The sequence below is a fragment of the Pristiophorus japonicus genome, unplaced genomic scaffold (genome assembly GCF_044704955.1).
Source record: "Pristiophorus japonicus isolate sPriJap1 unplaced genomic scaffold, sPriJap1.hap1 HAP1_SCAFFOLD_342, whole genome shotgun sequence".
NCBI classification, from domain to species: Eukaryota; Metazoa; Chordata; class Chondrichthyes; family Pristiophoridae; genus Pristiophorus; species Pristiophorus japonicus.
Genome location: NW_027253237.1, coordinates 210,942 through 350,429, shown reverse-complemented (window position 1 = coordinate 350,429; position 139,488 = coordinate 210,942). Strand labels below are relative to the sequence as shown.

At 62.1% G+C, this 139,488-nt stretch overlaps 1 protein-coding gene across 1 annotated transcript; it reads right to left on the bottom strand.

Annotated features, from left to right (window-relative positions):
- Window positions 1-19,512: 19,512 nt before the first annotated feature.
- On the bottom strand, window positions 19,513-129,614 carry LOC139250056 (mannose-P-dolichol utilization defect 1 protein-like). Its single transcript, XM_070872630.1, has 7 exons — window positions 129,495-129,614; window positions 126,885-126,950; window positions 125,429-125,561; window positions 124,125-124,210; window positions 121,432-121,550; window positions 26,640-26,750; window positions 19,513-19,704 (listed from the first exon to the last, which is right to left on the bottom strand). Exons 1-7 carry the CDS (start codon window positions 129,589-129,591, stop codon window positions 19,582-19,584), a joined length of 735 nt encoding a protein of 244 aa, XP_070728731.1. The 5' UTR covers window positions 129,592-129,614; the 3' UTR covers window positions 19,513-19,581.
- Between the last annotated feature and the right edge of the window lie 9,874 nt (window positions 129,615-139,488).

Here is a 139,488-nt window from a genome sequence, read left to right as displayed (position 1 = left end):
AGCCGGGGGCATCACTGTGAGTGAGTGGGGTCTCGTGCGGTAGCTGAGCAGTACTTGGGACAGGCGGGTTTGGAGTGAGCCTTCTGTGACTCGTTTAAGGCTCTGTTTGATGGTTTGTACTGCCCGCTCTGCCTGCCCATTGGAGGCTGGTTTAAACGGGGCCGAGGTGACATGTTTGATCCCATTGCGGGTCATGAATTCTTTAAATATGGCACTGGTGAAACATGGCCCATTGTCACTGACCAGTATGTCAGGCAGACCGTGGGTGGCAAACATGGCCCTCAGGCTTTCAATGGTGGTGGTGGTGGTGCTTCCCGACATTATTTCACATTCAATCCATTTTGAAAAAGCATCCACCACCACCAGGAACATTTTACCGAGAAACGGGCCCGCATAGTCGACATGGATCCTTGACCATGGTCTGGAGGGCCAGGACCACAAACTTAGTGGTGCCTCTCTGGGCGCGTTGCTCAACTGAGCATACACGCTGCATTGCCGTACACAGGACTCTAAGTCCGAGTCGATACCGGGCCACCACACGTGGGATCTGGCTATCGCTTTCATCATTACTATACCCTGGTGTGTGCTGTGGAGATCCGAGATGAACATCTCCCTGCCCTTTTTGGGTAGCACTACGTGGATACCCCACAACAGGCAGTCTGCCTGAATGGACAGCTCGTCCTTTCGCCGCTGGAACGGCTTGATTGGCTCTTGTATTTCAACGGGGATGCTGGTCCAGCTCCCATGCAGTACACAGTTTTTTTACTAGGGACAGCAGAGGATCTTGGCTGGTCCAAGTCCTAATCTGGCGGGCCATGACAGGTGATTTATCATTTTCAAACGCTTCCATGACCATCAACAAGTCTGCGGGCTGTGCCACCATCAACAAGTTTGCAGGCTGCGTCATTTCCACCCCCGTGGTGGGCAATGGTAGCCGACTGAGAGCATCCTCACAGTTTATCCCCTTGTTTTCAGCGAACAGGGATGTGAGGGGCTTGTGATCGGTTTCCAGCTCAAATTTGAGGCCAAACAGGTACTGATGCATTTTCTTTACCCCGAACACACACGCTAATGCCTCTTTCTCAATCATGCTGTAGGCCCTCTCGGCCTTAGACAAGCTCCTGGAAGCATAGGCGACAGGTTGCAACTTCCCCGCAACGTTAGCTTGTTGTAATACACACTGATTCCGTACGACGACGCATCGCATGCTAGCACAAGTCTTTTACACGGGTTATACAATATAAGCAGCTTGTTGGAGCATAAAATGTTTCTGGCTTTCTCAAAAGCAATTACTTGGTTTTTTTCCCCATACCCAGTTCTCACCTTTACGCAATAACACATGTAGGGGCTCTAAGAGGGTGCTTAACCCCGGTAGGAAGTTACCAAAATAGTTGAGGAGTCCCAGGAACGACCGCAGCTCCGTGACGTTCTGTGGCCTGGGCACGTTCCTGATAGCCTCTGTCTTGGCGTCTGTGGGCTGAATGCCATCCGCCGTGATCTTTCTCTCCAAAAACTCAACTTCTGTTGCCATGAAGACGCATTTCAACCTCTTCAGCCGCAGCCCTACACGATCCAGTCGCTGGAGGACCTCCTCCAGGTTTTGTAGGTGCTCGACGGTGTCCCGATCTATGACCAATAAGTCGTCCTGAAAAACCACCATGCGTGGTATCGACTTGAGTAGGCTCTCCATGTTTCTCTGGAAGATCGCTGCAGCCGACCGAATTCCAAACGGGCATCTGTTGTAGATGAACAGTCCCTTGTGCGTGTTGATGCAGGTGAGGTCCTTCGAAGACTCCTCCAGCTCCTGCGTCATGTAGGCCGAAATCAGCTTGAGCTTGGTGAACGTCTTGCCTCCTGCCAGCGTCACAAATAGGTCGTCTGCCTTAGGTAGCGGGTATTGGTCCTGTAGCGAGAAACGATTAATAGTTACTTTATAATCGCCGCAAATCCTGACCGTGCCATCACATTTGAGTTCTGGAACAATCGGGTTGGCCCACTCGCTGAATTCCACTGGAGAAATGATGCCCTCGCGTTGCAGCCTGTCCAGCTCGATTTCCACTCTCTCCCTCATCATGTGAGGTACCGCTCGCGCCTTGTGGTGAATGGGTCGTGCCTCTGGGACCAAGTGGATCTGCACTTTCGCCCCGGAAAAGTTTCCAATGCCTGGCTCAAAAGGGAAGGAAATTTGTTAAGGACCTGGGTACATGAGGCCTCATCGACATGTGATAGCGCTCAGATGTCATCCCAGTTCCAGCGGATTTTGCCCAGCCAGCTCCTTCCAAGCAGTGTGGGGCCATCGCCCGGGACAATCCAGAGTGGCAGTTCGTGCACTGTGCGCTCGTAGGTGACCTTGACCATGGCGCTGCCCAGGACAGTGATAAGCTCTTTGGTGTAAGTTCTTAGTTTCGTGTGGATGGGCCTCAGGGCTGGTCTGAATGCCTTGTTGCACCACAGTCTCTCAAACATCTTTTTACTCATGATGGATTGGCTAGCGCCAGTGTCCAGTTCCATGGCTACGGGTAAGCCATTCAATTTTACATTTAGCATTATAGGTGGACATTTCGTCAAAAATGTCTGCACCCCGTGTACTTCAGCATCTGCCTCCTCTCTCTGAGGCTCGAAATTGCTTTGATCCACCATGGACCGATCTTCCTCTGCCGCGTGGTGGTTAGCAGGTTTTGCAGAGCTTGCAGCTCGTTTGCAAGCTCATTGGAGGTGCCCCATTGTTCCACAGCTCTTGCAAACATACCTTTTGAAGCGGCATGAATAGGTTGAATGGAAGCCTCCACAACGCCAACAAGGTGTGAATTGCCTTCATTCATCCTTTGTTGCGGACTCTGAGTCATCTGGGTCACCTGAGGCCTGCTGGCAGTTGCAGACTCGTGGGTTCTGCCCTGTACATTTCTGCTCGCAAACACAGTTCCAGTTAATTTATGAACATTGCTCGCACTTTTGTGCTGAGATTTGTTTGGTGTTATCACTGGTGGACATAAACGCCTGTGCTATCACAATGGTCTTACTGAGGGTCGGTGTCTCTACAGTCAAAAGTTTTCGTAGGATGGTCTCGTGGCCAAAGCCCAGTATAAAAAAGTCTCTGAACATCTGCTCCAGGTAGCCATCAAACTCACATTGTCCTGCAAGTTGCCTTAGCTCGGCGACGTAGCTCGCCACTTCCTGACCTTCAGATCGCTGGCACGTGTAGAACCGATACCTCGCCATCAGCACGCTCTTCCTCGGGTTAAGATGCTCCCGAACCAGTGTACACAGCTCATCATACGACTTATCTGTGGGTTTCACCGGAGCCAGAAGATTCTTCATGAGGCTGTAGGTCGGTGCCCCGCAGACTGTGAGGAGGACCGCTCTCCTTTTTGCAGCGCTTCCTTCTCCGTCCAGCTCGTTGGCTACAAAGTACTGGTCTAGCCGTTCAACATAGGCTTCCCAGTCCTCACCCTCCGAGAACTTCTCCAGGATGCCCACAGTTTGCTGCATCTTTGCGTTGGATTCGTATACTCGTCGCCAGTTATTGTGTTCCTAACAAAGATGAGGCTGCACACAGGGAGGTTAAAGTAACAGTGACCTCAGTCCAGAGTGAGGAACAGGCCTTAGGGGCCGGCTTATATACAGTGCTTCCAAGGGATGCTGGGATCCCTTTAGGCTTCAGGGGATGAGCTCCCTGGTGGCTGAACATGGGAGTGCATGCTTTACAGATACACACCAGTTACAATAGGGAGCGGTGTAGGGATGGAGGAGATTACAGAGATAGGAAGGGGTGTAGAGGCTGGAGGAGGTTACAGAGATAGGGAGGGGTGTAGGGGCTGTAGATGGATACAGAGATATGGAGGGGTGTAGGGGTTGGAGGGGGTTACAGAGATAGGGAGGGGTGTAGGGCTGGAGGAGGTTGCAGAGGTAGGGAGGGGTGTAGGGGCTGGAGGAGATTACAGAGATAGGGAGCGGTGTAGGGGCTGGAGGGGGTTACAGAGATAGGGAGGGGTGTAGGGGCTGGAGGGGGTTACAGAGATAGGGAGGGGTGATGGTCATGGAGTGAATTGAACAGGAGGATGAGAATTTTGAAATTGAGGTGTTGCCGGACGTGAAGCCAATGTAGGTCAGCGAGCACAGGGGGTGATGAGTGAGCGGGACTGGGTGCGAGTTAGGACACGGGGCAGTGAGCACAGGGGGTGATGAGTGAGCGGGACTGGGTGCGAGTTAGGACACGGGGCAGTGAGCACAGGGGGTGATGAGTGAGTGGGACTCGGTACGAGTTAGGACATGGGGCAGTGAGCACAGGGGGTGATGAGTGAGTGGGACTCGGTACGAGTTAGGACACGGGGCAGTGAGCACAGGGGGTGATGAGTGAGTGGGACTCGGTACGAGTTAGGACACGGGGTAGCGAGCACAGGGGGTGATGGGTGAGTGGGACTGGGTGCGAGTTAGGACACGGGGCAGCGAGCACGGGAATGAACAGGGATCAGTAATAAATGCCCACATCCTGAGAATTCTTTTTAAAACCTGTCCAATCTAGTCTGAAATATTGGCACGGTTTCTGCCTCGAACACTAAGCCTGGACGTTAATTTTAACAGCCTCACAACCTTTCTTCGATTAATTCCCATGACCTGGCTGTCGCTGGCAAGGCTGGCATTTATTGCCCCTTGAGAAGGTGGTGGTGAGCCCCCTTCTTGAACCGCTGCAGTCCGTGTGGTGAAGGTGCTCCCACAGTGCTGTTAGGGAGGGAGTTCCAGGATTGTGACCCAGCGACGATGAAGGAACGGCCGATATATTTCCAAGTGGGGACGGTGTGTGACTGGGAGGGGAACGTGGAGGTGGTGGTGTTCCCATGGGCCTGCTGCCCTTGTCCTTCTAGGCGGTAGAGGTCGCGGGTTTGGGAGGTGCTGCCGAAGAAGCCTTGGCGAGTTGCCGCAGTGCATCTTGTAGACGGTGCACACTGCAGCCAGGGGGCGCCGGTGGTGGAGGGAGTGAGTGTTGAAGGTGGTGGGTAGCGTGTCGATCAAGTGGCTGCTTGGTCCTGGATGGTGTCGAGCTTCTCGAGTGTTGTTGGAGCTGCAACTCATCCAGGCAAGTGGAGTGTGTTCCATCACACTCCTGACTTGTGCCTTGTAGATGGTGGGAAGGGGGTGAGACACTCTCCGCAGAATACCCATCCCCTGTGTGAAGAAGCTGCTCTGCTCTCTGTTCTAAATCTCTTAAATCTTGTATCTCTACCTCCCCCTGTCTTCTCCCTAGTTATCGGAAATAATCTCCTTCTATCTACCTTTATCCCTCAACCAACATCACTAAAACAGATGATCTGGGTCATTATCACATCGCTGTGTGTGGGAGCTTGCTGTGTGCAAATTGGCTGCCGTATTTCCCACAATACAACAGTGATGGGTCATCAAACAACAAAGTACTTCATTGGCTGTAATTCGCTTCGAGACGTCCTGCGTTTGTGAAACGCACTGGAGAAATCCAAGGGGTAAATGTGGTCGCGCTCTGCTGTGGCGTTAAGCCAGGCGGAGCGGTAATTTTAGCGCCTTGAAAAGGTTTGTGTCTCCCGCCCAGAAATTGGTCAGAATCTGTGGAGGAGCTGACAGGGCGATAAATCATCCATTGCACACCCGAGCTGGGGGGGTGGAGGCGATAACGGTAGTTGGGTCGGTACATTTTGCAGATCCATTGCGCATGCGTGGAACTCTGAGTCAGATCCCGGGAAAAGCCGAGTTTAAAGGCGCGGTACAGTAACACACCCATTCAAGTTTTCACAATCACTCGTTTCCAACGTGCACTGTGACGTCTGTCGGCCGCTGCAAACTGGGAGACTCACACACCATGCTGTGTGTAAACCTTACACTGTGACTGAGACTCACACACCATGCTGTGTGTAAACCTTACACTGTGACTGAGACTCACACCGTGCTGTGTGTAAACCTTGCAGTGTGACTGAGACTCACACCGTGCTGTGTGTAAACCTTACACTGTGACTGAGACTCACACCGTGCTGTGTGTAAACCTTACACTGTGACTGAGACTCACACCGTGCTGTGTGTAAACCTTGCACTGTGACTGCCACTCACACCGTGCTGTGTGTAAACCTTACACTGTGACTGAGACTCACACCGTGCTGTGTGTAAACCTTACACTGTAACTGAGACTCACACACCGTGCTGTGTGTAAACCTTACACTGTGACTGAGACTCACACCGTGCTGTGTGTAAACCTTGCACTGTGACTGCGACTCACACCGTGCTGTGTGTAAACCTTACACTGTGACTGAGACTCACACCGTGCTGTGTGTAAACCTTACACTGTGACTGAGACTCACTCCGTGCTGTGTGTAAACCTTACACTGTGACTGAGACTCACACCGTGCTGTGTGTCATCCTTGCACTGTGACTGAGACTCACACCGTGCTGTCTGTAAACCTTACACTGTGACTGAGACTCACTCCGTGCTGTGTGTAAACCTTACACTGTGACTGAGACTCACACCGTGCTGTGTGTAAACCTTACACTGTGACTGAGACTCACTCCGTGCTGTGTGTAAACCTTACACTGTGACTGAGACTCACACCGTGCTGTGTGTAAACCTTACACTGTGACTGAGACTCACACCGTGCTGTGTGTAAACCTTACACTGTGACTGAGACTCACACCGTGCTGTGTGTAAACCTTGCACTGTGACTGAGACTCACACCGTGCTGTGTGTAAACCTTACACTGTGACTGAGACTCACACCGTGCTGTGTGTAAACCTTGCACTGACTGTGACTGAGACTCACACCGTGCTGTGTGTAAACCTTGCACTGACTGTGACTGAGACTCACACCGTGCTGTGTGTAAACCTTACACTGTGACTGAGACTCACACCGTGCTGTGTGTAAACCTTGCACTGACTGTGACTGAGACTCACACCGTGCTGTGTGTAAACCTTGCACTGACTGTGACTGAGACTCACACCATGCTGTGTGTAAACCTTGCACTGTGACTGAGACTCACACCGTGCTGTGTGTAAACCTTGCACTGTGACTGAGACTCACACCGTGCTGTGTGTAAAGCTTACACTGTGACTGAGACTCACACACCGTGCTGTGTGTAAACCTTACACTGTGACTGAGACTCACACCGTGCTGTGTGTAAACCTTACACTGTGACTGAGACTCACACCATGCTGTGTGTAAACCTTACACTGTGACTGAGACTCACACCGTGCTGTGTGTAAACCTTACACTGTGACTGAGACTCACACCGTGCTGTGTGTAAATCTTACACTGTGACTGAGACTCACACCGTGCTGTGTATAAACCTTGCACTTACTGTGACTGAGACTCACACCGTGCTGTGTGTAAATCTTACACTGCGACTGAGACTCACACCGTGCTGTGTATAAACCTTGCACTTACTGTGACTGAGACTCACACCGTGCTGTGTGTAAATCTTACACTGTGACTGAGACTCACACCGTGCTGTGTGTAAACCTTACACTGTGACTGAGACTCACACCGTGCTGTGTATAAACCTTGCACTTACTGTGACTGAGACTCACACCGTGCTGTGTGTAAATCTTACACTGTGACTGAGACTCACACCGTGCTATGTGTAAACCTTGCACTGACTGTGACTGAGACTCACACCGTGCTGTGTGTAAACCTTACACTGTGACTGAGACTCACACCGTGCTGTGTGTAAACCTTGCACTGACTGTTACTGAGACTCACACCGTGCTGTGTGTAAACCTTGCACTGACTGTGACTGAGACTCACACCGTGCTGTGTGTAAACCTTGCACTGACTGTGACTGAGACTCAGACTCACACCGTGCTGTGTGTAAACCTTACACTGTGACTGAGACTCACACCGTGCTGTGTGTAAACCTTGCACTGTGACTGAGACTCACACCATGCTGTGTGTAAACCTTACACTGTGACTGAGACTCACACACCGTGCTGTGTGTAAACCTTACACTGTGACTGAGACTTACACCGTGCTGTGTGTAAACCTTGCACTGACTGTGACTGAGACTCACACCGTGCTGTGTGTAAACCTTGCACTGACTGTGACTGAGACTCACACACCGTGCTGTGTGTAAACCTTGCACTGACTGAGACTCACACCGTGCTGTGTAAACCTTACACTGTGACTGAGACTCACACCGTGCTGTGTGTAAACCTTGCACTGTGACTGAGACTCACACCATGCTGTGTGTAAACCTTACACTGTGACTGAGACTCACACACCGTGCTGTGTGTAAACCTTACACTGTGCCTGAGACTCACACACCGTGCTGTGTGTAAACCTTACACTGTGACTGAGACTCACACACCGTGCTGTGTGTAAACCTTACACTGTGCCTGAGACTCACACACCGTGCTGTGTGTAAACCTTACACTGTGACTGAGACTCACACCGTGCTGTGTGTAAACGTTGCACTGACTGTGACTGAGACTCACACCGTGCTGTGTGTAAACCTTGCACTGACTGTGACTGAGACTCACACCGTGCTGTGTGTAAACCTTACACTGTGACTGAGACTCACACAGTGCTGTGTGTAAACCTTGCACTGTGACTGAGACTCACACTGTGCTGTGTGTAAACATGACACTGTGACTGAGACTCACACACCGTGCTGTGTGTAAACCTTACACTGTGACTGAGACTCACACACCGTGCTGTGTGTAAACCTTGCACTGTGACTGAGACTCACACCGTGCTGTGTGTAAACCTTACACTGTGACTGAAACTCACACCGTGCTGTGTGTAAACCTTACACTGTGACTGAGACTCACACCGTGCTGTGTGTAAACCTTACACTGTGACTCACACACCGTGCTGTGTGTAAATCTTACTCTGTGACTGAGACTCACACACCATGCTGTGTGTAAATCTTACTCTGTGACTGAGACTCACACACCATGCTGTGTGTAAACCTTACACTGTGACTGAGACTCACACCATGCTGTGTGTAAACCTTGCACTGTGACTGAGACTCACACACCGTGCTGTGTGTAAACCTTGCACTGTGACTGAGACTCACACCGTGCTGTGTGTAAACCTTGCACTGACTATGACTGAGACTCACACCGTGCTGTGTGTAAACCTTACACTGTGACTGAGACTCACACCATTCTGTGTGTAAACCTTGCACTGTGACTGAGACTCACACACCGAGCTGTGTGTAAACCTTACACACTTACTGAGACTCACACCGTGCTGTGTGTAAACCTTGCACTGTGACTGAGACTCACACCATGCTGTGTGTAAACCTTGCACTGTGACTGAGACTCACACTGTGCTGTGTGTAAACCTTGCACTGACTGTGACTGAGACTCACACCGTGCTGTGTGTAAACCTTGCACTGACTGTGACTGAGACTCACACCGTGCTGTGTGTAAACCTTGCACTGACTGTGACTGAGACTCACACCGTGCTGTGTGTAAACCTTGCACTGACTGTGACTGAGACTCACACCGTGCTGTGTGTAAACCTTACACTGTGACTGAGACTCACACCGTGCTGTGTGTAAACCTTGCACTGTGACTGAGACTCACACCATGCTGTGTGTAAACCTTACACTGTGACTGAGACTCACACACCGTGCTGTGTGTAAACCTTACACTGTGACTGAGACTTACACCGTGCTGTGTGTAAACCTTGCACTGACTGTGACTGAGACTCACACCGTGCTGTGTGTAAACCTTGCACTGACTGTGACTGAGACTCACACACCGTGCTGTGTGTAAACCTTGCACTGTGACTGAGACTCACACCGTGCTGTGTAAACCTTACACTGTGACTGAGACTCACACCGTGCTGTGTGTAAACCTTACACTGTGACTGAGACTCACACAGTGCTGTGTGTAAACCTTGCACTGTGACTGAGACTCACACTGTGCTGTGTGTAAACATGACACTGTGACTGAGACTCACACACCGTGCTGTGTGTAAACCTTACACTGTGACTGAGACTCTCACACCGTGCTGTGTGTAAACCTTGCACTGTGACTGAGACTCACACCGTGCTGTGTGTAAACCTTACACTGTGACTGAGACTCACACCGTGCTGTGTGTAAACCTTACACTGTGACTGAGACTCACACCGTGCTGTGTGTAAACCTTACACTGTGACTCACACACCGTGCTGTGTGTAAATCTTACTCTGTGACTGAGACTCACACACCATGCTGTGTGTAAACCTTACACTGTGACTGAGACTCACACCATGCTGTGTGTAAACCTTACACTGTGACTGAGACTCACACCGTGCTGTGTGTAAACCTTACACTGTGACTGAGACTCACACACCGTGCTGTGTGTAAACCTTGCACTGTGACTGAGACTCACACACCATGTTGTGTGTAAACCTTACACTGTGACTGAGACTCACACACCATGCTGTGTGTAAACCTTACACTGTGACTGAGACTCACACCATGCTGTGTGTAAACCTTGCACTGTGACTGAGACTCACACACCGTGCTGTGTGTAAACCTTGCACTGTGACTGAGACTCACACCGTGCTGTGTGTAAACCTTGCACTGACTATGACTGAGACTCACACCGTGCTGTGTGTAAACCTTACACTGTGACTGAGACTCACACCATTCTGTGTGTAAACCTTGCACTATGACTGAGACTCACACACCGAGCTGTGTGTAAACCTTACACACTTACTGAGACTCACACCGTGCTGTGTGTAAACCTTGCACTGTGACTGAGACTCACACCATGCTGTGTGTAAACCTTGCACTGTGACTGAGACTCACACTGTGCTGTGTGTAAACCTTGCACTGACTGTGACTGAGACTCACACCGTGCTGTGTGTAAACCTTGCACTGACTGTGACTGAGACTCACACCGTGCTGTGTGTAAACCTTGCACTGACTGTGACTGAGACTCACACCGTGCTGTGTGTAAACCTTACACTGTGACTGAGACTCACACCGTGCTGTGTGTAAACCTTGCACTGTGACTGAGACTCACACCATGCTGTGTGTAAACCTTACACTGTGACTGAGACTCACACACCGTGCTGTGTGTAAACCTTACACTGTGACTGAGACTTACACCGTGCTGTGTGTAAACCTTGCACTGACTGTGACTGAGACTCACACCGTGCTGTGTGTAAACCTTGCACTGACTGTGACTGAGACTCACACACCGTGCTGTGTGTAAACCTTGCACTGACTGAGACTCACACCGTGCTGTGTAAACCTTACACTGTGACTGAGACTCACACCGTGCTGTGTGTAAACCTTGCACTGTGACTGAGACTCACACCGTGCTGTGTGTAAACCTTACACTGTGACTGAGACTCACACACCGTGCTGTGTGTAAACCTTACACTGTGACTGAGACTCACACCGTGCTGTGTGTAAACCTTACACTGTGACTGAGACTCACACCGTGCTGTGTGTAAACCTTACACTGTGACTGAGACTCACACCGTGCTGTGTGTAAACCTTGCACTGACTATGACTGAGACTCACACCGTGCTGTGTGTAAACCTTACACTGTGACTGAGACTCACACCATTCTGTGTGTAAACCTTGCACTGTGACTGAGACTCACACACCGAGCTGTGTGTAAACCTTACACACTTACTGAGACTCACACCGTGCTGTGTGTAAACCTTGCACTGTGACTGAGACTCACACCATGCTGTGTGTAAACCTTACACTGTGACTGAGACTCACACCGTGCTGTGTATAAACCTTGCACTGACTGTGACTGAGACTCACACACCGTGCTGTGTGTAAACCTTGCACTGTGACTGAGACTCACACCGTGCTGTGTATAAACCTTGCACTGACTGTGACTGAGACTCACACACCGTGCTGTGTGTAAACCTTGCACTGTGACTGAGACTCACGCTGTGCTGTGTGTAAACCTTGCACTGACTGTGACTGAGACTCACACCGTGCTGTGTGTAAACCTTGCACTGACTGTGACTGAGACTCACACCGTGCTGTGTGTAAACCTTGCACTGTGACTGAGACTCACACCGTGCTGTGTGTAAACCTTACACTGTGACTGAGACTCACACCGTGATGTGTGTAAACCTTGCACTGTGACTGAGACTCACACCGTGCTGTGTGTAAACCTTACACTGTGACTGAGACTCACACCGTGCTGTGTGTAAACCTTACACTGTGACTGAGACTCACACCGTGCTGTGTGTAAACCTTACACTGTGACTGAGACGCACACCGTGCTGTGTGTAAACCTTACACTGTGACTGAGACTCACACCGTGCTGTGTGTAAACCTTGCACTGACTGTGACTGAGACTCACACCGTGCTGTGTGTAAACCTTGCACTGTGACTGAGACTCACACACTGTGCTGTGTGTAAACCTTGCACTGTGACTGAGACTCACACCATGCTGTGTGTAAACCTTACACTGTGACTGAGACTCACACACCGTGCTGTGTGTAAACCTTACACTGTGACTGAGACTCACACCGTGCTGTCTGTAAACCTTACACTGTGACTGAGACTCACACACCGTGCTGTCTGTAAACCTTACACTGTGACTGAGACTCACACCGTGCTGTGTGTAAATCTTACACTGTGACTGAGACTCACACCGTGCTGTGTATAAACCTTGCACTGACTGTGACTGAGACTCACACCGTGCTGTGTGTAAATCTTACACTGTGACTGAGACTCACACCGTGCTGTGTGTAAACCTTGCACTGACTGTGACTGAGACTCACACCGTGCTGTGTGTAAACCTTACACTGTGACTGAGACTCACACCGTGCTGTGTATAAATCTTACACTGTGACTGAGACTCACACCGTGCTGTATATAAACCTTGCACTGACTGTGACTGAGACTCACACCGTGCTGTGTGTAAACCTTGCACTGACTGTGACTGAGACTCACACCGTGCTGTGTGTAAACCTTACACTGTGACTGAGACTCACACACCGTGCTGTGTGTAAACCTTACACTGTGACTGAGACTCACACACCGTGCTGTGTGTAAACCTTACACTGTGCCTGAGACTCACACACCGTGCTGTGTGTAAACCTTACACTGTGACTGAGACTCACACACCGTGCTGTGTGTAAACCTTACACTGTGCCTGAGACTCACACACCGTGCTGTGTGTAAACCTTACACTGTGACTGAGACTCACACCGTGCTGTGTGTAAACCTTGCACTGACTGTGACTGAGACTCACACCGTGCTGTGTGTAAACCTTGCACTGACTGTGACTGAGACTCACACCGTGCTGTGTGTAAACCTTGCACTGACTGTGACTGAGACTCATACCATGCTATGTGTAAACCTTACACTGTGACTGAGACTCACACCGTGCTCTGTGTAAACCTTACACTGTGACTGAGACTCACACCGTGCTGTGTGTAAACCTTACACTGTGACTGAGACTCACACCGTGCTGTGTGTAAACCTTGCACTGTGACTGAGACTCACACACCGTGCTGTGTGTAAACCTTACACTGTGACTGAGACTCACACCGTGCTGTGTGTAAACCTTACACTGTGACTGAGACTCACACACCGTGCTGTGTGTAAACCTTACACTGTGACTGAGACTCACACCGTGCTGTGTGTAAACCTTGCACTGTGACTGAGACTCACACCGTGCTGTGTGTAAACCTTACACTGTGACTGAGACTCACACACCGTGCTGTGTGTAAACCTTACACTGTGACTGAGACTCACACAGTGCTGTGTGTAAACCTTGCACTGTGACTGAGACTCACACCGTGCTGTGTGTAAACCTTACACTGTGACTGAGACTCACACACCGTGCTGTGTGTCAACCTTGCACTGTGACTGAGACTCACACCGTGCTGTGTGTAAACCTTACACTGTGACTGAGACTCACACCGTGCTGTGTGTAAACCTTACACTGTGACTGAGACTCACACCGTGCTGTGTGTAAACCTTACACTGTGACTCACACACCGTGCTGTGTGTAAACCTTACTCTGTGACTGAGACTCACACACCATGCTGTGTGTAAACCTTACACTGTGACTGAGACTCACACCATGCTGTGTGTAAACCTTACACTGTGACTGAGACACACACCGTGCTGTGTGTAAACCTTACACTGTGACTGAGACTCACACACCATGCTGTGTGTAAACCTTACACTGTGACTGAGACTCACACACCATGCTGTGTGTAAACCTTACACTGTGACTGAGACTCACACACCATGCTGTGTGTAAACCTTACACTGTGACTGAGACTCACACCATGCTGTGTGTAAACCTTGCACTGTGACTGAGACTCACACACCGTGCTGTGTGTAAACCTTGCACTGTGACTGAGACTCACACCGTGCTGTGTGTAAACCTTGCACTGACTATGACTGAGACTCACACCGTGCTGTGTGTAAACCTTACACTGTGACTGAGACTCACACCATGCTGTGTGTAAACCTTGCACTGTGACTGAGACTCACACACCGTGCTGTGTGTAAACCTTACACACTTACTGAGACTCACACCGTGCTGTGTGTAAACCTTGCACTGTGACTGAGACTCACACCATGCTGTGTGTAAACCTTACACTGTGACTGAGACTCACACCGTGCTGTGTATAAACCTTGCACTGTGACTGAGACTCACACACCGTGCTGTGTGTAAACCTTATACTGTGACTGAGACTCACACCGTGCTGTGTGTAAACCTTACACACTTACTGAGACTCACACCGTGCTGTGTGTAAACCTTGCACTGACTGTGACTGAGACTCACACCGTGCTGTGTGTAAACCTTGCACTGTGACTGAGACTCACACCATGCTGTGTGTAAACCTTACACTGTGACTGAGACTCACACCGTGCTGTGTGTAAACCTTACACTGTGACTGAGACTCACACCGTGCTGTGTGTAAACCTTACACTGTGATTGAGACTGACACCGTGCTGTGTGTAAACCTTACACTGTGACTGAGACTCACACCGTGCTGTGTGTAAACCTTACACTGTGACTGAGACTCACACACCGTGCTGTGTGTAAACCTTGCACTGTGACTGAGACTCACACACCGTGCTGTGTGTAAACCTTGCACTGACTGTGACTGAGACTCACACACCGTGCTGTGTGTAAACCTTACACTGACTGTGACTGAGACTCACACACCGTGCTGTGTAAACCTTACACTGTGACTGAGACTCACACCATGCTGTGTGTAAACCTTACACTGTGACTGAGACTCACACCGTGCTGTGTGTAAACCTTGCACTGTGACTGAGACTCACACCGTGCTGTGTGTAAACCTTGCACTGTGACTGAGACTCACACCGTGCTGTGTGTAAACCTTACACTGTGACTGAGACTCACACACAGTGCTGTGTGTAAACCTTACACTGTGACTGAGACTCACACACCGTGCTGTGTGTAAACCTTACACTGTGACTGAGACTCACACCGTGCTGTGTGTAAACCTTACACTGTGACTGAGACTCACACACCGTGCTGTGTGTAAACCTTGCACTGTGACTGAGACTCACACACCATGCTGTGTGTAAACCTTACACTGTGACTGAGACTCACACACCGTGCTGTGTGTAAACCTTGCACTGTGACTGAGACTCACACACCATGCTGTGTGTAAACCTTGCACTGTGACTGAGACTCACACACCATGCTGTGTGTAAACCTTGCACTGTGACTGAGACTCACACACCGTGCTGTGTGTAAACCTTACACTGTGACTGAGACTCACACACCGTGCTGTGTGTAAACCTTGCACTGTGACTGAGACTCACACACCGTGCTGTGTGTAAACCTTACACTGTGACTGAGACTCACACCGTGCTGTGTGTAAACCTTGCACTGACTGTGACCTCCCAGGGAAGCGTTTCCTCATCCCTTTCATAGGCAGTCCCTCGAAGCGAGGATGACTTGCTTCCAGGCCGAAAAGGGGTGAGTTCACAGGTGTTTCAATGAAGGACCTAATATTCCAGATCCCGAACTACACCCTGAAGGGCGGAAGGTGCCTTTGCATGGATTGTTTTAACGTGGGGTGACCGTTGCACACCAGCCACCACACGGGCTTGACAGAGCGAGGTCTCGGTCCAGTGGCAAGGGTTGGACCAGGACGACTGGAGACCAGCTCTGCTGCACGGACCCAGTGTGCACGACGACACTGAGGCAGCGCCGCACTGCTGCCCCTCCGATAGTGAGGCGCTCCCTCAGCACTGCCCCTCCGATAGTGAGGCGCTCCCTCAGCACTGCCCCTCCGATAGTGAGGCGCTCCCTCAGCACTGCCCCTCCGACAGTGCGGCGCTCCCTCAGCACTGCCCCTCCGACAGTGCGGCGCTCCCTCAGCACTGCCCCTCCGATAGTGAGGCGCTCCCTCAGCACTGCCCCTCCGACAGTGAGGCGCTCCCTCAGCACTGCCCCTCCGACAGTGAGGCACTCCCTCAGCACTGCCCCTCCGATAGTGAGGCGCTCCCTCAGCACTGCCCCTCCGATAGTGAGGCGCTCCCTCAGCACTGCCCCTCCGATAGTGAGGCGCTCCCTCAGCACTGCCCCTCCGACAGTGAGGCGCTCCCTCAGTACTGCCCCTCCGACAGTGCGGCGCTCCCTCAGTACTGCCCCTCCGACAGTGCGGCGCTCCCTCAGTACTGCCCCTCCGACAGTGCGGCGCTCCCTCAGTACTGCCACTCCGACAGTGCGGCGCTCCCTCAGTGCTGCCCCTCCGACAGTGCGGCGCTCCCTCAGTACTGCCCCTCCGATAGTGAGGCGCTCCCTCAGTACTGCCACTCAGACAGTGCGGCGCTCCCTAAGTGCTGCCCCTCCGACAGTGTGGCACTCCCTCAGTACCGCCACTCCGACAGTGTGGCACTCCCTCAGTACTGCCCCTCCGACAGTGGGGCACTCCCTCAGTACTGCCCCTCCGACAGTGGGGCACTCCCTCAGTACTGCCCCTCCGACAGTGGGGCACTCCCTCAGTACTGCCCCTCCGACAGTGGGGCACTCCCTCAGTACTGCCCCTCCGACAGTGCGGCGCTCCCTCAGTACTGCAGTGTGTGCTGGTGCGGGACTCGAACCTACAACCTTGTGACAGAAGCGAGAGCGCCACCTTCTGACCCACAACCGAGACTACAGATGGGACAGGGACCATGTCAATAGGGAGGCGAGAGCGTGAATGCTGGGAGAAATGACAGACCTGATCAACAATTAGCGGGAATAATGCTATACTGTCGCGCAACTTTATTTCCGCGGAGTTAAGCCTTTGACCCCAGGAGCAGTGGGTTCAGGGCCAGGCTCCAGACTTGTTCCAGCCGGGGTCGGAGGGGATAAACCTGGATGGATGTTGTCTTTGGTCCCCGCTACAATCTGTGTTCCCTCGTCCCCAACTCCATCCCTCTCCCCAACTCCTGTCCGAGGCTGAACCACATTGTTCGCAAGCTGAGCGTCCAATTTGACCCCGAGATGAGCTTCCGGCCACATACCCGCAGCATCACCAAGACCACCTATTTCCCCCTCCGTAACATCGCCCGTCTCCACCCCTGCCTCAGCTCATCTGCTGCTGAAACCCTCATCCGTGCCTTTGTTACCTCCAGACTTGACTATTCCAACGCACTCCTGGCTGGCCTCCCACATAATACCAACGTAAACTTGGTGATCCCAAACTCGGCTGCCCCATGTCCTAAGTCGCACCGAGTCCCGCTCACCCATCACTCCCTGTGCTCACTGCCCCGTGTCCTAACTCGCACCGAGTCCCGCTCACCCATCACCCCCTGTGCTCGCTGACCCCGTGTCCTAACTCGCACCGAGTCCCACTCACCCATCACCCCCTGTGCTCGCTGCCCCGTGTCCTAACTCGTACCGAGTCCCGCTCACCCATCACCCCCTGTGCTCGCTGCCCCGTGTCCTAACTCGCACCCAGTCCCGCTCACCCATCACCCCCTGTGCTCGCTGCCCCGTGTCCTAACTTGCACCGAGTCCCGCTCACCCATCACCCCCTGTGCTCGCTGACCCCGTGTCCTAACTCGCACCGAGTCCCTCTCACCCATCACCCCCTGTGCTCACTGCCCCGTGTCCTAACTCGCACCGAGTCCCCCTCACCCATCACCCCCTGTGCTCACTGACCTACACTGGCTCCCGGTCTGGCAACGCCTTGATTTTTAACATTCCCATCCGCGTGTTGAAATCCCTCCATGGCCCTCGCCCCTCCCTATCTCGGTGATCTCCTCCAGCCCCACAACCCCCGAGACCTCTGCGCTCCTCCAATTCTGGCCTCTTGTCCATCCCCCGATTTCCATCGCTCCTCCATCGGTGGCCGTGCCTTCTGTTGCCTGGGCCCCAAGCTCTGGAACTCCCTCCCTAAACCTCTCCGCCTCGCTCTCCTCCTTTAAGATGCTCTTTTAAACCGACCTCTTTGACCCAGCTTTTGGTCACCTGTCCCTAATATCTCCTTATGTGGCTCGGTGTCAAATTCTAATGATGTTCGCTCCACTGAAGCACCATGGGATGTTTTATTACGTTAAAGGTGCTCTGTAAATGCAATGTGTTGTGACACTAGATAACTTTTATATATTATTGTTTTGCTCACAGGTTAACTAGTTATTGACTAGTTTTCATCACCCCTCAACTAACAGCCTGCAGCGCAGCCTACAGGCCACAATGGTACTGCAGCCCAAATTCCCCATTCATTCAGAATTTGACCCAACTTTTCAACGTGCAGATAAAATAGGAAGATTTATTTGTGCAGAAAGTCGGCTGTCATTGAAGCAACATTCATTCATTCTCTGCCCCTCCCTCAGCCCATGCTGAGAGACAGGTGCCTGACTGAAATCAGAGCCAGGCCACATAAATCAGATTTCATTTCAATTATTGTCCACGCATCGACCTCGAGCAAAACCAGTTCCTTTTCCCATTGCACATAATCGCAAGCAGTGTGGTCCTGTTACTCTGTCCCACAGTGGGAGCGCTCCCCCTGGATCCAGGCTAACCGGATAGGAATGTGTTCAAACAACCCCCCCTCCCCTCCTCCAATCACCGCCTCGCCCCCCCAAACCTTTCTCCCCTCACCCTCCCTACCCCACCATTCCCCCCCCCACCCCCCAACTCATCTCACGCTCCCTCACCCCACCCTCCCTCCTCACTCGCCCCCCTCCTCACCACTCGCTTACACAATCACTGCTCCCACCCACCCTCCCTCCCCAACCTTCGCCTCCTCCTTCCCCCCGCCCCCAACCTTTCTCTCCCCACTCGCCCCCTCTCCCCCTCCCCACCACTCCCTCTCCCCACTTGCTCCCTCCTTCCCCCCCTCCCCACACACTCTCCTTTCCCCCTCCAAACCCTACACGGCGCCCCCCCTCCCCAACGCCTCCTTCCCACCCCCCTCCCAACCCAACCTTTCTCTCTCCACTCGCCCCCCCTCCCCACCCACCACCCCTCTCCCCTCTCCCCCCCACACGCCCCTTCCCCATAGCCCATCCATCCCCTTTCCCCCAACCCCTCCCCCCCCCCCCAGTGGTGCCCTGCCCCGAGGTCCGGTGCTGTGTGTGGGCCGAGCGAGGTCGGTGCGGGAATGAGCGGGCGATTCTGCCGCCGGGTCTCACCCCCCCGCTCCCCCCCCCCCCCCGGGGTCACTCAGCTTTCTTGGCCTTGTCGGTGGGAACGTCCCAGTAATACAGCAGCTGGCCGGCAATGATCCCGTTGAAGGAGGAGGAGACCATGTAGGTGAGAATCATCAGGCTGTCGCCCGTCTCCTGGGGAGGTAAACACAAGCGATGGAAAACGTTGAGTCTCGGGGGGGGGGGGGGGGGGGGGGAGGAAGATGGACCGAGTATCGAGGGGGTGGGGGTGGGAGCGGTTAGCACACTGCGTGTGTGTGTGAGCGTGACTGTGAGCGTGTGTGTGAGTGTGAGAGAGTGTGAGCGTGACTGTGAGAGAGTGTGAGTGTGTGTGAGCGAGCGTGAGCGTGAGAGAGTGTGAGCGCGTGTGAGAGTGTGAGCGCGTGTGTGAGAGAGTGTGAGCGTGTGTGTGAGCGTGTGTGTGAGCACGAGTGTGAGCGCGAGTGAGAGAGTGTGAGCGCGTGTGAGAGTGTGAGCGTGTGTGTGAAAGTGTGAGCGCGTGTGTGAGAGTGTGAGCGCGAGTGTGAGCACGAGTGTGAGCACGAGTGTGAGCGCGTGTGTGAGTGTGAGCGCGTGTGTGAGAGTGTGAGCGCGTGTGTGAGAGTGTGAGCGCGTGTGAGAGAGAGTGTGAACGCGTGTGAGAGAGTGTGAGCGCGTGTGCGAGAGTGTGAGCGCGTGTGTGAGCGTGTGAGGCGTGTGTGCGCGCGTGTGTGAGAAAGTGTGAGAGAGTGTGAGCACGTGTGTGAGAGAGTGAGAGAGCATGTTTGAGAAAGTGTGAGCGAGTGTGAGCGCGTGTGTGAGAAAGTGTGAGCACGTGTGTGAGAGTGTGAGCGCGAGTGTGAGTGTGAGCGCGTGTGTGAGAGTGTGAGTGTGTGTGTGAGAGAGTGTGAGCGCGAGTGTGAGTGTGAGCGCGTTTGAGAAAGTGTGAGCGAGTGTGAGCGCGTGTGTGAGAAAGTGTGAGCGCGAGTGAGAGAGTGTGAGCGCGAGTGTGAGTGTGAGTGTGAGCGCGTGTGTGAGAGTGTGAGCGCGTGTGAGAGAGAGAGTGAGCGCGTGTGAGAGAGAGTGTGAGCGTGTGTGTGAGAGTGTGAGCGCGTGTGTGAGAGAGTGTGAGCGCGTGTGTGAGAGAGTGTGAGCGCATGTGTGAGAGAGTGTGAGCTCATGTGTGAGCGCGTGTGTGAGAGAGTGTGAGCGCGTGTGAGAGTGTGAGCACGTGTGTGAGAGAGTGTGAGCGCGAGTGTGAGAGTGTGAGCGCAAGTGTGAGAGAGTGTGAGCGCGTGTGTGGGAGAGTGTGAGCGCGTGTGTGAGAGAGTGTGAGCGCGTGTGTGAGAGAGTGAGAGCGCGTGTGTGAGAAAGTGTGAGCGTGTGTGTGAGAGTGTGAGCGCGTGGGTGAGAGAGTGTGAGCGCGAGTGTGAGAGTGTGAGCGCAAGTGTGAGAGTGTGAGCGCGTGTGTGGGAGAGTGTGAGCGCGTGTGTGAGAGAGTGTGAGCGCGTGTGTGAGAGAGTGTGAGCGCGTGTGTGAGTGTGAGCACGTTTGAGAAAGTGTGAGCGAGTGTGAGCGCGTGTGTGAGAAAGTGTGAGCGCGAGTGTGAGAGTGAGTGAGAGAGTGTGAGCGCGAGTGTGAGTGTGAGCGCGTTTGAGAAAGTGTGAGCGAGTGTGAGCGCGTGTGAGAAAGTGTGAGCGCGAGTGTGAGAGTGTGAGCGCGAGTGTGAGTGTGAGTGTGAGCACGTGTGTGAGAGTGTGAGCGCGTGTGAGAGAGAGTGTGAGCGCGTGTGAGAGAGAGTGTGAGCGCGTGTGTGAGAAAGTGTGAGCGCATGTGTGAGAGAGTGTGAGCTCATGTGTGAGCGCGTGTGTGAGAGAGTGTGAGCGCGTGTGAGAGTGTGAGCATGTGTGTGAGAGAGTGTGAGCGCGAGTGTGAGAGTGTGAGCGCAAGTGTGAGAGTGTGAGCGCGTGTGTGAGAGAGTGTGAGCGCGTGTGTGAGAGAGTGTGAGCGCGTGTGTGAGAGAGTGAGAGCGCGTGTGTGAGAAAGTGTGAGCGTGTGTGTGAGAGTGTGAGCGCGTGTGTGAGAGAGTGTGAGCGCGAGTGTGAGAGAGTGAGAGCGCGTGTGTGAGAAAGTGTGAGCGTGTGTGTGAGAGTGTGAGCGCGTGGGTGAGAGAGTGTGAGCGCGAGTGTGAGAGTGTGAGCGCAAGTGTGAGAGTGTGAGCGCGTGTGTGGGAGAGTGTGAGCGCGTGTGTGAGAGAGTGTGAGCGCAAGTGTGAGAGTGTGAGCGCGTGTGTGGGAGAGTGTGAGCGCGTGTGTGAGAGAGTGTGAGCGCGTGTGTGAGAGAGTGTGAGCGCGTGTGTGAGTGTGAGCACGTTTGAGAAAGTGTGAGCGAGTGTGAGCGCGTGTGTGAGAAAGTGTGAGCGCGAGTGTGAGAGTGAGTGAGAGAGTGTGAGCGTGAGTGTGAGCGCGTTTGAGAAAGTGTGAGCGAGTGTGAGCGCGTGTGAGAAAGTGTGAGCGCGAGTGTGAGAGTGTGAGCGCGAGTGTGAGTGTGAGTGTGAGCACGTGTGTGAGAGTGTGAGCGCGTGTGAGAGAGAGTGTGAGCGCGTGTGAGAGAGAGTGTGAGCGCGTGTGTGAGAGAGTGTGAGCGCATGTGTGAGAGAGTGTGAGCTCATGTGTGAGCGCGTGTGTGAGAGAGTGTGAGCGCGTGTGAGAGTGTGAGCATGTGTGTGAGAGAGTGTGAGCGCGAGTGTGAGAGTGTGAGCGCAAGTGTGAGAGTGTGAGCGCGTGTGTGAGAGAGTGTGAGCGCGTGTGTGAGAGAGTGTGAGCGCGTGTGTGAGAGAGTGAGAGCGCGTGTGTGAGAAAGTGTGAGCGTGTGTGTGAGAGTGTGAGCGCGTGTGTGAGAGAGTGTGAGCGCGAGTGTGAGAGTGTGAGCGTGTGTGTGTGAGTGTGAGCGCGTGTGTGTGTGAGAGTGTGAGCGCGAGTGTGAGTGTGAGCGCGTGTGTGTGAGAGTGTGAGCGTGTGTGTGTGAGTGTGAGCGCGTGCGTGTGTGAGAGTGTGAGCGCGAGTGTGAGTGTGAGCGCGTGTGAGAGAGAGTGTGAGCGCGTGTGAGAGAGAGTGTGAGCGCGTGTGTGAGAGAGTGTGAGCGCATGTGTGAGAGAGTGTGAGCTCATGTGTGAGCGCGTGTGTGAGAGAGTGTGAGCGCGTGTGAGAGTGTGAGCATGTGTGTGAGAGAGTGTGAGCGCGAGTGTGAGAGTGTGAGCGCCAGTGTGAGAGTGTGAGCGCGTGTGTGAGAGAGTGTGAGCGCGTGTGTGAGAGAGTGTGAGCGCGTGTGTGAGAGAGTGAGAGCGCGTGTGTGAGAAAGTGTGAGCGTGTGTGTGAGAGTGTGAGCGCGTGTGTGAGAGAGTGTGAGCGCGAGTGTGAGAGTGTGAGCGTGTGTGTGTGAGTGTGAGCGCGTGTGTGTGTGAGAGTGTGAGCGCGAGTGTGAGTGTGAGCGTGTGTGTGAGAGAGTGTGAGCGCGTGTGTGAGAGAGTGTGAGCGCGAGTGTGAGAGTGTGAGCGTGTGTGTGTGAGAGAGTGTGAGCGCGAGTGTGAGAGTGTGAGCGCGTGTGTGAGAGAGTGAGCGCGTGGGTGAGAGTGTGAGCGCGAGTGTGAGAGTGTGAGCGCAAGTGTGGGAGAGTGTGAGCGCAAGTGTGGGAGAGTGTGAGCGCGTGTGTGGGAGAGTGTGAGCGCGTGTGTGAGAAAGTGTGAGCGCGAGTGAGAGTGTGAGTGTGTGTGTGAGAGTGTGAGCGCTTGTGTGAGAGTGTGAGCGCGTGTGTGAGAGTGTGAGCGCGTGTGTGAGAGTGTGTGAGAGTGTGAGCGCGTGTGTGAGTGTGAGCGCGAGTGAGAGTGTGAGTGTGTGTGTGAGTGTGAGCGCGTGTGTGAGAGAGTGTGAGCATGTGTGTGTGACAGTGTGAGCGCATGTGTGTGTGAGAGTGTGAGCGCGTGTGTGAGAGAGTGTGAGCGCGTGTGTGAGAGAGTGAGAGCGCGTGTGTGAGAAAGTGTGAGCGTGTGTGTGAGAGTGTGAGCGCGTGTGTGAGAGAGTGTGAGCGCGTGTGTGAGTGTGAGCGCGAGTGAGAGTGTGAGTGTGTGTGTGAGAGTGTGAGCGCGTGTGTGAGAGAGTGTGAGCATGTGTGTGTGAGAGTGTGAGCGCATGTGTGTGTGAGAGTGTGAGCGCGTGTGTGAGAGAGTGTGAGCGCGTGTGTGAGAGAGTGAGAGCGCGTGTGTGAGAAAGTGTGAGCGTGTGTGTGAGAGTGTGAGCGTGTGTGTGTGAGAGTGTGAGCGCGTGTGTGAGAGAGTGTGAGCGCGAGTGTGAGAGTGTGAGCGTGTGTGTGTGAGTGTGAGCGCGTGTGTGAGAGAGTGTGAGCGCGAGTGTGAGAGTGTGAGCGTGTGTGTGTGAGTGTGAGCGCGTGTGTGTGTGAGAGTGTGAGCGCGAGTGTGAGTGTGAGCGTGTGTGTGAGAGAGTGTGAGCGCGTGTGTGAGAGAGTGTGAGCGCGAGTGTGAGAGTGTGAGCGTGTGTGTGTGAGAGAGTGTGAGCGCGAGTGTGAGAGTGTGAGCGCGTGTGTGAGAGAGTGAGCGCGTGGGTGAGAGTGTGAGCGCGTGTGTGAGAAAGTGTGAGCGCGAGTGAGAGTGTGAGTGTGTGTGTGAGAGTGTGAGCGCGTGTGTGAGAGTGTGAGCACGTGTGTGAGAGTGTGAGCGCGTGTGTGAGAGTGTGTGAGAGTGTGAGCGCGAGTGTGAGAGTGTGAGCATGTGTGTGTGAGAGTGTGAGCGCGTGTGTGTGAGAGTGTGAGCGCGTGTGTGTGAGAGTGTGAGCGCGTGTGTGAGAGAGTGTGAGCGCGTGTGTGAGAGTGTGAGCGCGAGTGAGAGTGTGAGTGTGTGTGTGAGAGTGTGAGCGCGTGTGTGAGAGAGTGTGAGCATGTGTGTGTGAGAGTGTGAGCGCATGTGTGTGTGAGAGTGTGAGCGCGTGTGTGAGAGAGTGTGAGCGCGAGTGTGAGAGTGTGAGCGTGTGTGTGTGAGAGTGTGAGCGCGTGTGTGAGAGAGTGTGAGAGAGTGTGAGCGCGTGTGTGAGAGTGTGAGCGCGTGTGTGTGAGAGTGTGAGCGTGTGTGTGTGAGAGTGTGAGCGCGAGTGTGAGCGCGTGTGTGAGAGTGTGAGTGTGTGTGTGTGAGAGTGTGAGCGCGAGTGTGTGAGTGTGAGTGTGTGTGTGTGAGAGTGTGAGCGCGTGTGTGAGAGTGTGAGTGTGTGTGTGTGAGAGTGTGAGCGCGTGTGTGTGAGTGTGAGCGCGTGTGTGTGAGAGTGTGAGAGAGTGTGAGCGCGTGTGTGAGAGTGTGAGCGCGTGTGTGAGAGAGTGTGAGCGCGAGTGTGAGAATGTGAGCGCGAGTGTGAGAATGTGAGCGTGTGTGAGAGAGTGTGAGCGCGTGTGTGAGAGTGTGAGCGCGTGTGTGAGTGTGAGCGCGTGTGTGAGAGTGTGAGCGCGTGTGTGAGAGTGTGAGCGCATGTGTGAGAGTGTGAGCGCGAGTGTGAGAGAGTGTGAGCGCGTGTGTGAGAGTGTGTGAGCGCGTGTGTGAGAGTGTGTGAGAGTGTGTGAGAGCGTGTGTGAGAGTGTGAGCGCGTGTGTGAGCGCGTGTGAGAGTGTGAGCGTGTGTGTGAGAGTGTGAGCGCGTGTGTGAGCGCGTGTGTGAGAGTGTGAGCGCGTGTGTGAGCGCGTGTGTGAGAGTGTGTGAGAGTGTGAGCGTGTGTGAGAGCGTGTGTGAGAGTGTGTGAGAGTGTGAGCGTGTGTGAGAGTGTGTGAGAGCGTGTGTGAGCGCGTGTGTGAGCGCGTGTGTGAGAGTGTGAGCGAGTGTGTGAGCGCGTGTGTGAGTGTGAGCGCCTGTGTGAGCGCGTGTGTGAGCGCGTGTGTGAGAGTGTGAGCGCGTGTGTGAGCGCGTGTGTGAGCGCGTGTGTGAGCGTGTGAGCGCGTGTGTGAGCGCGTGTGTGAGAGTGTGAGCGAGTGTGTGAGCGCGTGTGTGAGTGTGAGCGCCTGTGTGAGCGCGTGTGTGAGCGCGTGTGTGAGAGTGTGAGCGCGTGAGAGTGTGAGCGCGTGTGTGAGCGCGTGTGTGAGCGCGTGTGTGAGCGCGTGTGTGAGCGCGTGTGTGAGTGTGAGCGCGTGTGTGAGTGTGAGCGCGTGTGTGAGCGCGTGTGTGAGAGTGTGAGCGCGTGTGTGAGCGCGTGTGAGAGTGTGAGCGCGTGTGTGAGCGCGTGTGAGAGTGTGAGCGCGTGTGTGAGTGTGAGCGCGTGTGTGAGCGCGTGTGAGAGTGTGAGCGCGTGTGTGAGCGCGTGTGAGAGTGTGAGCGCGTGTGTGAGCGCGTGTGTGAGAGTGTGAGCGTGTGTGTGAGCGCGTGTGTGAGTGTGAGCGTCTGTGTGAGCGCGTGTGTGAGAGTGTGAGCGCGTGTGTGAGCGCGTGTGTGAGTGTGAGCGCCTGTGTGAGCGCGTGTGTGAGAGTGTGAGCGCGTGTGTGAGCGCGTGTGTGAGCGCGTGTGTGAGAGTGTGAGCTCGTGTGTGAGCGCGTGTGTGAGCGCGTGTGTGAGAGTGTGAGCTCGTGTGTGAGCGCGTGTGTGAGAGTGTGAGCGCGTGTGTGAGCGCGTGTGTGAGAGTGTGAGCTCGTGTGTGAGCGCGTGTGTGAGAGCGTGTGTGAGAGTGTGAGCGCGTGTGTGAGCGCGTGTGTGAGAGTGTGAGCTCGTGTGTGAGCGCGTGTGTGAGAGCGTGTGTGAGAGTGTGAGCTCGTGTGTGAGCGCGTGTGTGAGAGTGTGAGCTCGTGTGTGAGAGCGTGTGTGAGAGTGTGAGCTCGTGTGTGAGCGCGTGTGTGAGAGCGTGTGTGAGCGCGTGTGTGAGAGTGTGAGCTCGTGTGTGAGCGCGTGTGTGAGAGTGTGAGCGCGTGTGTGAGCGCGTGTGTGAGCGCGTGTGTGAGCGCGTGTGTGAGCGCGTGTGTGAGCGCGTGTGTGAGCGCGTGTGTGAGCGCGTGTGTGAGCGCGTGCGTCGGTGCGTTGTTGCCGGGGGATGAGAATCCAAGCGCACACTGACCTGCACGGAGGTGAAGATTCGAGCGAGCGAGCCGCCGAACAGCAGGAAGATGGTGACGGCAGAGAGCTGACCGGTATGTCCGTTGTGAAGGTTAGTGAGAATCTGAATCAGCTGCGGGGGAGAAATATCGACATCAGCAGGAGTTTCAATCACTGCCCGGCCTCCAGAACACACAATCCACCCCTCGCGCTGGTTTTAAACCTCCTGCCCCAGAGATGCTCACCGGTGCCCTGGGGAGAGGCCCGAAAGAAGAGTCAGCCCCTGGCTCCTCACCCGTGCCTCCAGTGATAGAGAGCACCGCGCTGTCGGAGGGGTAGTGCTGAGGGAGCACCGCGCTGTCGGAGGGGCAGTACTGAGGGAACGCCGCACTGTCCGAGGGGCAGTACTGAGGGAGTGCTACACTGTTGGAGGGACAGTACTGATGGAGCGCCGCACTGTCGGAGGGGCGGTACTGAGGGAGCACCGCGCTGCGCTGTCAGAGGGGCAGTACTGAGGGAGTGCTGCACTGTCGGAGGGGCAGTACTGAGGGAGTGCTGCACTGTTGGAGGGACAGTACTGATGGAGCGCCGCACTGTCGGAGGGGCAGTACTGAGGGAACGCCGCACTGTCCGAGGGGCGGTACTGAGGGAGCACCGCGCTGCGCTGTCAGAGGGGCAGTACTGAGGGAGTGCTGCACTGTTGGAGGGGCAGTACTGAGGGAGTGCTGCACTGTTGGAGGGACAGTACTGATGGAGCGCCGCACTGTCGGAGGGGCAGTACTGAGGGAGTGCCGCAGTGTCGGAGGGGCAGTACTGAGGCAGCGTCGCACTGTTGGAGGGGCAGTACTGAGGGAGTGCCGCACTGTCGGACGGGCAGTACTGAGGGAGCGTCGCACTACGCTGTCGGAGGGGCAGTGATGAGGGAGCACCGCACTGTCGGAGGGACAGTACTGAGGGAGCACCGCACTGTCGGAGCGGCAGGACTGAGAGAGTACCGCACTGTCGGAGGGACAGTACTGAGGGAGTACCACACTGTCGGTGGGGCAGTACTGAGGGACTGCCGCAGTGTCGGAGGGGCTGTACTGAGGGAGCGGCGCACTGTCGGAGAGACAGTACTGAGGGAGCGCCGCACTGTCGGAGGGGCAGTACTGAGGGAGTGCCGCACTGTCGAAGGGGCAGTGCTGAGGGAGCGCCGCACTGTCGGAAGGGCAGTGCTGAGGGAGCACCGCACTGTCGGAGGGGCAGTACTGAGGGAGCGCCGCACTGCACTGTCGGAGGGGCAGTGATGAGGGAGCACCGCAATGTCGGAGGGGCAGTACTGAGGGAGCACCGCACTGTCGGAGGGGCAGTACTGAGGGAGCACCGCACTGTCGGAGGGGCAGGACTGAGGGAGTACCGCACTGTGGGAGGGACAGTACTGAGGGAGCGCCGCACTGTCGGAGGGGCACTTTACTGAGGGAGTGCTGCACTGTCGGAGGAGCAGTACTGAGGGAGTGCTGCACTGTCGGAGGGGCAGTACTGAGGGAGCGCCGCACTGTCGGAGGGGCAGTACTGAGGGAGCGCCACACTGTCGGAGGGGCAGTACTGAGGGAGCGCCGCACTGCGCTGTCGGAGGGGCAGTACTGAGGGAGGGCTGCACTGTACGAGGGGCAGTACAGAGGGAGTTCCGCACTGTCGGAGGGACAGTACTGAGGGAGTGCCGCACTGTCGGAGGGGTAGTGCTGAGCGAGCGCCGCACTGTCGGAGGGACAGTACTGAGGGAGGGCCGCACTGCGCTGTCGGAGGGGCAGTACTGAGGGAGTACCGCACTGACGGAGGGGCAGTACTGAGGGAATGCTGCACTGTCGGAGGGGCAGTACTGAGGGAATGCTGCACTGTCGGAGGGGCAGTACTGAGGGAGTGCCGCACTGACGGAGGGGCAGTACTGAGGGAGCGCCGTACTGACGGAGGGGCAGTACTGAGGGAGCGCCGCACTGTCGGAGGGGCAGTACTGAGGGAGCGCCGCACTGTCGGAGGGGCAGTACTGAGGGAGCGCCGCACAGACGGAGGGGCAGTAGTGAGGGAGCGCCGCACTGTCGGAGGGGCAGTACTGAGGGAGCGCAGCACTGTCGGAGGGGCAGTACTGAGGGAGCGCCGCACTGTCGGAGGGACAGTACTGAGGGAGCGCTACACAGTCGGAGGGACAGTACTGAGGGAGCGCCACACAGTCGGAGGGGCAGTACTGAGGGAACGCCGCACTGTCGGAGGGGCAGTACTGAGGGAGCGCTGCACTGTCGGAGGGACAGTGCTCAGGGAGCGCTGCACTGTCGGAGGGGCAGTACTGAGGGAGCGCCGCACTGTCGGAGGGACAGTACTGAGGGACAGCCGCACTGTCGGAGGGGCAGTACTGAGGGAGCGCTGCACTGTCGGAAGGGCAGTGCTCAGGGAGCGCTGCACTGTCGGAGGGGCAGTGCTGAGGGAGTGCCGCACTGTCGGAGGGGCAGTGCTGAGGGAGCGCCACACTGTCGGAGGGGCAGACCTGAGGGAGCTCCGCTCTGTCGGAGGGGCAGTACTGAGGGAGTGCCGCACTGTCGGAGGGGCAGTACTGAGGGAGCGCCGCACTGTCGGAGGGGAAGTACTGAGGGAGCGCCGCACTGACGGAGGGGCAGTACTGAGGGACTGCTGCACTTTCGGAGGGGCAGTACTAAGGGAATGCTGCACTGTCGGAGGGGCAGTACTGAGGGAGTGCCGCACTGACGGAGGGGCAGTACTGAGGGAGCGCCGCACTGACGGAGGGGCAGTACTGAGGGAGCGCCGCACTGTCGGAGGGGCAGTACTGAGGGAGCGCCGCACTGTCGGAGGGGCAGTACTGAGGGAGCGCCGCACAGACGGAGGGGCAGTACTGAGGGAGCGCTACACAGTCGGAGGGACAGTACTGAGGGAGCGCCACACAGTCGGAGGGGCAGTAGTGAGGGAACGCCGCACTGTCGGAGGGGCAGTACTGAGGGAGCGCAGCACTGTCGGAGGGACAGTGCTCAGGGAGCGCTGCACTGTCGGAGGGGCAGTACTGAGGGAGCGCCGCACTGTCGGAGGGACAGTACTGAGGGACAGCCGCACTGTTGGAGGGGCAGTACTGAGGGAGCGCCGCACTGTCGGAGGGACAGTACTGAGGGACAGCCGCACTGTCGGAGGGGTAGTACTGAGGGAGCGCCGCACTGTCGGAGGGACAGTACTGAGGGACAGCCGCACTGTTGGAGGGGCAGTACTGAGGGAGCGCCGCACTGTCGGAGGGGCAGTGCTGAGGGAGCGCCGCACTGTCGGAGGGGCAGACCTGAGGGAGCTCCGCACTGTCGGAGGGGCAGTACTGAGGGAGTGCCGCACTGTCGGAGGGGCAGTACTGAGGGAGCGACGCACTGTCGGAGGGGCAGTACTGAGGGAGTGCCGCAGTGTCGGAGGGGCAGTACTAAGGCAGCGTCGCACTGTTGGAGGGGCAGTACTGAGGGAGTGCCGCACTGTCGGAGGGGCAGTACTGAGGGAGCGCCGCACTGCGCTGTCGGAAGGGCAGTGATGAAGGAGCACCGCACTGTGGGAGGGACAGTACTGAGGGAGCGCCGCACTGTCGGAGGGGCAGTACTGAGGGAGCACCGCACTGTTGGAGGGGCAGTACTGAGGGAGCACCGCACTGTCAGAGGGGCAGTACTGAGGGAGTGCTGCACTGTCGGAGGGGCAGTGCTGAGGGAGTGCCGCACTGTCGGAGGAGTAGTGCTGAGGGAGCGCCGCACTTTCGGAGGGGCAGCGCTGAGGGACAGCCGCACTGTTGGAGGGGCAGTACTGAGGGACTGCTGCACTGTCGGAGGGGCAGTGCTGAGGGAGTGCCGCACTGTCGGAGGAGTAGTGCTGAGGGAGCGCCGCACTGTTGGAGGGGCAGTATTGAGGGAGTGCCGCACTGTCGGAGGGGCGGTACTGAGGAAGCGACTCACTGTCGGAGGGACAGTACTGAGGGAGGGCCGCACTGCGCTGTCGGAGGGGCAGTACTGAGGGAGTACCGCATTGTCGGAGGGGCAGTACTGAGGGAGCGCCGCACTGTCGGAGGGACAGTACTGAGGGAGCGCCGCACTGTTGGAGGGGCAGTACTGAGGGAGCGCCGCACTGTCGGAGGGGCAGTACTGAGGGAGCGCTACACAGTCGGAGGGACAGTACTGAGGGAGCGCCACACAGTCGGAGGGACAGTACTGAGGGAGCGCTGCACTGTCGGAAGGGCAGTGCTGAGGGAGCACCGCACTGTCGGAGGGGCAGTACTGAGGGAGCGCCGCACTGTCGGAGGGGCAGACCTGAGGGAGCGCCGCACTGTCGGAGGGGCAGTAGTGAGGGAGTGCCGCACTGTCGGAGGGGCAGTACTGAGGGAGTGCCACACTGTCGGAGGGGCAGTGATGAGGGAGCACCGCACTGTCGGAGGGGCAGACCTGAGGGAGCGTCGCACTGTCGGAGGGACAGTTCTGAGGGAGCGCCGCACTGTCGGAGGGGCAGTGCTGAGGGAGCGACGCACTGTCGGAGGGGCAGTACTGAGGGAGCGCCGCACTGCGCTGTCGGAAGGGCAGTGATGAGGGAGCACCGCACTGTCGGAGGGGCAGAACTGAGGGAGCGCCGCATTGTCGGAGGGGCAGTACTGAGGGAGTGCCGCACTGTCGGAGGGGCAGTACTGAGGGAGTACCGCACAGTCGGAGGGGCAGTACTGAGGCAGCGTCGCACTGTTGGAGGGGCAGTACTGAGGGAGTGCCGCACTGTCGGACGGGCAGTACTGAGGGAGCACCGCACTGTGGGAGGGACAGTACTGAGGGAGCGCCGCACTGTCGGAGGTGCAGTACTGAGGGAGCGCCGCACAGACGGAGGGGCAGTAGTGAGGGAGCGCCGGACTGTCGGAGGGGCAGTACTGAGGGAGCGCCACACAGTCGGAGGGGCAGTACTGAGGGAGCGCTGCACTGTCGGAGGGGCAGTACTGAGGGAGCGCTGCACTGTCGGAGGGGCAGTACTGAGGGAGCGCAGCACTGTCGGAGGGGCAGTACTGAGGGACCGCCGCACTGTCGGAGGGACAGTACTGAGGGAGCGCTACACAGTCGGAGGGACAGTACTGAGGGAGCGCCGCACTGTCGGAGGGGCAGTGCTGAGGGAGCGCCGCACTGTCGGAGGGGCAGTACTGAGGGAGCGCTACACTGTCGGAGGGACAGTGCTCAGGGAGCGCTGCACTGTCGGAGGGGCAGTACTGAGGGAGCGCCGCACTGTCGGAGGGACAGTACTGAGGGACAGCCGCACTGTTGGAGGGGCAGTACTGAGGGAGCGCTGCACTGTCGGAAGGGCAGTGCTCAGGGAGCGCTGCACTGTCGGAGGGGCAGTGCTGAGGGAGCGCCGCACTGTCGGAGGGGCAATGCTGAGGGAGCGCCGCACTGTCGGAGGGGCAGACCTGAGGGAGCTCCGCTCTGTCGGAGGGGCAGTACTGAGGGAGTGCCGCACTGTCGGAGGGGCAGTACTGAGGGAGCGCCGCACTGTCGGAGGGGCAGTACTGAGGGAGCGCCGCACTGACGGAGGGGCAGTACTGAGGGAGCGCCGCACTGACGGAGGGGCAGTACTGAGGGAGCGCCGCACTGTCGGAGGGGCAGTACTGAGGGAGCGCCGCACTGTCGGAGGGGCAGTACTGAGGGAGCGCCGCACAGACGGAGGGGCAGTACTGAGGGAGCGCCACACAGTCGGAGGGACAGTACTGAGGGAGCGCCACACAGTCGGAGGGGCAGTACTGAGGGAACGCCGCACTGTCGGAGGGGCAGTACTGAGGGAGCGCAGCACTGTCGGAGGGACAGTGCTCAGGGAGCGCTGCACTGTCGGAGGGGCAGTACTGAGGGAGCGCCGCACTGTCGGAGGGACAGTACTGAGGGACAGCCGCACTGTTGGAGGGGCAGTACTGAGGGAGCGCCGCACTGTCGGAGGGACAGTACTGAGGGACAGCCGCACTGTCGGAGGGGTAGTACTGAGGGAGCGCCGCACTGTCGGAGGGACAGTACTGAGGGACAGCCGCACTGTTGGAGGGGCAGTACTGAGGGAGCGCCGCACTGTCGGAGGGGCAGTGCTGAGGGAGCGCCGCACTGTCGGAGGGGCAGACCTGAGGGAGCTCCGCACTGTCGGAGGGGCAGTACTGAGGGAGTGCCGCACTGTCGGAGGGGCAGTACTGAGGGAGCGACGCACTGTCGGAGGGGCAGTACTGAGGGAGAGCCGCAGTGTCGGAGGGGCAGTACTAAGGCAGCGTCGCACTGTTGGAGGGGCAGTACTGAGGGAGTGCCGCACTGTCGGAGGGGCAGTACTGAGGGAGCGCCGCACTGTGGGAGGGGCAGTACTGAGGGAGCACCGCACTGTTGGAGGGGCAGTACTGAGGGAGCACCGCACTGTCAGAGGGGCAGTACTGAGGGAGTGCTGCACTGTCGGAGGGGCAGTGATGAAGGAGCACCGCACTGTGGGAGGGACAGTACTGAGGGAGCGCCGCACTGTCGGAGGGGCAGTACTGAGGGAGCGCCGCACTGTCGGAGGGGCAGTACTGAGGGAGCACCGCACTGTTGGAGGGACAGTACTGAGGGAGCGCCGCACTGTCGGAGGGGCAGTACTGAGGGAGCACCGCACTGTCAGAGGGGCAGTACTGAGGGAGTGCTGCACTGTCGGAGGGGCAGTGCTGAGGGAGTGCCGCACTGTCGGAGGAGTAGTGCTGAGGGAGCGCCGCACTTTCTGAGGGGCAGCGCTGAGGGACAGCCGCACTGTTGGAGGGGCAGTACTGAGGGAGTGCTGCACTGTCGGAGGGGCAGTGCTGAGGGAGTGCCGCACTGTCGGAGGAGTAGTGCTGAGGGAGCGCCGCACTGTTGGAGGGGCAGTATTGAGGGAGTGCCGCACTGTCGGAGGGGCGGTACTGAGGAAGCGTCTCACAGTCGGAGGGACAGTACTGAGGGAGGGCCGCACTGCGCTGTCGGAGGGGCAGTACTGAGGGAGTACCGCATTGTCGGAGGGGCAGTACTGAGGGAGCGCCGCACTGTCGGAGGGACAGTACTGAGGGAGCGCCGCACTGTTGGAGGGGCAGTACTGAGCGAATGCTGCACTGTCGGAGGGGCAGTACTGAGGGAGCGCTGCACTGTCGGAGGGACAGTACTGAGGGAGCGCCGCACTGGTGGAGGGGCAGTACTGAGCGAATGCCGCACTGTCGGAGGGGCAGTACTGAGGGAGCGCCGCACTGTCGGAGGGGCAGTACTGAGGGAGCGCCACACAGTCGGAGGGACAGTACTGAGGGAGCGCTGCACTGTCGGAAGGGCAGTGCTGAGGGAGCACCGCACTGTCGGAGGGGCAGTACTGAGGGAGCGCCGCACTGTCGGAGGGGCAGACCTGAGGGAGCGCCGCACTGTCGGAGGGGCAGTAGTGAGGGAGTGCCGCACTGTCGGAGGGGCAGTACTGAGGGAGTGCCACACTGTCGGAGGGGCAGTGATGAGGGAGCACCGCACTGTCGGAGGGGCAGACCTGAGGGAGCGTCGCACTGTCGGAGGGACAGTTCTGAGGGAGCGCCGCACTGTCGGAGGGGCAGTGCTGAGGGAGCGACGCACTGTCGGAGGGGCAGTACTGAGGGAGCGCCGCACTGCGCTGTCGGAAGGGCAGTGATGAGGGAGCACCGCACTGTCGGAGGGGCAGAACTGAGGGAGCGCCGCATTGTCGGAGGGGCAGTACTGAGGGAGTGCCGCACTGTCGGAGGGGCAGTACTGAGGGAGTACCGCACAGTCGGAGGGGCAGTACTGAGGCAGCGTCGCACTGTTGGAGGGGCAGTACTGAGGGATTGCCGCACTGTCGGATGGGCAGTACTGAGGGAGCGTCGCACTGCGCTTTCGGAGGGGCAGTACTGAGGGAGCACCGCACTGTGGGAGGGACAGTACTGAGGGAGCGCCGCACTGTCGGAGGTGCAGTACTGAGGGAGCGCCGCACAGACGGAGGGGCAGTAGTGAGGGAGCGCCGGACTGTCGGAGGGGCAGTACTGAGGGAGCGCAGCACTGTCGGAGGGGCAGTACTGAGGGAGCGCCGCACTGTCGGAGGGACAGTACTGAGGGAGCGCTACACAGTCGGAGAGACAGTACTGAGGGAACGCCACACAGTCGGAGGGGCAGTACTGAGGGAACGCCGCACTGTCGGAGGGGCAGTACTGAGGGAGCGCTGCACTGTCGGAGGGACAGTGCTCAGGGAGCGCTGCACTGTCGGAGGGGCAGTACTGAGGGAGCGCCGCACTGTCGGAGGGGCAGTACTGAGGGACAGCCGCACTGTTGGAGGGGCAGTACTGAGGGAGCGCTGCACTGTCGGAGGGGCAGTGCTGAGGGAGCGCCGCACTGTCGGAGGGGCAGTGCTGAGGGAGCGCCGCACTGTCGGAGGGGCAGACCTGAGGGAGCTCCGCACTGTCGGAGGGGCAGTACTGAGGGAGCGACGCACTGTCGGAGGGGCAGTACTGAGGGAGCGACGCACTGTCGGAGGGGCAGTACTGAGGGAGTGCCGCAGCGTCGGAGGGGCAGTACTAAGGCAGCGTCGCACTGTTGGAGGGGCAGTACTGAGGGAGTGCCGCACTGTCGGAGGGGCAGTACTGAGGGAGCGCCGCAGTGCGCTGTCGGAAGGCCAGTGATGAGGGATCACCGCACTGTGGGAGGGACAGTACTGAGGGAGCGCCGCACTGTCGGAGGGGCAGTACTGAGGGAGCACCGCACTGTTGGAGGGGCAGTACTGAGGGAGCACCGCACTGTCGGAGGGGCAGTACTGAGGGAGTTCTGCACTGTCGGAGGGGCAGTGCTGAGGGAGTGCCGCACTGTCGGAGGAGTAGTGCTGAGGGAGCGCCGCACTTTCGGAGGGGCAGTGCTGAGGGACAGCCGCACTGTTGGAGGGGCAGTACTGAGGGAGTGCTGCACTGTCGGAGGGGCAGTGCTGAGGGAGTGCCGCACTGTCGGAGGAGTAGTGCTGAGGGAGCGCCGCATTGTCGGAGGGGCACTTGACTGAGGGAGCGCCGCACTGTCGGAGGGGCAGACCTGAGGGAGCGCCGCACTGTCGGAGGGGCAGTACTGAGCGAGTGCCGCACTGTCGGAGGGGCAGTGCTGAGGGAGTGCCACACTGTCGGAGGGGCAGTGATGAGGGAGCACCGCACTGTCGGAGGGGCAGACCTGAGGGAGCGCCGCACTGTCGGAGGGGCAGTACTGAGGGAGTGCCGCACTGTCGGAGGGGCAGTACTAAGGCAGCGTCGCACTGTTGGAGGGGTAGTACTGAGGGAGTGCCGCACTTTCGGACGGGCAGTGCTGAGGGAGCACCGCACTGTCGGAGGGGCAGTACTGAGGGAGCGCCACACTGTCGGAGGGGCAGTACTGAGGGAGTGCCGCACTGTCGGAGGGGCACTTTACTGAGGGAGTGCTGCACTGTCGGATGGAAAGTACTGAGGGAGTGCTGCACTGTCGGAGGGGCAGTAATGAGGGAGTGCTGCACTGTCGGAGGGGCAGTACTGAGGGAGCGCCGCACTGTCAGAGGGGCAGTACTGAGGGAGCGCCGCACTGTCAGAGGGGCAGTACTGAGTGAGCGCCGCACTGCGCTGTCGGAGGGGCAGTACTGAGAGAGGGCTGCACTGTACGAGGGGCAGTACAGAGGGAGTTCCGCACTGTAAGAGGGGCAGTACTGAGGGAGTGCTGCACTGTCGGAGGGACAGTACTGAGGGACAGCCGCACTGTCGGAGGGGCAGTGCTGAGGGAGCGCCGCACTGTCGGAGGGGCAGTGCTGAGGGAGCGCCGCACTGTCGGAGGGGCAGACCTGAGGGAGCGCCGCACTGTCGGAGGGGCAGTACTGAGGGAGTGCCGCACTGTCGGAGGGGCAGTACTGAGGGAGCGACGCACTGTCGGACGGGCAGTACTGAGGGAGTGCCGCACTGTCGGAGGGGCAGTACTGAGGGAGCGCCGCACTGCGCTGTCGGAAGGGCAGTGATGATGGAGCACCGCACTGTCGGAGGGGCAGAACTGAGGGAGCGCCGCATTGTCGGAGGGGCAGTACTGAGGGAGTGCCGCACTGTCGGAGGGGCAGTACTGAGGGAGTACCGCACAGTCGGAGGGGCAGTACTGAGGGAGTGCCGCAGTGTCGGAGGGGCAGTACTGAGGCAGCGTCGCACTGTTGGAGGGGCAGTACTGAGGGACTACCGCACTGTTGGAGGGGCAGTACTGAGGGAGTGCCGCACTGTCGGACGGGCAGTACTGAGGGAGCGTCGCACTGCGCTGTCGGAGGGGCAGTGATGAGGGAGCACCGCATTGTCGGAGCGACAGTACTGAGGGAGCACCGCACTGTCGGAGGGGCAGGACTGAGGGAGTACCACACTGTCAGTGGGGCAGTACTGAGGGAGTGCCGCAGTGTCGGAGGGGCTGTACTGAGGGAGCGGCGCACTGTCGGAGGGGCAGTACTGAGCGAATGCTGCACTGTCGGAGGGGCAGTACTGAGGGAGCGCTGCACTGTCGGAGGGACAGTACTGAGGAAGCGCCGCACTGTTGGAGGGGCAGTACTGAGGGAGTGCCACACTGTCGGTGGGGCAGTACTGAGGGAGCGCCGCACTGTCGGAGGGACAGTACTGAGGGAGCGCCTCACTGTTGGAGGGGCAGTACTGAGGGAGTGCCGCACTGACGGAGGGGCAGTACTGAGCGAATGCCGCACTGTCGGAGGGGCAGTACTGAGCGAATGCCGCACTGTCGGAGGGGCAGTACTGAGGGAGTGCCGCACTGACGGAGGGGCAGTACTGAGGGAGCGCCGCACTGACGGAGGGGCAGTACTGAGGGAGCGCCGCACTGTCGGAGGGGCAGTACTGAGGGAGCGCCGCACTGTCGGAGGGGCAGTACTGAGGGAGCGCCGCACAGACGGAGGGGCAGTAGTGAGGGAGCGCCGCACTGTCGGAGGGGCAGTACTGAGGGAGCGCAGCACTGTCGGAGGGGCAGTACTGAGGGAGCGCCGCACTGTCGGAGGGGCAGTACTGAGGGAACGCCGCACTGTCGGAGGGGCAGTACTGAGGGAGCGCTGCACTGTCGGAGGGACAGTACTGAGGGAGCGACGCACTGTCGGAGGGGCAGTACTGAGGGAGTGCCGCAGTGTCGGAGGGGCAGTACTAAGGCAGCGTCGCACTGTCGGAGGGGCAGTACTGAGGGAGTGCCGCACTTTCGGAGGGACAGTACTGAGAGAGCGCTGCACTGTCGGAAGGGCAGTGCTGAGGGAGCACCGCACTGTCGGAGGGGCAGTACTGAGGGAGCGCCGCACTGTCGGAGGGGCAGACCTGAGGGAGCGCCGCACTGTCAGAGGGGCAGTAGTGAGGGAGTGCCGCACTGTCGGAGGGGCAGTACTGAGGGAGTGCCACACTGTCGGAGGGGCAGTGATGAGGGAGCACCGCACTGTCGGAGGGGCAGACCTGAGGGAGCGCCGCACTGTCGGAGGGGCAGTACTGAGGGAGTGCCGCACTGTCGGAGGGGCAGTACTAAGGCAGCGTCGCACTGTTGGAGGGGTAGTACTGAGGGAGTGCCGCACTTTCGGACGGGCAGTACTGAGGGAGCGTCGCACTGTCGGAGGGACAGTTCTGAGGGAGGGCCGCACTGTCGGAGGGGCAGTGCTGAGGGAGTGCCGCACTGTCGGAGGGGCAGTGCTGAGGGAGCGCCGCACTGTCGGAAGGGCAGTGCTGAGGGAGCGCCGCACTGTCGGAGGGGCAGTACTGAGGGAGCGACGCACTGTCGGAGGGGCAGTACTGAGGGAGTGCCGCACTGTCGGAGGGGCAGTACTGAGGGAGTACCGCACAGTCGGAGGGGCAGTACTGAGGCAGCGTCGCACTGTTGGAGGGGCAGTACTGAGGGAGTGCCGCACTGTCGGACGGGCAGTACTGAGGGAGCGTCGCACTGCGCTGTCGGAGGGGCAGTGATGAGGGAGCACCGCACTGTGGGAGGGACAGTACTGAGGGAGCGCCGCACTGTCGGAGGTGCAGTACTGAGGGAGCGCCGCACAGACGGAGGGGCAGTAGTGAGGGAGCGCCGGACTGTCGGAGGGGCAGTACTGAGGGAGCGCAGCACTGTCGGAGGGGCAGTACTGAGGGAGCGCCGCACTGTCGGAGGGACAGTACTGAGGGAGCGCTACACAGTCGGAGGGACAGTACTGAGGGAGCGCCACACAGTCGGAGGGGCAGTACTGAGGGAACGCCGCACTGTCGGAGGGGCAGTACTGAGGGAGCGCTGCACTGTCGGAGGGACAGTGCTCAGGGAGCGCTGCACTGTCGGAGGGGCAGTACTGAGGGAGCGCCGCACTGTCGGAGGGGCAGTACTGAGGGACAGCCGCACTGTTGGAGGGGCAGTATTGAGGGAGCGCTGCACTGTCGGAGGGGCAGTGCTGAGGGAGCGCCGCACTGTCGGAGGGGCAGTGCTGAGGGAGCGCCGCACTGTCGGAGGGGCAGTGCTGAGGGAGCGCCGCACTGTCGGAGGGGCAGTACTGAGGGAGCGACGCGCTGTCGGAGGGGCAGTACTGAGGGAGCGACGCACTGTCGGAGGGGCAGTACTGAGGGAGTGCCGCAGCGTCGGAGGGGCAGTACTAAGGCAGCGTCGCACTGTTGGAGGGGCAGTACTGAGGGAGTGCCGCACTGTCGGAGGGGCAGTGCTGAGGGAGCGCCGCACTGCGCTGTCGGAAGGCCAGTGATGAGGGATCACCGCACTGTGGGAGGGGCAGTACTGAGGGAGTTCTGCACTGTCGGAGGGGCAGTACTGAGGGAGTGCCGCACTGTCGAAGGGGCAGTGCTGAGGGAGCGCCGCACTGTCGGAAGGGCAGTGCTGAGGGAGCACCGCACTGTCGGAGGGGCAGTACTGAGGGAGCGCCGCACTGTCGGAGGGGCAGACCTGAGGGAGCGCCGCACTGTCGGAGGGGCAGTACTGAGGGAGTGCCGCACTGTCGGAGGGGCAGTGCTGAGGGAGTGCCACACTGTCGGAGGGGCAGTGATGAGGGAGCACCGCACTGTCGGAGGGGCAGACCTGAGGGAGCGCCGCACTGTCGGAGGGGCAGTACTGAGGGAGTGCCGCACTGTCGGAGGGGCAGTACTAAGGCAGCGTCGCACTGTTGGAGGGGTAGTACTGAGGGAGTGCCGCACTTTCGGACGGGCAGTGCTGAGGGAGCACCGCACTGTCGGAGGGGCAGTACTGAGGGAGCGCCGCACTGTCGGAGGGGCAGTACTGAGGGAGTGCCGCACTGTCGGAGGGGCACTTTACTGAGGGAGTGCTGCACTGTCGGATGGAAAGTACTGAGGGAGTGCTGCACTGTCGGAGGGGCAGTAATGAGGGAGTGCTGCACTGTCGGAGGGGCAGTACTGAGGGAGCGCCGCAATGTCAGAGGGGCAGTACTGAGGGAGCGCCGCACTGCGCTGTCGGAGGGGCAGTACTGAGGGAGTGCTGCACTGTCGGAGGGACAGTACTGAGGGACAGCCGCACTGTTGGAGGGGCAGTACTGAGGGAGAGCTGCACTGTCGGAAGGGCAGTGCTCAGGGAGCGCTGCACTGTCGGAGGGGCAGTGCTGAGGGAGCGCCGCACTGTCGGAGGGGCAGTGCTGAGGGAGCGCCGCACTGTCGGAGGGGCAGACCTGAGGGAGCGCCGCACTGTCGGAGGGGCAGTACTGAGGGAGTGCCGCACTGTCGGAGGGGCAGTACTGAGGGAGCGACGCACTGTCGGACGGGCAGTACTGAGGGAGTGCCGCAGTGTCGGAGGGGCAGTACTGAGGCAGCGTCGCACTGTTGGAGGGGCAGTACTGAGGGACTACCGCACTGTTGGAGGGGCAGTACTGAGGGAGTGCCGCACTGTCGGACGGGCAGTACTGAGGGAGCGTCGCACTGCGCTGTCGGAGGGGCAGTGATGAGGGAGCACCGCACTGTCGGAGGGACAGTACTGAGGGAGCACCGCACTGTCGGAGGGGCAGGACTGAGAGAGTACCGCACTGTCGGAGCGACAGTACTGAGGGAGTACCGCACTGTCGGTGGGGCAGTACTGAGGGAGTGCCGCAGTGTCGGAGGGGCTGTACTGAGGGAGCGGCGCACTGTCGGAGAGACAGTACTGAGGGAGCGCCGCACTGTCGGAGGGGCAGTACTGAGGGAGTGCCGCACTGTCGAAGGGGCAGTGCTGAGGGAGCGCCGCACTGTCGGAAGGGCAGTGCTGAGGGAGCACCGCACTGTCGGAAGGGCAGTGCTGAGGGAGCACCGCACTGTCGGAGGGGCAGTACTGAGGGGGCGCCGCACTGCACTGTCGGAGGGGCAGTGATGAGGGAGCACCGCACTGTCGGAGGGGCAGACCTGAGGGAGCGCCGCACTGTCGGAGGGGCAGTACTGAGGGAGCACCGCACTGTCGGAGGGGCAGGACTGAGGGAGTACCGCACTGTCGGAGGGGCAGTACTGAGGGAGCGCCGCACTGTCGGAGGGGCACTTTACTGAGGGAGTGCTGCACTGTCGGATGGAAAGTACTGAGGGAGTGCTGCACTGTCGGAGGGGCAGTACTGAGGGAGTGCTGCACTGTCGGAGGGGCAGTACTGAGGGAGCGCCGCACTGTCGGAGGGGCAGTACTGAGGGATCGCCGCACTGTCGGAGGGGCAGTACTGAGGGAGCGCCGCACTGCGCTGTCGGAGGGGCAGTACTGAGGGAGGGCTGCACTGTACGAGGGGCAGTACAGAGGGAGTTCCGCACTGTCGGAGGGGCAGTACTGAGGGAGTGCCGCACTGTCGGAGGGGTAGTGCTGAGCGAGCGCCGCACTGTCGGAGGGACAGTACTGAGGGAACGCCGCACTGTTGGAGGGGCGGTGTTGGGGGAGTGCCGCACTGTCGGAGGGGCGGTACTGAGGAAGCGTCTCACTGTCGGAGGGACAGTACTGAGGGAGGGCCGCACTGCGCTGTCGGTGGGGCAGTACTGAGGGAGTACCGCATTGTCGGAGGGGCAGTACTGAGGGAGCGCCGCACTGTCGGAGGGACAGTACTGAGGGAGCGCCGCACTGTTGGAGGGGCAGTACTGAGCGAATGCTGCACTGTCGGAGGGGCAGTACTGAGGGACTGCTGCACTTTCGCAGTGGCAGTACTGAGGGAATGCTGCACTGTCGGAGGGGCAGTACTGAGGGAGTGCCGCACTGACGGAGGGGCAGTACTGAGGGAGCGCCGCACTGACGGAGGGGCAGTACTGAGGGAGCGCCGCACTGTCGGAGGGGCAGTGCTGAGGGAGCGCCGCACTGTCGGAGGGGCAGTACTGAGGGAGCGCCGCACAGACAGAGGGGCAGTAGTGAGGGAGCGCCGCACTGTCGGAGGGGCAGTACTGAGGGAGCGCAGCACTGTCGGAGGGGCAGTACTGAGGGAGCGCCGCACTGTCGGAGGGACAGTACTGAGGGAGCGCTACACAGTCGGAGGGACAGTACTGAGGGAGCGCCACACAGTCGGAGGGGCAGTACTGAGGGAACGCCGCACTGTCGGAGGGGCAGTACTGAGGGAGCGCTGCACTGTCGGAGGTACAGTGCTCAGGGAGCGCTGCACTGTCAGAGGGGCAGTACTGAGGGAGCGCCGCACTGTCGGAGGGACAGTACTGAGGGAGCGCTGCACTGTCGGAAGGGCAGTGCTCAGGGAGCGCTGCACTGTCGGAGGGGCAGTGCTGAGGGAGCGCCGCACTGTCGGAGGGGCAGTACTGAGGGAGCGCTGCACTGTCGGAAGGGCAGTGCTCAGGGAGCGCTGCACTGTCGGAGGGGCAGTGCTGAGGGAGCGCCGCACTGTCGGAGGGGCAGTGCTGAGGGAGCACCGCACTGTCGGAGGGGCAGACCTGAGGGAGCTCCGCACTGTCGGAGGGGCAGTACTGAGGGAGTGCCGCACTGTCGGAGGGGCAGTACTGAGGGAGCGCCGCACTGTCGAAGGGACAGTACTGAGGGAGCGCCGCACTGTTGGAGGGGCAGTACTGAGGGACTGCTGCACTTTCGGAGGGGCAGTACTAAGGGAATGCTGCACTGTCGGAGGGGCAGTACTGAGGGAGTGCCGCACTGTCGGAGGGGCAGTACTGAGGGAGTGCCGCACTGACGGAGGGGCAGTACTGAGGGAGCGCCGCACTGACGGAGGGGCAGTACTGAGGGAGCGCCGCACTGTCGGAGGGGCAGTACTGAGGGAGCGCCGCACTGTCGGAGGGGCAGTACTGAGGGAGCGCTGCACAGACGGAGGGGCAGTACTGAGGGAGCGCCACACTGTCGGAGGGACAGTGCTCAGGGAGCGCTGCACTGTCGGAGGGGCAGTACTGAGGGAGCGCCGCACTGTCGGAGGGACAGTACTGAGGGACAGCCGCACTGTCGGAGGGGCAGTACTGAGGGAGCTCCGCACTGTCGGAGGGACAGTACTGAGGGACAGCCGCACTGTCGGAGGGGTAGTACTGAGGGAGCGCCGCACTGTCGGAGGGACAGTACTGAGGGACAGCCGCACTGTTGGAGGGGCAGTACTGAGGGAGCGCCGCACTGTCGGAGGGGCAGTGCTGAGGGAGCGCCGCACTGTCGGAGGGGCAGACCTGAGGGAGCGCCGCACTGTCGGAGGGGCAATACTGAGGGAGCACCGCACTGTTGGAGGGGCAGTACTGAGGGAGCACCGCACTGTCGGAGGGGCAGTACTGAGGGAGTTCTGCACTGTCGGAGGGGCACTGCTGAGGGAGTGCCGCACTGTCGGAGGAGTAGTGCTGAGGGAGCGCCGCACTTTCGGAGGGGCAGTGCTGAGGGACAGCCGCACTGTTGGAGGGGCAGTACTGAGGGAGTGCTGCACTGTCGGAGGGGCAGTGCTGAGGGAGTGCCGCACTGTCGGAGGAGTAGTGCTGAGGGAGCGCCGCATTGTCGGAGGGGCACTTGACTGAGGGAGCGCTGCACTGTCGGAGGAGCAGTACTGAAGGAGCGCCGCACTGTCGGAGGGACAGTACTGAGGGAGCGCCGCACAGTCGGAGGGGCAGTACTGAGGGAGTGCCGCACTGTCGAAGGGGCAGTGCTGAGGGAGCGCCGCACTGTCGGAAGGGCAGTGCTGAGGGAGCACCGCACTGTCGGAGGGGCAGGACTGAGGGAGCGCCGCACTGTCGGAGGGGCAGACCTGAGGGAGCGCCGCACTGTCGGAGGGGCAGTACTGAGGGAGTGCCGCACTGTCGGAGGGGCAGTACTGAGGGAGTGCCACACTGTCGGAGGGGCAGACCTGAGGGAGCGCCGCACTGTCGGAGGGGCAGTACTGAGGGAGTGCCGCACTGTCGGAGGGGTAGTACTGAGGGAGTGCCGCACTTTCGGACGGGCAGTACTGAGGGAGCGTCGCACTGTCGGAGGGACAGTTCTGAGGGAGCGCCGCACTGTCGGAAGGGCAGTGCTGAGGGAGCGCCGCACTGTCGGAGGGGCAGTACTGAGGGAGCGACGCACTGTCGGACGGGCAGTACTGAGGGAGTGCCGCACTGTCGGAGGGGCAGTACTGAGGGAGCGACGCACTGTCGGACGGGCAGTACTGAGGGAGTGCCGCACTGTCGGAGGGGCAGTACTGAGGGAGTACCGCACAGTCGGAGGGGCAGTACTGAGGCAGATTCGCACTGTTGGAGGGGCAGTACTGAGGGAGTGCCGCACTGTCGGACGGGCAGTACTGAGGGAGCGTCGCACTGCGCTGTCGGAGGGGCAGTGATGAGGGAGCACCGCACTGTCGGAGGGACAGTACTGAGGGAGCGCTACACAGTCGGAGGGACAGTACTGAGGGAGCGCCACACAGTCGGAGGGGCAGTACTGAGGGAACGCCGCACTGTCGGAGGGGCAGTACTGAGGGAGCGCTGCACTGTCGGAGGGACAGTGCTCAGGGAGCGCTGCACTGTCGGAGCGGCAGTGCTGAGGGAGCGCCGCACTGTCGGAGGGGCAGTGCTGAGGGAGCGTCGCACTGTCGGAGGGGCAGACCTGAGGGAGCTCCGCACTGTCGGAGGGGCAGTACTGAGGGAGTGCCGCACTGTCGGAGGGGCAGTACTGAGGGAGCGACGCACTGTCGGAGGGGCAGTACTGAGGGAGTGCCGCAGCGTCGGAGGGGCAGTACTGAGGCAGCGTCGCACTGTTGGAGGGGCAGTACTGAGGGAGTGCCGCACTGTCGGAGGGGCAGTACTGAGGGAGCGCCGCACTGTCGGAGGGGCAGTACTGAGGGAGCACCGCACTGTTGGAGGGGCAGTACTGAGGGAGCACCGCACTGTCGGAGTGGCAGTACTGAGGGAGCGCTACACAGTCGGAGGGACAGTACTGAGGGAGCGCTGCACAGACGGAGGGGCAGTACTGAGGGAGCGCTACACAGTCGGAGGGACAGTACTGAGGGAGCGCCACACAGTCGGAGGGGCAGTACTGAGGGAACGCCGCACTGTCGGAGGGGCAGTACTGAGGGAGCGCAGCACTGTCGGAGGGACAGTGCTCAGGGAGCGCTGCACTGTCGGAGGGGCAGTACTGAGGGAGCGCCGCACTGCCGGAGGGACAGTACTGAGGGACAGCCGCACTGTCGGAGGGACAGTACTGAGGGAGCGCCGCACTGTCGGAGGGACAGTACTTAGGGACAGCCGCACTGTCGGAGGGGTAGTACTGAGGGAGCGCCGCACTGTCGGAGGGACAGTACTGAGGGACAGCCGCACTGTTGGAGGGGCAGTACTGAGGGAGCGCCGCACTGTCGGAGGGGTAGTGCTGAGGGAGCGCCGCACTGTCGGAGGGGCAGACCTGAGGGAGCTCCGCACTGTCGGAGGGGCAGTACTGAGGGAGTGCCGCACTGTCGGAGGGGCAGTACTGAGGGAGCGACGCACTGTCGGAGGGGCAGTACTGAGGGAGTGCCGATGTCGGAGGGGCAGTACTAAGGCAGCGTCGCACTGTTGGAGGGGCAGTACTGAGGGAGTGCCGCACTGTCGGAGGGGCAGTACTGAGGGAGCGCCGCACTGCGCTGTCGGAAGGGCAGTGATTAAGGAGCACCGCACTGTGGGAGGGACAGTACTGAGGGAGCGCCGCACTGTCAGAGGGGCAGTACTGAGGGAGTGCTGCACTGTCGGAGGGGCAGTGCTGAGGGAGCGCCGCACTGTCGGAGGGGCAGTACTGAGGGAGCGCCGCACTGTCGGAGGGGCAGTGCTGAGGGAGTGCCGCACTGTCGGAGGAGTAGTACTGAGGGAGCGCCGCACTTTCGGAGGGGCAGCGCTGAGGGACAGCCGCACTGTTGGAGGGGCAGTACTGAGGGAGTGCTGCACTGTCGGAGGGGCAGTGCTGAGGGAGTGCCGCACTGTCGGAGGAGTAGTGCTGAGGGAGCGCCGCATTGTCGGAGGGGCACTTGACTGAGGGAGCGCTGCACTGTCGGAGGAGCAGTACTGAAGGAGCGCCGCACTGTCGGAGGGACAGTACTGAGGGAGCGCCGCACTGTCGGAGGGGCAGTACTGAGGGAGTGCCGCACTGTCGGAGGGGCAGTGCTGAGGGAGCACCGCACTGTCGGAGGGGCAGGACTGAGGGAGCGCCGCACTGTCGGAGGGGCAGACCTGAGGTAGCGCCGCACTGTCGGAGGCGCAGTACTGAGGGAGTGGCGCACTGTCGGAGGGGCAGTACTGAGGGAGTGCCACACTGTCGGAGGGGCAGTGATGAGGGAGCACCGCACTGTTGGAGGGGCAGGCCTGAGGGAGCGCCGCACTGTCGGAGGGGCAGTACTGAGGGAGTGCCGCACTGTCGGAGGGGCAGTACTAAGGCAGCGTCGCACTGTTGGAGGGGTAGTACTGAGGGAGTGCCGCACTTTCGGACGGGCAGTACTGAGGGAGCGCCGCACTGTCGGAGGGACAGTGCTGAGGGAGCGCCGCACTGTCGGATTGGCAGTACTGAGGGAGTGCCGCACTGTCGGAGGGGCAGTACTGAGGGAGCGCCGCACTGCGCTGTCGGAAGGGCAGTGATGAGGGAGCACCGCAATGTCGGAGGGGCAGAACTGAGGGAGCGCCGCATTGTCGGAGGGGCAGTACTGAGGGAGTGCCGCACTGTCGGAGGGGCAGTACTGAGGGAGTACCGCACAGTCGGAGGGGCAGTACTGAGGCAGCGTCGCACTGTTGGAGGGGCAGTACTGAGGGAGTGCCGCACTGTCGGACGGGCAGTACTGAGGGAGCGCCGCACTGCGCTGTCGGAGGGGCAGTGATGAGGGAGCACCGCACTGTGGGAGGGACAGTACTGAGGGAGCGCCGCACTGTCGGAGGGGCAGTACTGAGGGAGCGCCGCACAGACGGAGGGGCAGTAGTGAGGGAGCGCCGGACTGTCGGAGGGGCAGTACTGAGGGAGCGCAGCACTGTCGAAGGGGCAGTACTGAGGGAGCGCCGCACTGTCGGAGGGACAGTACTGAGGGAGCGCCACACAGTCGGAGGGACAGTACTGAGGGAACGCCGCACTGTTGGAGGGGCAGTACTGAGGGAGCGCTGCACTGTCGGAAGGGCAGTGCTCAGGGAGCGCCGCACTGTCGGAGGGGCAGTGCTGAGGGAGCGCCGCACTGTCGGAGGGGCAGTGCTGAGGGAGCGCCGCACTTTCGGAGGGGCAGACCTGAGGGAGCTCCGCACTGTCGGAGGGGCAGTACTGAGGGAGTGCCGCACTGTCGGAGGGGCAGTACTGAGGGAGCGACGCACTGTCGGAGGGGCAGTACTGAGGGAGTGCCGCAGCGTCGGAGGGGCAGTACTAAGGCAGCGTCGCACTGTTGGAGGGGCAGTACTGAGGGAGTGCCGCACTGTCGGAGGGGCAGTACTGAGGGAGCGCCGCACTGCGCTGTCGGAAGGCCAGTGATGAGGGAGCACCGCACTGTGGGAGGGACAGTACTGAGGGAGCGCCGCACTGTCGGAGGGGCAGTACTGAGGGAGCACCGCACTGTTGGAGGGGCAGTACTGAGGGAGCACCGCACTGTCGGAGGGGCACTTGACTGAGGGAGCGCTGCACTGTCGGAGGAGCAGTACTGAGGGAGTGCCGCACTGTCGAAGGGGCAGTGCTGAGGGAGCGCCGCACTGTCGGAAGGGCAGTGCTGAGGGAGCACCGCACTGTCGGAGGGGCAGTACTGAGGGAGCGCCGCACTGTCGGAGGGGCAGTACTGAGGGAGTGCTGCACTGTCGGAGGGGCAGTGCTGTGGGAGTGCCACACTGTCGGAGGGGCAGTGATGAGGGAGCACCGCACTGTCGGAGGGGCAGACCTGAGGGAGCGCCGCACTGTCGGAGGGGCAGTACTGAGGGAGTGTCGCACTGTCGGAGGGGCAGTACTAAGGCAGCGTCGCACTGTTGGAGGGGTAGTACTGAGGGAGTGCCGCACTTTCGGACGGGCAGTGCTGAGGGAGCACCGCACTGTCGGAGGGGCAGTACTGAGGGAGCGCCGCACTGTCGGAGGGGCAGTACTGAGAGAGTGCCGCATTGTCGGAGGGGCACTTTACTGAGGGAGTGCTGCACTGTCGGATGGAAAGTACTGAGGGAGTGCTGCACTGTCGGAGGGGCAGTACTGAGGGAGTTCTGCACTGTCGGAGGGGCAGTGCTGAGGGAGTGCCGCACTGTCGGAGGGGCAGTGCTGAGGGAGTGCCGCACTGTCGGAGGAATAGTGCTGAGGGAGCGCCGCACTTTCGGAGGGGCAGTGCTGAGGGACAGCCGCACTGTTGGAGGGGCAGTACTGAGGGAGTGCTGCACTGTCGGAGGGGCAGTGCTGAGGGAGTGCCGCACTGTCGGAGGAGTAGTGCTGAGGGAGCGCCACATTGTCGGAGGGGCACTTGACTGAGGGAGCGCTGCACTGTCGGAGGAGCAGTACTGAAGGAGCGCCGCACTGTCGGAGGGACAGTACTGAGGGAGCGCCGCACTGTCGGAGGGGCAGTACTGAGGGAGTGCCGCACTGTCGAAGGGGCAGTGCTGAGGGAGCGCCGCACTGTCGGAAGGGCAGTGCTGAGGGAGCACCGCACTGTCGGAGGGGCAGTACTGAGGGAGCGCCGCACTGTCGGAGGGGCAGACCTGAGGGAGCGCCGCACTGTCGGAGGGGCAGTGCTGAGGGAGTGCCGCACTGTCGGAGGGGCAGTGCTGAGGGAGCGCCGCACTGTCGGAGGGGCAGTGCTGAGGGAGTGCCGCACTGTCGGAGGGGCAGTGCTGAGGGAGCGCCGCACTGTCGGAGGGGCAGTACTGAGGGAGTGCCGCACTGTCGGAGGGGCAGTACTGAGGGAGCGCCGCACTGCGCTGTCGGAAGGGCAGTGATGAGGGAGCACCGCAATGTCGGAGGGGCAGAACTGAGGGAGCGCCGCACTGCGCTGTCGGAAGGGCAGTGATGAAGGAGCACCGCACTGTGGGAGGGACAGTACTGAGGGAGCGCCGCACTGTCAGAGGGGCTGTACTGAGGGAGTGCTGCACTGTCGGAGGGGCAGTGCTGAGGGAGTGCCGCACTGTCGGAGGAGTAGTGCTGAGGGAGCGCCGCACTTTCGGAGGGGCAGCGCTGAGGGACAGCCGCACTGTTGGAGGGGCAGTACTGAGGGAGTGCTGCACTGTCGGAGGGGCAGTGCTGAGGGAGTGCCGCACTGTCGGAGGAGTAGTACTGAGGGAGCGCCGCACTTTCGGAGGGGCAGCGCTGAGGGACAGCCGCACTGTTGGAGGGGCAGTACTGAGGGAGTGCTGCACTGTCGGAGGGGCAGTGCTGAGGGAGTGCCGCACTGTCGGAGGAGTAGTGCTGAGGGAGCGCCGCATTGTCGGAGGGGCACTTGACTGAGGGAGCGCTGCACTGTCGGAGGAGCAGTACTGAAGGAGCGCCGCACTGTCGGAGGGACAGTACTGAGGGAGCGCCGCACTGTCGGAGGGGCAGTACTGAGGGAGTGCCGCACTGTCGGAGGGGCAGTGCTGAGGGAGCACCGCACTGTCGGAGGGGCAGGACTGAGGGAGCGCCGCACTGTCGGAGGGGCAGACCTGAGGTAGCGCTGCACTGTCGGAGGGGCAGTACTGAGGGAGTGGCGCACTGTCGGAGGGGCAGTACTGAGGGAGTGCCACACTGTCGGAGGGGCAGTGATGAGGGAGCACCGCACTGTTGGAGGGGCAGGCCTGAGGGAGCGCCGCACTGTCGGAGGGGCAGTACTGAGGGAGTGCCGCACTGTCGGAGGGGCAGTACTAAGGCAGCGTCGCACTGTTGGAGGGGTAGTACTGAGGGAGTGCCGCACTTTCGGACGGGCAGTACTGAGGGAGCGCCGCACTGTCGGAGGGACAGTGCTGAGGGAGCGCCGCACTGTCGGATTGGCAGTACTGAGGGAGTGCCGCACTGTCGGAGGGGCAGTACTGAGGGAGCGCCGCACTGCGCTGTCGGAAGGGCAGTGATGAGGGAGCACCGCAATGTCGGAGGGGCAGAACTGAGGGAGCGCCGCATTGTCGGAGGGGCAGTACTGAGGGAGTGCCGCACTGTCGGAGGGGCAGTACTGAGGGAGTACCGCACAGTCGGAGGGGCAGTACTGAGGCAGCGTCGCACTGTTGGAGGGGCAGTACTGAGGGAGTGCCGCACTGTCGGACGGGCAGTACTGAGGGAGCGCCGCACTGCGCTGTCGGAGGGGCAGTGATGAGGGAGCACCGCACTGTGGGAGGGACAGTACTGAGGGAGCGCCGCACTGTCGGAGGGGCAGTACTGAGGGAGCGCCGCACAGACGGAGGGGCAGTAGTGAGGGAGTGCCGCACTTTCGGACGGGCAGTGCTGAGGGAGCACCGCACTGTCGGAGGGGCAGTACTGAGGGAGCGCCGCACTGTCGGAGGGGCAGTACTGAGAGAGTGCCGCATTGTCGGAGGGGCACTTTACTGAGGGAGTGCTGCACTGTCGGATGGAAAGTACTGAGGGAGTGCTGCACTGTCGGAGGGGCAGTACTGAGGGAGTTCTGCACTGTCGGAGGGGCAGTGCTGAGGGAGTGCCGCACTGTCGGAGGGGCAGTGCTGAGGGAGTGCCGCACTGTCGGAGGAATAGTGCTGAGGGAGCGCCGCACTTTCGGAGGGGCAGTGCTGAGGGACAGCCGCACTGTTGGAGGGGCAGTACTGAGGGAGTGCTGCACTGTCGGAGGGGCAGTGCTGAGGGAGTGCCGCACTGTCGGAGGAGTAGTGCTGAGGGAGCGCCACATTGTCGGAGGGGCACTTGACTGAGGGAGCGCTGCACTGTCGGAGGAGCAGTACTGAAGGAGCGCCGCACTGTCGGAGGGACAGTACTGAGGGAGCGCCGCACTGTCGGAGGGGCAGTACTGAGGGAGTGCCGCACTGTCGAAGGGGCAGTGCTGAGGGAGCGCCGCACTGTCGGAAGGGCAGTGCTGAGGGAGCACCGCACTGTCGGAGGGGCAGTACTGAGGGAGCGCCGCACTGTCGGAGGGGCAGACCTGAGGGAGCGCCGCACTGTCGGAGGGGCAGTGCTGAGGGAGTGCCGCACTGTCGGAGGGGCAGTGCTGAGGGAGCGCCGCACTGTCGGAGGGGCAGTGCTGAGGGAGTGCCGCACTGTCGGAGGGGCAGTGCTGAGGGAGCGCCGCACTGTCGGAGGGGCAGTACTGAGGGAGTGCCGCACTGTCGGAGGGGCAGTACTGAGGGAGCGCCGCACTGCGCTGTCGGAAGGGCAGTGATGAGGGAGCACCGCAATGTCGGAGGGGCAGAACTGAGGGAGCGCCGCATTGTCGGAGGGGCAGTACTGAGGGAGCGCCGCACTGCGCTGTCGGAAGGGCAGTGATGAAGGAGCACCGCACTGTGGGAGGGACAGTACTGAGGGAGCGCCGCACTGTCAGAGGGGCTGTACTGAGGGAGTGCTGCACTGTCGGAGGGGCAGTGCTGAGGGAGTGCCGCACTGTCGGAGGAGTAGTGCTGAGGGAGCGCCGCACTTTCGGAGGGGCAGCGCTGAGGGACAGCCGCACTGTTGGAGGGGCAGTACTGAGGGAGTGCTGCACTGTCGGAGGGGCAGTGCTGAGGGAGTGCCGCACTGTCGGAGGAGTAGTACTGAGGGAGCGCCGCACTTTCGGAGGGGCAGCGCTGAGGGACAGCCGCACTGTTGGAGGGGCAGTACTGAGGGAGTGCTGCACTGTCGGAGGGGCAGTGCTGAGGGAGTGCCGCACTGTCGGAGGAGTAGTGCTGAGGGAGCGCCGCATTGTCGGAGGGGCACTTGACTGAGGGAGCGCTGCACTGTCGGAGGAGCAGTACTGAAGGAGCGCCGCACTGTCGGAGGGACAGTACTGAGGGAGCGCCGCACTGTCGGAGGGGCAGTACTGAGGGAGTGCCGCACTGTCGGAGGGGCAGTGCTGAGGGAGCACCGCACTGTCGGAGGGGCAGGACTGAGGGAGCGCCGCACTGTCGGAGGGGCAGACCTGAGGTAGCGCTGCACTGTCGGAGGGGCAGTACTGAGGGAGTGGCGCACTGTCGGAGGGGCAGTACTGAGGGAGTGCCACACTGTCGGAGGGGCAGTGATGAGGGAGCACCGCACTGTTGGAGGGGCAGGCCTGAGGGAGCGCCGCACTGTCGGAGGGGCAGTACTGAGGGAGTGCCGCACTGTCGGAGGGGCAGTACTAAGGCAGCGTCGCACTGTTGGAGGGGTAGTACTGAGGGAGTGCCGCACTTTCGGACGGGCAGTACTGAGGGAGCGCCGCACTGTCGGAGGGACAGTGCTGAGGGAGCGCCGCACTGTCGGATTGGCAGTACTGAGGGAGTGCCGCACTGTCGGAGGGGCAGTACTGAGGGAGCGCCGCACTGCGCTGTCGGAAGGGCAGTGATGAGGGAGCACCGCAATGTCGGAGGGGCAGAACTGAGGGAGCGCCGCATTGTCGGAGGGGCAGTACTGAGGGAGTGCCGCACTGTCGGAGGGGCAGTACTGAGGGAGTACCGCACAGTCGGAGGGGCAGTACTGAGGCAGCGTCGCACTGTTGGAGGGGCAGTACTGAGGGAGTGCCGCACTGTCGGACGGGCAGTACTGAGGGAGCGCCGCACTGCGCTGTCGGAGGGGCAGTGATGAGGGAGCACCGCACTGTGGGAGGGACAGTACTGAGGGAGCGCCGCACTGTCGGAGGGGCAGTACTGAGGGAGCGCCGCACAGACGGAGGGGCAGTAGTGAGGGAGCGCCGGACTGTCGGAGGGGCAGTACTGAGGGAGCGCAGCACTGTCGGAGTGGCAGTACTGAGGGAGCGCCGCACTGTCGGAGGGACAGTACTGAGGGAGCGCCACACAGTCGGAGGGACAGTACTGAGGGAACGCCGCACTGTTGGAGGGGCAGTACTGAGGGAGCGCTGCACTGTCGGAAGGGCAGTGCTCAGGGAGCGCCGCACTGTCGGAGGGGCAGTGCTGAGGGAGCGCCGCACTGTCGGAGGGGCAGTGCTGAGGGAGCGCCGCACTTTCGGAGGGGCAGACCTGAGGGAGCTCCGCACTGTCGGAGGGGCAGTACTGAGGGAGTGCCGCACTGTCGGAGGGGCAGTACTGAGGGAGCGACGCACTGTCGGAGGGGCAGTACTGAGGGAGTGCCGCAGCGTCGGAGGGGCAGTACTAAGGCAGCGTCGCACTGTTGGAGGGGCAGTACTGAGGGAGTGCCGCACTGTCGGAGGGGCAGTACTGAGGGAGCGCCGCACTGCGCTGTCGGAAGGCCAGTGATGAGGGAGCACCGCACTGTGGGAGGGACAGTACTGAGGGAGCGCCGCACTGTCGGAGGGGCAGTACTGAGGGAGCACCGCACTGTTGGAGGGGCAGTACTGAGGGAGCACCGCACTGTCGGAGGGGCAGTACTGAGGGAGTTCTGCACTGTCGGAGGGGCAGTGCTGAGGGAGTGCCGCACTGTCGGAGGAGTAGTGCTGAGGGAGCGCCGCACTTTCGGAGGGGCAGTGCTGAGGGACAGCGGCACTGTTGGAGGGGCAGTACTGAGGGAGCGCCGCATTGTCGGAGGGGCACTTGACTGAGGGAGCGCTGCACTGTCGGAGGAGCAGTACTGAGGGAGTGCCGCACTGTCGAAGGGGCAGTGCTGAGGGAGCGCCGCACTGTCGGAAGGGCAGTGCTGAGGGAGCACCGCACTGTCGGAGGGGCAGTACTGAGGGAGCGCCGCACTGTCGGAGGGGCAGTACTGAGGGAGTGCTGCACTGTCGGAGGGGCAGTGCTGAGGGAGTGCCACACTGTCGGAGGGGCAGTGATGAGGGAGCACCGCACTGTCGGAGGGGCAGACCTGAGGGAGCGCCGCACTGTCGGAGGGGCAGTACTGAGGGAGTGCCGCACTGTCGGAGGGGCAGTACTAAGGGAGCGTCGCACTGTTGGAGGGGTAGTACTGAGGGAGTGCCGCACTTTCGGACGGGCAGTGCTGAGGGAGCACCGCACTGTCGGAGGGGCAGTACTGAGGGAGCGCCGCACTGTCGGAGGGGCAGTACTGAGAGAGTGCCGCACTGTCGGAGGGGCACTTTACTGAGGGAGTGCTGCACTGTCGGATGGAAAGTACTGAGGGAGTGCTGCACTGTCGGAGGGGCAGTACTGAGGGAGTTCTGCACTGTCGGAGGGGCAGTGCTGAGGGAGTGCCGCACTGTCGGAGGGGCAGTGCTGAGGGAGTGCCGCACTGTCGGAGGAGTAGTGCTGAGGGAGCGCCGCACTTTCGGAGGGGCAGTGCTGAGGGACAGCCGCACTGTTGGAGGGGCAGTACTGAGGGAGTGCTGCACTGTCGGAGGGGCAGTGCTGAGGGAGTGCCGCACTGTCGGAGGAGTAGTGCTGAGGGAGCGCCACATTGTCGGAGGGGCACTTGACTGAGGGATCGCTGCACTGCCGGAGGAGCAGTACTGAGGGAGCGCCGCACTGTCGGAGGGGCAGTACTGAGGGAGTGCCGCACTGTCGAAGGGGCAGTGCTGAGGGAGCGCCGCACTGTCGGAAGGGCAGTGCTGAGGGAGCACCGCACTGTCGGAGGGGCAGTACTGAGGGAGCGCCGCACTGTCGGAGGGGCAGACCTGAGGGAGCGCCGCACTGTCGGAGGGGCAGTGCTGAGGGAGTGCCGCACTGTCGGAGGGGCAGTGCTGAGGGAGCGCCGCACTGTCGGAGGGGCAGTGCTGAGGGAGTGCCGCACTGTCGGAGTGGCAGTGCTGAGGGAGCGCCGCACTGTCGGAGGGGCAGTACTGAGGGAGCGACGCACTGTCGGACGGGCAGTACTGAGGGAGTGCCGCACTGTCGGAGGGGCAGTACTGAGGGAGCGCCGCACTGCGCTGTCGGAAGGGCAGTGATGAGGGAGCACCGCAATGTCGGAGGGGCAGAACTGAGGGAGCGCCGCATTGTCGGAGGGGCAGTACTGAGGGAGCGCCGCACTGCGCTGTCGGAAGGGCAGTGATGAAGGAGCACCGCACTGTGGGAGGGACAGTACTGAGGGAGCGCCGCACTGTCAGAGGGGCAGTACTGAGGGAGTGCTGCACTGTCGGAGGGGCAGTGCTGAGGGAGTGCCGCACTGTCGGAGGAGTAGGGCTGAGGGAGCGCCGCACTTTCGGAGGGGCAGCGCTGAGGGACAGCCGCACTGTTGGAGGGGCAGTACTGAGGGAGCGCCGCACTGTCGGAGGGGCAGTACTGAGGGAGTGCCGCACTGTCGAAGGGGCAGTGCTGAGGGAGCGCCGCACTGTCGGAAGGGCAGTGCTGAGGGAGCACCGCACTGTCGGAGGGGCAGGACTGAGGGAGCGCCGCACTGTCGGAGGGGCAGACCTGAGGGAGCGCCGCACTGTCGGAGGGGCAGTACTGAGGGAGTGGCGCACTGTCGGAGGGGCAGTACTGAGGGAGTGCCACACTGTCGGAGGGGCAGTGATGAGGGAGCACCGCACTGTCGGAGGGGCAGACCTGAGGGAGCGCCGCACTGTCGGAGGGGCAGTACTGAGGGAGTGCCGCACTGTCGGAGGGGCAGTACTAAGGCAGCGTCGCACTGTTGGAGGGGTAGTACTGAGGGAGTGCCGCACTTTCGGACGGGCAGTACTGAGGGAGCGTCGCACTGTCGGAGGGACAGTTCTGAGGGAGCGCCGCACTGTCGGAGGGGCAGTGCTGAGGGAGTGCCGCACTGTCGGAGGGGCAGTGCTGAGGGAGCGCCGCACTGTCGGAGGGGCAGTACTGAGGGAGCGACGCACTGTCGGACGGGCAGTACTGAGGGAGTGCCGCACTGTCGGAGGGGCAGTACTGAGGGAGCGCCGCACTGCGCTGTCGGAAGGGCAGTGATGAGGGAGCACCGCAATGTCGGAGGGGCAGAACTGAGGGAGCGCCGCATTGTCGGAGGGGCAGTACTGAGGGAGTGCCGCACTGTCGGAGGGGCAGTACTGAGGGAGTACCGCACAGTCGGAGGGGCAGTACTGAGCCAGCGTCGCACTGTTGGAGGGGCAGTACTGAGGGAGTGCTGCACTGTCGGACGGGCAGTACTGAGGGAGCGTCGCACTGCGCTGTCGGAGGGGCAGTGATGAGGGAGCACCGCACTGTGGGACGGGCAGTACTGAGGGAGCGCCGCACAGACGGAGGGGCAGTAGTGAGGGAGCGCCGGACTGTCGGAGGGGCAGTACTGAGGGAGCGCAGCACTGTCGGAGGGGCAGTACTGAGGGAGCGCCGCACAGACGGAGGGGCAGTAGTGAGGGAGCGCCGGACTGTCGGAGGGGCAGTACTGAGGGAGCGCAGCACTGTCGGAGGGGCAGTACTGAGGGAGCGCCGCACTGTCGGAGGGACAGTACTGAGGGAGCGCCACACAGTCGGAGGGACAGTACTGAGGGAACGTCGCACTGTTGGAGGGGCAGTACTGAGGGAGCGCTGCTCTGTCGGAAGGGCAGTGCTCAGGGAGCGCCGCACTGTCGGAGGGGCAGTGCTGAGGGAGCGCCGCACTGTCGGAGGGGCAGTGCTGAGGGAGCGCCGCACTTTCGGAGGGGCAGACCTGAGGGAGCTCCGCACTGTCGGAGGGGCAGTACTGAGGGAGTGCCGCACTGTCGGAGGGGCAGTACTGAGGGAGCGACGCACTGTCGGAGGGGCAGTACTGAGGGAGTGCCGCAGCGTCGGAGGGGCAGTACTAAGGCAGCGTCGCACTGTTGGAGGGGCAGTACTGAGGGAGTGCCGCACTGTCGGAGGGGCAGTACTGAGGGAGCGCCGCACTGCGCTGTCGGAAGGCCAGTGATGAGGGAGCACCGCACTGTGGGAGGGATAGTACTGAGGGAGCGCCGCACTGTCGGAGGGGCAGTACTGAGGGAGCACCGCACTGTTGGAGGGGCAGTACTGAGGGAGCACCGCACTGTCGGAGGGGCAGTGCTGAGGGACAGCGGCACTGTTGGAGGGGCAGTACTGAGGGAGTGCTGCACTGTCGGATGGGCAGTGCTGAGGGAGTGCCGCACTGTCGGAGGAGTAGTGCTGAGGGAGCGCCGCATTGTCGGAGGGGCACTTGACTGAGGGAGCGCTGCACTGTCGGAGGAGCAGTACTGAGGGAGTGCCGCACTGTCGAAGGGGCAGTGCTGAGGGAGCGCCGCACTGTCGGAAGGGCAGTGCTGAGGGAGCACCGCACTGTCGGAGGGGCAGTACTGAGGGAGCGCCGCACTGTCGGAGGGGCAGACCTGAGGGAGCGCCGCACTGTCGGAGGGGCAGTACTGAGGGAGTGCCGCACTGTCGGAGGGGCAGTGCTGAGGGAGTGCCTCACTGTCGGAGGGGCAGTGATGAGGGAGCACCGCACTGTCGGAGGGGCAGACCTGAGGGAGCGCCGCACTGTCGGAGGGGCAGTACTGAGGGAGTGCCGCACTGTCGGAGGGGCAGTACTAAGGCAGCGTCGCACTGTTGGAGGGGTAGTACTGAGGGAGTGCCGCACTTTCGGACGGGCAGTGCTGAGGGAGCACCGCACTGTCGGAGGGGCAGTACTGAGGGAGCGCCGCACTGTCGGAGGGGCAGTACTGAGGGAGTGCCGCACTCTCGGTGGGGCACTTTACTGAGGGAGTGCTGCACTGTCGGATGGAAAGTACTGAGGGAGTGCTGCACTGTCGGAGGGGCAGTACTGAGGGAGTTCTGCACTGTCGGAGGGGCAGTGCTGAGGGAGTGCCGCACTGGCGGAGGGGCAGTGCTGAGGGAGTGCCGCACTGTCGGAGGAGTAGTGCTGAGGGAGCGCTGCACTTTCGGAGGGGCAGTGCTGAGGGACAGCCGCACTGTTGGAGGGGCAGTACTGAGGGAGTGCTGCACTGTCGGAGGGGCAGTGCTGAGGGAGTGCCGCACTGTCGGAGGAGTAGTGCTGAGGGAGCGCCGCATTGTCGGAGGGGCACTTGACTGAGGGAGCGCCGCACTGTCGGAGGGGCAGTGCTGAGGGAGTGCCGCACTGTCGGAGGGGCAGTGCTGAGGGAGCGCCGCACTGTCGGAGGGGCAGTACTGAGGGAGCGACGCACTGTCGGACGGGCAGTACTGAGGGAGTGCCGCACTGTAGGAGGGGCAGTACTGAGGGAGCGCCGCACTGCGCTGTCGGAAGGGCAGTGATGAGGGAGCACCGCAATGTCGGAGGGGCAGAACTGAGGGAGCGCCGCATTGTCGGAGGGGCAGTACTGAGGGAATGCCGCACTGTCGGAGGGGCAGTACTGAGGGAGTACCGCACAGTCGGAGGGGCAGTACTGAGGCAGCGTCGCAATGTTGGAGGGGCAGTACTGAGGGAGTGCCGCACTGTCGGACGGGCAGTACTGAGGGAGCGTCGCACTGCGCTGTCGGAGGGGCAGTGATGAGGGAGCACCGCACTGTGGGAGGGACAGTACTGAGGGAGCGCCGCACTGTCGGAGGGGCAGTACTGAGGGAGCGCCGCACAGACGGAGGGGCAGTAGTGAGGGAGCGCCGGACTGTCGGAGGGGCAGTACTGAGGGAGCGCAGCACTGTCGGAGGGGCAGTACTGAGGGAGCGCCGCACTGTCGGAGTGACAGTACTGAGGGAGCGCTACACAGTCGGAGGGACAGTACTGAGGGAGCGCCACACAGTCGGAGGGGCAGTACTGAGGGAACGCCGCACTGTCGGAGGGGCAGTACTGAGGGAGCGCTGCACTGTCGGAGGGACAGTGCTCAGGGAGCGCTGCACTGTCGGAGGGGCAGTACTGAGGGAGCGCCGCACTGTCGGAGGGGCAATACTGAGGGACAGCCGCACTGTTGGAGGGGCAGTACTGAGGGAGCGCTGCACTGTCGGAAGGGCAGTGCTCAGGGAGCGCCGCACTGTCGGAGGGGCAGTGCTGAGGGAGCGCCGCACTGTCGGAGGGGCAGTGCTGAGGGAGCGCCGCACTGTCGGAGGGGCAGACCTGAGGGAGCTCCGCACTGTCGGAGGGGCAGTACTGAGGGAGTGCCGCACTGTCGGAGGGGCAGTACTGAGGGAGCGACGCACTGTTGGAGGGGCAGTACTGAGGGAGTGCCGCACTGTCGGAGGGGCAGTACTGAGGGAGCGCCGCACTGCGCTGTCGGAAGGCCAGTGATGAGTGAGCACCGCACTGTGGGAGGGACAGTACTGAGGGAGCGCCGCACTGTCGGAGGGGCAGTACTGAGGGAGCACCGCACTGTCGGAGGGGCAGTACTGAGGTAGTTCTGCACTGTCGGAGGGGCAGTGCTGAGGGAGTGCCGCACTGTCGGAGGAGTAGTGCTGAGGGAGCGCCGCACTTTCGGAGGGGCAGTGCTGAGGGACAGCGGCACTGTTGGAGGGGCAGTACTGAGGGAGTGCTGCACTGTCGGAGGGGCAGTGCTGAGGGAGTGCCGCACTGTCGGAGGAGTAGTGCTGAGGGAGCGCCGCATTGTCGGAGGGGCACTTGACTGAGGGAGCGCTGCACTGTCGGAGGAGCAGTACTGAAGGAGCGCCGCACTGTCGGAGGGACAGTACTGAGGGAGCGCCGCACTGTCGGAGGGGCAGTACTGAGGGAGTGCCGCACTGTCGAAGGTGCAGTGCTGAGGGAGCGCCGCACTGTCGGAAGGGCAGTGCTGAGGGAGCACCGCACTGTCGGAGGGGCTGTACTGAGGGAGCGCCGCACTGTCGGAGGGGCAGACCTGAGGGAGCGCCGCACTGTCGGAGGGGCAGTACTGAGGGAGTGCCGCACTGTCGGAGGGGCAGTGCTGAGGGAGTGCCACACTGTCGGAAACGCAGTGATGAGGGAGCACCGCACTGTCGGAGGGGCAGACCTGAGGGAGCGCCGCACTGTCGGAGGGGCACTTTACTGAGGGAGTGCTGCACTGTCGGATGGAAAGTACTGAGGGAGTGCTGCACTGTCGGAGGGGCAGTACTGAGGGAGTGCTGCACTGTCGGAGGGGCAGTGCTGAGGGAGCACCGCACTGTCGGAGGGGCAGTACTGAGGGAGCGCCGCACTGTCGGAGGGGCAGTACTGAGGGAGTGCCGCACTGTCGGAGGGGCACTTTACTGAGGGAGTGCTGCACTGTCGGATGGAAAGTACTGAGGGAGTGCTGCACTGTCGGAGGGGCAGTACTGAGGGAGTTCTGCACTGTCGGAGGGGCAGTGCTGAGGGAGTGCCGCACTGTCGGAGGAGTAGTGCTGAGGGAGCGCCGCACTTTCGGAGGGGCAGTGCTGAGGGACAGCCGCACTGTTGGAGGGGCAGTACTGAGGGAGTGCTGCACTGTCGGAGGGGCAGTGCTGAGGGAGTGCCGCACTGTCGGAGGAGTAGTGCTGAGGGAGCGCCGCATTGTCGGAGGGGCACTTGACTGAGGGAGCGCTGCACTGTCGGAGGAGCAGTACTGAAGGAGCGCCGCACTGTCGGAGGGACAGTACTGAGGGAGCGCCGCACTGTCGGAGGGGCAGTACTGAGGGAGTGCCGCACTGTCGAAGGGGCAGTGCTGAGGGAGCGCCGCACTGTCTGAAGGGCAGTGCTGAGGGAGCACCGCACTGTCGGAGGGGCAGTACTGAGGGAGCGCCGCACTGTCGGAGGGGCAGACCTGAGGGAGCGCCGCACTGTCGGAGGGGCAGTACTGAGGGAGTGCCGCACTGTCGGAGGGGCAGTACTGAGGGAGCGACGCACTGTCGGAGGGGCAGTACTGAGGGAGTGCCGCAGCGTCGGAGGGGCAGTACTAAGGCAGCGTCGCACTGTTGGAGGGGTAGTACTGAGGCAGCGTCGCACTGTTGGAGGGGTAGTACTGAGGGAGTGCCGCACTTTCGGACGGGCAGTGCTGAGGGAGCACCGCACTGTCGGAGGGGCAGTACTGAGGGAGCGCCGCTCTGTCGGAAGGGCAGTACTGAGGGAGTGCCGCACTGTCGGAGGGGCAGTGCTGAGGGAGTGCTGCACTGTCGGAGGGGCAGTGCTGAGGGAGCACCGCACTGTCGGAGGGGCAGTACTGAGGGAGCGCCGCACTGTCGGAGGGGCAGTACTGAGGGAGTGCCGCACTGTCGGAGGGGCACTTTACTGAGGGAGTGCTGCACTGTCGGATGGAAAGTACTGAGGGAGTGCTGCACTGTCGGAGGGGCAGCACTGAGGGAGTTCTGCACTGTCGGAGGGGCAGTGCTGAGGGAGTGCCGCACTGTCGGAGGAGTAGTGCTGAGGGAGCGCCGCACTTTCGGGGGGGCAGTGCTGAGGGACAGCCGCACTGTTGGAGGGGCAGTACTGAGGGAGTGCCGCACTGTCGGAGGGGCAGTGCTGAGGGAGTGCCACACTGTCGGAGGGGCAGTGATGAGGGAGCACCGCACTGTCGGAGGGGCAGACCTGAGGGAGCGCCGCACTGTCGGAGGGGCACTTTACTGAGGGAGTGCTGCACTGTCGGATGGAAAGTACTGAGGGAGTGCTGCACTGTCGGAGGGGCAGTACTGAGGGAGTGCTGCACTGTCGGAGGGGCAGTGCTGAGGGAGCACCGCACAGTCGGAGGGGCAGTACTGAGGCAGCGTCGCAATGTTGGAGGGGCAGTACTGAGGGAGTGCCGCACTGTCGGACGGGCAGTACTGAGGGAGCGTCGCACTGCGCTGTCGGAGGGGCAGTGATGAGGGAGCACCGCACTGTGGGAGGGACAGTACTGAGGGAGCGCCGCACTGTCGGAGGGGCAGTACTGAGGGAGCGCCGCACAGACGGAGGGGCAGTAGTGAGGGAGCGCCGGACTGTCGGAGGGGCAGTACTGAGGGAGCGCAGCACTGTCGGAGGGGCAGTACTGAGGGAGCGCCGCACTGTCGGAGTGACAGTACTGAGGGAGCGCTACACAGTCGGAGGGACAGTACTGAGGGAACGCCACACAGTCGGAGGGGCAGTACTGAGGGAACGCCGCACTGTCGGAGGGGCAGTACTGAGGGAGCGCTGCACTGTCGGAGGGACAGTGCTCAGGGAGCGCTGCACTGTCGGAGGGGCAGTACTGAGGGAGCGCCGCACTGTCGGAGGGGCAATACTGAGGGACAGCCGCACTGTTGGAGGGGCAGTACTGAGGGAGCGCTGCACTGTCGGAAGGGCAGTGCTCAGGGAGCGCCGCACTGTCGGAGGGGCAGTGCTGAGGGAGCGCCGCACTGTCGGAGGGGCAGTGCTGAGGGAGCGCCGCACTGTCGGAGGGGCAGACCTGAGGGAGCTCCGCACTGTCGGAGGGGCAGTACTGAGGGAGTGCCGCACTGTCGGAGGGGCAGTACTGAGGGAGCGACGCACTGTTGGAGGGGCAGTACTGAGGGAGTGCCGCACTGTCGGAGGGGCAGTACTGAGGGAGCGCCGCACTGCGCTGTCGGAAGGCCAGTGATGAGTGAGCACCGCACTGTGGGAGGGACAGTACTGAGGGAGCGCCGCACTGTCGGAGGGGCAGTACTGAGGGAGCACCGCACTGTCGGAGGGGCAGTACTGAGGTAGTTCTGCACTGTCGGAGGGGCAGTGCTGAGGGAGTGCCGCACTGTCGGAGGAGTAGTGCTGAGGGAGCGCCGCACTTTCGGAGGGGCAGTGCTGAGGGACAGCGGCACTGTTGGAGGGGCAGTACTGAGGGAGTGCTGCACTGTCGGAGGGGCAGTGCTGAGGGAGTGCCGCACTGTCGGAGGAGTAGTGCTGAGGGAGCGCCGCATTGTCGGAGGGGCACTTGACTGAGGGAGCGCTGCACTGTCGGAGGAGCAGTACTGAAGGAGCGCCGCACTGTCGGAGGGACAGTACTGAGGGAGCGCCGCACTGTCGGAGGGGCAGTACTGAGGGAGTGCCGCACTGTCGAAGGTGCAGTGCTGAGGGAGCGCCGCACTGTCGGAAGGGCAGTGCTGAGGGAGCACCGCACTGTCGGAGGGGCTGTACTGAGGGAGCGCCGCACTGTCGGAGGGGCAGACCTGAGGGAGCGCCGCACTGTCGGAGGGGCAGTACTGAGGGAGTGCCGCACTGTCGGAGGGGCAGTGCTGAGGGAGTGCCACACTGTCGGAAACGCAGTGATGAGGGAGCACCGCACTGTCGGAGGGGCAGACCTGAGGGAGCGCCGCACTGTCGGAGGGGCACTTTACTGAGGGAGTGCTGCACTGTCGGATGGAAAGTACTGAGGGAGTGCTGCACTGTCGGAGGGGCAGTACTGAGGGAGTGCTGCACTGTCGGAGGGGCAGTGCTGAGGGAGCACCGCACTGTCGGAGGGGCAGTACTGAGGGAGCGCCGCACTGTCGGAGGGGCAGTACTGAGGGAGTGCCGCACTGTCGGAGGGGCACTTTACTGAGGGAGTGCTGCACTGTCGGATGGAAAGTACTGAGGGAGTGCTGCACTGTCGGAGGGGCAGTACTGAGGGAGTTCTGCACTGTCGGAGGGGCAGTGCTGAGGGAGTGCCGCACTGTCGGAGGAGTAGTGCTGAGGGAGCGCCGCACTTTCGGAGGGGCAGTGCTGAGGGACAGCCGCACTGTTGGAGGGGCAGTACTGAGGGAGTGCTGCACTGTCGGAGGGGCAGTGCTGAGGGAGTGCCGCACTGTCGGAGGAGTAGTGCTGAGGGAGCGCCGCATTGTCGGAGGGGCACTTGACTGAGGGAGCGCTGCACTGTCGGAGGAGCAGTACTGAAGGAGCGCCGCACTGTCGGAGGGACAGTACTGAGGGAGCGCCGCACTGTCGGAGGGGCAGTACTGAGGGAGTGCCGCACTGTCGAAGGGGCAGTGCTGAGGGAGCGCCGCACTGTCTGAAGGGCAGTGCTGAGGGAGCACCGCACTGTCGGAGGGGCAGTACTGAGGGAGCGCCGCACTGTCGGAGGGGCAGACCTGAGGGAGCGCCGCACTGTCGGAGGGGCAGTACTGAGGGAGTGCCGCACTGTCGGAGGGGCAGTACTGAGGGAGCGACGCACTGTCGGAGGGGCAGTACTGAGGGAGTGCCGCAGCGTCGGAGGGGCAGTACTAAGGCAGCGTCGCACTGTTGGAGGGGTAGTACTGAGGCAGCGTCGCACTGTTGGAGGGGTAGTACTGAGGGAGTGCCGCACTTTCGGACGGGCAGTGCTGAGGGAGCACCGCACTGTCGGAGGGGCAGTACTGAGGGAGCGCCGCTCTGTCGGAAGGGCAGTACTGAGGGAGTGCCGCACTGTCGGAGGGGCAGTGCTGAGGGAGTGCTGCACTGTCGGAGGGGCAGTGCTGAGGGAGCACCGCACTGTCGGAGGGGCAGTACTGAGGGAGCGCCGCACTGTCGGAGGGGCAGTACTGAGGGAGTGCCGCACTGTCGGAGGGGCACTTTACTGAGGGAGTGCTGCACTGTCGGATGGAAAGTACTGAGGGAGTGCTGCACTGTCGGAGGGGCAGCACTGAGGGAGTTCTGCACTGTCGGAGGGGCAGTGCTGAGGGAGTGCCGCACTGTCGGAGGAGTAGTGCTGAGGGAGCGCCGCACTTTCGGGGGGGCAGTGCTGAGGGACAGCCGCACTGTTGGAGGGGCAGTACTGAGGGAGTGCCGCACTGTCGGAGGGGCAGTGCTGAGGGAGTGCCACACTGTCGGAGGGGCAGTGATGAGGGAGCACCGCACTGTCGGAGGGGCAGACCTGAGGGAGCGCCGCACTGTCGGAGGGGCACTTTACTGAGGGAGTGCTGCACTGTCGGATGGAAAGTACTGAGGGAGTGCTGCACTGTCGGAGGGGCAGTACTGAGGGAGTGCTGCACTGTCGGAGGGGCAGTGCTGAGGGAGCACCGCACTGTCGGAGGGGCAGTACTGAGGGAGCGCCGCACTGTCGGAGGGGCAGTACTGAGGGAGTGCCGCACTGTCGGAGGGGCACTTTACTGAGGGAGTGCTGCACTGTCGGATGGAAAGTACTGAGGGAGTGCTGCACTGTCGGAGGGGCAGTACTGAGGGAGTTCTGCACTGTCGGAGGGGCAGTGCTGAGGGAGTGCCGCACTGTCGGAGGAGTAGTGCTGAGGGAGCGCCGCACTTTCGGAGGGGCAGTGCTGAGGGACAGCCGCACTGTTGGAGGGGCAGTACTGAGGGAGTGCTGCACTGTCGGAGGGGCAGTGCTGAGGGAGTGCCGCACTGTCGGAGGAGTAGTGCTGAGGGAGCGCCGCATTGTCGGAGGGGCACTTGACTGAGGGAGCGCTGCACTGTCGGAGGAGCAGTACTGAAGGAGCGCCGCACTGTCGGAGGGACAGTACTGAGGGAGCGCCGCACTGTCGGAGGGGCAGTACTGAGGGAGTGCCGCACTGTCGAAGGGGCAGTGCTGAGGGAGCGCCGCACTGTCTGAAGGGCAGTGCTGAGGGAGCACCGCACTGTCGGAGGGGCAGTACTGAGGGAGCGCCGCACTGTCGGAGGGGCAGACCTGAGGGAGCGCCGCACTGTCGGAGGGGCAGTACTGAGGGAGTGCCGCACTGTCGGAGGGGCAGTGCTGAGGGAGTGCCACACTGTCGGAGGGGCAGTGATGAGGGAGCACCGCACTGTCGGAGGGGCAGTATTGAGGGAGTGCCGCACTGTCGGAGGGGCAGTACTAAGGCAGCGTCGCACTGTTGGAGGGGTAGTACTGAGGGAGTGCCGCACTTTCGGACGGGCAGTGCTGAGGGAGCACCGCACTGTCGGAGGGGCAGTACTGAGGGAGCGCCGCTCTGTCGGAAGGGCAGTACTGAGGGAGTGCCGCACTGTCGGAGGGGCAGTGCTGAGGGAGTGCTGCACTGTCGGAGGGGCAGTGCTGAGGGAGCACCGCACTGTCGGAGGGGCAGTACTGAGGGAGCGCCGCACTGTCGGAGGGGCAGTACTGAGGGAGTGCCGCACTGTCGGAGGGGCACTTTACTGAGGGAGTGCTGCACTGTCGGATGGAAAGTACTGAGGGAGTGCTGCACTGTCGGAGGGGCAGCACTGAGGGAGTTCTGCACTGTCGGAGGGGCAGTGCTGAGGGAGTGCCGCACTGTCGGAGGAGTAGTGCTGAGGGAGCGCCGCACTTTCGGGGGGGCAGTGCTGAGGGACAGCCGCACTGTTGGAGGGGCAGTACTGAGGGAGTGCTGCACTGTGGGAGGGGCAGTGCTGAGGGAGCGCCGCACTGTCGGAGGGGCAGTACTGAGGGAGTGCCGCACTGTCAGAGGGGCAGTACTGAGGGAGCGCCGCACTGTCGGAGGGGCAGTACTGAGGGAGCGCCGCACTGCGCTGTCGGAGGGGCAGTACTGAGAGAGCACCGCACTGTCGGAGGGGCAGTAGTGAGGGAGCGCCGGACTGTCGGAGGGGCAGTACTGAGGGAGCGCAGCACTGTCGGAGGGGCAGTACTGAGGGAGCGCCGCACTGTCGGAGGGACAGTACTGAGGGAGCGCTACACAGTCGGAGGGACAGTACTGAGGGAGCGCCGCACTGTCGGAGGGCCAGTACTGAGGGAACGCCGCCCTGTCGGAGGGGCAGTACTGAGGGAGCGCTGCACTGTCGGAGGGACAGTGCTCAGGGAGCGCTGCACTGTGGGAGGGGCAGTACTGAGGGAGCGCCGCACTGTCGGAGGGGCAGTACTGAGGGACAGCCGCACTGTTGGAGGGGCAGTACTGAGGGAGCGCTGCACTGTCGGAAGGGCAGTGCTCAGGGAGCGCTGCACTGTCGGAGGGGCAGTGCTGAGGGAGCGCCGCACTGTCGGAGGGGCAGTTCTGAGGGAGCGCCGCACTGTCGGAGGGGCAGACCTGAGGGAGCTCCGCACTGTCGGAGGGGCAGTACTGAGGGAGTGCCGCACTGTCGGAGGGGCAGTACTGAGGGAGCGACGCACTGTCGGAGGGGCAGTACTGAGGGAGTGCCGCACTGTCGGAGGGGCAGTACTGAGGGAGTGCCGCACTGTCGGAGGGGTAGTGCTGAGGGAGCGCCGCACTGTCGGAGGGACAGTACTGAGGGAGCGCCGCACTGCGCTGTCAGAGGGGCAGTACTGAGGGAGCGCCGCACTGTCAGAGGGACAGTACGGAGGGAGGGCCGCACTGTGCTGTCGGAGGGGCAGTACTGAGGGAGCGCCGCACTGTCGGAGGGGCGGTACTGAGGGAGCACCGCGCTGCGCTGTCGGAGGGGCAGTACTGAGGGAGCGCTGCACTGTCGGAGGGGCAGTACTGAGGGAACGCCGCACTGTCGGAGGGGCAGTACTGAGGGAGGGCTGCACTGTCGGAGGGGCAGTACTGAGGGAGCGCCGCACTGCGCTGTCGGAGGGGCTGTACTGAGGGAGGGCCGCACAGTCGGAGGGACAGTACTGAGGGAGCGCCGCACTGCGCTGTCGGAGGGGCAGTACTGAGGGAGTACCGTACTGTCAGAGGAGCAGTACTGAGGGAGCGCCGCACTGTCGGAGGGGCAGTGATGAGGGAGCACCGCACTGTGGGAGGGGCAGTACTGAGGGAGCGCCGCACTGTCGGAGGGGCAGTGATGAGAAGCGCCGCACTGTCGGAGGGGCAGTGATGAGGGAGCACCGCACTGTGGGAGGGACTGTACTGAGGGAGCGCCGCACTGTCGGAGAGGCAATACTGAGTTAGTGCCGCACTGTCGGAGGGGCAGGGCTGAGGGAGCACCGCACTGTCGGAGGGGCAGTACTGAGTGAGTGCCGCACTGTCGGAGGGGCAGTACTGAGTGAGTGCCGCACTGTCGGAGGGGCAGTGCTGAGTGAGCGCCGCACTTTCAAAGGGACAGTACTGAGGGAGCGCCGCACTGTCGGAGGGGCAGTGCTGAGTGAGCGCCGCACTGTCGGAGGGGCAGTGCTGAGGGAGCGCCGCACTGTCGGAGGGGCAGTACTGAGTGAGCGCCGCACTGTCGGAGGGGCAGTGCTGAGTGAGCGCCGCACTTTCAAAGGGACAGTACTGAGGGAGCGCCGCACTGTCGGAGGGGCAGTACTGAGTGAGTGCCGCACTGTCGGAGGGGCAGTGCTGAGTGAGCGCCGCACTTTCAAAGGGACAGTACTGAGGGAGCGCCGCACTGTCGGAGGGGCAGTGCTGAGGGAGCGCCGCACTGTCGGAGGGGCAGTACTGAGGGAGCGCCGCACTGTCGGAGGGTCAGTACTGAGGGAGCGCCGCACTGTCGGAGGGGCAGTACTGAGGGAGCGCCGCACTGTCGGAGGGGCAGTTCTGAGGGAACGCCGCACTGTCGGAGGGGCAGTACTGAGGGAGTGCCGCACTGTCGGATGGGCAGTACTGAGGGAACGCCGCACTGTCGGAGGGGTAGTACTGAGGGAGCACCGCTCTGTCGGAGGGGCAGTACTGAGGGAGCGCCGCACTGTCGGAGGGGTAGTGCTGAGGGAGCGCCGCACTGTCGGAGGGGCAGTGCTGAGGGAATGCCGCACTGTCGGAGGGACAGTGCTGAGGGAGCGCCGCACTGTCGGAGGGGCAGTACTGAGGGAGTGCCGCACTGTCGGAGGGGCACTTTACTGAGGGAGTGCTGCACTGTCAGATGGAAAGTACTGAGGGAGTGCTGCACTGTCGGAGGGGTAGTGCTGAGCGAGCGCCTCACTGTCGGAGGGACAGTACTGAGGGAACGCCGCACTGTTGGAGGGGCGGTATTGAGGGAGTGCCGCACTGTCGGAGGGGCGGTACTGAGGGAGAGCCGCACTGCGCTGTCGGAAGGGCAGTGATGAGGGAGCACCGCACTGTGGGAGGAACAATACTGAGGGAGCGCCGCACTGTCGGAGGGGCAGTACTGAGGGAGCACCGCACTGTCGGAGGGGCAGTACTGAGGGAGCGCCGCACTGTCGGAGGGGCAGTACTGAGGGAGCACCGCACTGTCGGAGGAGCAGTACTGAAGGAGCGCCGCACTGTCGGAGGGACAGTACTGAGGGAGCGCCGCACTGTCGGAGGGGCAGTACTGAGGGAGTGCCGCACTGTCGAAGGGGCAGTGCTGAGGGAGCGCCGCACTGTCGGAAGGGCAGTGCTGAGGGAGCACCGCACTGTCGGAGGGGCAGTACTGAGGGAGCGCCGCACTGTCGGAGGGGCAGACCTGAGGGAGCGCCGCACTGTCGGAGGGGCAGTAGTGAGGGAGCGCCGCACTGTCGGAGGGGCAGTACTGAGGGAGTGCCACACTGTCGGAGGGGCAGTGATGAGGGAGCATCGCACTGTCGGAGGGGCAGTACTGAGGGAGTGCCGCACTGTCGGAGGGGCAGTACTAAGGCAGCGTCGCACTGTTGGAGGGGCAGTACTGAGGGAGTGCCGCACTTTCGGACGGGCAGTACTGAGGGAGCGTCGCACTGTCGGAGGGACAGTTCTTAGGGAACGCCGCGCTGTCGGAGGGGCAGTGCTGAGGGAGTGCCGCACTGTCGGAGGGGCAGTGCTGAGGGAGCGCCGCACTGTCGGAGGGGCAGTGCTGAGGGAGCGCCGCACTGTCGGAGGGGCAGTACTGAGGGAGCGCCACACAGTCGGAGGGGCAGTACTGAGGGAGCGCCGCACAGTCGGAGGGGCAGTTCTGAGGGAGTGCCTCACTGTCGGAGGGACAGTACTTACGGAGTGCTGCACTGTCGGAGGGGCAGTACTGAGGGAGCCCCGCACTGACGGAGGGGCAGTACTGAGGGAGCCCCGCACTGACGGAGGGGCAGTACTGAGGGAGCGCTGCACTGTCGGAGGGACAGTGCTGAGGGAGCACCGCACTGTCAGAGGGGCAGTACTGAGGGATCACCGCACTGTCGGAGGGGCAGTGCTGAGTGAGCGCCGCACTGTTCGAGGGACAGTACTGAGGGAGCGCCGCACTGTTCGAGGGACAGTACTGAGGGAGCGCCGCACTGCCGGAGGGACAGTACTGAGGGAGCGCCGCACTGCGCTGTCGGAGGGGCAGTACTGAGGGAGGGCTGCACTGTTGGAGGGGCAGTATTGAAGGAGCGCCGCACTGCGCTGTCGGAGGGGCAGTGATGAGGGAGCGCCGCACTGTCGGAGGGGTAGTGCTGAGGGAGCGTCGCACTGCGCTGTCGGAGGGGCAGTACTGAGAGAGCACCGCACTGTCGGAGGGGCAATACTGAGTTAGTGCCGTACTGTCGGAGGGGCAGTACTGAGGGAGCGCCGCACTGTCGGAGGGGCGGTATTGAGGGAGTGCTGCACTGTCGGAGGGGCAGTAGTGAGGGGGCGCCGCACTGTCGGAGGGGCGGTACTGAGGGAGCGCCGCACTGTCGGAGGGGCAGTACTGAGCGAATGCTGCACTGTCGGAGGGGCAGTACTGAGGGAGCGCCGCACTGTCGGAGGGGCAGTACTGAGGGAGCGCCGCACTGTCGGAGGGGCAGTACTGAGGGAGCGCCGCACTGACGGAGGTGCAGTACTGAGGGAGCGCCGCACTGTCGGAGGGTCAGTACTGAGGAAGCGCCGCACTGTCGGAAGGTCAGTACTGAGGGAGCGCCGCACTGTCCGAGAGGCAGTACAGAGGGAGTGCCGCACTGTCGGAGGGGCAGTACTGAGGGAGTGCCGCACTGTCGGAGCGGTAGTGCTGAGGGAGCGCCGGACTGTCGGAGGGGCAGTACTGAGGGAGTGCCGCACTGTCGGAGGGGCACTTTACTGAGGGAGTGCTGCACTGTCAGATGGAAAGTACTGAGGGAGTGCTGCACTGTCGGAGGGGTAGTGCTGAGCGAGCGCCGCACTGTCGGAGGGACAGTACTGAGGGAACGCCGCACTGTTGGAGGGGCGGTATTGAGGGAGTGCCGCACTGTCGGAGGGGCGGTACTGAGGGAGAGCCGCACTGCGCTGTCGGAAGGGCAGTGATGAGGGAGCACCGCACTGTGGGAGGAACAATACTGAGGGAGCGCCGCACTGTCGGAGGGGCAGTACTGAGGGAGTACCGCACTGTCGGAGGGGCAGTACTGAGGGAGCGCCGCACTGTCGGAGGGGCAGTACTGAGGGAGCACCGCACTGTCGGAGGAGCAGTACTGAAGGAGCGCCGCACTGTCGGAGGAACAGTACTGAGGGAGCGCCGCACTGTCGGAGGGGCAGTACTGAGGGAGTGCCGCACTGTCGGAGGGGCAGTGCTGAGGGAGTGCCGCACTGTCGGAGGGGCAGTGCTGAGGGAGCGCCGCACTGTCGGAGGGGCAGTGCTGAGGGAGCGCCGCACTGTCGGAGGGGCAGTACTGAGGGAGCGCCACACAGTCGGAGGGGCAGTAGTGAGGGAGTGCCGCATCGTCGGAGGGGCAGTACTGAGGGAACACCGCACTGTTCGAGGGGCAGTACTTACGGAGTGCTGCACTGTCGGAGGGGCAGTACTGAGGGAGCGCCGCACTGTCGGAGGGACAGTACTGAGGGAGTGCCACACTGTCGGAGGGACAGTACTGAGGTAGCCCCGCACTGACGGAGGGGCAGTACTGAGGGAGCCCCGCACTGACGGAGGGGCAGTACTGAGGGAGCCCCGCACTGACGGAGGGGCAGTACTGAGGGAGCGCTGCACTGTCGGAGGGACAGTGCTGAGGGAGCACCGCACTGTCAGAGGGGCAGTACTGAGGGATCACCGCACTGTCGGAGGGGCAGTGCTGAGTGAGCGCCGCACTGTTCGAGGGACAGTACTGAGGGAGCGCCGCACTGTTCGAGGGACAGTACTGAGGGAGCGCCGCACTGCCGGAGGGACAGTACTGAGGGAGCGCCGCACTGCGCTGTCGGAGGGGCAGTACTGAGGGAGGGCTGCACTGTTGGAGGGGCAGTATTGAAGGAGCGCCGCACTCCGCTGGCGGAGGGGCAGTGATGAGGGAGCGCCGCACTGTGGGAGGGGTAGTGCTGAGGGAGCGTCGCACTGCGCTGTCGGAGGGGCAGTACTGAGGGAGCACCGCACTGTTGGAGGGGCAGTACTGAGGGAGCACCGCACTGTCGGAGGGGCAGTGCTGAGGGACAGCGGCACTGTTGGAGGGGCAGTACTGAGGGAGTGCTGCACTGTCGGATGGGCAGTGCTGAGGGAGTGCCGCACTGTCGGAGGAGTAGTGCTGAGGGAGCGCCGCATTGTCGGAGGGGCACTTGACTGAGGGAGCGCTGCACTGTCGGAGGAGCAGTACTGAGGGAGTGCCGCACTGTCGAAGGGGCAGTGCTGAGGGAGCGCCGCACTGTCGGAAGGGCAGTGCTGAGGGAGCACCGCACTGTCGGAGGGGCAGTACTGAGGGAGCGCCGCACTGTCGGAGGGGCAGACCTGAGGGAGCGCCGCACTGTCGGAGGGGCAGTACTGAGGGAGTGCCGCACTGTCGGAGGGGCAGTGCTGAGGGAGTGCCTCACTGTCGGAGGGGCAGTGATGAGGGAGCACCGCACTGTCGGAGGGGCAGACCTGAGGGAGCGCCGCACTGTCGGAGGGGCAGTACTGAGGGAGTGCCGCACTGTCGGAGGGGCAGTACTAAGGCAGCGTCGCACTGTTGGAGGGGTAGTACTGAGGGAGTGCCGCACTTTCGGACGGGCAGTGCTGAGGGAGCACCGCACTGTCGGAGGGGCAGTACTGAGGGAGCGCCGCACTGTCGGAGGGGCAGTACTGAGGGAGTGCCGCACTCTCGGTGGGGCACTTTACTGAGGGAGTGCTGCACTGTCGGATGGAAAGTACTGAGGGAGTGCTGCACTGTCGGAGGGGCAGTACTGAGGGAGTTCTGCACTGTCGGAGGGGCAGTGCTGAGGGAGTGCCGCACTGGCGGAGGGGCAGTGCTGAGGGAGTGCCGCACTGTCGGAGGAGTAGTGCTGAGGGAGCGCTGCACTTTCGGAGGGGCAGTGCTGAGGGACAGCCGCACTGTTGGAGGGGCAGTACTGAGGGAGTGCTGCACTGTCGGAGGGGCAGTGCTGAGGGAGTGCCGCACTGTCGGAGGAGTAGTGCTGAGGGAGCGCCGCATTGTCGGAGGGGCACTTGACTGAGGGAGCGCCGCACTGTCGGAGGGGCAGTGCTGAGGGAGTGCCGCACTGTCGGAGGGGCAGTGCTGAGGGAGCGCCGCACTGTCGGAGGGGCAGTACTGAGGGAGCGACGCACTGTCGGACGGGCAGTACTGAGGGAGTGCCGCACTGTAGGAGGGGCAGTACTGAGGGAGCGCCGCACTGTCGGAGGGGCAGTACTGAGGGAGTGCCGCACTGTCGGAGGGGCAGTACTGAGGGAGTGCCGCACTGTCGAAGGGGCAGTGCTGAGGGAGCGCCGCACTGTCTGAAGGGCAGTGCTGAGGGAGCACCGCACTGTCGGAGGGGCAGTACTGAGGGAGCGCCGCACTGTCGGAGGGGCAGACCTGAGGGAGCGCCGCACTGTCGGAGGGGCAGTACTGAGGGAGTGCCGCACTGTCGGAGGGGCAGTACTGAGGGAGCGACGCACTGTCGGAGGGGCAGTACTGAGGGAGTGCCGCAGCGTCGGAGGGGCAGTACTAAGGCAGCGTCGCACTGTTGGAGGGGTAGTACTGAGGCAGCGTCGCACTGTTGGAGGGGTAGTACTGAGGGAGTGCCGCACTTTCGGACGGGCAGTGCTGAGGGAGCACCGCACTGTCGGAGGGGCAGTACTGAGGGAGCGCCGCTCTGTCGGAAGGGCAGTACTGAGGGAGTGCCGCACTGTCGGAGGGGCAGTGCTGAGGGAGTGCTGCACTGTCGGAGGGGCAGTGCTGAGGGAGCACCGCACTGTCGGAGGGGCAGTACTGAGGGAGCGCCGCACTGTCGGAGGGGCAGTACTGAGGGAGTGCCGCACTGTCGGAGGGGCACTTTACTGAGGGAGTGCTGCACTGTCGGATGGAAAGTACTGAGGGAGTGCTGCACTGTCGGAGGGGCAGCACTGAGGGAGTTCTGCACTGTCGGAGGGGCAGTGCTGAGGGAGTGCCGCACTGTCGGAGGAGTAGTGCTGAGGGAGCGCCGCACTTTCGGGGGGGCAGTGCTGAGGGACAGCCGCACTGTTGGAGGGGCAGTACTGAGGGAGTGCCGCACTGTCGGAGGGGCAGTGCTGAGGGAGTGCCACACTGTCGGAGGGGCAGTGATGAGGGAGCACCGCACTGTCGGAGGGGCAGACCTGAGGGAGCGCCGCACTGTCGGAGGGGCACTTTACTGAGGGAGTGCTGCACTGTCGGATGGAAAGTACTGAGGGAGTGCTGCACTGTCGGAGGGGCAGTACTGAGGGAGTGCTGCACTGTCGGAGGGGCAGTGCTGAGGGAGCACCGCACTGTCGGAGGGGCAGTACTGAGGGAGCGCCGCACTGTCGGAGGGGCAGTACTGAGGGAGTGCCGCACTGTCGGAGGGGCACTTTACTGAGGGAGTGCTGCACTGTCGGATGGAAAGTACTGAGGGAGTGCTGCACTGTCGGAGGGGCAGTACTGAGGGAGTTCTGCACTGTCGGAGGGGCAGTGCTGAGGGAGTGCCGCACTGTCGGAGGAGTAGTGCTGAGGGAGCGCCGCACTTTCGGAGGGGCAGTGCTGAGGGACAGCCGCACTGTTGGAGGGGCAGTACTGAGGGAGTGCTGCACTGTCGGAGGGGCAGTGCTGAGGGAGTGCCGCACTGTCGGAGGAGTAGTGCTGAGGGAGCGCCGCATTGTCGGAGGGGCACTTGACTGAGGGAGCGCTGCACTGTCGGAGGAGCAGTACTGAAGGAGCGCCGCACTGTCGGAGGGACAGTACTGAGGGAGCGCCGCACTGTCGGAGGGGCAGTACTGAGGGAGTGCCGCACTGTCGAAGGGGCAGTGCTGAGGGAGCGCCGCACTGTCTGAAGGGCAGTGCTGAGGGAGCACCGCACTGTCGGAGGGGCAGTACTGAGGGAGCGCCGCACTGTCGGAGGGGCAGACCTGAGGGAGCGCCGCACTGTCGGAGGGGCAGTACTGAGGGAGTGCCGCACTGTCGGAGGGGCAGTGCTGAGGGAGTGCCACACTGTCGGAGGGGCAGTGATGAGGGAGCACCGCACTGTCGGAGGGGCAGTACTGAGGGAGTGCCGCACTGTCGGAGGGGCAGTACTAAGGCAGCGTCGCACTGTTGGAGGGGTAGTACTGAGGGAGTGCCGCACTTTCGGACGGGCAGTGCTGAGGGAGCACCGCACTGTCGGAGGGGCAGTACTGAGGGAGCGCCGCTCTGTCGGAAGGGCAGTACTGAGGGAGTGCCGCACTGTCGGAGGGGCAGTGCTGAGGGAGTGCTGCACTGTCGGAGGGGCAGTGCTGAGGGAGCACCGCACTGTCGGAGGGGCAGTACTGAGGGAGCGCCGCACTGTCGGAGGGGCAGTACTGAGGGAGTGCCGCACTGTCGGAGGGGCACTTTACTGAGGGAGTGCTGCACTGTCGGATGGAAAGTACTGAGGGAGTGCTGCACTGTCGGAGGGGCAGCACTGAGGGAGTTCTGCACTGTCGGAGGGGCAGTGCTGAGGGAGTGCCGCACTGTCGGAGGAGTAGTGCTGAGGGAGCGCCGCACTTTCGGGGGGGCAGTGCTGAGGGACAGCCGCACTGTTGGAGGGGCAGTACTGAGGGAGTGCTGCACTGTGGGAGGGGCAGTGCTGAGGGAGCGCCGCACTGTCGGAGGGGCAGTACTGAGGGAGTGCCGCACTGTCAGAGGGGCAGTACTGAGGGAGCGCCGCACTGTCGGAGGGGCAGTACTGAGGGAGCGCCGCACTGCGCTGTCGGAGGGGCAGTACTGAGAGAGCACCGCACTGTCGGAGGGGCAGTAGTGAGGGAGCGCCGGACTGTCGGAGGGGCAGTACTGAGGGAGCGCAGCACTGTCGGAGGGGCAGTACTGAGGGAGCGCCGCACTGTCGGAGGGACAGTACTGAGGGAGCGCTACACAGTCGGAGGGACAGTACTGAGGGAGCGCCGCACTGTCGGAGGGCCAGTACTGAGGGAACGCCGCCCTGTCGGAGGGGCAGTACTGAGGGAGCGCTGCACTGTCGGAGGGACAGTGCTCAGGGAGCGCTGCACTGTGGGAGGGGCAGTACTGAGGGAGCGCCGCACTGTCGGAGGGGCAGTACTGAGGGACAGCCGCACTGTTGGAGGGGCAGTACTGAGGGAGCGCTGCACTGTCGGAAGGGCAGTGCTCAGGGAGCGCTGCACTGTCGGAGGGGCAGTGCTGAGGGAGCGCCGCACTGTCGGAGGGGCAGTTCTGAGGGAGCGCCGCACTGTCGGAGGGGCAGACCTGAGGGAGCTCCGCACTGTCGGAGGGGCAGTACTGAGGGAGTGCCGCACTGTCGGAGGGGCAGTACTGAGGGAGCGACGCACTGTCGGAGGGGCAGTACTGAGGGAGTGCCGCACTGTCGGAGGGGCAGTACTGAGGGAGTGCCGCACTGTCGGAGGGGTAGTGCTGAGGGAGCGCCGCACTGTCGGAGGGACAGTACTGAGGGAGCGCCGCACTGCGCTGTCAGAGGGGCAGTACTGAGGGAGCGCCGCACTGTCAGAGGGACAGTACGGAGGGAGGGCCGCACTGTGCTGTCGGAGGGGCAGTACTGAGGGAGCGCCGCACTGTCGGAGGGGCGGTACTGAGGGAGCACCGCGCTGCGCTGTCGGAGGGGCAGTACTGAGGGAGCGCTGCACTGTCGGAGGGGCAGTACTGAGGGAACGCCGCACTGTCGGAGGGGCAGTACTGAGGGAGGGCTGCACTGTCGGAGGGGCAGTACTGAGGGAGCGCCGCACTGCGCTGTCGGAGGGGCTGTACTGAGGGAGGGCCGCACAGTCGGAGGGACAGTACTGAGGGAGCGCCGCACTGCGCTGTCGGAGGGGCAGTACTGAGGGAGTACCGTACTGTCAGAGGAGCAGTACTGAGGGAGCGCCGCACTGTCGGAGGGGGAGTGATGAGGGAGCACCGCACTGTGGGAGGGGCAGTACTGAGGGAGCGCCGCACTGTCGGAGGGGCAGTGATGAGAAGCGCCGCACTGTCGGAGGGGCAGTGATGAGGGAGCACCGCACTGTGGGAGGGACTGTACTGAGGGAGCGCCGCACTGTCGGAGAGGCAATACTGAGTTAGTGCCGCACTGTCGGAGGGGCAGGGCTGAGGGAGCACCGCACTGTCGGAGGGGCAGTACTGAGTGAGTGCCGCACTGTCGGAGGGGCAGTACTGAGTGAGTGCCGCACTGTCGGAGGGGCAGTGCTGAGTGAGCGCCGCACTTTCAAAGGGACAGTACTGAGGGAGCGCCGCACTGTCGGAGGGGCAGTGCTGAGTGAGCGCCGCACTGTCGGAGGGGCAGTGCTGAGGGAGCGCCGCACTGTCGGAGGGGCAGTACTGAGTGAGCGCCGCACTGTCGGAGGGGCAGTGCTGAGTGAGCGCCGCACTTTCAAAGGGACAGTACTGAGGGAGCGCCGCACTGTCGGAGGGGCAGTACTGAGTGAGTGCCGCACTGTCGGAGGGGCAGTGCTGAGTGAGCGCCGCACTTTCAAAGGGACAGTACTGAGGGAGCGCCGCACTGTCGGAGGGGCAGTGCTGAGGGAGCGCCGCACTGTCGGAGGGGCAGTACTGAGGGAGCGCCGCACTGTCGGAGGGTCAGTACTGAGGGAGCGCCGCACTGTCGGAGGGGCAGTACTGAGGGAGCGCCGCACTGTCGGAGGGGCAGTTCTGAGGGAACGCCGCACTGTCGGAGGGGCAGTACTGAGGGAGTGCCGCACTGTCGGATGGGCAGTACTGAGGGAACGCCGCACTGTCGGAGGGGTAGTACTGAGGGAGCACCGCTCTGTCGGAGGGGCAGTACTGAGGGAGCGCCGCACTGTCGGAGGGGTAGTGCTGAGGGAGCGCCACACTGTCGGAGGGGCAGTGCTGAGGGAATGCCGCACTGTCGGAGGGACAGTGCTGAGGGAGCGCCGCACTGTCGGAGGGGCAGTACTGAGGGAGTGCCGCACTGTCGGAGGGGCACTTTACTGAGGGAGTGCTGCACTGTCAGATGGAAAGTACTGAGGGAGTGCTGCACTGTCGGAGGGGTAGTGCTGAGCGAGCGCCTCACTGTCGGAGGGACAGTACTGAGGGAACGCCGCACTGTTGGAGGGGCGGTATTGAGGGAGTGCCGCACTGTCGGAGGGGCGGTACTGAGGGAGAGCCGCACTGCGCTGTCGGAAGGGCAGTGATGAGGGAGCACCGCACTGTGGGAGGAACAATACTGAGGGAGCGCCGCACTGTCGGAGGGGCAGTACTGAGGGAGCACCGCACTGTCGGAGGGGCAGTACTGAGGGAGCGCCGCACTGTCGGAGGGGCAGTACTGAGGGAGCACCGCACTGTCGGAGGAGCAGTACTGAAGGAGCGCCGCACTGTCGGAGGGACAGTACTGAGGGAGCGCCGCACTGTCGGAGGGGCAGTACTGAGGGAGTGCCGCACTGTCGAAGGGGCAGTGCTGAGGGAGCGCCGCACTGTCGGAAGGGCAGTGCTGAGGGAGCACCGCACTGTCGGAGGGGCAGTACTGAGGGAGCGCCGCACTGTCGGAGGGGCAGACCTGAGGGAGCGCCGCACTGTCGGAGGGGCAGTAGTGAGGGAGCGCCGCACTGTCGGAGGGGCAGTACTGAGGGAGTGCCACACTGTCGGAGGGGCAGTGATGAGGGAGCATCGCACTGTCGGAGGGGCAGTACTGAGGGAGTGCCGCACTGTCGGAGGGGCAGTACTAAGGCAGCGTCGCACTGTTGGAGGGGCAGTACTGAGGGAGTGCCGCACTTTCGGACGGGCAGTACTGAGGGAGCGTCGCACTGTCGGAGGGACAGTTCTTAGGGAGCGCCGCGCTGTCGGAGGGGCAGTGCTGAGGGAGTGCCGCACTGTCGGAGGGGCAGTGCTGAGGGAGCGCCGCACTGTCGGAGGGGCAGTGCTGAGGGAGCGCCGCACTGTCGGAGGGGCAGTACTGAGGGAGCGCCACACAGTCGGAGGGGCAGTACTGAGGGAGCGCCGCACAGTCGGAGGGGCAGTTCTGAGGGAGTGCCTCACTGTCGGAGGGACAGTACTTACGGAGTGCTGCACTGTCGGAGGGGCAGTACTGAGGGAGCCCCGCACTGACGGAGGGGCAGTACTGAGGGAGCCCCGCACTGACGGAGGGGCAGTACTGAGGGAGCGCTGCACTGTCGGAGGGACAGTGCTGAGGGAGCACCGCACTGTCAGAGGGGCAGTACTGAGGGATCACCGCACTGTCGGAGGGGCAGTGCTGAGTGAGCGCCGCACTGTTCGAGGGACAGTACTGAGGGAGCGCCGCACTGTTCGAGGGACAGTACTGAGGGAGCGCCGCACTGCCGGAGGGACAGTACTGAGGGAGCGCCGCACTGCGCTGTCGGAGGGGCAGTACTGAGGGAGGGCTGCACTGTTGGAGGGGCAGTATTGAAGGAGCGCCGCACTGCGCTGTCGGAGGGGCAGTGATGAGGGAGCGCCGCACTGTCGGAGGGGTAGTGCTGAGGGAGCGTCGCACTGCGCTGTCGGAGGGGCAGTACTGAGAGAGCACCGCACTGTCGGAGGGGCAATACTGAGTTAGTGCCGTACTGTCGGAGGGGCAGTACTGAGGGAGCGCCGCACTGTCGGAGGGGCGGTATTGAGGGAGTGCTGCACTGTCGGAGGGGCAGTAGTGAGGGGGCGCCGCACTGTCGGAGGGGCGGTACTGAGGGAGCGCCGCACTGTCGGAGGGGCAGTACTGAGCGAATGCTGCACTGTCGGAGGGGCAGTACTGAGGGAGCGCCGCACTGTCGGAGGGGCAGTACTGAGGGAGCGCCGCACTGTCGGAGGGGCAGTACTGAGGGAGCGCCGCACTGACGGAGGTGCAGTACTGAGGGAGCGCCGCACTGTCGGAGGGTCAGTACTGAGGAAGCGCCGCACTGTCGGAAGGTCAGTACTGAGGGAGCGCCGCACTGTCCGAGAGGCAGTACAGAGGGAGTGCCGCACTGTCGGAGGGGCAGTACTGAGGGAGTGCCGCACTGTCGGAGCGGTAGTGCTGAGGGAGCGCCGGACTGTCGGAGGGGCAGTACTGAGGGAGTGCCGCACTGTCGGAGGGGCACTTTACTGAGGGAGTGCTGCACTGTCAGATGGAAAGTACTGAGGGAGTGCTGCACTGTCGGAGGGGTAGTGCTGAGCGAGCGCCGCACTGTCGGAGGGACAGTACTGAGGGAACGCCGCACTGTTGGAGGGGCGGTATTGAGGGAGTGCCGCACTGTCGGAGGGGCGGTACTGAGGGAGAGCCGCACTGCGCTGTCGGAAGGGCAGTGATGAGGGAGCACCGCACTGTGGGAGGAACAATACTGAGGGAGCGCCGCACTGTCGGAGGGGCAGTACTGAGGGAGTACCGCACTGTCGGAGGGGCAGTACTGAGGGAGCGCCGCACTGTCGGAGGGGCAGTACTGAGGGAGCACCGCACTGTCGGAGGAGCAGTACTGAAGGAGCGCCGCACTGTCGGAGGAACAGTACTGAGGGAGCGCCGCACTGTCGGAGGGGCAGTACTGAGGGAGTGCCGCACTGTCGGAGGGGCAGTGCTGAGGGAGTGCCGCACTGTCGGAGGGGCAGTGCTGAGGGAGCGCCGCACTGTCGGAGGGGCAGTGCTGAGGGAGCGCCGCACTGTCGGAGGGGCAGTACTGAGGGAGCGCCACACAGTCGGAGGGGCAGTAGTGAGGGAGTGCCGCATCGTCGGAGGGGCAGTACTGAGGGAACACCGCACTGTTCGAGGGGCAGTACTTACGGAGTGCTGCACTGTCGGAGGGGCAGTACTGAGGGAGCGCCGCACTGTCGGAGGGACAGTACTGAGGGAGTGCCACACTGTCGGAGGGACAGTACTGAGGTAGCCCCGCACTGACGGAGGGGCAGTACTGAGGGAGCCCCGCACTGACGGAGGGGCAGTACTGAGGGAGCCCCGCACTGACGGAGGGGCAGTACTGAGGGAGCGCTGCACTGTCGGAGGGACAGTGCTGAGGGAGCACCGCACTGTCAGAGGGGCAGTACTGAGGGATCACCGCACTGTCGGAGGGGCAGTGCTGAGTGAGCGCCGCACTGTTCGAGGGACAGTACTGAGGGAGCGCCGCACTGTTCGAGGGACAGTACTGAGGGAGCGCCGCACTGCCGGAGGGACAGTACTGAGGGAGCGCCGCACTGCGCTGTCGGAGGGGCAGTACTGAGGGAGGGCTGCACTGTTGGAGGGGCAGTATTGAAGGAGCGCCGCACTCCGCTGGCGGAGGGGCAGTGATGAGGGAGCGCCGCACTGTGGGAGGGGTAGTGCTGAGGGAGCGTCGCACTGCGCTGTCGGAGGGGCAGTACTGAGGGAGCACCGCACTGTTGGAGGGGCAGTACTGAGGGAGCACCGCACTGTCGGAGGGGCAGTGCTGAGGGACAGCGGCACTGTTGGAGGGGCAGTACTGAGGGAGTGCTGCACTGTCGGATGGGCAGTGCTGAGGGAGTGCCGCACTGTCGGAGGAGTAGTGCTGAGGGAGCGCCGCATTGTCGGAGGGGCACTTGACTGAGGGAGCGCTGCACTGTCGGAGGAGCAGTACTGAGGGAGTGCCGCACTGTCGAAGGGGCAGTGCTGAGGGAGCGCCGCACTGTCGGAAGGGCAGTGCTGAGGGAGCACCGCACTGTCGGAGGGGCAGTACTGAGGGAGCGCCGCACTGTCGGAGGGGCAGACCTGAGGGAGCGCCGCACTGTCGGAGGGGCAGTACTGAGGGAGTGCCGCACTGTCGGAGGGGCAGTGCTGAGGGAGTGCCTCACTGTCGGAGGGGCAGTGATGAGGGAGCACCGCACTGTCGGAGGGGCAGACCTGAGGGAGCGCCGCACTGTCGGAGGGGCAGTACTGAGGGAGTGCCGCACTGTCGGAGGGGCAGTACTAAGGCAGCGTCGCACTGTTGGAGGGGTAGTACTGAGGGAGTGCCGCACTTTCGGACGGGCAGTGCTGAGGGAGCACCGCACTGTCGGAGGGGCAGTACTGAGGGAGCGCCGCACTGTCGGAGGGGCAGTACTGAGGGAGTGCCGCACTCTCGGTGGGGCACTTTACTGAGGGAGTGCTGCACTGTCGGATGGAAAGTACTGAGGGAGTGCTGCACTGTCGGAGGGGCAGTACTGAGGGAGTTCTGCACTGTCGGAGGGGCAGTGCTGAGGGAGTGCCGCACTGGCGGAGGGGCAGTGCTGAGGGAGTGCCGCACTGTCGGAGGAGTAGTGCTGAGGGAGCGCTGCACTTTCGGAGGGGCAGTGCTGAGGGACAGCCGCACTGTTGGAGGGGCAGTACTGAGGGAGTGCTGCACTGTCGGAGGGGCAGTGCTGAGGGAGTGCCGCACTGTCGGAGGAGTAGTGCTGAGGGAGCGCCGCATTGTCGGAGGGGCACTTGACTGAGGGAGCGCCGCACTGTCGGAGGGGCAGTGCTGAGGGAGTGCCGCACTGTCGGAGGGGCAGTGCTGAGGGAGCGCCGCACTGTCGGAGGGGCAGTACTGAGGGAGCGACGCACTGTCGGACGGGCAGTACTGAGGGAGTGCCGCACTGTAGGAGGGGCAGTACTGAGGGAGCGCCGCACTGCGCTGTCGGAAGGGCAGTGATGAGGGAGCACCGCAATGTCGGAGGGGCAGAACTGAGGGAGCGCCGCATTGTCGGAGGGGCAGTACTGAGGGAATGCCGCACTGTCGGAGGGGCAGTACTGAGGGAGTACCGCACAGTCGGAGGGGCAGTACTGAGGCAGCGTCGCAATGTTGGAGGGGCAGTACTGAGGGAGTGCCGCACTGTCGGACGGGCAGTACTGAGGGAGCGTCGCACTGCGCTGTCGGAGGGGCAGTGATGAGGGAGCACCGCACTGTGGGAGGGACAGTACTGAGGGAGCGCCGCACTGTCGGAGGGGCAGTACTGAGGGAGCGCCGCACAGACGGAGGGGCAGTAGTGAGGGAGCGCCGGACTGTCGGAGGGGCAGTACTGAGGGAGCGCAGCACTGTCGGAGGGGCAGTACTGAGGGAGCGCCGCACTGTCGGAGGGACAGTACTGAGGGAGCGCTACACAGTCGGAGGGACAGTACTGAGGGAGCGCCACACAGTCGGAGGGGCAGTACTGAGGGAACGCCGCACTGTCGGAGGGGCAGTACTGAGGGAGCGCTGCACTGTCGGAGGGACAGTGCTCAGGGAGCGCTGCACTGTCGGAGGGGCAGTACTGAGGGAGCGCCGCACTGTCGGAGGGGCAATACTGAGGGACAGCCGCACTGTCGGAGGGGCACTTTACTGAGGGAGTGCTGCACTGTCGGATGGAAAGTACTGAGGGAGTGCTGCACTGTCGGAGGGGCAGTACTGAGGGAGTTCTGCACTGTCGGAGGGGCAATGCTGAGGGAGTGCCGCACTGTCGGAGGAGTAGTGCTGAGGGAGCGCCGCACTTTCGGAGGGGCAGTGCTGAGGGACAGCCGCACTGTTGGAGGGGCAGTACTGAGGGAGTGCTGCACTGTCGGAGGGGCAGTGCTGAGGGAGTGCCGCACTGTCGGAGGAGTAGTGCTGAGGGAGCGCCGCATTGTCGGAGGGGCACTTGACTGAGGGAGCGCTGCACTGTCGGAGGAGCAGTACTGAAGGAGCGCCGCACTGTCGGAGGGACAGTACTGAGGGAGCGCCGCACTGTCGGAGGGGCAGTACTGAGGGAGTGCCGCACTGTCGAAGGGGCAGTGCTGAGGGAGCGCCGCACTGTCTGAAGGGCAGTGCTGAGGGAGCACCGCACTGTCGGAGGGGCAGTACTGAGGGAGCGCCGCACTGTCGGAGGGGCAGACCTGAGGGAGCGCCGCACTGTCGGAGGGGCAGTACTGAGGGAGTGCCGCACTGTCGGAGGGGCAGTACTGAGGGAGCGACGCACTGTCGGAGGGGCAGTACTGAGGGAGTGCCGCAGCGTCGGAGGGGCAGTACTAAGGCAGCGTCGCACTGTTGGAGGGGTAGTACTGAGGCAGCGTCGCACTGTTGGAGGGGTAGTACTGAGGGAGTGCCGCACTTTCGGACGGGCAGTGCTGAGGGAGCACCGCACTGTCGGAGGGGCAGTACTGAGGGAGCGCCGCTCTGTCGGAAGGGCAGTACTGAGGGAGTGCCGCACTGTCGGAGGGGCAGTGCTGAGGGAGTGCTGCACTGTCGGAGGGGCAGTGCTGAGGGAGCACCGCACTGTCGGAGGGGCAGTACTGAGGGAGCGCCGCACTGTCGGAGGGGCAGTACTGAGGGAGTGCCGCACTGTCGGAGGGGCACTTTACTGAGGGAGTGCTGCACTGTCGGATGGAAAGTACTGAGGGAGTGCTGCACTGTCGGAGGGGCAGCACTGAGGGAGTTCTGCACTGTCGGAGGGGCAGTGCTGAGGGAGTGCCGCACTGTCGGAGGAGTAGTGCTGAGGGAGCGCCGCACTTTCGGGGGGGCAGTGCTGAGGGACAGCCGCACTGTTGGAGGGGCAGTACTGAGGGAGTGCCGCATTGTCGGAGGGGCAGTGCTGAGGGAGTGCCACACTGTCGGAGGGGCAGTGATGAGGGAGCACCGCACTGTCGGAGGGGCAGACCTGAGGGAGCGCCGCACTGTCGGAGGGGCACTTTACTGAGGGAGTGCTGCACTGTCGGATGGAAAGTACTGAGGGAGTGCTGCACTGTCGGAGGGGCAGTACTGAGGGAGTGCTGCACTGTCGGAGGGGCAGTGCTGAGGGAGCACCGCACTGTCGGAGGGGCAGTACTGAGGGAGCGCCGCACTGTCGGAGGGGCAGTACTGAGGGAGTGCCGCACTGTCGGAGGGGCACTTTACTGAGGGAGTGCTGCACTGTCGGATGGAAAGTACTGAGGGAGTGCTGCACTGTCGGAGGGGCAGTACTGAGGGAGTTCTGCACTGTCGGAGGGGCAGTGCTGAGGGAGTGCCGCACTGTCGGAGGAGTAGTGCTGAGGGAGCGCCGCACTTTCGGAGGGGCAGTGCTGAGGGACAGCCGCACTGTTGGAGGGGCAGTACTGAGGGAGTGCTGCACTGTCGGAGGGGCAGTGCTGAGGGAGTGCCGCACTGTCGGAGGAGTAGTGCTGAGGGAGCGCCGCATTGTCGGAGGGGCACTTGACTGAGGGAGCGCTGCACTGTCGGAGGAGCAGTACTGAAGGAGCGCCGCACTGTCGGAGGGACAGTACTGAGGGAGCGCCGCACTGTCGGAGGGGCAGTACTGAGGGAGTGCCGCACTGTCGAAGGGGCAGTGCTGAGGGAGCGCCGCACTGTCTGAAGGGCAGTGCTGAGGGAGCACCGCACTGTCGGAGGGGCAGTACTGAGGGAGCGCCGCACTGTCGGAGGGGCAGACCTGAGGGAGCGCCGCACTGTCGGAGGGGCAGTACTGAGGGAGTGCCGCACTGTCGGAGGGGCAGTGCTGAGGGAGTGCCACACTGTCGGAGGGGCAGTGATGAGGGAGCACCGCACTGTCGGAGGGGCAGTACTGAGGGAGTGCCGCACTGTCGGAGGGGCAGTACTAAGGCAGCGTCGCACTGTTGGAGGGGTAGTACTGAGGGAGTGCCGCACTTTCGGACGGGCAGTGCTGAGGGAGCACCGCACTGTCGGAGGGGCAGTACTGAGGGAGCGCCGCTCTGTCGGAAGGGCAGTACTGAGGGAGTGCCGCACTGTCGGAGGGGCAGTGCTGAGGGAGTGCTGCACTGTCGGAGGGGCAGTGCTGAGGGAGCACCGCACTGTCGGAGGGGCAGTACTGAGGGAGCGCCGCACTGTCGGAGGGGCAGTACTGAGGGAGTGCCGCACTGTCGGAGGGGCACTTTACTGAGGGAGTGCTGCACTGTCGGATGGAAAGTACTGAGGGAGTGCTGCACTGTCGGAGGGGCAGCACTGAGGGAGTTCTGCACTGTCGGAGGGGCAGTGCTGAGGGAGTGCCGCACTGTCGGAGGAGTAGTGCTGAGGGAGCGCCGCACTTTCGGGGGGGCAGTGCTGAGGGACAGCCGCACTGTTGGAGGGGCAGTACTGAGGGAGTGCTGCACTGTGGGAGGGGCAGTGCTGAGGGAGCGCCGCACTGTCGGAGGGGCAGTACTGAGGGAGTGCCGCACTGTCAGAGGGGCAGTACTGAGGGAGCGCCGCACTGTCGGAGGGGCAGTACTGAGGGAGCGCCGCACTGCGCTGTCGGAGGGGCAGTACTGAGAGAGCACCGCACTGTCGGAGGGGCAGTAGTGAGGGAGCGCCGGACTGTCGGAGGGGCAGTACTGAGGGAGCGCAGCACTGTCGGAGGGGCAGTACTGAGGGAGCGCCGCACTGTCGGAGGGACAGTACTGAGGGAGCGCTACACAGTCGGAGGGACAGTACTGAGGGAGCGCCGCACTGTCGGAGGGCCAGTACTGAGGGAACGCCGCCCTGTCGGAGGGGCAGTACTGAGGGAGCGCTGCACTGTCGGAGGGACAGTGCTCAGGGAGCGCTGCACTGTGGGAGGGGCAGTACTGAGGGAGCGCCGCACTGTCGGAGGGGCAGTACTGAGGGACAGCCGCACTGTTGGAGGGGCAGTACTGAGGGAGCGCTGCACTGTCGGAAGGGCAGTGCTCAGGGAGCGCTGCACTGTCGGAGGGGCAGTGCTGAGGGAGCGCCGCACTGTCGGAGGGGCAGTTCTGAGGGAGCGCCGCACTGTCGGAGGGGCAGACCTGAGGGAGCTCCGCACTGTCGGAGGGGCAGTACTGAGGGAGTGCCGCACTGTCGGAGGGGCAGTACTGAGGGAGCGACGCACTGTCGGAGGGGCAGTACTGAGGGAGTGCCGCACTGTCGGAGGGGCAGTACTGAGGGAGTGCCGCACTGTCGGAGGGGTAGTGCTGAGGGAGCGCCGCACTGTCGGAGGGACAGTACTGAGGGAGCGCCGCACTGCGCTGTCAGAGGGGCAGTACTGAGGGAGCGCCGCACTGTCAGAGGGACAGTACGGAGGGAGGGCCGCACTGTGCTGTCGGAGGGGCAGTACTGAGGGAGCGCCGCACTGTCGGAGGGGCGGTACTGAGGGAGCACCGCGCTGCGCTGTCGGAGGGGCAGTACTGAGGGAGCGCTGCACTGTCGGAGGGGCAGTACTGAGGGAACGCCGCACTGTCGGAGGGGCAGTACTGAGGGAGGGCTGCACTGTCGGAGGGGCAGTACTGAGGGAGCGCCGCACTGCGCTGTCGGAGGGGCTGTACTGAGGGAGGGCCGCACAGTCGGAGGGACAGTACTGAGGGAGCGCCGCACTGCGCTGTCGGAGGGGCAGTACTGAGGGAGTACCGTACTGTCAGAGGAGCAGTACTGAGGGAGCGCCGCACTGTCGGAGGGGCAGTGATGAGGGAGCACCGCACTGTGGGAGGGGCAGTACTGAGGGAGCGCCGCACTGTCGGAGGGGCAGTGATGAGAAGCGCCGCACTGTCGGAGGGGCAGTGATGAGGGAGCACCGCACTGTGGGAGGGACTGTACTGAGGGAGCGCCGCACTGTCGGAGAGGCAATACTGAGTTAGTGCCGCACTGTCGGAGGGGCAGGGCTGAGGGAGCACCGCACTGTCGGAGGGGCAGTACTGAGTGAGTGCCGCACTGTCGGAGGGGCAGTACTGAGTGAGTGCCGCACTGTCGGAGGGGCAGTGCTGAGTGAGCGCCGCACTTTCAAAGGGACAGTACTGAGGGAGCGCCGCACTGTCGGAGGGGCAGTGCTGAGGGAGTGCTGCACTGTCGGAGGGGCAGTGCTGAGTGAGCGCCGCACTGTCGGAGGGGCAGTGCTGAGGGAGCGCCGCACTGTCGGAGGGGCAGTACTGAGTGAGCGCCGCACTGTCGGAGGGGCAGTGCTGAGTGAGCGCCGCACTTTCAAAGGGACAGTACTGAGGGAGCGCCGCACTGTCGGAGGGGCAGTACTGAGTGAGTGCCGCACTGTCGGAGGGGCAGTGCTGAGTGAGCGCCGCACTTTCAAAGGGACAGTACTGAGGGAGCGCCGCACTGTCGGAGGGGCAGTGCTGAGGGAGCGCCGCACTGTCGGAGGGGCAGTACTGAGGGAGCGCCGCACTGTCGGAGGGTCAGTACTGAGGGAGCGCCGCACTGTCGGAGGGGCAGTACTGAGGGAGCGCCGCACTGTCGGAGGGGCAGTTCTGAGGGAACGCCGCACTGTCGGAGGGGCAGTACTGAGGGAGTGCCGCACTGTCGGATGGGCAGTACTGAGGGAACGCCGCACTGTCGGAGGGGTAGTACTGAGGGAGCACCGCTCTGTCGGAGGGGCAGTACTGAGGGAGCGCCGCACTGTCGGAGGGGTAGTGCTGAGGGAGCGCCGCACTGTCGGAGGGGCAGTGCTGAGGGAATGCCGCACTGTCGGAGGGACAGTGCTGAGGGAGCGCCGCACTGTCGGAGGGGCAGTACTGAGGGAGTGCCGCACTGTCGGAGGGGCACTTTACTGAGGGAGTGCTGCACTGTCAGATGGAAAGTACTGAGGGAGTGCTGCACTGTCGGAGGGGTAGTGCTGAGCGAGCGCCTCACTGTCGGAGGGACAGTACTGAGGGAACGCCGCACTGTTGGAGGGGCGGTATTGAGGGAGTGCCGCACTGTCAGAGGGGCGGTACTGAGGGAGAGCCGCACTGCGCTGTCGGAAGGGCAGTGATGAGGGAGCACCGCACTGTGGGAGGAACAATACTGAGGGAGCGCCGCACTGTCGGAGGGGCAGTACTGAGGGAGCACCGCACTGTCGGAGGGGCAGTACTGAGGGAGCGCCGCACTGTCGGAGGGGCAGTACTGAGGGAGCACCGCACTGTCGGAGGAGCAGTACTGAAGGAGCGCCGCACTGTCGGAGGGACAGTACTGAGGGAGCGCCGCACTGTCGGAGGGGCAGTACTGAGGGAGTGCCGCACTGTCGAAGGGGCAGTGCTGAGGGAGCGCCGCACTGTCGGAAGGGCAGTGCTGAGGGAGCACCGCACTGTCGGAGGGGCAGTACTGAGGGAGCGCCGCACTGTCGGAGGGGCAGACCTGAGGGAGCGCCGCACTGTCGGAGGGGCAGTAGTGAGGGAGCGCCGCACTGTCGGAGGGGCAGTACTGAGGGAGTGCCACACTGTCGGAGGGGCAGTGATGAGGGAGCATCGCACTGTCGGAGGGGCAGACCTGAGGGAGCGCCGCACTGTCGGAGGGGCAGTACTGAGGGAGTGCCGCACTGTCGGAGGGGCAGTACTAAGGCAGCGTCGCACTGTTGGAGGGGCAGTACTGAGGGAGTGCCGCACTTTCGGACGGGCAGTACTGAGGGAGCGTCGCACTGTCGGAGGGACAGTTCTTAGGGAGCGCCGCGCTGTCGGAGGGGCAGTGCTGAGGGAGTGCCGCACTGTCGGAGGGGCAGTGCTGAGGGAGCGCCGCACTGTCGGAGGGGCAGTGCTGAGGGAGCGCCGCACTGTCGGAGGGGCAGTACTGAGGGAGCGCCACACAGTCGGAGGGGCAGTACTGAGGGAGCGCCGCACAGTCGGAGGGGCAGTTCTGAGGGAGTGCCTCACTGTCGGAGGGACAGTACTTACGGAGTGCTGCACTGTCGGAGGGGCAGTACTGAGGGAGCCCCGCACTGACGGAGGGGCAGTACTGAGGGAGCCCCGCACTGACGGAGGGGCAGTACTGAGGGAGCGCTGCACTGTCGGAGGGACAGTGCTGAGGGAGCACCGCACTGTCAGAGGGGCAGTACTGAGGGATCACCGCACTGTCGGAGGGGCAGTGCTGAGTGAGCGCCGCACTGTTCGAGGGACAGTACTGAGGGAGCGCCGCACTGTTCGAGGGACAGTACTGAGGGAGCGCCGCACTGCCGGAGGGACAGTACTGAGGGAGCGCCGCACTGCGCTGTCGGAGGGGCAGTACTGAGGGAGGGCTGCACTGTTGGAGGGGCAGTATTGAAGGAGCGCCGCACTGCGCTGTCGGAGGGGCAGTGATGAGGGAGCGCCGCACTGTCGGAGGGGTAGTGCTGAGGGAGCGTCGCACTGCGCTGTCGGAGGGGCAGTACTGAGAGAGCACCGCACTGTCGGAGGGGCAATACTGAGTTAGTGCCGTACTGTCGGAGGGGCAGTACTGAGGGAGCGCCGCACTGTCGGAGGGGCGGTATTGAGGGAGTGCTGCACTGTCGGAGGGGCAGTAGTGAGGGGGCGCCGCACTGTCGGAGGGGCGGTACTGAGGGAGCGCCGCACTGTCGGAGGGGCAGTACTGAGCGAATGCTGCACTGTCGGAGGGGCAGTACTGAGGGAGCGCCGCACTGTCGGAGGGGCAGTACTGAGGGAGCGCCGCACTGTCGGAGGGGCAGTACTGAGGGAGCGCCGCACTGACGGAGGTGCAGTACTGAGGGAGTGCCGCACTGTCGGAGGGTCAGTACTGAGGAAGCGCCGCACTGTCGGAAGGTCAGTACTGAGGGAGTGCCGCACTGTCGGAGGGGCAGTACTGAGGGAGTGCCGCACTGTCGGAGCGGTAGTGCTGAGGGAGCGCCGGACTGTCGGAGGGGCAGTACTGAGGGAGCGCCGCACTGTCGGAGGGGCACTTTACTGAGGGAGTGCTGCACTGTCAGATGGAAAGTACTGAGGGAGTGCTGCACTGTCGGAGGGGTAGTGCTGAGCGAGCGCCGCACTGTCGGAGGGACAGTACTGAGGGAACGCCGCACTGTTGGAGGGGCGGTATTGAGGGAGTGCCGCACTGTCGGAGGGGCGGTACTGAGGGAGAGCCGCACTGCGCTGTCGGAAGGGCAGTGATGAGGGAGCACCGCACTGTGGGAGGAACAATACTGAGGGAGCGCCGCACTGTCGGAGGGGCAGTACTGAGGGAGTACCGCACTGTCGGAGGGGCAGTACTGAGGGAGCGCCGCACTGTCGGAGGGGCAGTACTGAGGGAGCACCGCACTGTCGGAGGAGCAGTACTGAAGGAGCGCCGCACTGTCGGAGGAACAGTACTGAGGGAGCGCCGCACTGTCGGAGGGGCAGTACTGAGGGAGTGCCGCACTGTCGGAGGGGCAGTGCTGAGGGAGTGCCGCACTGTCGGAGGGGCAGTGCTGAGGGAGCGCCGCACTGTCGGAGGGGCAGTGCTGAGGGAGCGCCGCACTGTCGGAGGGGCAGTACTGAGGGAGCGCCACACAGTCGGAGGGGCAGTAGTGAGGGAGTGCCGCATCGTCGGAGGGGCAGTACTGAGGGAACACCGCACTGTTCGAGGGGCAGTACTTACGGAGTGCTGCACTGTCGGAGGGGCAGTACTGAGGGAGCGCCGCACTGTCGGAGGGACAGTACTGAGGGAGTGCCACACTGTCGGAGGGACAGTACTGAGGTAGCCCCGCACTGACGGAGGGGCAGTACTGAGGGAGCCCCGCACTGACGGAGGGGCAGTACTGAGGGAGCCCCGCACTGACGGAGGGGCAGTACTGAGGGAGCGCTGCACTGTCGGAGGGACAGTGCTGAGGGAGCACCGCACTGTCAGAGGGGCAGTACTGAGGGATCACCGCACTGTCGGAGGGGCAGTGCTGAGTGAGCGCCGCACTGTTCGAGGGACAGTACTGAGGGAGCGCCGCACTGTTCGAGGGACAGTACTGAGGGAGCGCCGCACTGCCGGAGGGACAGTACTGAGGGAGCGCCGCACTGCGCTGTCGGAGGGGCAGTACTGAGGGAGGGCTGCACTGTTGGAGGGGCAGTATTGAAGGAGCGCCGCACTGCGCTGGCGGAGGGGCAGTGATGAGGGAGCGCCGCACTGTGGGAGGGGTAGTGCTGAGGGAGCGTCGCACTGCGCTGTCGGAGGGGCAGTACTGAGGGAGTGCTGCACTGTCGGAGGGGCGGTACTGAGGGAGCGCCTCACTGTCGGAGGGACAGTACTGAGGGAGGGACGCACTGCGCTGTCGGAGGGGCAGTACTGAGGGGGCGCCGCACTGTCGGAGGGGCAGTACTGAGGGGGCGCCGCACTGTCGGAGGGGCGGTACTGAGGGAACACCGCACTGTCGGAGGGGCGGTACTGAGGGAGCGCCGCACTGTCGGAGGGGCAGTACTGAGGGAGCGCCGCACTGACGGAGGGGCAGTACTGAGGGAGCGCCGCACTGTCGGATGGGCAGTACTTCGGGAGCGCCGCACTGACGGAGGGGCAGTACTGAGGGAGCGCCGCACTGTCGGAGGGGCAGTACTGAGGGAGCGCCGCACTGTCGGAGGGGCAGTACTGAGGGAGCGCCGCACTGTCGGAGGGGCAGTACTGAGGGAGCGCCGCACAGACGGAGGGGCAGTAGTGAGGGAGCGCTGCACTATCCGAGGGGCAGTACTGAGCGAGCGCAGCACTGTCAGAGGGACAGTACTGAGGGAGCGCCACACAGTCGGAGGGGCAGTACTGAGGGAACGTCGCACTGTCGGAGGGGCAGTACTGAGGGAGCGCCGCACTGACGGAGGGGCAGTACTGAGGGAACGTCGCACTGTCGGAGGGGCAGTACTGAGGGAGCGCCGCACTGTCCGAGAGGCAGTACAGAGGGAGTGCCGCACTGTCGGAGGGGCAGTACTGAGGGAGTGCCGCACTGTCGGAGCGGTAGTGCTGAGGGAGCGCCGCACTGTCGGAGGGACAGTACTGAGGGAGCGCCGCACTGTCGGAGGGACAGTACTGAGGGAGCGCCGCACTGCGCTGTCGGAGGGGCAGTACTGAGGGAGCGCCGCACTGTCAGAGGGACAGTACGGAGGGAGGGCCGCACTGTGCTGTCGGAGGGGCAGTACTGAGGGAGCGCCGCACTGTCGGAGGGGCGGTACTGAGGGAGCACCGCGCTGCGCTGTCGGAGGGGCAGTACTGAGGGAACGCCGCACAGTCGGAGGGACAGTACTGAGGGAGCGCCGCACTGCGCTGTCGGAGGGGCAGTACTGAGGGAGTACCGTACTGTCAGAGGAGCAGTACTGAGGGAGCGCCGCACTGTCGGAGGGGCAGTGATGAGGGAGCACCGCACTGTGGGAGGGGCAGTACTGAGGGAGCGCCGCACTGTCGGAGGGGCAGTGATGAGGGAGCGCCGCACTGTCGGAGGGGCAGTGATGAGCGAGCACCGCACTGTCGGAGGGACTGTACTGAGGGAGCGCCGCACTGTCGGAGAGGCAATACTGAGTTAGTGCCGCACTGTCGGAGGGGCAGGACTGAGGGAGCACCGCACTGTCGGAGGGGCAGTACTGAGGGAGCGCCGCACTGTCGGAGGGGCAGTACTGAGGGAGTGCCGCACTGTCGGAGGGGCTGTGCTGAGTGAGCGCCGCACTTTCAAAGGGACAGTACTGAGGGAGCGCCGCAATGTCGGAGGGGCAGTGCTGAGGGAGCGCCGCACTGTCGGAGGGGCAGTGCTGAGGGAGCGCCGCATTGTCGGAGGGGCAGTACTGAGGGAGCGCCGCACTGTCGGAGGGGCAGTTCTGAGGGAACGCCGCACGGTCGGAGGGGCAGTACTGAGGGAGCACCGCACTGTCGGAGGGGCATTACTGAGGGAGTGCCGCACTGTCGGATGGGCAGTACTGAGGGAACGCCGCACTGTCGGAGGGGTAGTACTGAGGGAGCGCCGCACTGTCGGAGGGGTAGTGCTGAGGGAGCGCCGCACTGTCGGAGGGGCAGTGCTGAGGGAATGCCGCACTGTCGGAGGGACAGTGCTGAGTGAGCGCCGCACTTTCAAAGGGACAGTACAGAGGGAGCGCCGCACTGTTCGAGGGGCAGTACTGAGGGAGTGCAGCACTGTCGGAGGGGTCGTGCTGAGGGAGCGCCGCACTGTCGGAGGGGCAGTGCTGAGGGAATGCCGCACTGTCGGAGGGACAGTGCTGAGGGAGCGCCGCACTGTCGGAGGGGCACTTTACTGAGGGAGTGCTGCACTGTCGGATGGAAAGTACTGAGGGAGTGCTGCACTGTCGGAGGGGTAGTGCTGAGCGAGCGCCGCACTGTCGGAGGGACAGTACTGAGGGAACGCCGCACTGTTGGAGGGACAGTTCTGAGGGAGCGCCGCACTGTCGGAGGGGCAGTGCTGAGGGAGCGCCGCACTGTCGGAGGGACAGTGCTGAGGGAGCGCCGCACTGTCGGAGGGGCAGTGCTGAGGGAGCGCCGCACTGTCGGAGGGGCAGTACTGAGGGAGCGCCACACAGTCGGAGGGGCAGTACTGAGGGAGCGCCGCACAGTCGGAGGGGCAGTGCTGAGGGAGTGCCGCACTGTCGGAGGGGCAGTGCTGAGGGAGCGCCGCACTGTCGGAGGGGCAGTGCTGAGGGAGCGCCGCACTGTCGGAGGGGCAGTACTGAGGGAGCGCCACACAGTCGGAGGGGCAGTACTGAGGGAGCGCCGCACAGTCGGAGGGGCAGTTCTGAGGGAACACCGCACTGTTCGAGGGGCAGTACTTACGGAGTGCTGCACTGTCGGAGGGGCAGTACTGAGGGAGCGCCGCACTGTCGGAGGGACAGTACTGAGGGAGTGCCACACTGTCGGAGGGACAGTACTGAGGTAGCCCCGCACTGACGGAGGGGCAGTACTGAGGGAGCCCCGCACTGACGGAGGGGCAGTACTGAGGGAGCCCCGCACTGACGGAGGGGCAGTACTGAGGGAGCGCTGCACTGTCGGAGGGACAGTGCTGAGGGAGCACCGCACTGTTGGAGGGGCAGTGCTGAGTGAGCGCCGCACTGTTCGAGGGACAGTACTGAGGGAGCGCCGCACTGTTCGAGGGACAGTACTGAGGGAGCGCCGCACTGCCGGAGGGACAGTACTGAGGGAGCGCCGCACTGCGCTGTCGGAGGGGCAGTTCTGAGGGAGGGCTGCACTGTTGGAGGGGCAGTATTGAAGGAGCGCCGCACTGCGCTGTAGGAGGGGTAGTGCTGTGGGAGCGTCGCACTGCGCTGTCGGAGGGGCAGTGATGAGGGAGCGCCGCACTGTCGGATGGGCAGTACTGAGGGAACGCCGCACTGTCGGAGGGGTAGTACTGAGGGAGCGCCGCACTGTCGGAGGGGTAGTGCTGAGGGAGCGCCGCACTGTCGGAGGGGCAGTGCTGAGGGAATGCCGCACTGTCGGAGGGACAGTGCTGAGTGAGCGCCGCACTTTCAAAGGGACAGTACAGAGGGAGCGCCGCACTGTTCGAGGGGCAGTACTGAGGGAGTGCAGCACTGTCGGAGGGGTAGTGCTGAGGGAGCGCCGCACTGTCGGAGGGGCAGTGCTGAGGGAATGCCGCACTGTCGGAGGGACAGTGCTGAGGGAGCGCCGCACTGTCGGAGGGGCAGTACTGAGGGAGTGCCGCACTGTCGGAGGGGCACTTTACTGAGGGAGTGCTGCACTGTCGGATGGAAAGTACTGAGGGAGTGCAGCACTGTCGGAGGGGTAGTGCTGAGGGAGCGCCGCACTGTCGGAGGGGCAGTGCTGAGGGAATGCCGCACTGTCGGAGGGACAGTGCTGAGGGAGCGCCGCACTGTCGGAGGGGCAGTGCTGAGCGAGCGCCGCACTGTCGGAGGGACAGTACTGAGGGAACGCCGCACTGTTGGAGGGGCGGTATTGAGGGAGTGCCGCACTGTCGGAGGGGCGGTACTGAGGAAGCGCCTCACTGTCGGAGGGGCAGTACTGAGGGAGCGACGCACTGTCGGAGGGGCAGTACTGAGGGAGTGCCGCAGCGTCGGAGGGGCAGTACTAAGGCAGCGTCGCACTGTTGGAGGGGCAGTACTGAGGGAGTGCCGCACTGTCGGAGGGGCAGTACTGAGGGAGCGCCGCACTGCGCTGTCGGAAGGCCAGTGATGAGGGAGCACCGCACTGTGGGAGGAACAGTACTGAGGGAGCGCCGCACTGTCGGAGGGGCAGTACTGAGGGAGCACCGCACTGTTGGAGGGGCAGTACTGAGGGAGCACCGCACTGTTGGAGGGGCAGTACTGAGGGAGTGCTGCACTGTCGGAGGGGCAGTGCTGAGGGAGTGACGCACTGTCGGAGGAGTAGTGCTGAGGGAGCGCCGCATTGTCGGAGGGGCACTTGACTGAGGGAGCGCTGCACTGTCGGAGGAGCAGTACTGAAGGAGCGCCGCACTGTCGGAGGGACAGTACTGAGGGAGCGCCGCACTGTCGGAGGGGCAGTACTGAGGGAGTGCCGCGCTGTCGAAGGGGCAGTGCTGAGGGAGCGCCGCACTGTCGGAAGGGCAGTGCTGAGGGAGCACCGCACTGTCGGAGGGGCAGGACTGAGGGAGCGCCGCACTGTCGGAGGGGCAGACCTGAGGGAGCGCCGCACTGTCGGAGGGGCAGTAGTGAGGGAGTGCCGCACTGTCGGAGGGGCAGTACTGAGGGAGTGCCACACTGTCGGAGGGGCAGTGATGAGGGAGCACCGCACTGTCGGAGGGTCAGACCTGAGGGAGCGCCGCACTGTCGGAGGGGCAGTGCTGAGGGAGTGCCGCACTGTCGGAGGGGCAGTACTAAGGCAGCGTCGCACTGTTGGAGGGGCAGTACTGAGGGAGTGCCGCACTGTGGGAGGGGCAGTACTGAGGGAGCACCGCACTGTCGGAGGGGCAGTACTGAGGGAGCACCGCACTGTCGGAGGGGCAGTACTGAGGGAGCGCCGCACTGTCGGAGGGGCAGTACTGAGGGAGCGCCGCACTGTCGGAGGGGCAGTGCTGAGGGAGTGCCGCACTGTCGGAGGGGCAGTGCTGAGGGAGCGCCGAACTGTCGGAGGGGCAGTACTGAGGGAGCGCTGCACTGTCGGAGGGGCAGAACTGAGGGAGCGCCGCACTGTCGGAGGGGCAGTACTGAGGGAGTGCCGCACTGTCGGACGGGCAGTACTGAGGGAGTACCGCACTGTCGGAGGGGCAGGACTGAGGGAGTGCCGCAGTGTCGGAGGGGCAGTACTGAGGCAGCATCGCACTGTTGGAGGGGCAGTACTGAGGGAGTGCCGCACTGTCGGGCGGGCAGTACTAAGGGAGGGTCGCACTGCGCTGTCGGAGGGGCAGTGATGAGGGAGCACCGCACTGTGGGAGGTGCAGTACTGAGGGAGCACCGCACTGTCGGAGGGGCAGTACTGAGGGAGTGCTGCACTGTCGGAGGGGCAGTGCTGAGGGAGTGCCGCACTGTCGGAGGGGCAGTGCTGAGGGAATGCCGCATTGTCGGAGGGGCACTTGACTGAGGGAGCGCTGTACTGTCGGAGGAGCAGTACTGAGGGAGCGCCGCACTGTCGGAGGGGCAGTAGTGAGGGAGCGCCTGACTGTCGGAGAGACAGTGCTGAGGGAGTACCGCACTGTCGGAGGGGCAGTGCTGAGGGAGTGCCGCACTGTCGGAGGAGCAGTGCTGAGGGAGTGCCGCACTGTCGGAGGGGCAGTGCTGAGGGAGTGCCGCACTGTCGGAGGGGCAGTGCTGAGGGAGCGCCGCACTGTCGGAAGGGCAGTGCTGAGGGAGCACCGCACTGTCAGAGGGGCAGTACTGAGGGAGCGCTGCACTGTCAGAGGGGCAGTACTGAGGGAGCGCCGCACTGTCGGAGGGGCAGTACTGAGGGAGCGCCTGACTGTCGGAGAGACAGTGCTGAGGGAGCGCTGCACTGTCGGAGGGGCAGTGCTGAGGGAGTGCCGCACTGTCGGAGTGGCAGTGCTGAGGGAGTGCCGCACTGTCGGAGGGGCAGTGCTGAGGGAGTGCCGCACTGTCGGAGGGGCAGTGCTGAGGGAGCGCCGCACTGTCGGAGGGGCAGTGCTGAGGGAGCGCCGCACTGTCGGAAGGGCAGTGCTGAGGGAGCACCGCACTGTCAGAGAGGCAGTACTGAGGGAGCGCTGCACTGCGCTGTCGGAGGGGCAGTGATGAGGGAGCACCGCACTGTCGGAGGGGCAGAACTGAGGGAGCGCCGCACTGTCGGAGGGGCAGTACTGAGGGAGTGCCGCACTGTCGGAGGGGCAGTACTGAGGGAGTGCCGCACTGTCGGAGGGGCAGTACTGAGGGAGTGCCGCAGTGTCGGAGGGGCAGTGCTGAGGGAGCGCTGTACTGTCGGAGGGGCAGTGCTGAGGGAGCGCCGCACTCTCGGAGGGGCAGTACTGAGGGAGCGCAGCAGTGTCGGAGGGGCAGTGCTGAGGGAGCGCTGCACTGTCGGAGAGGCAGTACTGAGGGAGTGCCGCAGTATCGGAGGGGCAGTACTAAGGCAGCGTCGCATTGTTGGAGGGGCAGTACTGAGGGAGTGCCGCAATGTGGGAGGGACAGTACTGAGGGAGCGCCACACTGTCGGAGGGGCAGTACTAAGGGAGCACCGCACTGTCGGAGGGGCAGTACTGAGGGAGCGCCGCACTGTCGGAGGGACAGTTCTGAGGGAGCGCCGCACTGTCGGAGGGGCAGTGCTGAGGGAGTGCCGCACTGTCGGAGGGGCAGAACTGAGGGAGCGCCGCATTGTCGGAGGGCAGTACTGAGGGAGTGCCGCACTGTCGGAGGGGCAGTACTGAGGGAGTACCGCACTGTCGGAGGGGCAGTACTGAGGGAGTGCCGCAGTGTCGGAGGGGCAGTATTGAGGCAGCGTCGCACTGTCGGAGGGGCAGTACTGAGGGAGTGCCGCACTGTCGGACGGGCAGTACTGAGGGAGGGTCGCACTGCGCTGTCGGAGGGGCAGTACTGAGGGAGCACCGCACTGTGGGAGGGACAGTACTGAGGGAGCGCCGCACTGTCGGAGGGGCAGTACTGAGGGAGTACCGCACTGTCGGAGGGACAGTACTGAGGGAGCACCGCACTGTCGGAGGGGCAGGACTGAGAGAGTACCGTACTGTCGGAGGGACAGTACTGAGGGAGTACCACACTGTCGGTGGGGCAGTACTGAGGGAGTGCCGCACTGTCGGAGGAGCAGTACTGAGGGAGCGGCGCACTGTCGGAGGGGCATTACTGAGGGAGTGCCGCACTGTCGAAGGGGCAGTGCTGAGGGAGCGCCGCACTGTCGGAAGGGCAGTGCTGAGGGAGCGCCGCACTGTCGGAGGGGCATTACTGAGGGAGTGCCGCACTGTCGGAGGAGTAGTGCTGAGGGAGCGCCGCACTTTCGGAGGGGCAGTGCTGAGGGAGCGCCGCACTGTCGGAGGAGCAGTGCTGAGGGAGTGCCGCACTGTCGGAGGGGCAGTGCTGAGGGAGTGCCGCACTGTCGGAGGGGCAGTGCTGAGGGAGCGCCGCACTGTCGGAAGGGCAGTGCTGAGGGAGCACCGCACTGTCAGAGGGGCAGTACTGAGGGAGCGCTGCACTGTCAGAGGGGCAGTACTGAGGGAGCGCCGCACTGTCGGAGGGGCAGTACTGAGGGAGCGCCTGACTGTCGGAGAGACAGTGCTGAGGGAGCGCTGCACTGTCGGAGGGGCAGTGCTGAGGGAGTGCCGCACTGTCGGAGGGGCAGTGCTGAGGGAGCGCCGCACTGTCGGAGGGGCAGTGCTGAGGGAGCGCCGCACTGTCGGAAGGGCAGTGCTGAGGGAGCACCGCACTGTCAGAGGGGCAGTACTGAGGGAGCGCTGCACTGCGCTGTCGGAGGGGCAGTGCTGAGGGAGCGCCGCACTGTCGGAGGGGCAGACCTGAGGGAGCGCCGCACTGTCGGAGGGGCAGTACTGAGGGAGTGCCGCACTGTCGGAGGGGCAGTACTGAGGGAGTGCCGCACTGTCGGAGGGGCAGTACTGAGGGAGTGCCGCAGTGTCGGAGGGACAGTGCTGAGGGAGCGCTGTACTGTCGGAGGGGCAGTGCTGAGGGAGCGCCGCACTCTCGGAGGGGCAGTACTGAGGGAGCGCAGCACTGTCGGAGGGGCAGTGCTGAGGGAGCGCTGCACTGTCGGAGAGGCAGTACTGAGGGAGTGCCGCAGTATCGGAGGGGCAGTACTAAGGCAGCGTCGCATTGTTGGAGGGGCAGTACTGAGGGAGTGCCGCAATGTGGGAGGGACAGTACTGAGGGAGCGCCACACTGTCGGAGGGGCAGTACTAAGGGAGTGCCGCACTGTCGGAGGGGCAGTACTGAGGGAGTACCGCACTGTCGGAGGGGCAGTACTGAGGGAGTGCCGCAGTGTCGGAGGGGCAGTATTGAGGCAGCGTCGCACTGTTGGAGGGGCAGTACTGAGGGAGTGCCGCACTGTCGGACGGGCAGTACTGAGGGAGGGTCGCACTGCGCTGTCGGAGGGGCAGTACTGAGGCAGCGTCGCACTGTTGGAGGGGCAGTACTGAGGGAGTACCACACTGTCGGAGGGGCAGTACTGAGGGAGTGCCGCACTGTCGGAGGGGCAGTACTGAGGGAGTACCGCACTGTCGGAGGGACAGTACTGAGGGAGTACCACACTGTCGGAGGGGCAGTACTGAGGGAGCGCCGCACTGCGCTGTCGAAAGGGCAGTGATGAGGGAGCACCGCACTGTGGGAGGGGCAGTACTGAGGGAGCACCGCACTGTCGGAGGGGCAGGACTGAGGGAGTACCACACTGTCGGAGGGGCAGTACTGAGGGAGCGCCGCATTGTCGGAAGGGCAGTGCTGAGGGAGCACCGCACTGTCAGAGGGGCAGTACTGAGGGAGCGCTGCACTGCGCTGTCGGAGGGGCAGTGCTGAGGGAGCGCCGCACTGTCGGAGGGGCAGACCTGAGGGAGCGCCGCACTGTCGGAGGGGCAGTACTGAGGGAGTGCCGCACTGTCGGAGGGGCAGTACTGAGGGAGTGCCGCACTGTCGGAGGGGCAGTACTGAGGGAGTGCCGCAGTGTCGGAGGGACAGTGCTGAGGGAGCGCTGTACTGTCGGAGGGGCAGTGCTGAGGGAGCGCCGCACTCTCGGAGGGGCAGTACTGAGGGAGCGCAGCACTGTCGGAGGGGCAGTGCTGAGGGAGCGCTGCACTGTCGGAGAGGCAGTACTGAGGGAGTGCCGCAGTATCGGAGGGGCAGTACTAAGGCAGCGTCGCATTGTTGGAGGGGCAGTACTGAGGGAGTGCCGCAATGTGGGAGGGACAGTACTGAGGGAGCGCCACACTGTCGGAGGGGCAGTACTAAGGGAGTGCCGCACTGTCGGAGGGGCAGTACTGAGGGAGTACCGCACTGTCGGAGGGGCAGTACTGAGGGAGTGCCGCAGTGTCGGAGGGGCAGTATTGAGGCAGCGTCGCACTGTTGGAGGGGCAGTACTGAGGGAGTGCCGCACTGTCGGACGGGCAGTACTGAGGGAGGGTCGCACTGCGCTGTCGGAGGGGCAGTACTGAGGCAGCGTCGCACTGTTGGAGGGGCAGTACTGAGGGAGTACCACACTGTCGGAGGGGCAGTACTGAGGGAGTGCCGCACTGTCGGAGGGGCAGTACTGAGGGAGTACCGCACTGTCGGAGGGACAGTACTGAGGGAGTACCACACTGTCGGAGGGGCAGTACTGAGGGAGCGCCGCACTGCGCTGTCGAAAGGGCAGTGATGAGGGAGCACCGCACTGTGGGAGGGGCAGTACTGAGGGAGCACCGCACTGTCGGAGGGGCAGGACTGAGGGAGTACCACACTGTCGGAGGGGCAGTACTGAGGGAGCGCCGCATTGTCGGAGGGCAGTACTGAGGGAGTGCCGCACTGTCGGAGGGGCAGTACTGAGGGAGCGCCGCACTGTCGGAGGGGCAGTACTGAGGGAGTGCCGCACTGTCGGAGGGGCTGTGCTGAGTGAGCGCCGCACTTTCAAAGGGACAGTACTGAGGGAGCGCCGCAATGTCGGAGGGGCAGTGCTGAGGGAGCGCCGCACTGTCGGAGGGGCAGTGCTGAGGGAGCGCCGCATTGTCGGAGGGGCAGTACTGAGGGAGCGCCGCACTGTCGGAGGGGCAGTTCTGAGGGAACGCCGCACGGTCGGAGGGGCAGTACTGAGGGAGCACCGCACTGTCGGAGGGGCATTACTGAGGGAGTGCCGCACTGTCGGATGGGCAGTACTGAGGGAACGCCGCACTGTCGGAGGGGTAGTACTGAGGGAGCGCCGCACTGTCGGAGGGGTAGTGCTGAGGGAGCGCCGCACTGTCGGAGGGGCAGTGCTGAGGGAATGCCGCACTGTCGGAGGGACAGTGCTGAGTGAGCGCCGCACTTTCAAAGGGACAGTACAGAGGGAGCGCCGCACTGTTCGAGGGGCAGTACTGAGGGAGTGCAGCACTGTCGGAGGGGTCGTGCTGAGGGAGCGCCGCACTGTCGGAGGGGCAGTGCTGAGGGAATGCCGCACTGTCGGAGGGACAGTGCTGAGGGAGCGCCGCACTGTCGGAGGGGCACTTTACTGAGGGAGTGCTGCACTGTCGGATGGAAAGTACTGAGGGAGTGCTGCACTGTCGGAGGGGTAGTGCTGAGCGAGCGCCGCACTGTCGGAGGGACAGTACTGAGGGAACGCCGCACTGTTGGAGGGACAGTTCTGAGGGAGCGCCGCACTGTCGGAGGGGCAGTGCTGAGGGAGCGCCGCACTGTCGGAGGGACAGTGCTGAGGGAGCGCCGCACTGTCGGAGGGGCAGTGCTGAGGGAGCGCCGCACTGTCGGAGGGGCAGTACTGAGGGAGCGCCACACAGTCGGAGGGGCAGTACTGAGGGAGCGCCGCACAGTCGGAGGGGCAGTGCTGAGGGAGTGCCGCACTGTCGGAGGGGCAGTGCTGAGGGAGCGCCGCACTGTCGGAGGGGCAGTGCTGAGGGAGCGCCGCACTGTCGGAGGGGCAGTACTGAGGGAGCGCCACACAGTCGGAGGGGCAGTACTGAGGGAGCGCCGCACAGTCGGAGGGGCAGTTCTGAGGGAACACCGCACTGTTCGAGGGGCAGTACTTACGGAGTGCTGCACTGTCGGAGGGGCAGTACTGAGGGAGCGCCGCACTGTCGGAGGGACAGTACTGAGGGAGTGCCACACTGTCGGAGGGACAGTACTGAGGTAGCCCCGCACTGACGGAGGGGCAGTACTGAGGGAGCCCCGCACTGACGGAGGGGCAGTACTGAGGGAGCCCCGCACTGACGGAGGGGCAGTACTGAGGGAGCGCTGCACTGTCGGAGGGACAGTGCTGAGGGAGCACCGCACTGTTGGAGGGGCAGTGCTGAGTGAGCGCCGCACTGTTCGAGGGACAGTACTGAGGGAGCGCCGCACTGTTCGAGGGACAGTACTGAGGGAGCGCCGCACTGCCGGAGGGACAGTACTGAGGGAGCGCCGCACTGCGCTGTCGGAGGGGCAGTTCTGAGGGAGGGCTGCACTGTTGGAGGGGCAGTATTGAAGGAGCGCCGCACTGCGCTGTAGGAGGGGTAGTGCTGTGGGAGCGTCGCACTGCGCTGTCGGAGGGGCAGTGATGAGGGAGCGCCGCACTGTCGGATGGGCAGTACTGAGGGAACGCCGCACTGTCGGAGGGGTAGTACTGAGGGAGCGCCGCACTGTCGGAGGGGTAGTGCTGAGGGAGCGCCGCACTGTCGGAGGGGCAGTGCTGAGGGAATGCCGCACTGTCGGAGGGACAGTGCTGAGTGAGCGCCGCACTTTCAAAGGGACAGTACAGAGGGAGCGCCGCACTGTTCGAGGGGCAGTACTGAGGGAGTGCAGCACTGTCGGAGGGGTAGTGCTGAGGGAGCGCCGCACTGTCGGAGGGGCAGTGCTGAGGGAATGCCGCACTGTCGGAGGGACAGTGCTGAGGGAGCGCCGCACTGTCGGAGGGGCAGTACTGAGGGAGTGCCGCACTGTCGGAGGGGCACTTTACTGAGGGAGTGCTGCACTGTCGGATGGAAAGTACTGAGGGAGTGCAGCACTGTCGGAGGGGTAGTGCTGAGGGAGCGCCGCACTGTCGGAGGGGCAGTGCTGAGGGAATGCCGCACTGTCGGAGGGACAGTGCTGAGGGAGCGCCGCACTGTCGGAGGGGCAGTGCTGAGCGAGCGCCGCACTGTCGGAGGGACAGTACTGAGGGAACGCCGCACTGTTGGAGGGGCGGTATTGAGGGAGTGCCGCACTGTCGGAGGGGCGGTACTGAGGAAGCGCCTCACTGTCGGAGGGGCAGTACTGAGGGAGCGACGCACTGTCGGAGGGGCAGTACTGAGGGAGTGCCGCAGCGTCGGAGGGGCAGTACTAAGGCAGCGTCGCACTGTTGGAGGGGCAGTACTGAGGGAGTGCCGCACTGTCGGAGGGGCAGTACTGAGGGAGCGCCGCACTGCGCTGTCGGAAGGCCAGTGATGAGGGAGCACCGCACTGTGGGAGGAACAGTACTGAGGGAGCGCCGCACTGTCGGAGGGGCAGTACTGAGGGAGCACCGCACTGTTGGAGGGGCAGTACTGAGGGAGCACCGCACTGTTGGAGGGGCAGTACTGAGGGAGTGCTGCACTGTCGGAGGGGCAGTGCTGAGGGAGTGACGCACTGTCGGAGGAGTAGTGCTGAGGGAGCGCCGCATTGTCGGAGGGGCACTTGACTGAGGGAGCGCTGCACTGTCGGAGGAGCAGTACTGAAGGAGCGCCGCACTGTCGGAGGGACAGTACTGAGGGAGCGCCGCACTGTCGGAGGGGCAGTACTGAGGGAGTGCCGCGCTGTCGAAGGGGCAGTGCTGAGGGAGCGCCGCACTGTCGGAAGGGCAGTGCTGAGGGAGCACCGCACTGTCGGAGGGGCAGGACTGAGGGAGCGCCGCACTGTCGGAGGGGCAGACCTGAGGGAGCGCCGCACTGTCGGAGGGGCAGTAGTGAGGGAGTGCCGCACTGTCGGAGGGGCAGTACTGAGGGAGTGCCACACTGTCGGAGGGGCAGTGATGAGGGAGCACCGCACTGTCGGAGGGTCAGACCTGAGGGAGCGCCGCACTGTCGGAGGGGCAGTGCTGAGGGAGTGCCGCACTGTCGGAGGGGCAGTACTAAGGCAGCGTCGCACTGTTGGAGGGGCAGTACTGAGGGAGTGCCGCACTGTGGGAGGGGCAGTACTGAGGGAGCACCGCACTGTCGGAGGGGCAGTACTGAGGGAGCACCGCACTGTCGGAGGGGCAGTACTGAGGGAGCGCCGCACTGTCGGAGGGGCAGTACTGAGGGAGCGCCGCACTGTCGGAGGGGCAGTGCTGAGGGAGTGCCGCACTGTCGGAGGGGCAGTGCTGAGGGAGCGCCGAACTGTCGGAGGGGCAGTACTGAGGGAGCGCTGCACTGTCGGAGGGGCAGAACTGAGGGAGCGCCGCACTGTCGGAGGGGCAGTACTGAGGGAGTGCCGCACTGTCGGACGGGCAGTACTGAGGGAGTACCGCACTGTCGGAGGGGCAGGACTGAGGGAGTGCCGCAGTGTCGGAGGGGCAGTACTGAGGCAGCATCGCACTGTTGGAGGGGCAGTACTGAGGGAGTGCCGCACTGTCGGGCGGGCAGTACTAAGGGAGGGTCGCACTGCGCTGTCGGAGGGGCAGTGATGAGGGAGCACCGCACTGTGGGAGGTGCAGTACTGAGGGAGCACCGCACTGTCGGAGGGGCAGTACTGAGGGAGTGCTGCACTGTCGGAGGGGCAGTGCTGAGGGAGTGCCGCACTGTCGGAGGGGCAGTGCTGAGGGAATGCCGCATTGTCGGAGGGGCACTTGACTGAGGGAGCGCTGTACTGTCGGAGGAGCAGTACTGAGGGAGCGCCGCACTGTCGGAGGGGCAGTAGTGAGGGAGCGCCTGACTGTCGGAGAGACAGTGCTGAGGGAGTACCGCACTGTCGGAGGGGCAGTGCTGAGGGAGTGCCGCACTGTCGGAGGAGCAGTGCTGAGGGAGTGCCGCACTGTCGGAGGGGCAGTGCTGAGGGAGTGCCGCACTGTCGGAGGGGCAGTGCTGAGGGAGCGCCGCACTGTCGGAAGGGCAGTGCTGAGGGAGCACCGCACTGTCAGAGGGGCAGTACTGAGGGAGCGCTGCACTGTCAGAGGGGCAGTACTGAGGGAGCGCCGCACTGTCGGAGGGGCAGTACTGAGGGAGCGCCTGACTGTCGGAGAGACAGTGCTGAGGGAGCGCTGCACTGTCGGAGGGGCAGTGCTGAGGGAGTGCCGCACTGTCGGAGTGGCAGTGCTGAGGGAGTGCCGCACTGTCGGAGGGGCAGTGCTGAGGGAGTGCCGCACTGTCGGAGGGGCAGTGCTGAGGGAGCGCCGCACTGTCGGAGGGGCAGTGCTGAGGGAGCGCCGCACTGTCGGAAGGGCAGTGCTGAGGGAGCACCGCACTGTCAGAGAGGCAGTACTGAGGGAGCGCTGCACTGCGCTGTCGGAGGGGCAGTGATGAGGGAGCACCGCACTGTCGGAGGGGCAGAACTGAGGGAGCGCCGCACTGTCGGAGGGGCAGTACTGAGGGAGTGCCGCACTGTCGGAGGGGCAGTACTGAGGGAGTGCCGCACTGTCGGAGGGGCAGTACTGAGGGAGTGCCGCAGTGTCGGAGGGGCAGTGCTGAGGGAGCGCTGTACTGTCGGAGGGGCAGTGCTGAGGGAGCGCCGCACTCTCGGAGGGGCAGTACTGAGGGAGCGCAGCAGTGTCGGAGGGGCAGTGCTGAGGGAGCGCTGCACTGTCGGAGAGGCAGTACTGAGGGAGTGCCGCAGTATCGGAGGGGCAGTACTAAGGCAGCGTCGCATTGTTGGAGGGGCAGTACTGAGGGAGTGCCGCAATGTGGGAGGGACAGTACTGAGGGAGCGCCACACTGTCGGAGGGGCAGTACTAAGGGAGCACCGCACTGTCGGAGGGGCAGTACTGAGGGAGCGCCGCACTGTCGGAGGGACAGTTCTGAGGGAGCGCCGCACTGTCGGAGGGGCAGTGCTGAGGGAGTGCCGCACTGTCGGAGGGGCAGAACTGAGGGAGCGCCGCATTGTCGGAGGGCAGTACTGAGGGAGTGCCGCACTGTCGGAGGGGCAGTACTGAGGGAGTACCGCACTGTCGGAGGGGCAGTACTGAGGGAGTGCCGCAGTGTCGGAGGGGCAGTATTGAGGCAGCGTCGCACTGTCGGAGGGGCAGTACTGAGGGAGTGCCGCACTGTCGGACGGGCAGTACTGAGGGAGGGTCGCACTGCGCTGTCGGAGGGGCAGTACTGAGGGAGCACCGCACTGTGGGAGGGACAGTACTGAGGGAGCGCCGCACTGTCGGAGGGGCAGTACTGAGGGAGTACCGCACTGTCGGAGGGACAGTACTGAGGGAGCACCGCACTGTCGGAGGGGCAGGACTGAGAGAGTACCGTACTGTCGGAGGGACAGTACTGAGGGAGTACCACACTGTCGGTGGGGCAGTACTGAGGGAGTGCCGCACTGTCGGAGGAGCAGTACTGAGGGAGCGGCGCACTGTCGGAGGGGCATTACTGAGGGAGTGCCGCACTGTCGAAGGGGCAGTGCTGAGGGAGCGCCGCACTGTCGGAAGGGCAGTGCTGAGGGAGCGCCGCACTGTCGGAGGGGCATTACTGAGGGAGTGCCGCACTGTCGGAGGAGTAGTGCTGAGGGAGCGCCGCACTTTCGGAGGGGCAGTGCTGAGGGAGCGCCGCACTGTCGGAGGAGCAGTGCTGAGGGAGTGCCGCACTGTCGGAGGGGCAGTGCTGAGGGAGTGCCGCACTGTCGGAGGGGCAGTGCTGAGGGAGCGCCGCACTGTCGGAAGGGCAGTGCTGAGGGAGCACCGCACTGTCAGAGGGGCAGTACTGAGGGAGCGCTGCACTGTCAGAGGGGCAGTACTGAGGGAGCGCCGCACTGTCGGAGGGGCAGTACTGAGGGAGCGCCTGACTGTCGGAGAGACAGTGCTGAGGGAGCGCTGCACTGTCGGAGGGGCAGTGCTGAGGGAGTGCCGCACTGTCGGAGGGGCAGTGCTGAGGGAGCGCCGCACTGTCGGAGGGGCAGTGCTGAGGGAGCGCCGCACTGTCGGAAGGGCAGTGCTGAGGGAGCACCGCACTGTCAGAGGGGCAGTACTGAGGGAGCGCTGCACTGCGCTGTCGGAGGGGCAGTGCTGAGGGAGCGCCGCACTGTCGGAGGGGCAGACCTGAGGGAGCGCCGCACTGTCGGAGGGGCAGTACTGAGGGAGTGCCGCACTGTCGGAGGGGCAGTACTGAGGGAGTGCCGCACTGTCGGAGGGGCAGTACTGAGGGAGTGCCGCAGTGTCGGAGGGACAGTGCTGAGGGAGCGCTGTACTGTCGGAGGGGCAGTGCTGAGGGAGCGCCGCACTCTCGGAGGGGCAGTACTGAGGGAGCGCAGCACTGTCGGAGGGGCAGTGCTGAGGGAGCGCTGCACTGTCGGAGAGGCAGTACTGAGGGAGTGCCGCAGTATCGGAGGGGCAGTACTAAGGCAGCGTCGCATTGTTGGAGGGGCAGTACTGAGGGAGTGCCGCAATGTGGGAGGGACAGTACTGAGGGAGCGCCACACTGTCGGAGGGGCAGTACTAAGGGAGTGCCGCACTGTCGGAGGGGCAGTACTGAGGGAGTACCGCACTGTCGGAGGGGCAGTACTGAGGGAGTGCCGCAGTGTCGGAGGGGCAGTATTGAGGCAGCGTCGCACTGTTGGAGGGGCAGTACTGAGGGAGTGCCGCACTGTCGGACGGGCAGTACTGAGGGAGGGTCGCACTGCGCTGTCGGAGGGGCAGTACTGAGGCAGCGTCGCACTGTTGGAGGGGCAGTACTGAGGGAGTACCACACTGTCGGAGGGGCAGTACTGAGGGAGTGCCGCACTGTCGGAGGGGCAGTACTGAGGGAGTACCGCACTGTCGGAGGGACAGTACTGAGGGAGTACCACACTGTCGGAGGGGCAGTACTGAGGGAGCGCCGCACTGCGCTGTCGAAAGGGCAGTGATGAGGGAGCACCGCACTGTGGGAGGGGCAGTACTGAGGGAGCACCGCACTGTCGGAGGGGCAGGACTGAGGGAGTACCACACTGTCGGAGGGGCAGTACTGAGGGAGCGCCGCATTGTCGGAGGGCAGTACTGAGGGAGTGCCGCACTGTCGGAGGGGCAGTACTGAGGGAGTACCGCACTGTCGGAGAGGCAGTACTGAGTGAGTGCCGCAGTGTCGGAGGGGCAGTATTGAGGCAGCGTCGCACTGTTGGAGGGGCAGTACTGAGGGAGTGCCGCACTGTCGGACGGGCAGTACTGAGGGAGGGTCGCACTGCGCTGTCGGAGGGGCAGTACTGAGGGAGCACCGCACTGTGGGAGGGACAGTACTGAGGGAGCGCCGCACTGTCGGAGGGGCAGTACTGAGGGAGTACCGCACTGTCGGAGGGACAGTACTGAGGGAGCACCGCACTGTCGGAGGGGCAGGACTGAGAGAGTACCGCACTGTCGGAGGGGCAGTGCTGAGGGAGCACCGCACTGTCAGAGGGGCAGTACTGAGGGAGCGCTGCACTGCGCTGTCGGAGGGGCAGTGATGAGGGAGCACCGCACTGTCGGAGGGGCAGAACTGAGGGAGCGCCGCACTGTCGGAGGGGCAGTACTGAGGGAGTGCCGCACTGTCGGAGGGGCAGTACTGAGGGAGTGCCGCACTGTCGGAGGGGCAGTACTGAGGGAGTGCCGCAGTGTCGGAGGGGCATTGCTGAGGGAGCGCTGTACTGTCGGAGGGGCAGTGCTGAGGGAGCGCCGCACTCTCGGAGGGGCAGTACTGAGGGAGCGCAGCACTGTCGGAGGGGCAGTGCTGAGGGAGCGCTGCACTGTCGGAGAGGCAGTACTGAGGGAGTGCCGCAGTATCGGAGGGGCAGTACTAAGGCAGCGTCGCATTGTTGGAGGGGCAGTACTGAGGGAGTGCCGCAATGTGGGAGGGACAGTACTGAGGGAGCGCCACACTGTCGGAGGGGCAGTACTAAGGGAGCACCGCACTGTCGGAGGGGCAGGACTGAGGGAGTACCGCACTGTCGGAGGGACAGTACTGAGGGAGTACCGCACTGTCGGAGGGGCAGTACTGAGGGAGCGCCGCACTGTCGGAGGGGCAGTACTGAGGGAGCGCCGCACTGTCGGAGGGACAGTTCTGAGGGAACGCCGCACTGTCGGAGGGGCAGTGCTGAGGGAGTGCCGCACTGTCGGAGGGGCAGAACTGAGGGAGCGCCGCATTGTCGGAGGGCAGTACTGAGGGAGTGCCGCACTGTCGGAGGGGCAGTACTGAGGGAGTACCGCACTGTCGGAGGGGCAGTACTGAGGGAGCGGCGCACTGTCGGAGGGACAGTACTGAGGGAGCGCCGCACTGTCGGAGGGGCATTACTGAGGGAGTGCCGCACTGTCGAAGGGGCAGTGCTGAGGGAGCGCCGCACTGTCGGAAGGGCAGTGCTGAGGGAGCGCCGCACTGTCGGAGGGGCATTACTGAGGGAGTGCCGCACTGTCGAAGGGGCAGTACTGAGGGAGCGCCGCACTGCGCTGTCGGAGGGGCAGTGATGAGGGAGCACCGCACTGTCGGAGGGGCAGACCTGAGGGAGCGCCGCACTGTCGGAGGGGCAGTACTGAGGGAGTGCCGCACTGTCGGAGGAGTAGTGCTGAGGGAGTGCCGCACTGTCGGAGGGGCAGTGCTGAGGGAGCGCCGCACTGTCGGAAGGGCAGTGCTGAGGGAGCACCGCACTGTCAGAGGGGCAGTACTGAGGGAGCGCTGCACTGTCAGAGGGGCAGTACTGAGGGAGCGCCGCACTGTCGGAGGGGCAGTACTGAGGGAGCGCCTGACTGTCGGAGAGACAGTGCTGAGGGAGCGCTGCACTGTCGGAGGGGCAGTACTGAGGGAGTGCCGCACTGTCGGAGTGGCAGTGCTGAGGGAGTGCCGCACTGTCGGAGGGGCAGTGCTGAGGGAGTGCCGCATTGTCGGAGGGGCAGTGCTGAGGGAGCGCCGCACTGTCGGAGGGGCAGTGCTGAGGGAGCGCCGCACTGTCGGAAGGGCAGTGCTGAGGGAGCACCGCACTGTCAGAGGGGCAGTACTGAGGGAGCGCTGCACTGCGCTGTCGGAGGGGCAGTGATGAGGGAGCACCGCACTGTCGGAGGGGCAGAACTGAGGGAGCGCCGCACTGTCAGAGGGGCAGTACTGAGGGAGTGCCGCACTGTCGGAGGGGCAGTGATGAGGGAGCACCGCACTGTCGGAGGGGCAGTACTGAGGGAGTGCCGCACTGTCAGAGGGGCAGTACTGAGGGAGTGCCGCACTGTCGGAGGGGCAGTACTGAGGGAGTGCCGCAGTGTCGGAGGGGCAGTGCTGAGGGAGCGCTGTACTGTCGGAGGGGCAGTGCTGAGGGAGCGCCGCACTCTCGGAGGGGCAGTACTGAGGGAGCGCAGCACTGTCGGAGGGGCAGTGCTGAGGGAGCGCTGCACTGTCGGAGAGGCAGTACTGAGGGAGTGCCGCAGTATCGGAGGGGCAGTACTAAGGTAGCGTCGCATTGTTGGAGGGGCAGTACTGAGGGAGTGCCGCAATGTGGGAGGGACAGTACTGAGGGAGCGCCACACTGTCGGAGGGGCAGTAGTAAGGGAGCACCGCACTGTCAGAGGGGCAGGACTGAGGGAGTACCGCACTGTCGGAGGGACAGTACTGAGGGAGTACCGCACTGTCGGAGGGGCAGTACTGAGGGAGCGCCGCACTGTCGGAGGGGCAGTACTGAGGGAGCGCCGCACTGTCGGAGGGGCAGTACTGAGGGAGCGCCGCACTGTCGGAGGGGCAGTGCTGAGGGAGTGCCGCACTGTCGGAGGGGCAGAACTGAGGGAGCGCCGCATTGTCGGAGGGCAGTACTGAGGGAGTGCCGCACTGTCGGAGGGGCAGTACTGAGGGAGTACCGCACTGTCGGAGGGGCAGTACTGAGGGAGTGCCGCAGTGTCGGAGGGGCAGTATTGAGGCAGCGTCGCACTGTTGGAGGGGCAGTACTGAGGGAGTGCCGCACTGTCGGACGGGCAGTACTGAGGGAGGGTCGCACTGCGCTGTCGGAGGGGCAGTACTGAGGGAGCACCGCACTGTGGGAGGGACAGTACTGAGGGAGCGCCGCACTGTCGGAGGGGCAGTACTGAGGGAGGAGTACCGCACTGTCGGAGGGACAGTACTGAGGGAGCACCGCACTGTCGGAGGGGCAGGACTGAGAGAGTACCGCACTGTCGGAGGGACAGTACTGAGGGAGTACCACACTGTCGGTGGGGCAGTACTGAGGGAGTGCCGCACTGTCGGAGGAGCAGTACTGAGGGAGCGCCGCACTGTCGGAGGGGCATTACTGAGGGAGCGCCGCACTGTCGGAGGGACAGTACTGAGGGAGTACCACACTGTCGGAGGGGCAGTACTGAGGGAGCGCCGCACTGTCGGAGGGGCATTACTGAGGGAGCGCCGCACTGTCGGAAGGGCAGTGCTGAGGGAGCGCCGCACTGTCGGAGGGGCATTACTGAGGGAGTGCCGCACTGTCGAAGGGGCAGTACTGAGGGAGCGCCGCACTGCGCTGTCGGAGGGGCAGTGATGAGGGAGCACCGCACTGTCGGAGGGGCAGACCTGAGGGAGCGCCGCACTGTCGGAGGGGCAGTACTGAGGGAGTGCCGCACTGTCGGAGGAGTAGTGCTGAGGGAGCGCCGCACTTTCGGAGGGGCAGTGCTGAGGGAGCGCCGCACTGCGATGTCGGAGGGCAGTGCTGAGGGAGTGCCGCACTGTCGGAGGAGTAGTGCAGAGAGAGCGCCGCACTGTCGGAGGGGCAGTACTGAGGGAGCGCCGCACAGTCGGAGGGGCAGTACTGAGGGATCACCGCACTGTCGGAGGGGCAGTACTGAGGGATCACCGCACTGTCGGAGGGGCAGTACTGAGGGAGCGCCGCACAGTCTGAGGGGCAGTTCTGAGGGAACGCCGCACTGTTCGAGGGGCAGTACTTACGGAGTGCTGCACTGTCGGAGGGGCAGTACTGAGGGAGCGCCGCACTGTCGGAGGGACAGTACTGAGGGAGTGCCACACTGTCGGAGGGACAGTACTGAGGGAGCCCCGCACTGACGGAGGGGCAGTACTGAGGGAGCCCCGCAGTGACGGAGGGGCAGTACTGAGGGAGCCCCGCACTGACGGAGGGGCAGTACTGAGGGAGCGCTGCACTGTCGGAGGGGCAGTACTGAGGGATCACCGCACTGTCGGAGGGGCAGTACTGAGGGATCACCGCACTGTCGGAGGGGCAGTGCTGAGTGAGCGCCGCACTGTTCGAGGGACAGTACTGAGGGAGCGCCGCACTGTTCGAGGGACAGTTCTGGGGGAGCTCCGCACTGTCGGAGGGACAGTACTGAGGGATCGCCGCACTGCGCTGTCGGAGGGGCAGTACTGAGGGAGGGCTGCACTGTCGGAGGGGCAGTATTGAAGGAGCGCCGCACTGCGCTGTAGGAGGGGCAGTACTGAGGGAGCGCCGCACTGCGCTGTCGGAGGGGCAGTACTGAGGGAGCGCCGCACTGTAGGAGGGGCGGTACTGAGGGAGCACCGCGCTGCGCTGTCGGATGGGCAGTACTGAGGGAGTGCTCCACTGTTGGAGGGGCAGTGATGAGGGAGCACCGCACTGTGGGAGGGACTGTACTGAGGGAGCGCCGCACTGTGGGAGGGACTGTACTGAGGGAGCGCCGCACTGTCAGAGGGGCAGTGATGAGGGAGCACCGCACTGTGGGAGGGACTGTACTGAGGGAGCGCCGCACTGTGGGAGGGACTGTACTGAGGGAGCGCCGCACTGTCGGAGGGGCAGTACTGAGGGAGCGTCGCACTGCTCTGTCGGAGGGGCAGTACTGAGAGAGCACCGCACTGTCGGAGGGGCAGTACTGAGGGAGCAACGCACTGTCGGGGGGCAGTACTGAGGGAGCGCCGCACTGTCGGAGGGGCGGTATTGAGGGAGTGCTGCACTGTCGGAGGGGCGGTACTGAGGGAGCGCCTCACTGTCGAGAGACAGTACTGAGGGAGCGCCGCACTGTCGGAGGGGCGGTATTGAGGGAGTGCTGCACTGTCGGAGGGGCAGTACTGAGGGAGTACCGCATTGTCGGAGGGACAGTACTGAGGGAGCGCCGCACTGTCGGAGGGGCAGTACTGAGGGACTGCTGCACTTTCGGAGGGGCAGTACTGAGGGAATGCTGCACTGTCGGAGGGGCAGTACTGAGGGAGTGCCGCACTGACGGAGGGGCAGTAGTGAGGGAGCGCCGCACTGTCGGAGGGGCAGTACTGAGCGAGCGCAGCACTGTCGGAGGGGCAGTACTGAGGGAGCGCCGCACTGTCGGAGGGACAGTACTGAGGGAGCGCTACACAGTAGGAGGGACAGTACTGAGGGAGCGCCACACAGTCGGAGGGGCAGTACTGAGGGAACGCCGCACTGTCGGAGGGGCAGTACTGAGGGAGCGCCGCACTGACGGAGGGGCAGTACTGAGGGAGCGCCGCACTGTCGGAGGGTCAGTACTGAGGAAGCGCCGCACTGTCGTAGGGGCAGTACTGAGGGAGCGCCGCACTGTCGGAGGGGCAGTACTGACGGAGCGCCGCACTGTCCGAGGGGCAGTACAGAGGGAGTGCCGCACTGTCGGAGGGGCAGTACTGAGGGAGTGCCGCACTTTCGGAGGGACAGTACTGAGGGAGCGCCGCACTGCGCTGTCGGAGGGGCAGTACTAAGGGAGTGCCGCACTGTCAGAGGGACAGTACGGAGGGAGGGCCGCACTGTGCTGTCGGAGGGGCAGTACTGAGGGAGCGCCGCACTGTCGGAGGGGCGGTACTGAGGGAGCACCGCGCTGCGCTGTCGGAGGGGCAGTACTGAGGGAGTTCCGCACTGTCGGAGGGGCAGTACTGAGGGAGCGCCGCACTGTCGGAGGGGCAGTACTGAGGGAGCGCCGCACTGTCGGAGGGGCAGTGCTCAGGGAGCGCCGCACTGTCGGAGGGGCAGTGCTGAGGGAGTGCCGTACTGTCGGAGGGGCAGTGCTGAGGGAGCGCCGCACTGTCGGAAGGGCAGTGCTGAGGGAGCACCGCACTGTCAGAGGGGCAGTACTGAGGGAGCGCTGCACTGTCGGAGGGGCAGAACTGAGGGAGCGCCGCACTGTCGGAGGGGCAGTACTGAGGGAGTACCGCACTGTCGGAGGGGCAATACTGAGGGAGTGCCGCAGTGTCGGAGGGGCAGTACTGAGGCAGCGTCGCACTGTTGGTGGGGCAGTACTGAGGGAGTGCCGCACTGTCGGACGGGCAGTACTGAGGGAGCGTCGCACTGCGCTGTCGGAAGGGCAGTGATGAGGGAGCACCGCACTGTGGGAGGGACAGTACTGAGGGAGCGCCGCACTGTCAGAGGGGCAGTACTGAGGGAGCACCGCACTGTCGGAGGGGCAGTACTGAGGATGCACCGCACTGTCGGAGGGGCTGTACTGAGGGAGTACCGCACTGTCGGAGGGACAGTACTGAGGGAGTACCACACTGTCGGAGGGGCAGTACTGAGGGAGCCCCGCACTGACGGAGGGGCAGTACTGAGGGAGCGCTGCACTGTCGGAGGGGCAGTACTGAGGGATCACCGCACTGTCGGAGGGGCAGTACTGAGGGATCACCGCACTGTCGGAGGGGCAGTGCTGAGTGAGCGCCGCACTGTTCGAGGGACAGTACTGAGGGAGCGCCGCACTGTTCGAGGGACAGTACTGGGGGAGCGCCGCACTGTCGGAGGGACAGTACTGAGGGATCGCCGCACTGCGCTGTCGGAGGGGCAGTACTGAGGGAGGGCTGCACTGTCGGAGGGGCAGTATTGAAGGAGCGCCGCACTGCGCTGTAGGAGGGGCAGTACTGAGGGAGCGCCGCACTGCGCTGTCGGAGGGGCAGTACTGAGGGAGCGCCGCACTGTAGGAGGGGCGGTACTGAGGGAGCACCGCGCTGCACTGTCGGAGGGGCAGTACTGAGGGAGTGCTCCACTGTTGGAGGGGCAGTGATGAGGGAGCACCGCACTGTGGGAGGGACTGTACTGAGGGAGCGCCGCACTGTGGGAGGGACTGTACTGAGGGAGCGCCGCACTGTCGGAGGGGCAGTGATGAGGGAGCACCGCACTGTGGGAGGGACTGTACTGAGGGAGCGCCGCACTGTGGGAGGGACTGTACTGAGGGAGCGCCGCACTGTCGGAGGGGCAGTACTGAGGGAGCGTCGCACTGCGCTGTCGGAGGGGCAGTACTGAGAGAGCACCGCACTGTCGGAGGGGCAGTACTGAGGGAGCAACGCACTGTCGGGGGGCAGTACTGAGGGAACGCCGCACTGTCGGAGGGGCGGTATTGAGGGAGTGCTGCACTGTCGGAGGGGCGGTACTGAGGGAGCGCCTCACTGTCGGAGAGACAGTACTGAGGGAGCGCCGCACTGCGCTGTCGGAGGGGCAGTACTGAGAGAGCACCGCACTGTCGGAGGAGCAGTACTGAGGGAGCACCGCACTGTCGGGGGGCAGTACTGAGGGAGCGCCGCACTGTCGGTGGGGCGGTATTGAGGGAGTGCTGCACTGTCGGAGGGGCGGTACTGAGGGAGCGCCTCACTGTCGGAGGGGCAGTACTGAGGGAGTACCGCATTGTCGGAGGGACAGTACTGAGGGAGCGCCGCACTGTCAGAGGGGCAGTACTGAGGGACTGCTGCACTTTCGGAGGGGCAGTACTGAGGGAAGGCTGAACTGTCGGAGGGGCAGTACTGAGGGAGTGCCGCTCTGACGGAGGGGCAGTAGTGAGGGAGCGCCGCACTGTCGGAGGGGCAGTACTGAGCTAGCGCAGCACTGTCGGAGGGGCAGTACTGAGGGAGCGCCGCACTGTCGGAGGGACAGTACTGAGGGAGCGCCACACAGTCGGAGGGGCAGTACTGAGGGAACGCCGCACTGTCGGAGGGGCAGTACTGAGGGAGCGCCGCACTGACGGAGGGGCAGTACTGAGGGAGCGCCGCACTGTCGGAGGGGCAGTACTGAGGGAGTGCCGCACTGTCGGAGGGGCACTTTACTGAGGGAGTGCTGCACTGTCGGATGGAAAGTACTGAGGGAGTGCTGCACTGTCGGAGGGGCAGTACTGAGGGAGTGCTGCACTGTCGGAGGGGCAGTACTGAGGGAGCGCCGCACTGTCGGAGGGGCAGTACTGAGGGAGCGCCGCACTGTCGGAGGGGCAGTACTGAGGGAGCGCCGCACTGCGCTGTCGGAGGGGCAGTACTGAGGGAGGGCTGCACTGTACGAGGGGCAGTACAGAGGGAGTTCCGCACTGTCGGAGGGGCAGTACTGAGGGAGTGACGCACCGTCGGAGGGTCAGTACTGAGGGAGCGCCGCACTGTCGGATGGTCAGTACTGAGGGAGCGCCGCACTGTCGGAGGGGCAGTACTGAGAGAGCACCGCACTGTCGGAGGGGCAGTACTGAGGGAGCAACGCACTGTCGGGGGGCAGTACTGAGGGAGCGCCGCACTGTCGGTGGGGCGGTATTGAGGGAGTGCTGCACTGTCGGAGGGGCGGTACTGAGGGAGCGCCTCACTGTCGGAGGGGCAGTACTGAGGGAGTACCGCATTGTCGGAGGGACAGTACTGAGGGAGCGCCGCACTGTCAGAGGGGCAGTACTGAGGGACTGCTGCACTTTCGGAGGGGCAGTACTGAGGGAATGCTGAACTGTCGGAGGGGCAGTACTGAGGGAGTGCCGCACTGACGGAGGGGCAGTAGTGAGGGAGCGCCGCACTGTCGGAGGGGCAGTACTGAGCGAGCGCAGCACTGTCGGAGGGGCAGTACTGAGGGAGCGCCGCACTGTCGGAGGGACAGTACTGAGGGAGCGCTACACAGTAGGAGGGACAGTACTGAGGGAGCGCCACACAGTCGGAGGGGCAGTACTGAGGGAACGCCGCACTGTCGGAGGGGCAGTACTGAGGGAGCGCCGCACTGACGGAGGGGCAGTACTGAGGGAGCGCCGCACTGTCGGAAGGTCAGTACTGAGGGAGCGCCGCACTGTCGGAGGGGCAGTACTGAGTGAGCGCCGCATTGTCGGAGGGGCAGTACTGAGGGAGCACCGCACTGTCGGGGGGCAGTACTGAGGGAGCGCTGCACTGTCGGAGGGGCAGGACTGAGGGAGCGCCGCACATCGGAGGTGCAGTTCTGAGGGAACGCCGCACGGTCGGAGGGGCAGTACTGAGGGAACGCCGCACTGTCGGAGGGGTAGCACTGAGGGAGCACCGCACTGTTGGAGGGGCAGTACTGAGGGAGCGCCGCACTGTTCGAGGGGCAGTACTGAGGGAGCGCCGCACTGTCGGAGGGGCAGTACTGAGGGAGTGCCGAACTGTCGGAGGGGCACTTTACTGAGGGAGTGCTGCACTGTCGGATGGAAAGTACTGAGGGAGTGCTGCACTGTCGGAGGGGCAGTACTGAGGGAGTGCTGCACTGTCGGAGGGGCAGTACTGAGGGAGCGCCGCACTGTCGGAGGGGCAGTACTGAGGGAGCGCCGCACTGTCGGAGGGGCAGTACTGAGGGAGCGCCGCACTGCGCTGTCGGAGGGGCAGTACTGAGGGAGGGCTGCACTGTACGAGGGGCAGTACAGAGGGAGTTCCGCAATGTCGGAGGGGCAGTACTGAGGGAGTGCCGCACCGTCGGAGGGTCAGTACTGAGGGAGCGCCGCACTGTCGGATGGTCAGTACTGAGCGAGCGCCGCACTGTCGTAGGGGCAGTACTGAGGGAGCGCCGCACTGTCGGAGGGGCAGTACAGAGGGAGCGCCGCACTGTCGGAGGTGCAGTACAGAGGGAGCGCCGCACTGTCCGAGGGGCAGTACAGAGGGAGCGCCGCACTGTCGGAGGGGCAGTACTGAGGGAGTGCCGCACTGTCGGAGGGGTAGTGCTGAGGGAGCGCCGCACTGTCGGAGGGACAGTACTGAGGGAGCGCCGCACTGTCGGAGGGACAGTACTGAGGGAGCGCCGCACTGCGCTGTCGGAGGGGCAGTACTAAGGGAGTACCGCACTGTCAGAGGGACAGTACTGAGGGAGGGCTGCACTGTGCTGTCGGAGGGGCAGTATTGAGGGAGTACCGCACTGTCGGAGGGGCAGTACTGAGGGAGCGCCGCACTGTCGGAGGGGCGGTACTGAGGGAGCACCGCGCTGCGCTGTCGGAGGGGCAGTACTGAGGGAGCGCTGCACTGTCGGAGGGCCAGTACTGAGGGAGTACTGCACTGTCGGAGGGGCAGAGCAGAGGGAGCGCCGCACTGTCGGAGGGGCAGTACTGAGGGAGCACCGCACTGTCGGAGGGGCAGTACTGAGGGAGCGCCGCACTGTCGGAGGGGCAGTACTGAGGGAGCGCCGCACTGTCGGAGGGGCAGGACTGAGGGAGCACCGCACTGTCGGAGGGGCAGTACTGAGGGAGCGCCGCACTGTCGGAGGGGCAGTACTGAGGGAGTGCCGCACTGTCGGAGGAGCGGTACTGAGAGAGCACCGCACTGTCGGAGGGGCAGTACTGAGTGAGCGCCGCATTGTCGGAGGGGCAGTACTGAGGGAGCACCGCACTGTCGGGGGGCAGTACTGAGGGAGCGCTGCACTGTTGGAGGGGCAGTACTGAGGGAGCGCCGCACGGTCGGAGGGGCAGTACTGAGGGAGCGCCGCACAGTCGGAGGGGCAGTTCTGAGGGAACGCCGCACTGTTGGAGGGGCAGTACTGAGGGAGCGCCGCACTTTCGATGGGGCAGTGCTGAGGGAATGCCGCACTGTCGGAGGGGCACTTTACTGAGGGAGTGCTGCACTGTCGGATGGAAAGTACTGAGGGAGTGCTGCACTGTCGGAGGGGCAGTACTGAGGGAGTGCTGCACTGTCGGAGGGGCAGTACTGAGGGAGCGCCGCACTGTCGGAGGGGCAGTACTGAGGGAGCGCCGCACTGTCGGAGGGGCAGTACTGAGGGAGTGCCGCACTGACGGAGGGGCAGTACTGAGGGAGCACCGCACTGTCGGAGGGGCAGTACTGAGGGAGCGCCGGACTGTCAGAGGAGCAGTACTGAGGGAGCGCCGCACTGTCGGAGGGGCAGTACTGAGGGAGCGCCGCACTGTCGGAGGGACAGTACTGAGGGAGCGCCGCACAGTCGGAGGGACAGTGCTGAGGGAGCGCCACACAGTCGGAGGGGCAGTACTGAGGGAACGCCGCACTGTCGGAGGGGCAGTACTGAGGGAGCGCCGCACTGGCGGAGGGGCAGTACTGAGGGAGCGCCGCACTGTCGGAGGGTCAGTACTGAGGAACCGCCGCACTGTCGGAGGGTCAGTACTGAGGGAGCGCCGCACTGTCGTAGGGGCAGTACTGAGGGAGCGCCGCACTGTCGGAGGGACAGTACTGAGGGAGGGCTGCACTGTCGGAGGGGCAGTACTGAGGGAGCGCCGCACTGTCGGAGGGACAGTACTGAGGGAGCGCCGCACTGCGCTGTCGGAGGGGCAGTACTGAGGGAGTACCGCACTGTCGGAGGGGCAGTACTGAGGGAGCACCGCACCGTCGGAGGGGCGGTACTGAGGGAGCACCGCGCTGCGCTGTCGGAGGGGCAGTACTGAGGGAGTGCTCCACTGTTGGAGGGGCAGTACTGAGGGAGGGCCGCACTGTCGGAGGGGCAGTACTGAGGGAGTGTCGCACTGCGCTGTCGGAGGGGCAGTACTGAGGGAGTACCGCACTGTGGGAGGGACTATACTGAGGGAGCGCCGCACTGTCGGAGGGGCAATACTGAGTTAGTGCCGCACTGTCGGAGGGGCAGGACTGAGGGAGCACCGCACTGTCGGAGGGGACGTACTGAGGGAGCGCCGCACTGTCGGAGGGGCAGTACTGAGGGAGTGCCGCACTGTCGGAGGGGCGGTACTGAGATAGCACAGCACTGTCGGAGGGGCATTACTGAGTGAGCACCGCACTTTCGGAGGGGCAGTGCTGAGGGAATGCCACACTGTCGGAGGGACAGTGCTGAGGGAGCGCCGCACTGTCGGAGGGGCAGTTTACTGAGGGAGCGCTGCACTGTCGGATGGAAAGTACTGAGGGAGTGCTGCACTGTCGGAGGGGCAGTACTGAGAGAGCACGGCACTGTCGGAGGGGCAGTACTGAGTGAGCGCCGCACTGTCGGAGGGGCAGTCCTGAGGGAGCGCCGCACTGTCGGAGGGGCAGTACTGAGTGAGCGCCGCACTGTCGGAGGGGCAGTACTGAGGGAGTGCTGCACTGTCGGAGGGGCAGTACTGAGGGAGCGCCGCACTGTCGGAGGGGCAGTACTGAGGGAGCGCCGCACTGTCGGAGGGACAGTACTGAGGGAGCGCCGCACTGCGCTGTCGGAGGGGCAGTTCTGAGGGAGGGCTGCACTGTTCGAGGGGCAGTACAGAGGGAGTTCTGCACTGTCGGAGGGGCAGTTCTGAGGGAGTGCCGCACTGTCAGAGGGGTAGTGCTGAGCGAGCGCCGCACTGTCGGAGGGACAGTACTGAGGGAGCGCCGCACTGCGCTGTCGGAGGGGCAGTACTGAGGGCCGCACTGTCGGAGGGACAGTACTGAGGGAGCGCCGCACTGCGCTGTCGGAGGGGCAGTACTGAGGGAGTACCGCACTGTCGGAGGGGCAGTACTGAGGGAGTGCCGCACTGTCGGAGGGGCAGTACTGAGGGAGTGCCGCACTGTCGGAGGGGCAGTACTGAGGGAGTGCCGCACTGTCGGAGGGGCAGTACTGAGGGAGCACTGCACTGTCGGAGGGGCAGTGCTGAGGGAGCGCCGCACTGTCGGAAGGGCAGTACTGAGGGATCACCGCACTGTCGGAGGGGCAGTGCTGAGGGAGCGCCGCACTGTCGGAGGGGCAGTACTGAGGGAGCGCCGCACTGTCGGAGGGGCAGTACTGAGGGAGCGCCGCACTGTCGGAGGTGCCCTCCTTCGGATGAAACGTTAAACTGAGGCTCCGTCTGCCCTCTCAGCTGGACGTAAAAGATCCCAGGGCACTATTCCGAAGAAGAGCAGGGGAGTTCTCCCTGGTGTCCTGGGGCCAATATTTATCCCTCAACCAATTCACTAAAAAGGATGATGCAGTCATTATCACATTGCTGTGTGTGGGAGCTTGCTGTGCGCAAATTGGCATCCGCGTTTCCCATATTACAACAGTGGGAAAGTGCTTCAATAAAAAAAGTGCGTCGTTGGGTGCAAAGCGCTTTGGGATGTGTCCCAGGGTGGAGAAGGCGGCCGCTCGGGACAACGTGATTGGTCCTTACCCGGCTGAAGATGACCGCTGGCATGTTGAGGGCCTGCAACAACGTCACGGCCATCAGTGGGGTCAAAGGTGACAGCAAAAGGCCAACCAGGACAAAGTAAACCAGCAGATACAGCGCCCCTAAGAGAGAGAGAGAGATAGAGAGAAGGAGCGAGAGTGAGGCGAAGCCTTTGTAAAACAGGAACCTCGCTGAAGGACTGCTCTCGGGGCATGGGTCGTAGAGCCCCAGGGTCAGCCCTGGTTCATTAGGCATCTCTCCCGCCTCTGCCTCCCCACCCCCCCCACGGGCCAGGGGGTCGTGGGTTCAAGTCCCTGCTCCGCTGGGCAGTGTGCGAAAGGTCGTCGCGGATCGGATCTTGTCCAACCGCGATGCCGCCCCCGAGCCTGTTCCACAGGAACAGGAGGAGGCCCATTCAGCCCCTCGAGCCTGTTACTCAGGAACAGGAGGAGGCCCATTCAGCCGCTCGAGCCTGTTACTCAGGAACAGGAGGAGGCCCATTCAGCCCTAGAGCCTGTTACTCAGGAACAGGAGGAGGCCCATTCAGCCCTCGAGCCTGTTACTCAGGAACAGGAGGAGGCCCATTCAGCCCCTCAAGCCTGTTACACAAAAACAGGAGGAGGCCCATTCAGCCCCTCGAGCCTGTTCCACAGGAACAGGAGGAGGCCCATTCAGCCCCTCGAGCCTATTACACAGGAACAGGCGGTGGCCCAATCAGCCCCTCGAGCCTGTTACACAGGAACAGGAGGAGGCCCATTCAGCCCCTCGAGCCTGTTACACAGGAACAGGAGGAGGCCCATTCAGCCCCTCGAGCCTGTTACACAGGAACAGGAGGAGGCCCATTCAGCCCCTCGAGCCTGTTACACAGGAACAGGAGGAGTCCCATTCAGCCCCTCGAGCCTGTTACACAGGAACAGGAGGTGGCCCAATCAGCCCCTCGAGCCTGTTACACAGGAACAGGAGGAGGCCCATTCAGCCCCTCGAGCCTGTTACACAGGAGGAGACCCATTCAGCCCCTCGAGCCTGTTACACAGGAACAGGAGGAGGCCCATTCAGCCCCTCGAGCCTGTTACACAGGAGGAGACCCATTCGGCCCCTCGAGCCTGTTACACAGGAACAGGAGGAGGCCCATTCAGCCCCTCGAGCCTGTTACACAGGAACAGGAGGAGGCCCATTCAGCCCCTCGAGCCTGTTACTCAGGAACAGGAGGAGGCCCATTCAGCCCCTCGAGCCTGTTACACAGGAACAGGAGGGGCCCATTCAGCCCATCGAGCCTGTTACTCAGGAACAGGAGGAGGCCCATTCAGCCCCTCGAGCCTGTTACACAGGAACAGGAGGAGGCCCATTCAGCCCCTCGAGCCTGTTACTCAGGAACAGGAGGAGGCCCATTCAGCCCCTCGAGCCTGTTACACAGGAACAGGAGGAGGCCCATTCAGCCCCTCGAGCCTGTTCCACAGGAACAGGAGGAGGCCCATTTAGCCCCTCGAGCCTGTTACTCAGGAACAGGAGGAGGCCCATTCAGCCCCTCATGCCTGTTACACAGGAACAGGCGGTGGCCCAATCAGCCCCTCGAGCCTGTTACACAGGAACAGGAGGAGGCCCATTCAGCCCCTCGAGCCTGTTACACAGGAACAGGAGGAGGCTCATTCAGCCCCTCGAGCCTGTTACACAGGAACAGGAGGAGGCCCATTCAGCCCCTCGAGCCTGTTACACAGGAACAGGAGGAGGCCCATTCAGCCCCTCGAGCCTGTTACACAGGAACAGGAGGAGGCCCATTCAGCCCCTCGAGCCTGTTAGACAGGAACAGGAGGAGGCCCATTCAGCCCCTCGAGCCTGTTACACAGGAGGAGGCCCATTCAGCCCCTCGAGCCTGTTACACAGGAACAGGAGGAGGCCCATTCAGTCCCTCGAGCCTGTTACACAGGAACAGGAGGAGGCCCAATCAGCCCCTCGAGCCTGTTACACAGGAACAGGAGGAGGCCCATTCAGCCCCTCGAGCCCGTTACACAGGAACAGAAGGAGGCCCATTCAGCCCCTCGAGCCTGTTACACAGGAACAGGAGGAGGCCCAATCAGCCCCTCGAGCCTGTTACACAGGAACAGGAGGAGGCCCATTCAGCCCCTCGAGCCTGTTACACAGGAACAGGAGGAGGCCCATTCAGCCCCTCGAGCCTGTTACACAGGGACAGGAGGAGGCCCATTCAGCCCCTCGAGCCTGTTACACAGGAACAGGAGGAGGCCCATTCAGCCCCTCGAGCCTGTTACACAGGAGGAGGCCCATTCGGCCCCTTGCGCCTGTTACACAGGAACAGGAGGAGGCCCATTCGGCCCCTCGAGCCCGTTACACAGGAACAGGAGGAGGCCCATTCAGCCCCTCGAGCCTGTTCCGCCATTCAATGGGATCAAGGCTGATCTGTATCCGTGGGAGCTTGCTGTGCAGAAATTAGCTGCCAGGCTTCCCCACGGTGACTGCACTCCAAAACTACTTCATTGGCTGTGAAGCACTTTGGGACGGACAGTGGTTGTGAAAGGCGCTATAGAAATCAAAGTCTGTCTGTTGCTTTCTTTAACTCCATCCACCTGCCTTGGCTCGATATCCCTCCAGACCCTTGGCCGGCAAAAACCTGGCGATCGCAGATTTTAAGCCCCGACATCACCTGCTTTTTGTGGGACAGAGTTTCCCCGACAGGACGGTACCTTGCTGGGTCCTGCCATGGTAGTGCTGGATGAGGAACCCGATGGTTAAGGTCTGTAGCATCAGGAAGAGTGCTTCGCCCCAGGAGCTGTGTGAAGAGGGAGAGCAAGACAAGAGAGAGCAGTTCACAACCTGACTGCATCGCCCAGCCACCCCCCTCGGGTCAGCGAGCAGCCCAGGGCACGGGCTGAGACACACACACACACACACACACACCGTCCCACAATCGATTTATCCCTCGACCAACATCACCCAAAACAGATTAACTGCTCATTATCACATCGCTGTGTGTGGGAGCTTGCTGTGCGCAAATCGGCTGCCGCGTTTCCCACATTGCAACAGTGACTACACTCCAAATGTACTTCATTGGCTGTAAAGCACTTTGGGACATCCGGTGGTCGTGAACGGCGCTATATAAATGCAAGCCTCTCTTTCTGCTCTGCTTAAAGTAGAGGCCAGAACTCGGTGGCCATCAATATGAGACAGTCACTAATAAACCCAATGGGGAATTCAGGAGAAACTTCTTCACCCAGAGAGCGGTGAGAATGTGGAACTCGCTGCCACAGGGAGGGGTTGAGGCGGATAGTATCGATGCATTTCAGGGGAGGCTGTATAAACACATGAGGGAGAAAGGAATAGGAGGAGATGCGTACAGTTTTGGTCTCTGTATTTAAGGAGGGATATACTTGGAGGCAGTTCAGAGAAGGTTCACGAGGTTGATTCCTGAGATGAAGGGATTGTCTTATGAGGAAAGGTTGAGCAGGTTGGGCCTGTACTCATTGGAGTTTAGAAGAATGAGAGGTGATCTTACTGAAACGTGTAAGATTCTGAGGGGGCTCGACAGGGTGGATGCAGAGAGGATGTTTCCCCTCGTGGGGGAATCTAGAACTAGGGGGCATGGTTTCAGAATAAGGGGCCGCCCATTTAGAACTGAGATGAGGAGGAATTTCTTCTCTCAGAGGGTCGTGGATCTGTGGAATTCTCTGCCCCAGAGAGCTGTGGGGGCTGGATCATTGAATATATTTAAGGTGGAGATGGACAGATTTTTGAGCAATAAGGGAGTCGAGGGTTATGGGGAGCGGGCGGGGAAGTAGAGCTGAGGCCAGGATCGGATCAGCCATGACCTTATTGAATGGCGGAGCAGGCTCGATGGGCCGAATGGCCGACTCCTGCTCCCATTTCTTATGTTCTTGAGATGAAGAGGGGTGGGAGGGGGCTGGAGTGGAGCATAAACACCGGCACAGAGCGGTGGGACCCAGTGGGCTGTTTCTGTGCTGGACGCTCGCTGCGAGAGGGTTAACAGTACCTGAAGGGAAAGTGGTTGCGGATGCTGTAAACCATGGAGCCAGTGATGGACAGCATCTCCAGCAGCACCGAGTTAAAGCTCAGACCCGCTGTGCTCTTGGCCCGAAGGATCTTAAAAATCTGAGGTAGTTTAACTGGAAGGAATCAGAAATAAAAGTCACTCGGAGGCGATTGGCGGCACAAGGCCACAGACTCGGTGCCTGACTACCCCGTCGCTCCTCACAGACCCTAACCCTTGACCTTTCCAGCCACGACCCCTCCCCCTCCCGCTCCGCGGAACCACCTTCCTGAACGGGGAAAGTTCGGCAAGGGCAGAGGGAGCACCAGCACCTCTCCAACCCGCAACCGAGTCCCGCTCACCCATCACCCGCTGTGACCGCTGACCCCGTGTCCTAACTCGCACCCAGACCCGCTCACCCATCACCCCCTGTGCTCGCTGCCCCATGTCCTAACTCGCACCGAGTCCCGCTCACCCATCACCCCAGGTGCTCGCTGACCCGTGTCCTAACTCGCACCGAGTCCCGCTCACCCATCACCCCCTGTGCTCGCTGACCCCGTGTCCTAACTCGCATCGAGTCCCGCTCACCCATCACCCCCTGTGCTCGCTGACCCCGTGTCCTAACTCGCACCGAGTCCCGCTCACCCATCACCCCCTGTGCTCGCTGACCCCATGTCCTAACTCGCACCGAGTCCCGCTCACCCATCACCCCAGGTGCTCGCTGACCCGTGTCCTAACTCGCACCGAGTCCCGCTCACCCATCACCCCCTGTGCTCGCTGACCCCGTGTCCTAACTCGCATCGAGTCCCGCTCACCCATCACCCCCTGTGCTCGCTGACCCGTGTCCTAACTCGCACCCAGTCCCGCTCACCCATCACCCCCTGTGCTCGCTGACCCCGTGTCCTAACTCGCACCGAGTCCCGCTCACCCATCACCCCCTGTGCTCGCTGACCTACATTGGCTCCCAGTTAAGCAACGCCTCGATTTCAAAATCCTCATCCGTGTTTACAAGTCCCTCCATGGCCCTCGCCCCTCCCTATCTCTGTAATCTCCTCCAGACCCACAACCCCCCGAGATGTCTGCACTCCTCTAATTCTGCCCTCCTGAGCATCCCTGATTGTAATCGCTCCACCATCGGTGGCCGTGCCTTCTGTTGCCTGGGCCCCAAACTCTGGGACTCCCTCCCTAAACCTCTCCACCTCTCTCCCCTCCTTCAAGACGCTTCTTAAAACCGACCTCTGTGACCCAGCTTTTGGTCACCTGCGCTCATTTCTACTTAGGCGGCTCGGTGTCAAATTTTTAACGCATAATACTCCTGTGAACCACCTCGGGGTGTTTCACTACGTTAAAGGCGCTATATAAATACAGGTTGTTGTTGTTGATGTGGGGGGCAGTTTGCTGTCAGTTGCTGTTGTTCTGGCTTTTAGTTTTAAACACGGAAAGATTGAGACTCACTCACCCATCACCGATCCTGCGATGATGCCCAGCCCGAGCACTTTGCTGAGGAGAATTTTCAGACAGGGAACTAAAGAGGGAAACAGAACGAGGGGTTAACTTTTTGTCTACACAGACGATATAAGAATTAGGAGCAGGAGTCTACCATTCGGCCCCTCGAGCCTGCTCCGCCATTTAATACGATCACGGCTGATCCAATCATGGACTCAGCTCCACTTCCCCGCCCGCTCCCCATAACCCCTTATCGTTTAAGAAACTGTCTATCTCTGTCTTAAATTCATTCAATGTCCCGGCTTCCACAGCTCTCTGAGGCAGCGAATTCCACAGATTTACAACCCTCTGAGAAGGAATTTCTCCTCATCTCCGTTTAAAATTGGCGTCCCCTTATTCTAAGGCCATGACCTTAGTGAAGACAAACGTAGGTCCCCTGCAGTCAGAATCAGGGGAAGTCATAACGGGGAACAAAGAAATGGCGGACCAATTGAACAAGTACTTTGGTTCGGTATTCACTAAGGAGGACACAAACAACCTTCCGGATATAAAAGGGGTCAGAGGGTCTAGTAAGGAGGAGGAACTGAGGGAAATCCTTATTAGTCGGGAAATTGTGTTGGGGAAATTAATGGGATTGAAGCCCCATAAATCCCCAGGGCCTGATGGATTGCATCCCAGAGTATTTAAGGAGGTGGCCTTGGAAATAGCGGATGCATTGACAGTCATTTTCCAACATTCCATTGACTCTGGATCAGTTCCTATGGAGTGGAGGGTAGCCAATGTAACCCCACTTTTTAAAAAAGGGAGAGAAAACAGGGAATTATAGACCGGTCAGCCTGACATCGGTAGTGGGTAAAATGATGGAATCAATTATTAAGGATGTCACAGCAGCGCATTTGGAAAGAGGTGACATGATAGGTCCAAGTCAACATGGATTTGTGAAAAGGAAATCATGCTTGACAAATCTTCTGGAATTTTTTGAGGATGTTTCCAGTCGAGTGGACAAGGGAGAACCAGTTGATGTGGTATATTTGGATTTTCAGACGGCTTTCGTCAAGGTCCCACACAAGAGATTAATGTGCAAAGTTAAAGCACATGGGATTGGGGGTAGTGTGCTGACGTGGATCGAGAACTGGTTGTCAGACAGGAAGCAAAGAGTAGGAGTGAATGGATACTTTTCAGAATGGCAGGCAGTGACTAGTGGGGTACCGCAAGGTTCTGTGCTGGGGCCCCAGCTGTTTACACTGTACATTAATGATTTAGACGAGGGGATTAAATGTAGTATCTCCAAATTTGCAGATGACACTAAGTTGGGTGGCAGTGTGAGCTGCGAGGAGGATGCTATGAGGCTGCAGAGCGACTTGAATAGGTTAGGTGAGTGGGCAAATGCGTGGCAGATGAAGTATAATGTGGATAAATGTGAGGTTATCCACTTTGGTGGTAAAAACAGAGAGACAGACCATTATCTGAATGGTGACAGATTAGGAAAAGGGGAGGTGCAACGAGACCTGGGTGTCATGGTACATCAGTCATTGAAGGTTGGCATGCAGGTACAGCAGGCGGTTAAGAAAGCAAATGGCATGTTGGCCTTCATAGCTAGGGGATTTGTAGTATAGGAGCAGGGAGGTGTTACTACAGTTATACAGGGCCTTGGTGTGGCCTCACCTGGAATATTGTGTTCAGTTTTGGTCTCCTAATCTGAGGAAGGACGTTCTTGCTATTGAGGGAGTGCAGCGAAGGTTCACCAGACTGATTCCCGGGATGGCTGGACTGACATATGAGGAGTAACTGGATCATGGGAGTTTAGAAGGATGAGAGGGGATCTCATAGAAACATATAAGATTCTGACGGGACGGGACAGGTTAGATGCGGGTAGAATGTTCCCAATGTTGGGGAAGTCCAGAACCAGGGGACACAGTCTTAGGATAAGGGGTAGGCCATTTAGGACCGAGATGAGGAGAAACTTCTTCACTCAGAGAGTTGTTAACCTGTGGAATTCCCTGCCGCAGAGAGTTGCTGATGCCAGTTCATTGGATATATTCAAGATGGAGTTAGATATGGGCCTTACGGCTAAAGGGATCAAGGGGTATGGAGAGAAAGCAGGAAAGGGGTACTGAGGTGAATGATCAGCCATGATCTTATTGAATGGCGGTGCAGGCTCGAAGGGCCGAATGGCCGACTCCTGCACCTACTTTCTATGTCTCTATGTTTCAAGTCTGTCTTTTCTGCTAAGGGAAACGGGTCCTTCCTATTCAGGCCCCTCATAATTTTATGCACCTCAAACAGGTCTCCCCTCAGCCTCTGCAACCTTTGCTGGGAACTAAAATGATCAGTTTCTCAAATGTCCCCAAATTCTGTATTTTACATTGGCGGAGTGTAAATGCCCAGCGGGGGATGGGGGGGGGGGACATCCCCGCTTTAAGAGAGGGCGGTTGCGGGTGATTGACAGCGCTCTGCGCCAATCGGAAGGCGGGCGGGCTGCGGCCGGCCAATGGGAGCCTGGGCAGGATCAGGGGCGGGGTTGTGGTTAAAGCGGGGCGGGGCGGGCATTGGGGATAAATCTCTCGCTTTTTCCCCCGCCCGCGGTACCGGCGGCCGGTTGATCGCCCCCGCCGCCGCTCACCGTGCAGCAGGTTGAGCTCCAGCACCAGCTCCTGGTAACATGTCTCCGTCAGGAAGACGTTCATCAGAAGCGCCCTCAGCATCTCGGCGGCCGCCATTCCGGAGGTCCGCGGCGCACGATCGTCCGGGTGGAGTGCCGCTTGCGGTGGACCGCGGACCCAGGATCGTCCGGGTGGAGCGCCGCCATCCGCTAGGCCGCCTCCAAAGGTTCCGGCCGCCTCCCCCCTCTGCTAACTCTCAGCTCTTCTCCTTCTGTGTGACCCTCTAAATAAATATTTCTCTGCTCCACATCTTTTCTTTCTTCATCACGATAGACTGGACTTATACTCTCCTTTGAACAAAGTAGGTTGAGGGGAGATTTAATAGAAATGTACAAGTTAAGACTGGATCGACTGGGCTTATATTCACTGAAATTTACAAGAATGAGAGGGGATCTCATAGAAACATATAAAATACTGACAGGATTGGACAGGTTAGATGCAGGAAGAATGTTCCCGATGTTGGGAAGTCCAGAATCAAGGGTCACAGTCTAAGGATTAAGGGGTAAAGCCATTTAGGACCGAGATGAGGAGAAACTTCTTCACTCAGAGTGGTGAACCTGTGGAATTCTCGACCACAGAAAGTTGTTGAGGCCAGTTTGTTAGATATATTCAAAAGGGAGTTAGATGTGGCCCTTATGGCTAAAGGGATCAAGGGGTATGGAGAGAAAGCAGGAAAGGGGTACTGAGGTGAATGATCAGCCATGATCTTATTGGATGGTGGTGCAGGCTCGAAGGGCCGAATGGCCTACTCCTGCACCTATTTTCTATGTTTCTATGAACCTTTATAAAACTCTGGCTCGGCCACCACTGGAGTGCTGCATCCCGTTCTGGTCACCGCACTTTAGAAAGAAAGACTTGCATTTATATTGCGCCTTTCACGACCACCAGACATCTCAAAGTGTTTTACAGCCAAGGAAGCACTTTTGGGGTGAAGTCACTGTTGTAATGTGGGAAACGCGGCAGCCAATTTGTGCACAGCAAGCTCCCACACACAGCGATGTGATAATGACCCAGGTCATCTGTTTTTGGTTATGTTGAGAGGGATAAATATTGGCCCCAGGACACCGGGGAGAACTCCTCTGCTCTTCTTCCAAATATATCCGTGGGATCTTTTACATCCACCCGAGAGAGCAGATGGGGCCTCGGTTTACTGTCTCATCCAAAAGACAGCACCTCTGACAGTGTAGCACTCCCTCAGTACTGCAGTAAGAACATAAGACATAGCAGCAGGAGTAGACCACCCGGCCCCTCGAGCCTGCTCTGCCATTTAATAAGATCATGGCTGATCTGATCTTGGCCTCAGCCCCGCCCCCATAACCCACGACTCCCCTTATCACTGAAAAAATCTGTCTATCTCCGCCTCAGATATATTCAATGACCCAGCCTCCACAGCTCTCTAGGGCAGAAAATTCCACAGATTTACAACCCTCAGAGAGAAGAAATTCCTCCTCATCTGGGAATGTCAGCCTAGACTTTTGTGCTCAAGTTCCTTGAGTGGGACTTGAACCCACAATCTTTCGGAAGGATGTGAAGGTCCTTGAGAGGGTGCCAAGGAGATTTATCAGAATGGTTCCAGGGAATGAGGGATTTTAGTTACAAGGTTTGGTTGGAGAAGCTGAGGTTGTTCTCCTTGGAGCAAAGAAGGTTGAGGGGAGATTTGATCGAGGTGTTCAAGATTATGACGGGTTAGGATAAGGTAGACAGAGAAAGGCTGTTCCCATGAGTTGATGGTACAAGGACTCGGGGACACAGATTTAAGGTTTTGGGGCAAGAGATACAGGGGGATATGAGGAAGAGCTTTGTTTTACGCAGCGAGTGGTAATGATCTGGAACTCGCTGCCAATGAGGGTGGTGGAAGTGGATACGATCGATGATTTCAAAAGGAAATCGGATAGGCTCTTGGGGAAAATAAACTTGCGGGGCTCTGGGGTTAGAGCGGGGGAGTGGGACTGAGTTATTGCTCTACAGACAGCTGGCATGGACTCGATGGGCAGAATGGCCTCCTTCTATGCAGTAATGACCACGACTCTATGACTTTACAGCAGGAAAAAAAACATTTTTTTTTTAAGTACATTCTGGGATAGTACTGAGGGAGCACCGCACTGTCTGAGGGGCAGTACTGAGGGAACGCCGCACTGTCGGAGGTGCAGTACTGAGGGAGCGCCGCACTGTCGGAGGGGCAGTACTGAGGGAACGCCGCACTGTCGGAGGGGCAGTACTGAGGGAACGCCGCACTGTCGGAGGGGCAGTAGTGAGGGAGCGCTGCACTGTCGAAGGGGCAGTACTGAGGGAGCTCCGCACTGTCGGAGGGGCAGTACTGAGGGAGCACCGCACTGTCGGAGGGGCAGTACTGAGGGAGCACCGCACTGTCGGAGGGGCAGTACTGAGGGAGCACCGCACTGTCGGAGGGGCAGTACTGAGGGAGCACCGCACTGTCGGAGGGGCAGTACTGAGGGAGCACCGCACTGTCGGAGGGGCAGTACTGAGGGAGCACCGCACTGTCGGAGGGGCAGTACTGAGGGAGCACCGCACTGTCGGAGGGGCAGTACTGAGGGAGCACCGCACGTGTCGGAGGGACAGTACTGAAGGAGCGCTGCACTGTCGGAGGGACAGTACTGAGGGAGGCCCGCACTGTTGGAGGGACAGTACTGAGGGAGCGCCGCACTGTCGGAGGTGCCGTCTTTCGGATGAGATGTTAAACCGAGGCCCCGTCTTCCCTCAGGTGGAGGTAAAAGACCCCATGGCATTATTTCAAAGAAGAGCAGGGTAGTTATCCCTGGTGTCCTGAGGCCAATATTTATCCCTCAACCAACATCACTAAAACAGATTATCTGGGTCATTATCACATTGCTGTGCGTGGGAGCTTGCTGTGCGCAAATTGGCTGCTACGTTTCCCACCATCATCATCACAGGCAGTCCCTCGGAATCGAGGAAGACTTGCTTCCACTCTTAAAGTGAGTCCTTAGGTGGCTGAACAGTCCAATACGAGAGCCACAGTCCCTGTCACAGGTGGGACAGACAGTGGTTGAGGGAAGGGGTGGGTGGGACTGGTTTGCCGCACGCTCCTTCCGCTGCCTGCGCTTGGTTTCTGCACGCTCTCGGCGACCAGACTCGAGGTGCTCAGCGCCCTCCCGGATGCACTTCCTCCACTTAGGGCGGACTGGTCTTTGGCCAGGGACTCCCAGGTGTCGGGGGGGGATGTTGCACTTTATCAGGGAGGCTTTGAGGGTGGTCCCTTGTAAAGTTTCCTCTGCCCACCTTTGGCTCATTTGCCGTGAAGGAGTTCCGAGTAGAGCGCTTGCTTTGGGAGTCTCGTGTCGGGCATGTGGACAATGTGGCCCGCCCAGCGGAGCTGATCAAGTGTGGTCAGTGCTTCTGTTATGTGTGTAAACCTCACCAATGTGTGAGACTTGCCACCAGGGGGCGTACCTATGGGAGACCTAAGGGTCACCTGTACACCCCGGGCAAGCAGGTATAAAAGGCAGTCTACCACGCTGCCTCCTCACTGTGGAGTTACAATAAAGAGACAAAGGTCACAACAGTTTGAGCTTAAGATATACAGTCTTGTGGAGTTATTCTAAATGTAACAATTGGCGACGAGTAACGATCACGAACTTTCACGCAGTTATGGGTGCGGTTGGTATTCTTGAGAGATTTGTTGAAGGTAATGATCGGGAAGCCTTCGTTGAGCGTCTTGACCAGTATTTCGTGGCCAACGAGCTGGAAAAGGCAGAAACCGCGATCAAGCGCAGGGCGTGTCGCCACACCGTTGCGGGTCCACGATATATGGCCTCGTCAAAAATCGGCTAGCACCCATGAAACCAACGGAGAAGACATACGAAGAGTGGTGCACGCTGGTTCGGGAACACCTCAAGCCGAAGGAGAGCATCTTGATGGCCAGGTATCGCGTTTACACGCACCATCGCTCCGAGGGCCAGAAGGTGGTGAGCTATGTCGCTGACCTAAGACGCCTCGCGGGACCGTGCATATTTGCTGGATTTTGGGGGGAAGTGTTGCGGGACTTTCTTGTGCTTGGAATCGGCCACAAGGTCATTCTTCGCAAACTGCTGGCCCCTGCCGAATCCCTAGATCTGATCAGGGCCATCACGATAGCCCAGGCTTTCATGTCCACGGACGATAACACTAAACAGATATCATTGCAGCGTCGAAACTCACCGGCAAGTACTGTGCATAAAATAACGCCTTCAGCAGGCAGAACTGTACAGGGCAGGGCCTACACGCCCGCAGAGGCCAGACCTAGGATGTCTCAGAGTCCGCCGTGGGGCCTGAATGCGAATCCATTAACACCATGTTGGCGCTGCGGGGGCAGTCATAGAGCTCATCAATGTCGATTCAAGCCCTATGTGTGAAGGCTGTGGAACAATGGGGCACCTCCAGTAAATGTGCAAACGACCTGTGACTCACCACGTGGCAGAGTCAGGAGAGGCCGACCAATCCAGTGAGGATCACGCTGAATGAGCAGGAGAGGCAACTCAACCTGAGGATGAAGAGGAAGTATATGGGATACACACCTTCACCACCAAAAGCCCTCCAATAATGGTAAAAGTTAAACTCAACGGCACTCCAGTCTCCATGGAACTGGACACGGGGGCGAGTCAATCAGTAATGAGCCAGAAGGCATTCAAGAGGCTGTGGGGCGACAGAGCACAACGACCCAAGCTAATCCCGATTCAGGCAAAGCTGTGCACCTACACCAAGGAACTGATACCAGTTATTGGTGGTGCGGACATAAGAGGAAGCGGTGCACGATTTACCACTGTGGATTGTTTCAGGTGATGGGCCAATGCTGCTTGGTAGAAGGTGGATGGGGAAGATTCGATGGAACTGGGAAGACCTCTGTGTACCTTCTCCGGTGAACGATGTCTCCCTTGCTCAAAGGTTGAGCAAGCCCCACCTTCAGCTGAACCAGGCATCGAAGTGCAGATCCATTTGCAGATCCCCGAGGCACAGACCGCACATCACGTCCACGAGGAGGTGACGATCAACCGAGCAGCGGTACAGGCATGGTACCCACCACCCAAAGCCGACGACCTCTTCGCGACGATGGAAGAGGCTCCAGGTCGACCATGCAGAGTGAGACTCCGGACTAAACGATCTGAATGCGTCTTCCCGACGCCGGAGACAAAATCCCTAGGGAGGAAGATCGCGGCAGTCAGCATCATGGACACAGACGAGAGTGCGTCCAGACCACGGAACGAAAGAGCATCCAGACCACGGGATGTCGCCACAACGAAACAGAGGCATGTGTTGCCCAACAAGGAAGACGACTGGGTTTGAGGCAAAGGTAAAAGGGCGGCCGCTGAGAAGGCCAGGAACCCACTACGTTCCAGTAAGTTGTTTGCACTATGTAACCCATGTGAGCATTCTTTCGCGGCCAATGATGTATTATCATATGGGGTCGGGGGTACCTTACAACAAGCCAAACTAGCGGGCGAACACAAACCGGTCGTATACGTATCTGACAAAGTAATTGTAGCAAGTGATGTGTTATCACATGGGGTCAGGCGTGTTGTACAGCAAGCCAAAGTAGCGGGTATCCAGTGAGTTAACCAAGGCAGTAGCCTGCGTACACGGGACAAAAGAGACGTACCAAAGAGTGTCCTAATATTTGCTCGAGTCAGACAAGCTGCTCATCCCACAGTTTTGGGAGAGCAGAGGCACAACTATCGATGCGTTGTTTCGAGAATATCTAACATTGTCTGTGCACTGTAACATGATCCGCCACGGGCCAGGTACTGAGAACGGCGTTAATGCCCCTCAGTTGGCTACCGTTGCCCACCACCGGGGTGGAAACGGCGCAGCCTGCAGACCTACTCGTTGTGGAAGTGCTTCTATAGATATGTAAAGAGAAAAAGGTTAGTAAAGACAAACGTAGGTCCCCTGCAGTCAGAATCAGGGGAAGTCATAACAGGGAACAAAGAAATGGCGGACCAATTGAACAAGTACTTTGGTTCGGTATTCACTGAGGAGGACACAAACAACCTTCCGGATATAAAAGGGGTCAGAGGGTCTAGTAAAGAGGAGGAACTGAGGGAAATCCTTATTAGTCGGGAAATTGTGTTGGGGAAATTGATGGGATTGAAGGCCGATAAATCCCCAGGGCCTGATGGACTACATCCCAGAGTACTTAAGGAGGTGGCCTTGGAAATAGCGGATGCATGGACAATCATTTTCCAACATTCCATTGACTCTGGATCAGTTCCTATGGAGTGGAGGGTAGCCAATGTAACCCCACTTTTTAAAAAAGGAGGGAGAGAGAAAGCAGGGAATTATAGACAGGTCAGCCTGACCTCAGTAGTGGGTAAAATGATGGAATCAATTATTAAGGATGTCATAGCAGCGCATTTGGAAAGAGGTGACATGATAGGTCCAAGTCAGCATGGATTTGTGAAAGGGAAATCACGCTTGACAAATCTTCTGGAATTTTTTGAGGATGTTTCCAGTCGAGTGGACAAGGGAGAACCAGTTGATGTGGTGTATTTGGACTTTCAGAAGGCTTTCGACAAGGTCCCACACAGGAGATTAATGTGCAAAGTTAAAGCACATGGGATTGGGGGTAGTATGCTGACATGGATTGAGAACTGGTTGTCAGACAGGAAGGAAAGAGTAGGAGTAAATGGGGACTTTTCAGAATGGCAGGCAGTGACTAGTGGGGTACCGCAAGGTTCTGTGCTGGGGCCCCAGCTGTTTACATTGTACATTAATGATTTAGACGAGGGGATTAAATGTAGTATCTCCAAATTTGCGGATGACACTAAGTTGGGTGGCAGTGTGAGCTGCGAGGAGGATGCTATGAGGCTGCAGAGCGACTTGAATAGGTTAGGTGAGTGGGCAAATGCATGGCAGATGAAGTATAATGTGGATAAATGTGAGGTTATCCACTTTGGTGGTAAAAACAGAGAGACAGACTATTATCTGAATGGTGACAGATTAGGAAAAGGGAAGGTGCAACGAGACCTGGGTGTCATGGTACATCAGTCATTGAAGGTTGGCATGCAGGTTCAGCAGGCGGTTAAGAAAGCAAATGGCATGTTGGCCTTCATAGCGAGAGGATTTGAGTACAGGGGCAGGGAGGTGTTGCTACAGTTGTACAGGGCCTTGGTGAGGCCACACCTGGAGTATTGTGTACAGTTTTGGTCTCCTAACCTGAGGAAGGACATTCTTTCTATTGAGGGAGTGCAGCGAAGGTTCACCAGACTGATTCCCGGGATGGCGGGACTGACCTATCAAGAAAGACTGGATCAACTGGGCTTGTATTCACTGGAGTTCAGAAGAATGAGAGGGGACCTCATAGAAACGTTTAAAATTCTGATGGGTTTGGACAGGTTAGATGCAGGAAGAATGTTCCCAATGTTGGGGAAGTCCAGAACCAGGGGTCACAGTCTGAGGATAAGGGGGAAGCCATTTAGGACCGAGATGAGGGGGAACTTCTTCACCCAGAGAGTGGTGAACCTGTGGAATTCTCTACCACAGAAAGTAGTTGAGGCCAATTCACTAAATATATTCAAAAAGGAGTTAGATGTAGTCCTTACTACTAGGGGGAATCAAGGGGCATGGTGAGAAAGCAGGAATGGGGTACTGAAGTTGCATGTTCAGCCATGAACTCATTGAATGGCGGTGCAGGCTAGAAGGGCCGAATGGCCGACTCTTGCACCTATTTTCTATGTTTGTATGTTTCTAAAGCGAGGGGTCAACCGTAACAGCCCCCCAGTTTAGGACCTGGACCAGCCAGGATCCCACGTTACCGCCTGCTAACGGCGAACCGCTAGACGGAATGTTGCAGCTTATCCGTCGCAAAGACGAAAAGCTCATCCCATCAGATTGCCCCCTATGGGGCAACCCTGCAACGTTGCAAAGAAAGGCAGGGAGGCTACTTACAGTCGGTGGTCCGGGGCCTCTATACCATGGCCCAAGATCCACGGGGACCACGAGGCCTCCCGCCACCACTGAAAGCCTCAAGGCCACATCGGCCATCCGGGCTTGCCAGACCTTAGGGTCAGCGACAATAGTCCGGAGCATGCAACCCAAATCATAAAGCCATGCACCACACGTGTCACAGTTGACTCCCTACAGACCCGGCTATCCCTGCTGCTACTCAGTCACCGGACAGAATCACTCAGAACCGAGCCTTCCATATGCTATCACAGAGAACGTACCATGATCTCCCGGCTCCCCCACGCGACATCAGAATAAATGATGCAGACCATGTTCAGGGCCCCAGATGGGCTGCCAGCACTGTGTTAGCCAAAGGGGGGAATGGAGTGTTTGTGATGAAAATGGAGCATTTGATTGTGAAACCATGTACTGGGCAAACGCAGAAAGCATTTGGACCAGACCAAACTGCGAACTACAGATAACCAGGAACCACTGTGAAAGACCCTGGCCCCCAGCGACCCACTAACACAATCGACCTCGCCGTCAACCTCGAGGATGAACCCACCACGTCAGGACTTCAACCCAGGTGATCGACTCGGGAACACAGGCCGCCAGATCGCCTCAACTTGCAAATAACTTGTACATAAGACTTTGGGGGGGGAGTGATGTTATGTATGTAAACCTCACCAATGTGTAAGACTTGCCACTTAAGGGGCACACCTGTGGGAGACAAGGGTCACCTGTGCACCCTGGGACAAGCAGGTATAAAGGTGATTCACCATGCTGTTCTCCACTCTGGAGTCTGAATAAAGAGACCAATGTTCGCAATGTTGGGGAAGTCCAGAACCAGGGGTCACAGTCTAAGGATAAGGGGTAGGCCATTTAGGACCGAGATGAGGAGAAACTTCTTCACCCAGAGAGTGGTGAACCTGTGGAATTCTCTACCACAGAAAGTTGTTGGGGCCAGTTCGTTAGATATATTCAAAAGGGAGTTCGATGTGGCCCTTACGGCTAAAGGGATCAAGGGGTATGGAGAGAAAGCAGGAAAGGGGTACTGAGGTGAATGATCAGCCATGATCTTATTGAATGGTGGTGCAGGCTCGAAGGGCCGAATGGCCTACTCCTGCACCTATTTTCTATGTTTCTATGTAAGGTCACAACAGTTTGAGCTTAAGATATACAGTCTTGTGGAGTTATTCTAAACGTAACAGCTTCAATGCTGGGGATGTTACATAAGAACATAAGAATTAGGAACAGGAGTAGGCCATCTAGCCCCTCGAGCCTGCTCCGCCATTCAACAAGATCATGGCTGATCTGGTCGTGGACTCAGCTCCACTTACCCGCCCGCTCCCCATAACCCTTAATTCCCTTATTGGTTAAAAATCTATCGATCTGTGACTTGAATACATTCAATGAGCTAGCCTCAACTGCTTCCTTGGGCAGAGAATTCCACAGATTCACAACCCTCTGGGAGAAGAAATTCCTTCTCAACTCGGTTTTAAATTGGCTCCCCTGTATTTTGAGGCTGTGCCCCCTAGTTCTAGTCTCCCCGACCAGTGGAAACAACCTCTCTGCCTCTATCTTGTCTATCCCTTTCATTATTTTAAATGTTTCTATAAGATCACCCCTCATCCTTCTGAACTCCAACGAGTAAAGACCCCAGTCTACTCAATCTATCATCATAAGGTAACCCCCTTATCTCTGGAATCAGCCTAGTGAATCGTCTCTGTACCCCCTCCAAAGCCAGTATATCCTTCCTTAAGTAAGGTGACCAAAACTGCACGCAGTACTCCAGGTGCGGCCTCACCAATACCCTATACAGTTGCAGAAGGACCTCCCTGCTTTTGTACTCCATCCCTCTCGCAATGAAGGCCAACATTCCATTCGCCTTCCTGATTACCTGCTGCACCTGAACTAACCTTTTGGGATTCATGCACCAATGGTGGAGCAGTGGAGGCGTGGCCTATTCAGTTGGAGCTGAGCTGCAGAGAGAGAAGGAGCTATCTGCTTTGCTCCTGTCTAGAAGGCCTGGAGAGCCCTGAGACCAGCCCAGGAAGA

What these genes read in the sequence shown, in the direction of transcription:
- LOC139250056 (XM_070872630.1), bottom strand. Translation starts at nt 129,591, where the DNA reads ATGGCGGCCGCCGAGATGCTGAGGGCGCTTCTGATGAACGTCTTCCTG. An exon ending in CATCGCAGGATCGGTGATGG is followed by an intron (nt 125,562 to 126,884) that starts GTGAGTGAGTCT and finishes GATTCCTTCCAG; the next exon opens with TTAAACTACCTCAGATTTTT. An exon ending in CCATGGCAGGACCCAGCAAG is followed by an intron (nt 121,551 to 124,124) that starts GTACCGTCCTGT and finishes TCTCTCTCTTAG; the next exon opens with GGGCGCTGTATCTGCTGGTT.